A 144,179-nucleotide genomic window follows, 5' to 3' on the forward strand; every position below is an offset into this window, starting at 1 on the left:
TCTAGCCCTTCTCTGTCAACCGGGGATTGAATTAAGGTCCTTCCTCCAGTGGGTGTGTTGAGGGTCCATCAGAGAAATTGAACAAGCAGGTGTTAGGGGTCTCCTCTGTGCTAGGTACTGCGTACAAAGAGAAAAAGCCAAAACAAGTCCTGCCCTCAAGAGGCTTCCATTCTACTGAGGCATCAGAAGGGCTGCACTGCTGAACTCTCAGAAAACAAGATAGAAACTGCAGCTCCCATGACTCAGTCAGAGCCAGATCTGGACCCCTTTCAAGACAGGGACCGTCACTGTCAACAAGCATTAAGCGCCTACTGTCTATTGAGCACCATGTCACGGGCCGAAAGGGCCCTGCCCTCAAGGACCTTACAGTCTAGCAGAAGGGACAATTTGAGAATGGTTCTGTGTCAGCAAGCGGGCCGTCCTGTTTTTCATTTGAGGGCTGTAACCTGGAAGTCCGGTCTCTGAATGCTGGGTGTGGGGCCCAGGGACACCCCTCCTCCCCGGTCCGAGCATCTTAGCGATCTCCTCCTAAAGGAAAAGGCCCCTCTGTTTGTTCCATCCCTCTGTTCTTCTGTGGCTCTCAGCATCTCTGAGACAGGAGGGCCTTGCATCGGAGCAAGTATCCCGGCTCAGACATCCTGATCCGTGGCCATCCATCCAGTCCCTTCTTGCAGAAATCCCAGACATGGGGAGCTCATGACTACCCCAAGGCAGCCAAGATGAAGGATGGGAGGGGCTCACATCCTATACTTCTCCCTGGCCCCTCTAGACAAAATAGGATTTAGCAGCTGCGGGAGCATCAAAAGCAGGGAAGGATTCTGTTTCATCCCCCCCGGGGGGCTGGGAGGGCCCCATTCCCCAGAATAGGAGGTGGGGCCTCAGCCTCCCAGACCCTCTGGGGAGACATTTCCCCTCAACCACAGCCTTGCTAAGGACTCAGGGGAAAATAAATAAAGAGGTCCCACAGTTTCCCAGGACAGCTGGAAGAGACACATAAAGGGAACCATGGGGGAGGTTCCCCTGCGGGAGGAGGAGGGTCCGTCCAGGAAGCAGACATTTCCCTTCAGCGGGGCTGAGGCGGCTCTCCCAGGGGTGCCCGTGCGCTCAGGAGAAGGGCTGGGAACCAACCCGGGTCATCTTCACCGCAAGCCCAACGCTCCTGCCAGTCTGCCTCCTTAAAGTGTCTCCTCTTGGTGAACGGATGGCTTCTGGGGTTCCGAGGCAAGGAGACTGGATTTCCCCAGCAGGCCCAGGAGAAGGGCTCCGAATGTGGGCTAGTGGGGAAAATTCTGCTGTTCACTCGCCATGTGGCTCATGGGTAATCCTGTCCCCTTTCTGGCCTCAGTTTCCCCATCTGTAAATGAAAGGGTTGGATCCGATGACCTTGAAGGTCCCTTCTAACCTGTGATGAATATCTTGATGCCCCTCAGAAAAACGTAACCCGGGATTAGTGAAGGGCAGAGTTCGGTCATCCAGCCTCCGAACCTCGGTCTCCTACTATGAGGGGTGTGGATTCTCAAGTCCCTCTTAGGCCTAACTCTGGAGTCCCAGGATTCTTTGACGCGTTGACCCCTAAGCTTTCCAGCTCTGACTCATCTTTTTTCTTTTTCTACAGGACAACTGGGAATAAGTGACTTGTTCAGGCTCACACAGATAGGAAATGTTAAGTGTCTGAAGCCGGATTTGAACTTCAGGTCTGGTCTCTAACCCCTGCCCCATCTAGCTGTCCCTGACTCTGCTCTTAGAGCACAGGAACCCTAGACTGAAGGGGTCTCAAAGCGAGGGACCCAGTCTAAGCCCCTCCTTTATAGGCAAGGAGTCCAAGGTGGTAGAAGTATTTGGCCAATGACATAGAGGTAGTAAATCAGAGGTGGGATTTGAATCCATGTCCTCGAGACCCTGGAGACTGGAAAGCCACGGAGGATCTTTAAGGAGCTGGTGTGGCGGGGAAGGGCGAGGGAGGGTCCTTATCTGCTACCCTGTGGCAAAGCCCTCAGCATCCCAAGGCCTCTGAGTGGGACCTCCACGGGAGGCAGGCTCCTTGGCCCTTGGAGGCCGCGGGGCCCCAGCATCCCAGCAGAGCTCCCGGAGAAGCGGCAGACGGAGGCGTTCTCAGCCTAGGGCCAGTCAAATTCCAGAGCCCCAGGAAAGGATGCGTTCCTTCCCGAGCGGACAAAACATTTCTGGCGCTTTCCGAAGGGGACTGAACACTCTGTCCACTTTGGCAGTGGCCACCAGGATTCCTGGACGGACACAAGTGTGCTTTCACATGCAACAAGATTAATTACACAACCTCACTCTCCTCTCCCCGTCCCCACCCAGCCTTCCCTCCGGGTCCCATGGGCAGCTCTAGGGGAAGTTGTAGAGAAGGATTTCCAAGAGGATTCAGGAAGAACGCTCTTAAGCACCTCTCTCCACACCCTGGCTGGATCCTCTCCTGGCTTCCAGTGATTGCAAAACACAGTGGGAGGATCCGTGCTTACACACACACATACACAATTACACAACCACACACACCATCACAAGCTGTTGTGCACACAGTCACACACAGTCACACATACACCATATACAACCACATGTACAATTACATATCCCCCTACACATAATTACAGAACCACACACAATCACATGCACAATTATACACACCTAATCCTAACAATACAACCACACACACACAATTACACCACACACACAATTACATATATAATTGTACGCACAACCACATGTACAACTATACGCATAATCACACCTACCTCACACACAATTACACACCCTACTATACATAATTACAGAACTACACACAATCATCATGTACCCCCCACAGAAACACACAACTACAGATACCACTAGACATATCATTATACAACCACACACATAATTATACACACAATCACACACAACAACAAACATTATTAGACATACAATCACACACAGCCATATACACAGCCCAAGAAATAGAGGCAGGCTTTCCTCAAATTGTCCCCCTTCTCGCTTCCAACACTGTCCCCACCCTGGTGTAGACCTTCACCACCTCACATCAGGACTATTGCAATAGCTACTGGTTGGTCTGTCTGCCCCAAGCCTCTCCCCTATAAAATTCATTCTCCATTCAGATAATATAACATGCCACCACAGGGATTAGATACAAAATGTTCTGTTTGGCATTCAATGCTCCCTCCTACCTTTTCAGTCTTCTTATAGCTGACTCCCCAACATATATTCTCTGATTCAGGGACACTGATTTCTTGGCTTTTCCCAATACAAGGCACTTTTGTCTCCTGGCTCTGGACATTCTTTATGGCGTTCCCCTATGCCTGAAATCCTCTCCTTCCTTGGCTTTGATAACTAACCACTCTGGTTACTTTTAAGTCCCAAAGAAAATCCTGCCATTTACAGGAAGCCATCCCTGTCAATGCCTTCTGTCTATTAATTTTTTTTCCCTATTTATCCTGTAAAACTTACTTGTATATATATTTTTTGCATGTTGCTTCTGCATTAGATTGTAATCTCCTTGGGGGCAGGAATTGTCTTTTAGCTCTTTTTGTATCTCCAGTGCTTAACACAGTACCTGACATACAGTAGGTGCTTAATAAATGCAAACTGATTGCTTAAAAAGTAACCTCACTCCGAATACAATCCTTCTTTTGCAACAACAACAACAACAAAATTCGGTTCTGCACATATATATTGTACCTAGGGCATACTATAAGATATTTATAGTTATGGGAATGCCTGCCATCTAGGGGAGGGGGTGGAGCGAAGGAGGGGAAAAATTTGGAACAGAAGGGAGTACAAGGGATAATGTTGTAAAAAAAAAAAATTACCTAATGCATATGTACTGTCAAAGAAAATGTTATAATTATAAAAATTTAAAAAAAAAAGTAACCTCACATCTCAAGTGAATCATGGCCCCACTGAGTCTCCATCTTACTTCAAGTCAAATGATGGGGTTTGCATTAGAGGTTCTCAAAGTTCCTTTCTTATTTTGACATTCTGTGTGGAATACAGGAGTCCTTCCAGTCCATTCCAAGGAACTTCCAAAGACAACTTTAGAGTTCCCAAAGGGAGCTTTCAGAGTATATCATGGGGATGTAAAATATGGTAGGCACAGAAATGTGCATACCACAAAACTAAATAAATTTGCTTTGTATACGATAAGCACATAACCAATGTGCTTTGTATACAATAAACATAGAAGGAATGTGTATACAATAGACATGAAGGCATGAGGGCAGCCAGTGGTGACAGGATGGACATTGGTTCTGGTATCAGAAAGATCTGAGTTCAAATTCAGCCTCAGATACTTACTAGCAACTGTATAACCCTGGGCAAGTCACCCAACCTTCAGAACCTTTGCCTCAGTTCCCTCATCTCTAAAATGAGCTGGAGAAGGAAATGGCAAACCACTCTACTATCTAAGAAACCACTGTAAGAGAGCATTTGAGGTCACATGACTGAAATGACAACAAAAATACAATAAAAACAGAAAAATACAATTAAAAATTATGTACAATAGAAAAAAGTACTTCGCATATAATAGATATATAATAGATGTGTTTTGCATATAGTAGGCATGTACTATGCATATAAAAGACATTTAAATGCCTTTTATACAGTAGGTACTTAAGGAATGTACTGTGCATAGAATAGGCATTTAAATGCCTTGTATACAATAGATACTTAAGGAATGTATTTTGCATATAGTAGACATTTAAATGCCTTATATACAATAGGCACATAAGAAATGTACTTTGCATATAGTAGGCACTGAAAGCATTTATAGTATTCTATATATAAATAATTATAAGCATGTGGTTACATGGTAGACACAGAAGCGATTTGTATACAGTTGGTATACAATTAATGATTGTTTGCTCCATTCAGTGAAAGAGAGAAGTTTGGCTCATTTAAATTCAAGCTCTTTCCCAAGGTCAAGGTGAAGCTAAGGGAGATTGCCTTATTTAGCCTACTCAAGGGTGCAGTCCCTCACCCCAGCCTTGTCCACTAATGCAAGGCAGTGGGGGCTTCCCAGGCCCAGGGAAAGGGGATATATTTGGGTGACCTACCCAGGGGCTGAAAGCATGGGCTTTTTAGTCTGGGAGAGGACAGGCCCCTTGTGAGCAGGAGGGGATGGGAAGGCATGCGATCCAAGGCATGAGCTGCAAAGGCCTGAACCCACTGGGGCAAGCTGAACTCTGGCAGGAAGAACGTTGCTAAACAGTAAGCAAGTTGTAAAAGAGAATTCAGACACAACATCTGGCAGCTGTTTCAAATAGTTCTGTGTCTGGAGGCTGGACGAGTCTGCAGTCGATTAGTAAAACAACATGTGCGGGAGCAGCTTTCTGCAAGGGCCCCCTATCTTTCTTCTCCAGAGCGGGGATGAGCCCCATCCAGTTCTGCGTTAGAAAGTGTTGACTGCATACAGTCCATGTTTAGCACTGGGGATGCAAAGATGACAAATGACAGTCCCTGCCCTCAAGGAGCTTACAGCCAACACGGAGTTCAGATCTTGCCACTAAGTACTAAGTATCCGGTTCACTTTGGGCAAGTCACTTCCCCACTCTGGGCCTCAGTTTCCCCATTTGTAAAATGAAGGAGATGGAGGAAATGATCTCCATGGAACTTTACTCAAAAATCTTTGATCCAGGGATAAGTTCAGTCTGGGACATGTTGAGTTTGAGATAGCAGCAGGATATTCAGTCCCAGCCAATATCTCCCATTCTTTCCCTCAGAATTAAAAAACAACAACAACAACAAAAAAAAAACATGCACACATCATTTTCTTCTGAGATCAACTTATGGAATTCTTGGTCAGAAAACCACTTTGAAGATTCAAACCAATGTTCTTTCACCCTCACTAAGAAAGCTGAGCATGTATTACAAGGCTCAAACGGACCTCTGAGATCAGATAGTCTAATTCCTTTCGTTTTTACAGATGAGGAAACTGAGTCTCAGAGTGGAAGTCTTTTCCTTTTTTTTGGTCCACATTTCTATGCAGCTTCAAATTGCAAACGCCCTTCCCCATGTCATTTTATTTGATCCTTGAGATAGATGCTATTATTATCCCATTTTACAGATGAGCAAAGTAAAGTTAGGAAAGATTGAGGGAATTATTGGGGAGGTCACGAGTCTGGTTGCAACACAGCATTTTAACTCTGGTCTTCGGATTCCAAAGCTAGTCTCCCTTTCCTTGCACCACAACTCCCTAGGAAAGAAGTGAATCCCAGTCCATAGGAAGGGAGGGAATAAATATTTAGATGATGCCTACTATGTGCCAGGCACTATGCTAACTGCTTTACAAATATTTTCTCATTTGATCCTTGCACAATGTTGGGAAGTCCATGCTGTTATGGTGATCTTCATTTTACAGTTCAGGAAACAGCCAGAGGTTAAGTGACTTGCCCAGGATCATACTGTTAGCAAAAGTCTGAGGCTGGATTTGGATTCAGGCTTAGGGCTCTAAACACTGCACCATCTTGCTGCTTGCAAGTTTTTATGTCCAGTTTTTATGTAGAAGTACCCCCCAACCCTGTTATCTCTAGTACCAAGGGTATTTGGGTATATAGCACCGAGTCATTGGTTCGAATGTTCACAGAAAACCAACTTCTCTCTGTCTCTACAAGTGGGTTCAGGTTTGTGGGTCACCCCTGACCTTAATTATTTAAGGGCATCTCAGTATAAACAGTGCCTGGTATGCAGTAGGCATCTAATAAATGTTCATTGGCTTCTTGTTGTTGACAAGCCACCATGAATGGGTGGAAATCAGCACTACTGAAGGGAATGCCATCCCATTTTAGTATTTATTAAAACTTGTACTTGGGGGATAATTTCATAATCTACTCCTGAGAGAGCTAATGGGGCACAAGGTTGGGAGGAATCCTAGACAAACTGCTCCTACTCTCAGATATTTAGAGCTGGGAGAGAATTCCGAGTCTATTTTGCAGATGAAGAAACTGAAGTCCAGCTACTTGTCCATTTAGTAAGTATAAAGAGTAAGCAAAATTCGAATCCAGGATCTCAGGCTCAGTCTAATGTTTCCCATTGTTCTACAGTTGGTAGGGACCTCAGAGACCACCCAGTCCAATCTATTTTATAGAAGAGGAAGCAGTAGCATGTATTAAGCACCTACTATATGCAGGGCAACTAGGTGGTACCATAATGCACAGAGCATGGGATCGGAGTCAGAATGATTTATCTTCCTGAGTTCAAATCCAGCCTCAGACACTTTCTAGCTACGTGACCCGGGCAAGCCATTTCCTTGTCTGGAAAGTGAATCAGCAGGAAATAGCAAACTACTCCAGCATCCCTGCTAAGACGACACCAAAAGGGGATCCCGGAGAGTCAGACATGACTGAACGACGCTAGAACTTGCTGGCCAAGTAGACAGTGAAGCTTAGTGATTTGCTCAATGAGAAGTGTGATCAGAGCCAGGGCCTCGAGTCCTGAATCCAGCCCTCCTTCCCTCTCCGTGGCCACGCGACAGCGGATCCCCAGAGACAGGGGAGGCCGGTGGTCACCATTTCATCCAGCCAGCTGCCCCCCAAGGACATTTCCCAGAAACCCGGCTCAACCAAGCTCCCCAAAGAAGGAAGAAAGTCTCCAGCTAAGTGTTTGAATCCTCATCTCCCCCAGTCGTTTAAAAGAAAACAAAAAACAAAAAACAGAAAATGGTACATTCAGAAATCTCCCGGGCAGGGAAATGGCAATTTTGTGAGTGTGCCGAGTGGCTCGGAGGAGAGGGGCCGATTCGGAGGCCGGCTGCTCCGTTTCTGGCTGCCAAGCAGCTGAGTCCATGAGAAAGCCCCAGGAAGAGAGAGGGAGCTGATTCATCAGGGTGGTTAACGCAGGACATCATTTGTTGATTCTATGGCCCAATCCCCATCTTCTGACTTCCTCTCCAGTTGCCATGGTGCCATCCATAAAACAGAGCACAACGCCGGGCCCCCTCGGCAGGTCATTTATTTCAAATATTCCCCACAGCTAGAATCCAACCATGTTTGGGTGTCTGGGCCGGAGCGGGGCCTAATGGCTGTCTTCGGCCCCCTCCCCAGCATAGTTTATGGTTCAGTCGAGTCCACATTCCACATCCCAAGAAAGAAAGGGAAGGGCCGGAGATGAAAGGCAAGGACATGTGCAGGAGCAAGATGGACAAGAGACGGGGAATGTTTCCCATCTATGGCCAGACGGAGGGGCCGCTACCTGCAGTGGGGCAGCAGAGGAGGAGGAGGGGGCGGTCTGCCGCTACCCGGGAGTATTCATTCCAGCCCACGTGCCAAGTCTGCTCTGATGCTTTTATTAACACAGCTCCTTTCAAACACAGAGACCCGCTCCATAAGAAGCCTCCCAGCTGAACAAAACCCCTTCTCTTCCTTTATGCCAGCACCCCCCACAACCTCCTGCTTCCCTCCTCCCTCCCACCCCTCCCTTTCCTTCTCCTTTAAAATGAGCTCCTGTTCTACGGCAACCCAGACATGAACTCCAACCTAAAAATAATTCGAGACCACCCTTTTCCCCCGCTCCCTCCCCTGAAATGTCTGGAACAGGCAATATTTGAATTTTCAGCCTCACAGACAGAACTCTGCCCTCCTCCCTCAGCCCCATGTTTCCCAATCTCCGACTCACTGAAGAGCAAACTTTTGGGGGGTATGGAGTCTTCCGTGCTCCGGAGCAGCCATCAGTTCAGCAAATGCTTATTAAGCGCCTACTAAGTACCTGATGTCATACTGGGTGCCAGGGATAAAAGATTAAAAACAAATCATACTGGGTGCCAGGAATATAAGGATTAAAAACAAAAAACCAGTCCCTGCTTTTGAGGAGTCCATAGTCTATGGAGGGAGACACAAAAGAGAGGCTAATTTGAAATATTAAGTGCCTACTATGCGCCAGGCACTATGCTAAGCACCTGTGAAGTAGGTGCTGTTATTATGCCCATTTTACAGTTGAGGAAACTGAGGCAGAGAAAAATCAATGCAAGGTCATACAGCTAATCAGTGTCTGAGGTTGCATTTGGACTCAGGTCTTCCTGACCGCACCAAAGCAACTCAGTAGAGCAGGAAAGGGCCTGTGTAAAAGGTGGTCCATGGAAGGAAGGTGAGAGAACTGCCAGGAACCAGGATGTGCAAATGAAGGAGGGGAGAAACGGGGTCTCAGCAAGCACAAGCAGCCCGGCTGGACCAAGATTGTCTTGATCATCACTGAGCGCATAAAGGGGAGGAACGGAGTCAAAGGTCAAGTTGGCGGAAGCCCCTCTCCCAGGCCCAACGCCCAAAAAGACACTAGCAGAGTGAATTCAAATTTAATAAACTTTTTTATTAGGTTACTGAGTATTCTCTACAGCCATAAAATAGAAAGGAGTTTTAAAACCAAACAAAGCAATTATGTACTGGGATGGCAAGACAGGGGGAGGGGGCTGAACCTGAAACGAGAGGAGAAGTGGAGGAAATTGGGGGGGGGAGGGCGGTGACATTGCATTTCCAGCATTGGTGGAAGACCACAGGGGCCAGGCAATCGAGTGGCGGACTCTACAAGGTGAATTCTCTCTTGTGCAACAATAAGAGTGTGTGTGTCCCACCCTGTAACAGAAAGGAGGAAAAGACCTATCCTTTGACTTAGGGGCGTGTTATGTTTTTCTCTTCCTTAAAAAAATAACAGCAACAAACAATAACAGTTTGGGGGGAGGCAACTTCGACTCCCCATGCGGGCTTGGCACCAATTCTATGCTTTGAAAAATATACTCTCCAAGTAGATTTTTTTTTTAAAAAAGGTATCCAACAGCAGCTATTCAAAACATCTCTTACATAGACAAATATATATATATATTAAACATTTTAAACAAATAAAGTCATCTATTGTACCTGTACAGAACTGAACCAAAAGTTGGATTCCAAAACTGATTTCAAAGTTAACAAAATGTGCAAAATAAAGGGGTGGGGGGGCCGTATCTAGGCCTGCACCTTGGAGGAATCATCAGGAAAGAGGGGCTCTTGATACATTTTTCCTTAGCCCAGGAAGAAGCAACCGGGGACCTATCTAGATGCTGGGTCTGCTCTCTGAAGCAGGACCAATATTCCAGAGACTTAATTCGGCTTGGGGGCAAGATGGTAAAGAACTTCACTGACACATTCACTCTTTTTTCTTTCTCTCTCTCTCTCTCTCTCTCTCTCTCTCTCTCTCTCTCTCTCTCTCTCTCTCTCTCTCTCTCTCTCTCTCTCTTCTCTTTCTCTTCTTCCAATGGACAAAGTACTGAAAACATACTTTTTCTCAGATTACCAAAGCTGGGAAGGATGATGATGGCAGCTTAGCTCAGACATCTGAGCGACCTGAGGAGCAAAAACCGATCGCAACCATAGCCTGGGCAAGGATGTCCAGCCAGTAAGAGGCGATGAACAAAGAGGGTGGCGGGCTGTTAGAGCTGCTTCAGAAGACCCCTGAAGGCATCACTATTGCACATGAAAGCTGTAGCCCGAGAAAAGAGATGTCCTGGCAAGCTTCTAGCCCAGCCCGAACTTCCGCTTGGAGCTACAAGCTAAGATAACAAAAACCACCCACCAAAGAAGCCCTGATAGCTCTATCTACATCACTTGGCCAACGGCAGGTGACACAGCGCGTGGAGGGTGGGGTAGGGTGATATGGGAGAGCAACAAGACACACACTGGAGAGAAAGGAATACATTTTCTTTCTATGTGGAATAAATAAATTGGGTTTTGTTGGTGAAAGAATAAATACAGAGTACAGGGTGAGACAACATCTTAGGGAATGACACTAGTTGCTTTCCGGCCTTTTTCCAGGGTCCCATTTTCTTTTCTTTTCTTTAATTTTTAAGGTTTTTTTTTGGCATTGTCAGCTTTATTAACGGCGGCATTTTCTGCGCAGGAGGGATCTGTGAAGTCCCGTGCTTGCCACCCAAAGGAAGTCATCGGTCAGTTTCCAAGCACCCTCGATGTTTCCTGGCCTCCTTATTGTCAGTATGGCCACTTTCTCCCAAATGATCATCATCAGGCCCCGGAATCCTCTGGAGACCTCTTGACCTGTTTGGGCAGAAGCCATGGGCTCCGAACTTCCATCCTTGGAGCTGACCAGGACACACCTTATTACTTCTGTAGAAATAAAGTCTCTCTTAAAAGGAGAAAATAAAATCCAAATACACAAAGGCAACTCGTCTGCCCACACTCCAAGAGGCCATTTCCAAGGGATAAAGACTAGATGAGCCCATTTTTAGGGTCTGTCTTTATCTGGCAGAAGACTGGGGTGCAAGAAAGGACGAGAAAATCTTGGCTCGTGAGGTTGGAACAGCCAGACGAAGGAAGAGGGTAGCTGGGTAGGGCAGAGGCGGGGGAAAGAGGGGCTGTGGTCCCCAGTGGCGGCTCAGTGGGTTCGCATAGTTGGATTTCCTGATTCCGCTCCCAGATGGTGGTGGGCCTTGAGCTGGTACATCACTGGTAGAGAAGGTAGCCCTTAAGGGATGCTGGCAGGGGTAGGGCGTGGATCTCACTCAGGCGTTCCTTCCCTAGGGCGAGGCGGACGGACCGGCGGCAGAGGTCCATCAGAGGCAGTGGTTCAGCTGGAGAGAGGAAAAGAGAGAACTCGGTTACTGCACAATAACTGTAATGTCTACATTACCGACAGACTACCCAATTTCAAGAGTCGACATCTTTTGAGATAGACCAAGCCATAGAGCCCGATGGAGAAACTTGCTCCCTAGAACACTTTAGGTAGGCAGGCTCATCCCTACACTGGTGCCGGGTGACCTCTTGTCAAAGACACTACAAAGGGAATTCCAGGTGCAGGTCAGCTAAAAACCAGGTGCTGTGGAAATCTGCTGAGGTCTATGGACCCCTTTCTCAGATTTTAGATACATAAATTAAAATAAAATGATTAGAAAGGAAACCAGTTATACTGAAATAAAGATGTTATTTTCCCCTCCTCAAGTTCAGGCTCCTGCCTAAAATCTATCCACAGATAAACTCTTAAGGCCTGTGTGGATCTCAGGTCGTGAACTTCTGTTCTCAATTATACTCTGAGGTTCCCAAACTGTGACACAACTGTCCTGCATGGGAAGAGGAGATAATTAGGCTGGATTAGGATGAAGCCTGAAATTCCTTTCCATCTTGTATCCCCGTTATTCAAGAGAATAAGCATTTATTAAGAGAATAAGCATTTATTGAGCACCTACTGTGTGCCGTGCTTATTAAGCACCTACTGTGTGCCGTGCACTGTGCTATGTGCTTTACAAAGATCTCATTTGATCCTCACAACAATCCTAAGGGGTGGGTGTGTTATTCTCTCCATTTCACAGGTAAGGAAACTGAGGCAGATGTAGTTGACTGTCCAGGATCTCATAGCTAGTAATTAGCTGAAGGCAGATTTCTGGTCTTTCTGACTTCAAGTGCAATACTCCAGATAATGATGATGGCTAATATTTCTTTTTTTTTAAAATTGAAGCTTTTTATTTTTAAAACATATACAAGGATAATTTTTCATCACTGATCCTTGCAAAACCTTGTGTTCCAATATCCCCCCTCATCTCCTCTCAATCCTCTCAATTTTTATAGTATCCATTACACGCTAGGCACTGTGCTAAGCACTTTACAATGATACTCCATGTAACCATGAGGTAGATGCTATCCCCATTTTACAGATGAGGACACTGAGGAAAACAGGGTTAAGTGACTTGCCCAGAGTCACTCAGAGAGTAAGCATCTGAGAATGAATTTGAACTCGGATCTTTTTGACTCTAGCTGTCCATACAGCATCAGACTTGAAATCAGGAAGACCCTGAGTTCAAATCCAACCTCTGACACTTACCAGCTGTGTGACTCTAGGCAAGTCACTTAACCTGTGACTGCTCAAGATGCATCAAACATAAAACAGGGATGTCAACAATGCGCCTGATGCCTACAAAGCATTCTGCAGACCTGAAAGCAGGAAGTCTCATCACAAGGAGCAGAGAAGGCACAAGCCAGGATGGATGCATCCCGCTGACAAGCGGTCACCCCCCTCCCCTCTGGGTCACCCACTGATGTCCTCTGAGCCAGGGTAACCCCGGAGAGGCACAGAGCCCCCATTCTGGGGCCGTGGCTCCATTTGTTGGCTTGCCACAGAGGGCAGAGATGGGAACGATAGCGGAAAGCCACAGAAAGATCCAGTGAGACTTGATGCTCACACGTGGAAACACTTCCTGAGATAGAAGGTGCTGCATTGGAAGGAAGTGGAGGACCCCTTTAATCAATGAATCCACATTTATTAAGTGCTTACTCTGTGCCCGGCAATCTTGTTGAGAACACACAGAAAAGATGCTTTTGGAGAGGAAATGCCAACTGAAGACTCTCCCTTCTCCGGATCTGAGATCAGCCGGACTATATGAAATCTCTGTTCTAGTTCTGAGCATCCTTTCAGGGGCATCTCAATCAACCAGTAAGCATTTATTAAACACCATCTGTGTGCTAAGATCCATGCTAGGGATACAAGCAGAGAAACGGAACATTTCCTGTCTACAAAGTGCTTACAATTTACGAGTTTCATGGCAGATCACAAGTCCACCAGCCCAGGAGGCTTGCGGCCAGCACAGAAGCCCTGAACACGGCAGACAACCTGTTTTGGCAGCAGCCTTCCCACTCCGCAGGGCCTGGCTCAGGTCTCAGGCCCAGTGGGGTCAGCCTGCTCTGGGTCACTCACATGGGAACAATGTTCCTTGATTTCCATCTCAGCAGATATGTATGAATAGGGCCGTCCCCAAGGACTTCTGCCAATTCTCGTGGGGCATGTGTGTATTTGTGTATGTGTTTTGTTTTGCTTGGGGGGGGGGGTAGGGTGGGGACACCCAGCTGGTGTTCCTGAGGCTAGTTCTCACTAAGTGGGGTGGGCTGCCTCTCCCATCAAGGAACACCCTGTCCTGAATCCTCCCAGTAGCCGAATCCACAGATGTTTCCTTTCCAATGAGTGAGGTAGCCAGGGACAGGAGGGAGCAGGGAACAAGAACACATTTTGGGGAAGAACAGAGGAAGGCTGCCTGAATGACCCCACAGCTGTCTGCATCAAGGACAGAAAGAAGAAGCTCTAGAGCAGTGCTGTGGAAGTCAGGCTGGACTGGGGGGGGGAAGGGGAGAGGACCTGGGTTCAACTCTCATCCCATTCCCTACTACCTCTGAGAGCTTAAGGAAACTGGTTCTGTGAAAAGAAGACTTGGAAAAAATTTTAGATTTAGAACAGCAGAGAGATGGAGAGAGAGAAAAAAAAAACAGAGAAAAAGAAAGGAAGAAGGGAGCCAGAGAGGCAAAGAAAGGAGGGGGAAAGGAAAGAGGGAAAGAGGAAAAGGAGAGAAAAAAAGAGGGAGAGAGAGGGAAAGAAGGAGACAAATAGAGAGAAAAGAGAAAGCAGAGAGAGAGCAGAGAAAAAGAAGAAAAGAGGGAGACAGATACAAAGAGAGAAAAGAGGAGAGAAAAAAGAAATGAGAGAGAAAGGAGGGAGAAAGGAGGGAGGGAAAGAGGAAAAGGAGAGAAAAAAGGAGGGAAAGAGATAGAGAAAGAGGGAAGGAAGCAGATAGAGAGAGGGAGAGAGAAAAGAGAAAAAAGAGAACAGAGAAAAAGAAGAAAAGAGGAAGACAGACAGATATAAGAGAAAAAAGAGGAGAGAAAAAAGGAGCAAGAAGGGAGAGGGAGAAACAGAGACAGAAAAACAAATTCTGGTCAAATCATTTGACCACTGTCTGCCTTAGTTTCTTTACCTGTAAAATGGGGATATGGCACCTCCCTCCCAAAAGTTATTAACGAATTGTTATGAATACAAATGAGATATTAATTGTAAAATGGCTTGTCAGTACACAGTAAGCACTATATAAATCTTAACTAGTATTATCATGGCGATTGCTCCAAGATTCTTTCAGCTCCAAATCCTGTGGTCCTTCCTTCTTGAAGAGGTCCGATGACATCACACGGGTGGGCTGGAAGCGCTCACTTTACACCCAGGGATTTGGCCACTAAATGATTGAGCAATCACAGAGTTTCTACTGCAAGTACCTCAGAGATAACCTCATCCAACCTCTACCCAAACAAGAAAGAATTCTCCGTACAACAAACCAGATGAACGGTCAGTCGGTCATCTGTACTGTAGACGAGGGATACCGAAGGATCCCAAGAAGGCAAAGATAGCCCTTCCCCTCTGGAACTCGTATAATACAATCAACAAGCATTTATTAAATGCCTAAGTTATACAGGTAGAGCTAAGCAGGGTGAGGACTCTCCAACGCCTTTCACATTTAATAGATGACTGTTGGGCCCCTGGGGTTTGGGGTCATGGGGTGACCAGGTATCTATGACCTCTTCCAACACTCCCAGACTTAACAAAGCAAGGTGAGGCAAAGGTGTGGCTTTTCTCGGGCTCCACCACCCACGGGATGAGACTGAACAAGCCAGGTGTAGTTGTGGAGGAGGCTAAAAACTCGCCGTTTCCCTAGGGCCATCTTCCTGACTCCCAAGGGTGGTAAGGAGTGGGAAACCTAATAGCCAAAATTCTATGTGAACAAGAGTCTATTCTGTAATGTACCCATCAAGTGTCTGCCCGAGTTTACGCACTTCCAGTGACAGGGAACTCACTACCTCTTGTGGCTGCCCACTCTGCCTACGGGAAGATAGTTCTCCCTTAATTCCAACTTCGATCTGTCTCTTCTGACTTCCACCCCTGGAATCCTAAACCAGGGGCAGGGAGAGATGTGGGAGAGGGGTACGGAGGGAGAAGGGGACAAACATTCATTAAGTGTCTACTATTAAGTGCTTTACAAATATCTCATTTGATAATAAATCAAATAGTAATGATACAAGTCCATTCCTCGTCTATACTATTCAAACTGGGAGACAATTAACACGTCCCACCGTGAGACTTTCCTTAGATGTTTACTAAGAGTCCCTTTGTCTTTTCTCGTTGGTACATGATTGTTTGCATTTTATCTCTCCTAGATGGGGAGCTCCTCTAGGGCAGGAACTATTTCTTTCTTTGTATTGCCATTGCTTAGTACACCTAGCACACAGAAAGTACTTAATAAATGCTTGCTGACTTGTCAATTTTCAACAAACATGCTCCCGCTGTTTATTTCTCTGTCTCAGGGATTGATGGGAGATGGTCCGAGAAAGCCAACCAAAATCATTCTAACAAGAGCCTTCGGGACCCAAAGGAAGTGAAATCCTCCTGGGATTACTCAAAGGATTCCCTCCTGAGGCAGCCAATTCCACGTGTAGCCCCTCAAATTTTGGGGAAATTGTTTTTTACACACTGAGCCTCTTTATAGCCTGCGGAGGCCTAAGAGATTGGGACCATTATCTCTTCCCCAGAACAGGCCTTCAAATTCTTAAAGGCTGCTGTCATCACACCCACCTCCTCCCTCCTCCTCTCTAGACTAAACACCTCTAGTTCCTCTTACTGGTCTTTATAGAAAATAAACTCAAGACCTATCACCACTGGTTCCCTGCATGTTTTGAGGATAGGCTATTAAAAATGAGAAGGCATATAGTACAATACACAAAGAGCCGCGTTGGGAGGTTCCAAATCTGAATTCCCAGATGATTATTCCCATCTCTTTTAAAAAGAAATATATATATAGGTCAATGACTTTAGCTCTGCTTCCTGACAAAATTCTATCATGCATTATTGTTAATTTAATCATACAGTGTTTTTGTTAATATTTTTTGTTTTCAAATTGTATTCTTTTTGTTAAATATATCCCTCTCGGGCACACTCTCTCATGACAAAGATTTTCTCAAAATATATATTATTATATAGACAATAATGTTATATTATAATATATATTATATAGAATATCAGAATGTTATATAGTATTAAATTACATATAATAATTTATTATGTATATTACATAGCATATATATGTATATATACAAAATGTGTATGTGTATATGTTTATATAACAAAGTAAAATAGAGGTAGGGAATAGCTAGAAAAAGAAAGTATTGCTAAGAGAGATAAAGGCTCCATGAACAGGACTTGCCAAAGTAATCTCATCTCTTTGATATAATCATTAACTAGTATTGATGCAGCAAACAAATATATATATGTTTACATAACCTATACATATATGTGTGTTATCCTGCCATCAACAAAGCGTCTGAGACAATCTCTCATGGTATCCTTGTGGATGAGATGGAGTGACCAGGTGTTGACAAACGACATCCCACTGGCCAAATCTGTCTTGCTGCTGCTTCTTGCTCAGCCCCAGAACAATGGCATCTACCTTTTCACAGTATGCTTGGGTGAATTTAGAACTAAACTCAAAGAATCGTCCACTAATGTCTCAATGTCATCATGGCATGAAGCCTCTAGGAGAGTGTCTCAAGAGTGTGCACCTGGCTCTGCGCTTTAAAGAAAAACAAACACAAAACTATTAAAGGTGCATATGGCAAGCGCATCAAATTCCACAAAACTAGGAAAGGATAGCAGCGTCAGGATCCAGAAAGGTTTTTGAGTATCGGGAGGATGAGATGAATTGAGTTCATGGTATATAAATATTAATTAAGGGCAATGGGTATATTTAGCCTGGGGGGGGATATATAGTTGGAATCACATATGAAAAGCTGTTAAGTGGAAGAAGGATCACGCATATTACATTAGCTCAAATAAGTTAATATTTGTAAAGTGCTTAGTATAACCTAGGCACTATATAAGTGCTCGTTCCCTCTCAGACTTCCTAACACTCAGATCTGACCCGAGAATGGTGGGTTTGGTGCCTTAGCTGGTAGTGGGCTCCCCTCCATGAGAGGCCTTCTAGTGGTGGCTGGGGGACCTTTAACGGGGGATGATTCCTTTTAGGTATGGATTGGAGTTTCTTACTTGGGGGTCCATGAACTTAGCTGGAAAATAAAATTCCATCTTTATTTTCACTAACTCTAATGGAGCATTTCTTCCAATTAGCTAAAAAGGTGATTCTGCAAAAGATCTCTATCTAGATTTTACCAGTTTGCCAAAGGGCTCCACAAGTTAGGAACCTGAATCCAAGATGCTTGTAATTCTGGGACCTAAGAAACTAGTCTCCTGGCCCGGCCTCAAAGTCAATCACGGGAGACTAAATAGCAGGGTTAGCAGGGGCTGCTCCGGGCCCCCCCAAGGAAAAGGAGACAATACAAGGCTACCATATGAAAAACAAAGCCCATAAATCCTGATTTGGAGTGGCGGACTTGGTGGAAGTGCCAATGTCTAGGAAGCCAAGGCTTCCATCCATTTAATGAGATCGATCAACACGCATTTATTATTGCCTATTATGTTCCAGGCACTGTGATTTCCATGAATGACACGAAGAGCAGAGATTCTGGTGGGGATGGGGGTGCAGGGAGAGGGTGGTTAGGAAGCACGCTAACGGAGGATGCCGAGAAACTAGGAAATGAACCAGTTGGCCGCTATTTATTTAGGGAACAGGAAGAGAGTATGAATAGACTTCCTCATTTCAGTAAGAAAGTTACCTGGAGACCTATTTTTAAAAATCCCCCAAATGATCTTATGAGATCTCTGTCTCTGTCTGTCTGTGTTTGTTTTCTCTGTCTCCTTTTCTCTGTATTTCTATTTTCCCCTCCCTCTGTCTCTCTTGCTGTCTATTTGTCTTTCTCTGTCTCTGTCTCTATCTCTCTGTCTGTTTCTCCCTCTCTCTGTCTGTCTCTCTCTCGCTGTCTCTGTCTGTCTGTCCCTCTCTCTCTCTGTCTCTCTCTCTTGCTGTCTGTCTGTCTATCTGTCCCTCTCTCGCTGTCTCTGTCTGTCTGTCCCTCTCTCTGTCTCTCTCTCTTGCTATCTCTGTGTCTCCTGCTCTTCTCTGACCAACTAGAAACACGATCACATTTTATAAGCACCCACAATATAGCAGTCAGATCATTAGACTGACAGATTAATTCTGGTCCAGCTGCTAACAATCAAGCCAGCAGCCATGTATTTATTAGGTACCATTTATTGAACACCTACTCTGCGCTAGGCCCCGAGTACAAAGACAAAAACCTCAAGGTGCTTACATTCTCCTGGCGCATAAAATATACACAGGAATAAGAAAAAATGTACAGCTTTGGGGGATTCTTGGGGAGGGAACTAATAACCAGAGATTCCAGAATGGCCTCTTGTAGGAGATGGCGTCTGAGTTTAGAAGGGAAATAAGATATTCTAAGAGGAAGAGGCTGAGGGGAAAAGGCATTCCTGGCATAGGGCACAGCCTATACAAAGTCAGGGAGGTGGGAGAGGACAGGGAAGGAGTTTTCAGAAAAGTCTAATAAAGAGTGTTGGAATCAAACACCACCTACGACGCTTACTAGCTTTGTGACCCTGGGCACAACCTTAACTTTCTCTGAGGGTCAGTAATTCCCTGCTGTCTCCAGAATACATGATAACTCCTGTTTCCTATTTAAAGCCTCTCAGAAACTGGTTCCAATCTCTTTTCCGTGATGTGCTTATTATACATCATGTCCATCCACAGTATCACGGCCGTCACAAATAACTCCTAGCCGTGTTTGCAGCGCGTTTTACATATATTATTTAACTTTGTTCTCACAATCACTCTGTGAGACGGATGCTATTATTGTCCCCATCTGACAAATGACCGACGGAGCTGGGGACGAGTGGGGTTAACTGTGAGCATCAAATGAGGCAACCCCCCCCCCCGAAAGAACTCTGCTAACTTGAAAGCGCTGTGTAAAAGCCCGTGATTATTTTTAAATGTTTCCCCGAAAAGGCAGGAAAAAACCTCCCAATGTACACATGCCTAAGAGGGAGACCCCGTGTGTGTGGGGGAGCCCCCTGACAGGCTTTGGCAGCTCTGTCCATGTTAACACATCAGTTCTTTCTTTCCACATTTCTAGGGAGGGCATGGCTACCCAGAACTGCCAAAAACCTACGGTCCGCAGGCCAGTCCCCCCAGGCTGTCCAAAGGCCGGAGCCAACAGCGCTTCCAGGACATGAGGAGGGCAGGGAGACTTCTCCTCCGAACCGACCCCCCTCCAATGCCTGGGGCCAAGCGTAAGGACAATCACCAATTAGTCATAGCAGCCGCCTCTTCTGTCCAGAGCTGGCTCATCCTCCCGTCAGCTTCCCAGAACAGCAGATGAATCCGGCACGGGATGGCCGTCCAAAGTCCTCCCTCCACCCCTGGGACCGTTTTTCCAAAAGAAATCAGCAGTCATCGCTGGTGCTCGCCAGAGCTACCCTGGAAGGAAGAGCGGGCCTTATCACAGCTTCCCGCGCGGGCCTGCCTCGGTCCTGGCCCAGGGGGGCAAACAGGAGGCCCCCAAACTGTAGGAACAGGGAGAGCTGCTCCAGCAACAAGCACGGCCCCAGGGGGCGGGGGGAGTCTGCTGTCAGTGACCCCTAAAGGAAGAATCGGGACCCCTAGGTTCAAGTCCTGGGCTAGCCTTAAAGTGCTGCGTGATCTCGAGCCTTTGGGAGCTGTTAAATGAAGAAAGCTATATAGCCTGCAGAGAAGGGAACGCGACAGTTACCTTAAAAAATAGCTAAAGAGATGTGAGGTCTCTTCCCCCTTTTAGGTATCAAGCTCCAAGTGTTAGATGGCAAGAATATGATTCGGCAACTTTGCCTTTTTCCCAAGGATTATTCCCATTTTGTGAACAAGGAAACTGACAGTGATGACTAACAGAGCTCCTGAGTGTCACGAGCAAGTTGTGATAATGATGCAGTGTCTAGCATACAGTAGGTACTTAATAAATGCTTATCCCTGGAAGAACATGGCACAGACTTTGTCTGTCTGCTTTCTCAGAGCCTTAACCCTAATTCCAAGGTGGCAGAGAGGTAGACTGAGGCTACCTGTGGGCATACCCATGGACCAAGCAATACCACTACTGGGTGTGTATCCCAAAGAGGTAAAAAACAAAAAGGAAAAGGACATATAGGAGGGAAAAAGCATTTGTAGCAGGGTTTTGTGGGTTGTTGTTGTTTTTCATAGTGACAAAGAATTATTATGTGATGTGTTATCCCACTATCCCAGTGCTCAAGTCTGAGTGTAGGGGGAAACATTATTTTTCATGAGGTTTGTTTGGTTTAGTCTTGTTATGCACCGAGTGACGTTCCTTCCTCAGGTGAAGATATCTGTATTTTCTTTCACAACCGACATGAAATATGTTTGGAGGATCAACACAGAAATACGTTTTGCATGACTGCACATGCAATATCAAAATGCTGGCCATCTCAAGGAGGGAGGAGAAGAGGGAAGAAGAGAGAAAGTTTTAAAATGAATGTTACAAATTGTTAGGGGCAACTGGATGCACAATGGAGGACCCGAGTTCAAATCTAGCTTCAGACACTTAACACTTACTAGCTGTGTGACTGTAGGCAAGTCACTTAACCCCAAATGCCTCACTAAAACACCACACACACAAAATTGTTTTTGCATACAATTAGGAAAAATCAAATATTACTTAAAAAAAAAAACTATTATAAGAGCTGCCCCCAAGTGAAATGGATCTTTTATTGGAAGTATTAAGAGGCCTTCCAGTAAAGATTTTTGGGGGGTTATTAAAGGCCTAGTTGGGCAAACAGTTTGATGTTTCAGTGATTAAAGCTGGAATAATAATAATTATAACAACAAAAACAAGAGCCAGCACTTATGTCATACTTTAAGATCTACAGGGCCTTCTACCTACAAATATCCTTATTTAATCATCAGAATTCTCTCCATACTATCAATGTCTGAGGCAGGATATGGGCTTTGTCCCATAGTCCAGAACTTTATCATTGTACCACCGAAGGCTCCAAAGGAAAGCATCTGATCTAAACTCATCTCACAGAGGACGATGGACCCAAACCCCAGTCCAACATTATCTCATTTCATCCTCACAACCACCCTGAGCATGAGGTGCCCTTCTCCCCCTCTCCTATCAGAAGGGACTTGGCCAGGGCCACCCCACTGGAAAGTCCTCTGAAACTGCATTTGAACTCAGATCTTCCTGACCCCAGGTCCATGGTTCTACCACTGCTCCGCCCAGCTGCCTTAAACCATCGGCAGCTGCCCAGAGGGTCACAGACCTCTCTCATTGTAGCCTGCACACGTCCCACGGGGGAGTAAAAGCCAGTAGCGTCAGAATTCAAACTTGGGGCCTCCGACCTCAGATCACAGAGATGTGAGGTCTCTTCCCCCTTGTAGGGGTCAAGCTCCAAGGGCTAGGTGGCAAGTATACTATTCAAGTGCTTTCAAGTTTGCCTTTTTTTCCCAAGGATTATTTCCATTTTATGAACAAGGAAACTGACAGTAATGACTTGCCGAGCTCCTGAGTGTCAAGAGCAAGTTATGATAACGACATAGTGCCTGGCATTGGTGCTTAATAAATGTTTCTGGATTGATTAACATTTATAGCTGGAAGGGGCCTTGGATCTGGTTCAGTCCTTGTTATGAAACACAGACAAGAGTGACTGGACCAAGATCACGTCAACCCTTTTCCCTTTCACTCCACTGTTTCACCACACCTAGACCCAAGAGACATTCCAGCCACTTTTTGGAAGGTGTCACCGGGCTAAGAAAACTTAAGTCAGCACCAAACCTCCCGGGTCCAAGCCGGGGATGACTGCATTCGCCAGATATGCAGCAGCAGAAACAAGGCTTCTCTGACCCAGCCCGGGCCCTGCTCCTCTCCCTGCCCTCGGAGCACATCCTAGCCATCGGGAGAGAAACAATGAAATGGATGCTGAGAAGCAACTGCCCCTCCTCTGAGCCACTCACGGGGGCTCCAAGGCCTTGCCCGTCCCTCTGCAGATCCCAAACTCCAGCTTCTGCCCAGCATTCATCTGCCTATAAATTAGGATCAGCGGTTCAGCACAGAGAGGGAACTTTTATTTTATAAAATTTGTAATTCGCCCAAAAGTCACCCCCAAAATGGAGATTCGGGGCTGAAGGGCTGTGAGATTGAGGACCCACGGTTTGTTTTGTTTTCACTTTCTCCAATCCAAGGACATTAATAAAAGGGGAAAATCGGATTTGGGGGTGGACAGGGATCTTAGAGATCACTTCTAATCCAATGCCTTCATGTTACAGGAGGATTTGCTAGACTCACTAGAATTTATTATTCCCTAGATTTATTGGTTGATGGTTGACCTTGGTTCCCAAAAAGGACCAAAATGACATCGCTATGTTCATGTCGAGTTAGTGTGTCTGACTGTGGCTGATCAGACCCATACAGTGCTCTGCCACAGGTGGGACACAAAGAATCCTTAGGAACTTAGAACTTACTAGAGCAATCTGCCTGGAGCTGCAGCAAGCTCTGAGATTCCAATCCAGTATCCTCCTTTAGGGTCACAGGACCAGACACAGGACCAGAGGCAGAGCTGGGAGGGTCTGAGATCACCTTGTCCAAGGTTAAGGGCAAGATGGTAACATTTGAACCCATCTCCCTTCTCCCTCTGTCCCTCTTCCCCAAGGGTGTAAAAAACACCGGCTACAGCCCATTTATTCGGCATCTGGAGACCCTGGTTTCCCTAAGCCAAGCTCCCCAGCCGGTGGTTGCTGGATATGCGACTGACCGCCTCTGCCCAGAAGAGCGTCTCATGATCGGGGGTAGTGGGGCTGTTTCAGGTCAAGCCCGAGCTGCTCTGGAAGCCGCAGACACAGCAGTCGGGCTTGTTTTCATTATCCCAGCCAAAGCTGAGACGGGGTGGGGGGTGGGAGTGGGGGGGTGGCGGGGGAGAGAAGGTTTCCACAGAAAAATTAACAGCATCAACAGCAACACAACAACACCCCGTTCAGCCCACAGCCAATCATGCGGTTGTTTTCCCTTCTCGTCGCCTCTTGAAGGCTGTAGTTTGGGGGTGGGATGGGAGGGGAAGAGCAGAACATGATGATAAGGGAGCTGGGACACCCAAGGCAAGGGCAAATATTTGGATTCAGCCTCCAAAACTCTGGCTGAGGCTGGGGAGGGGGTGGAGAGACCACATGCACCGCTGTGTCTGGTCTGAAGAGCAAGGCTAGAACTCGGAGGCGCCAGCCCAGACCTGCTCCCAGCCCACCAAGGTCAGCTGCAGAGGAAGGTCTGAACCGCTGGCCACTGCCCATCATTGGTGGGGAGGAGCAGGGGGAGGGGATTCACCAATTCATGACCCCAGGTCTGGGCCCTGAGAAAGTCAGGTGGCAGCTTCACCGATCACCGGCTAAGAAACGCACAGCTTAATGTACTTACACGTGCGGCTCGTTCTATAAATGAGATGATGTATATAAAGTGTCCTTCCGATGTTACATCAATGTGAAGAAGGCAGCAAGGCTTGAGGGGGCTTTGAAGCCAAGGACAGCCAGATTTAGTCCCACCTGGGACGCATTAGTGACTGCATGAACCTGGCTGATCTTTCTCAGTGGTCTAAGCTCCAGCTTTTTAAACTGTGGTTCCTGACCCCATAGAGGCTCTCGTAACTGAATATGGGGGTCGTGAAATCACAATTTATTATCAGTAACACTTTAATTTGTATACCTACTTTATATACTTATATAACTGGGGTTGGTTTAATTTTTCAGGTAAAAAGGGGGAGCAAATGGAAAAAATTTAAGAAGTCCTGGTCTAGGTAATTCTACATAAGATGCAGAGAAAATGGTTAATTGCATAAGAGAATAGTGTTTGATTTGTATACTTATTTTATATATTTATGTAAAATTTCTCGGGTGAAAAGGAGGCACAAATGGAAAAAAACTTAAGAAGCTCTAATCTAGGCAATTCTACAAAAAATGCAGAGAAAATGGCTCCTTGCCTAGGAAGAGAATATTTCCTCATAGACTGGGAGTTCTTTGCACTCATGAAATCACACCTCTAGTCCTGATGGCTATATCAGGGCTATTTTGGGGAGGAGGTGTTAGCCCACCTTAGAAAGACCGTTTGACCAAAGATATTTCATAAGTCTCCAGAATCGTAAAGCATTTAAATGGGGGGAATCAGAAACCTAACCTAGTCCCTCTCACAGGTGACAGTCAGCCCTTCAAATCCACAGACAGCTAGCGTATCTTTCTCTAGCTGGCTCCTCCTTAATGACTAATTTGTCTACACCTTAGTGAAAACCATGCAAATTAGGAGTTAAGAAGGAACTTTAAGGAGGAACACTAACTGGGACTGGATTATTAGGTGAGACACAGATGCAACCTTACCTTTCGACAGAATGGAGCTACTAAGATGCAAGAAAGAAATGGACTGATGGGTTGAAAATATTATATCGGCTCTGCCCAACCATGAACAATGAATGACGTGTTCTCCAATTATTTAAGCCTTCCTAGCTTTCTTTTCTTTTTGAATGGACAGGAAGTCCCATCACCAGCACAAATGCCTACTAACTGTGGGACCCTCAATTCTGCAGAGTTTAAGCACAGTGCCTGGAGCATAGTAGATGCTTAATAAATGATTATTTATTAATTGATTGAAAGATGCCTGAGGCATAGATAAGTAATTTACCCAGATTCATAAAATGACTCGAACCCGGGTCTTCTTGGTAAATTAGTGTTTTATAGTTGCCTTTAAATAAATACCACGTATGCCTTGGTAAGTTGACTCCCAGATATTTTGTGCATTTTACAATTTTCAACATGGAATTGCTTGGTTTTCTTGCCTTTTGGTTAGTAGTAAAGAGAAATGCTGATGATTTGGGGCATTCTTTTTGTATCCTGCTTCTTTTAGTGAAGTTAAAAATCATCTCAATTAGCTTCTCTGCCAATTCTCTGGAACTTTTTAAGTTAAACCACCATATCCATCTGCAGATAGGGATAATTTTATTTCTTCTTTTGCTCATGTTTCTAATATGTCATTTTATTCTGGAATTTTGAGAATCCTAGGGAGAAGAGGAACTATCCAATTAGCAGGAGGCCTCTATCCAGTCAAACTCCATCATTTCACAGATGAGGAAACCAAGGTACAGGAATCAAGTGACTTTCTCAGAGCCACACAGCTAACAGGAATCTGATTTTCAGCGCGGTCTACTACATCATTCTGCAAAGTAGGCTGGGGGGGCCTCATTTCAGAGAAGACTGGTAATAAATGGAGGCCTAGTGAAATGACCTACTCACTGCTTACAGTAAGAAGTGGAATATGGAGTTGTTTAACCCAAGAAGCTTGGAAACCAGCTTTTGGGGAGCTACGAATCTGGCCCACCCCAAGGAAAAAAATTTCCCCCACAAACACAAAGACAGCATATGGTTTCAAGAATCAAGACAATACTTACGATCAAGTCCATTCAAGTAACGCATTCGTATTTCACAGTGGCCCCAGACAGCACTTACTACTGGGTAAAGTTTTTTGCCCTTGAGTCCCCGAAAGGCCACTCCCATGTACTGCCCATCGACAATGAAGCTCAGCGTCCCATCGTCCATATCTAGGGCCACCAGGAAAGAATCTGGCACTATGAAAGTCTCGTCCGGTTCTAGGAAGGCAGGGTAGGTTTTACTTGGCTGGTTCTTCCCATCATGGTAGAGTCTGTTCCGCCCCAGGTCCCAGCCCCAGGACTCGTGGTTGTTACCCACCAGGGTTGTGTACCCGACGGAGTGCAAGGGAGCATCTGCCGTGGCCACTCCCACGACCGCGTGAGTGCCACGCTGGCGCATGGCCCACGTGATCTGCCACACGTGCAGCCCGCGCGTGTACCCCACTTTCCCCCTGATGGCGTCTGTGCTCTGGGCCACCGGATGCCGGTGAAAGATAAGTTTGTCGTCTTCCTTCACAAACACATTGAGCGAGCGGTCGTCATTATTCCAGGAGTGGAGCAGCTGGACGTCGTAGGACACGGGGGGCATGTCCAGCAGCAAGTCCAGCCGCGTGGGCTTACAGTAATCCAGGCCCTGGAGCTCTTGTTTCAGGGGCCTGTACGTAGGGTCCCTCATGTCCACAGTCTTTATTCCTCCAGTGACCTTCTGCCCCATGCTAACGTCTGACTTCACCTTTCTCGTCCTCCCAAGGCAAACTCATCAATCGCAGGCCTTTCTGTCCTGTTTTCCAATCAAATCCCGGCAAGATTCCTAAAGAAGGTTGCTAGGAGACCCAGTCAACTTGTACAGCATTCGGGATTGCCTAAAGGATGGAAAGAAAAACAGATGAGGAGGGGGAAGAGGAGGGGGAAAAGTTAAATATTACTACGGGGTCATAGTAACTGGATAAATGAACAACACATCCCATCTGCTGTTTTTAGAAACCAAAGCTCATTTCACACCTGTTAGCAGAACACAGTCAAGTCTCCGAGCACAACTGCTGCGTTGGGGCAGGAGCCAAATACGTGCCCCCCCAACCCCCCTCCCCAAGCCCTAGTCATGGGTCTTTGTAAAAGGAAATAGCAGGTGTCCGTAGTACTGGCCAAGGGACTGACTGTGCTCCCGAAGGCCGGAATGCCAGGGTTTCAAAGTCTGTCTAAGGGGCCCCATGCGAGGGAAGGAAAAGGGATGAATGAGACAGAGTTCCTGCTCTCAGAAAGCTTGGAGCCCAGTGGAGGAGGTAAGGTATTTTTATAGACAAGCACAGAGATCTATGTGTCTTATTTAAGCCTCACAATTCTACAAACTATTACTGTTTCATCTGACTGAGAGATTTGAGAGACACAGAAGCTAAAAAACTGCCCAGAGACCAACAAGGGAAGGAAATAAGCATTTATGAAGCACCGACTGTGTGCCAAGCCCTGTGCTATGCGTGTTTTACACATATCTCATTTGAACGGTTCAACAAAGCTGGGAGGTTACTAGTGTTCTTTGTCCTCATTTTACAATTCAGGAAACTGAGGCAGATTAAGTGCCTAGCCTTAGGTCACACAAAGACCAATGCAGGAATCAAGATCAAATCTTCCTGACTCAAATCACAGTGCTATAAACACTAAGGTAGGCTGCCTCTCCACTTCAGAAGAATCACAGCAAAAATAGTAGCTGTGACTTTGGGCAAGCTCCCTAAGACACTGCCCTTTCACACATCATACTCCTGCATTCAAATCCTGCCATGGACACACGTGTGTGCACTTGGGCAAACTTCCTAGGAGTTTCCTAGGGGGCGGTCGCTCATGAATCAAATCCCATCATGGATGCTTACTGCCTACATAACCTTGAACCCTCAACGTCCCCGAGGATAGCTCTCTGTCTACTTTGTCTGACTGCCATGAACAAACTCCCTAAGGAATCATCTTGGCCTCCAACCAAGGCACTTAGGATCACATTTACATCTCTCAGTTTCCTCATCTGGAAAGTGGAGGGGCTGGAGCAGACGGTCTCTGAGCTAAGAGCCCAGCATCCCCTTTGCTCAGGGGCTGACCACAAGCGAACGTCTCCTGAGTCCGCTTCACTTCAGAACCTTCGAAAGAAGATGGGCAGAAGAGACAAAAGACAAAACATAACCAAAGTTGGTTCTGTTACTAGTTTAGCTTTGAGGAGTCTCGGTTCGTGCTTGGGGGCTGGTTGACCAAATTGGGGATACTTAGAAAAGACTTGGGGGAACGTGCAAACTCATCGCTACTTCTCTGCCTGAAATTCCTGGGGCAGAAGGATTATTACACTTGTTCTGCCTGGCTCCAGAGAACAGAGTCAGCAGCAAGAGGAGGCAGCTGAGGGTCTCAGTGGATAGAAACTGAACCTGGACAGGAATCTGAATCTCGCTTCAGACACCTACTCTCTGCATAACCTTAAGAGTCCTCTTTAAAGGCCATTAGGCAAAGGCCGACTGACCCCCTTGTGAGGCACATCCTAAATGAGCTTCTTCAGACTCAGGTTGGATTAGTCAATGAAACCCTGAGGCTGCTGGGGAGGTGGAGAGGAGTAGAAAGGCTAGAACCGCCAAGAACAGGAGATGGAATCGGATATGAAAGTCACCTCTTCTTCCTTTGGGACATACATGATGAGTTATTGTAATCTCTTGGACAAAATGTGCAGAGAGAGGAAAAGGCCAACAGATACTGCTAGAGCTGCTCTCAATGGGGGTGAGGGTGAAGGACGCCAAGCCCAAGATCAATCAATCAACTGATCAATCATTCTAATGATCAATAAAACAAAACATTAAGCATAAACTATGTGCCAGGCATGTGCACTAAGTTCATCTTGTGACTGTGAGGTGGAGGCATCCCTTAGGTGACCATGAAATCAAAACTATTTCCAAAATACCACTAAGAAATTTTTTAAATTTCTAACAGGGTGTATCTTGATAGATAGGATCCAAATAAACAAGTTTTCTTATTTAGAGAAACAGGGGGTTGGATAAGAAGGCCTCTTATCCCATAAAAGAAGCTACTACTTGTATGACTTTGGACCAACAGCTTTTTTTCTCTGGGCCTCAGTTTCCCCATCTGTAAAATGAGGGGATTGGGCTTCTCTCGGAGGTTCCTTCTTATTCAGGAAGCAGACTGAGAGGGGAAAGGGAGGAGAGAGTCAATGGTAGCTCAGAAGCCAAAAAGTGTTTCCCCTTTGCTCGGTTTACTGATTTTCCACCTTGAAAAGCAATTTGTGGTCACATCAGTCAGGACACAGTGTGTCTGTGGGGAGGTCAGAAGGGCAGGCTCAGCCAAATGCCCATCCATAGGAGAAATCTGAGAGCTCAGAACATTGGCTCTCCTCGGTTCTTGGACCCATGGGGTGCTAGAAAAAGGGTTTGCCCATTCCAGTGGCCCTGGGATTCTCATGCAGCCCTTCAGAGCACACTGGATTCAAAAATAAAGCCCAGCTTTTTTTGCTTTCCTTTGTATACCCAGTGGTTAGCACAGTGTTGATCTGATCCTTAATAGTCAAATGACCCTAGGCAAGTGACTCAACCTCAACTTCTATTTCCTTACCTAAAAATAAGGGGATTGGAGGAGCTGACCTTGAGGCATCTTCCTGAGAACTCAAATGCCCGCCCAGAGGAACAACATCATTCTTGTTTCTTGTTCTCGGGACTCCCAGAAGGAAAAGAAGGAGCTCTGGGGACCCTTTCCTGATGGGTGAACCTGGCTACAACCTCTTCCACTACCCCCCTCACCCCACAGAGCTGGTGCTCATAAGGCATGACCAAGGAGCTTGACATGAGGTACCACTAAATGCCAGGATAATTTTTTAATCTTAAATTTCCTAAAACTCCTTTTTTTGGTTTTATGACCCCAAATCTGCCTACGAAGTGCATGAACTGAACTCAGCTTGGGAACCTGGGAGGATAAAAGTGGGGAGAAATAAGTAGGAAGGAGTGAACTCATCCCTGAAGACCAGGCCCCCTCCCACTTGCTATCTGTGTGACATTGGCTAAATCATAGACCTCAGTTTCCTTTTCCATTAAATGTGGGGAGGCTGGATCTCTACGATCTCATTCTATGAGATCTTAAGTCTATGACTTTGTGAAAATTAAACTTGATGCGTGGCCTGTTTAACATAAGGAAGAGACGAGAGGAGAGATGGGGGAAGAGAGAGGAAAGTGCTATATGAGTTAGCCCTTCAAGAAAGCTAGAACTTTCTGAGATTGTTCCCTCTCCTCTTCTGTGTCACCCACTACACTACTTTCCTGTTCCTCCCCCTTACACAATTGGAAGAATGATGGGAATAAGCATTTATGTATCATCTACTGTATGCCAAACAATTTCACAATTATCATTTCATTTGATTCTCCCAACAAACCTGAGGGATAAGTGCTACTATCAATATTTTACAGATGAGGAAACTGAGGCTGAAAAAGGTGAAATGGCACTTAATGACTAACTGAACCAGGAAAGTAAGGTATCGCTATCATTCCCATTTTGCAGATGAACCAACTGATGTGAAGGGAATTGAGCTGGCTTGCCCAGTCAGTTTCCAAGGCAGGATTTGAATCCCTGTCACACCAGTATTCTTTCCACTGTGCCATGCATACTTTTCATGACTGGCAAGAATGATTCAAGAATTTGACTACTTTTCTTATTTTTTTTCTTTAACAATTTCCAATGAATATTCTTCATTTGCCCAGTAACAATGGGGCACTGGCTTACCCTGAAGGCTGAGGAGCACCAAGGAGAGCGCCTGGACCCTGCCTTAGAACTCCACGGTGCAATCCACAGAACAAAGAGAAGGCTAGCAGCCTACCTGTCTAACACCGCTCCAGTCTGTTCCAGGATCCGGCACCAATCCCCTCAGTCGCCGGCCCTGACCAAGATATGGACAAACCTGAAGGAATAAAGAAAAAGCCAAATCTAAGATTGGGTGCCGTGAGATGGTAACTAAACTCACAGGTAGAAATCCTGTCCCTAAAACCCCAGGCTCCCCTTTCAGAAGCGGGTCCTGGACTCGGAAATTAAGGAGATTTGGATTCTAATTGCACCTTGTGATAGGTGGTATATATAGTATACCACTATATGTAGTGGTAATGTTGGGGATCAAGATGCTCCCCTTTCAAAAGAGGGTCTTTGACTTGGATTCTCTCTTATATACCGAAAAGCTGTATAACCCTGAGTAAATCACATTTACCTCTCTCAGTTTTCAAATTTTTCATCTGTAAAATGGGAATAATATCTGCAGCCTATATAGTGGTAGTGTTAGAGATCAAGGTGCTCCCCTTTTGGAAGAGGATCCTCCCCTTGATTTGAAAATTAAGGAGGGGGCAGCTAGGTGGCGCAGTGGATAGAGCACCAGCCCTGAATTCAGGAGGACCTGAGTTCAAATCTAGTCTCAGACACTTAACACTTCCTAGCTGTGTGACCCTGGGCAAGTCACTTAACCCCAGCCTCAGGGAAAAAAAAAAAAAGATATGGCTGATCAATCACCTTGTGAGTTAAGAAGTTAACTAAATCACAAATTTTCTGATAAGGGGACCCAGGCCTAAAGTTGGCTAAAATTAGATGGAGTAAATGAAAATTAAGGAGACTTCGATTTTAATTCCACCTTATGTAATGAGAAGCTGTGTAACCCTGGGTAAATCATGTTTACCTCTCTCACTCTCAATTGCTTCATCTGTAAAATGGGGATAATAATCTGCAGCCTATATAGCATTAGTGTTGGGGATATCAAGGCCAAGTAAAATAAGTCATTTTTAACATATCTGACACCTAGGAATAAAGTGACCAATCCTATTCATCCATGTGCTCCCAAACTCCCCCGAGACTCCAGTCCTCGAACCCTGGTCACCTAATCATACCAGGGCTAAGACTGCTCCTGCTCCATGGCCTTTATTACCACTTCTGTGGCTCTCCAGATCAGATGGCCCTTCCCCTACAATCCTGTCTCTCCCATTCAAATTAAAGCTCCTTCAGCTTAGCACTGGGCCTGGATCCGAAGTCAAATCCAGACTCCAACAGGAGCTGTGGGATGTTAGGCAAATCCCTTTTTGTCTCAGTTTCCTCATCTGTACAATGGGACTAATAACAGCATCTCCCTCCCAGGGCTGTTGTGAGAATCAAATAAAGTATGTGTAAAGCACTTAGTACAGTGCCTGGCACGTAGTGGGTACCACTTAAATGTCAGCTATTATTACCATTAATAATGTTGAATTATGTAAATGCTAACTATTTTATGTCATAATAACATCATTATTAATATTATTTCTATTAGAATACTATTATTGTCATTGGCGCCTAGTGTTAGGCATTTTATGTAAATGTTACCTATTGCCAACATGGCCTCGTGCATAGATAGCAAGGCGAGAAGGGAATGGTGTGAGGGATGGCCGAGGACTTTGTGGCCAGGCCTCTGTCCATTCTACCTCAATTCTAATTATCGAACCTTTGCTTAATGCTTAGCCCATGAATCTTCACCAGGAGGACAGAACCAGAACCAGAACCAGAACTGAGGCCCGGTGAAGTTCAGGGACTTTATAGGAGCAGACCTAAAGCTACAAGGGGCTTTTGAGTCCAATTCTCTGGTTTCATTGAAGAGGAGACTGAGATTCAGAGATGACCTGATTGACTCAGGGTGACCCAGCTAGTATCTGAATCTGAAAGGATCTGCAAAGAGAGAAGTGGACTCAGATCTTTGTACAACACTCATTCCAGTGTAGACCTGTGATTTTCAGAGACTTCTATTTCCAGAGTCACTTAAAAAAAAAAAAAAAAATCCCAATGACCCTCCCCCCCAAACCAAGACAAACCAAAAATCTCACTTATTCTTGGGGTGAAATAATTGAAAATAGGCAAGGCAGCTTGCCATGTTCCCCTCTGCCCCCACGTCCAGATTCCCAAGGGATTATTGGCAAATGGTTGAGGTTCTCTGAAGGGGCGGCACTCACACAGGGGTGCTTGGGGCAGGGGACCATCCAGCCTGGCAAGCCAGCTCCCCTCCCAGTGATTTTCAGTGACCCTAGAACAGTTAAGCTATTGTTTACCCCACAAAGGCTGGGAAAGGATAAAATTCAAGATGCAGAACAAGGTGACCTATTTATAAAACCTCCTTTCACCTGAAGATCAAATAACATCCTCCCACCCCCAGCCTTCCTTTCAGTCTCTACCACCAAGGCTCCTCCCTCCTCCCTCACCCCAACTTGGCTGATGCAGTTTAGGATTTTGCAAGGGAAGCTCTGGGGTCACATTCCCTCATTACTGCAGTTCTCCCCTCCCCTAGACAAGGTAGGGAGCTGGTCAGCCTCTGCTTGAGCTCAAGGATGCTCTCAAACCCTGAACTTATGGGAGAATAAGAGCAATACAAGTCTCTAGAGCATAAACAAGCTTCTTAACCTGTGTTGTGTCCCTCTTGACAGTCTGCTGAGGATCCCCTTATCAAAAATCAAGATTTAAAACGTATAAAGTAAAATACACCAGATTATGAAAGTTCCCATGGTGACTAGAACCAGGAAAACACTGTCCACAGTAACAAGACTAGGATGATCAACTATGATAGACTCAGCTCTTCCCAGCAATCCAGCGCAGCAAGACAATTCCAATAGACAAGGGATGGAAAATAGCATCTACATGCAGAGAAAGAACCATGGAGACCGGACGCAGTATACTATGTTCACCTTTTATTTTCATTTTGTTTTCTCGTGGTTCTTCCCTTTTGTTCTCATTTTTCTTTCCCAGCATGACTCATACGGAATATTTTTTAAATGATGGTACATGTATAACTTATATCAAATTGCTTGCTGTCTTGGGGAAGAAAGAGGGAGGGAAAAATATTTGGAACTCAAAATCTTAACAAAAATGAATGCTGAAAACCATATTGACATGTAACTAGAAAAGTAATAAGACTATTAAAATAAAATTTCAAAAAATAAGTTCATAGACTCTGGGTAAAGGACACCTTTCCAAGGAAAAAAATGACAGGATGGGAAAATAAATAAATAATTTTAGAGGAAATGACAGGGTGCTAGATTTGAGAGCCCAGAAGGGATCCTGGAAGTCCTTTCATTCAGTCTTTTCTTACAAAAATGTTAAACTAAAGCCCAGGATAATAGCAGCAATAATCATAATAGCATTTTTATAGATCAACAACAAGAGCTTTACAAATATTATTTCATTCTCACTACCACCCTGGGAAGGAGCTATTACCATCTCCATTCTACAAATGAAGAAATTGGGCTGAAAGGCTAATTGCCCAGGGTCCCTTGGGTGGAAGACAAGTATCAGGGCTAGGACTGGTGCTTCGGCTGGAATACTTCTGCTCAGGAAACACCCCCTTCCCCCTTACACTCGTTATTCGATTAGGAAAAAACCCACACACCTACAAGACCCTAGGTAGCTACAAATTTTACAAGAGGTCATTCCCGATCACCCTCAGTAGGTGGCTTCTTAATTTCCCCAATGTCCTTTGTACAACTGAAGCTCCTTAAGAGCAGGGGTTGCTTTCCCTGGTACATAAGAGACACATGCCTGTGGAAATGAACAAATGTCAATGGGAATGAAGACTCCCTCCTAGCTTAGTCACTCAATGAAGTACCTTTACATTGAATATTTAGCTTTAAGCCGTTTTCTTTGGGGGTCTGGAATAGGGATGTAAAAAACCCAAAGAGCCAGAAATAAGAGCCTGATCCACCTTATCAGACTCCCAGGATAGAACTTGGGAATGTCTTCTGCCCATGAGTCAAGGAAATGCTCCTTCTGCTCTGACCTCTCGGAAGTTCAGTTCCATTAAGCATTTGCTGAAATGGGTTCCGAAAGCTTCTCCTGCTTGGGGGGGGGGGGCAATAAAAGCACTCACAGTCCCCAAGTCATCCCCTTTGACCTTAAAGGGCACAAACACACCTGCCTTCCACCTCCAGAAGGCCCCGAATGACTCATCAACGGCGCTTAGAAAACCACACAATCAGTTAAAGCCGTTGTCCCCTGGGAAATCAGGTCTGTATTCATTTAGATACGAAAAATTAAAAGTGAAAAAATAAAAGTTACTGGCTGTACTAATCATCAAGGTCACGGGTACATCATTCTATCTTTGCTGCCAAATGTTCCTCTCCATGAGAAAGTCGTGAGTCGATAAACATTTATTAAGCACCTCTAAAGTGTCAGGTTCAGCACTAAATACTGGACAGGGAGTGGAGGCTGGCCTCAAGGTCCTCAACTATTCACTTGACAACTTCACAAAGGAGACAGAATACACTGGATACCCCCCTAAGGGATTCCACTTCAGAAGACTATGGGGAAAAAGTACTGGGTTCAAATCCTGCCTCTTCCCCTGACCTTGAACAAATAATTTCATGCCTTTCGGTTTTCCTCATTGGACCAGAAAATACCTACAGTCCCTTCTACCGCTAAATCTACGAGCCCATCAAGTCACTTAACCTCTTCATGCCAATTTTCCTTTCGTAAAGATGAGAGTTAGATTATTTGAGTTATTTGGCCTTGAGCAGTTCATCTATGGGGACTTCCAACTTTCTATTCAGAAAAATGAAGGGATCGGATTGAGTGGCTTCTGATTTCCATTTCTTATGGACTGAATGTTCTCAGAGTTTAAAGGAGTTTCCAGAATTGTGTCCCTGGTGGAGCATCTACTCACAGAGATCCAATAAGTCCTTCTTCTTGCCTCTTCCTCCCTGAAGGACCCGGAGCAGAAATACCATTTATGTATCATACTTTTGCCTAGAAAAAGCTCCCAATGGATCCAGCCCCTGAGTAAAAAAGTACTTCTGGCTATTAAGTATAGAGAGAACTATTCTCACCCTGGGGCAGCTCGGAGCTGCAGTGATAGAGCACAGGCCCTGGCGTCAGGAGAACCTGAGTTCAAAGTGGGCCTCAGAGACTTGTGTGACCCTAGCTAAGCCACTTAACCCAGAGTGTCTGGAAAAAAAAAAAAAATCAAATGACAATGTGACGGATAAAATTCTGGAAGATCCAGGTTCAAGGTCAATTACTGTAAAAGCTTCCTAACTGGTGTCCCTCTCTCAAGCCTGTTCTGACTCGTCTGTCCTATACAATGACGCCAAAATTATTTTCCTCAAGTGCAGATGTGACCTTGCCGCTCCCCTTCTCAACCAACTGAATAAGTACAAGCCAACTTCCCTCTTTAGCCCTTGACGACCCGGCCCCAGCCTATCTTCCCAGCCTCAGTGGATGTCATTCCTCCCATACCCTGCCATCCAACAAAATGGGCCGCCTGTTGCTCATATAAGACCTTCATCTCCCACCTCTGCTACGTGCATCCCACTTTGCTTCTGCTTCATGGAGTCCTTCCTACCCTTAAGATGCATTTCACTCATCAGAAATCCTTGGGATCTCTGCTCCCCTCTCCCTCCTTCACCGACTGCTGCCATCTCCCTCCAAAAAGGACTACCAGGGATTTAATAACTAGGTCTGTGGTTATTCACTTCAGATTTATGCCGTACATATTTTTAGATGTGCTGACTGCCTCCCTCTATTAGAATGTAACCTGTACCAAAGCAGAAATGGTTTTCTCCTTCATATCTGTATTCCGAGCACTCATTGGGTCCTTCCTTAAGGAATCAATGGATTGATTATTGATCATTGATGGGCTAATCCTGGCTTGACCCTCACTCCCTAGATAATCTTGGTCCTCTGATCCAACAAAACCTTTCTCATTTCTGTTTTCCACTTTCTCTCTGATCTTTTCACCTGGAAGTGTCCCAAGGCTAAAGTGCTAGTGACTCATGGCTGTCCCCACAAGCGCCGCTGAGCCCAGACTTCTGTTAGTTTCCATTATCCCCCAAGTTCCTTATGCCCTTGGCAGATTCACAGGGGAGGGTGCTGTTCCTCTGACTGGAAGTATTATAGGACTAGGGATAACCCAGTCTAAAGCCCTTTGGGGAGAGAGAGTGTGCAAGTGTAGCCCACTTGCAGAGGCCATCAAAAAGGCACCAACTGAAGAGCAGGATCTCTTTAAAAAGAGAATGCTCCTAGGGCAGCTAGGTGATGCAGTGGATAGAGCCCCAGCCCTGAAGTCAGGAGGACCCGAGTTCAAATCTGACCTCAGACACTTAACACTTCCTAGCTGTGTGACCCTGAACAAGTCACTTAACCCCAGGTACCTCAGGGAAAAAAAAGAAAAGAAAAGAAAATGCTCCTGGTCAGACATGATGATAAAAATCCTTTTACTGAAGAGTATTTAAATGGATATTGATGCAGTGGGAAAGGATCTGGGGTCAGCAGATCTGGGTCTTGTGCCCGCTTCTGCATCCTAAGAACTGTGTGACCATGGGCATTTCGTTTCTCACACCTGGAAGCAGAGATACCTTAGCGGTCAGGCTAGACTCCATGATTTCCAAGGTCAAGATCTTTCCCAATCCAAAAACTTGTTCAATCATTTTTTTAGTCCTGTCTACCTCTTCTGACTCATTTTAGGGTTTTCTTGGCAGAGATAGTAGGATGGTTTGCCATTTCCTTCTCTATCTCATTTTATAGATGGGGAAACTGAGGCAGACAGGTTTTCTGATTTGCCTAGAGTCACACAGATATTGTCAACTCAGGAAGATGAGTCTTCCTAATTCCAGGCCTGGTACTTCAAAACAACTAGCACACTCACAGAGAGGTAAGGGCTCTCACCTTTGCCAACAGGGTACTTAAATAAGTGCTTCTCAGAAGCAGGACCTTACTTCTTGGGTGCCACAGGAACGTGCCTCTGAGGCTTCCCCTCCTTCCCTCCGCTTTACCAGCCTGGCAGTGGCTGACAGTCCCCCAAGTTACTTTGTCTGCTAGGGGATACCTCGGGAGACCCCGCGCTGGGCAAGAACTTAACCTTGTTCTTCTGTCTCACTTTCCCCATCTGTTGGACGACATGACCTCTACAGGGTCTTAGAGTTCCAAATCTATGATCACCTGGCAACGAGAACCAGGGGACGTTGCAGGGTGGGGAAGGGATAGCTTAATCATAAACGGGTTTTTTATCCTCCCAGTGATCGATCCCTTTATCAACTCCGATCATGACAACCCTGTGAGTTAGGGGACATTATCCCCTATTTATGGATGGGAAAACTGGGGCAAAGAGATGAAGAGGGATGGCTACAATCAGCCAGCTAGTGAAGCATCTGAGCTGCAATTAGAATCCAGGAGCTCTGCCTTCTAAGCTCTGCTACCTAAGCGTGGACACGCAAAGATACTCAGCGTTATACCTTCCCCGCATGAAATGGATTGAATTTGGATGACGTCCATAGCCACCCAGCACAGTTACCCCAGGACCCTCTCCTACATTCTTTCTTGGGCATGGGCTGGGAGGATGGGCACAATGCATCCCAAGGAAGGGCCCTTCTTGGCTGAAGAGCAAAGCCAGACCAAAAACTTCACAAGAACCCTCACATTTCAGGGCACCCTTGCAGGCTTGAGAGCCGAGGACAAGGGGAACCCGCGCCATCCAAGCATGCTCAAGGGCCGAGGGTCTCAAACTCCCGGTGCCGGCGGGGCGGGGGGAGGGCGTGTCACTCGTGCCCCTGCCGGAGGGCCGGGATCCCGAGGGTGTAGGGACGGAAGAGGGACGGGACTTGGGCCGCAGGCAGCTGGCAGGCAGCCCCCTTGTTCCTGAAGTCCCGCTTACGCCACAGGTACTCAGTCAATGGCATTCCCGTGGGGTAACCTGAGAGCCTTCGAGAGTCCGATTAGTGTTCTCATGACATGAGCAAAGGGAAAGTCCAAGGTACCCCTCTGATCTCTCTGGGGTACGGCCCTTGTCATCCCTCCCCGGGGGCCGGGGGAGGAAAAAAGCCCAAAGTCCGGCCGCAAGGAGCAGAGATCGGGGAGATGGCGAGAGCTGGGGGGACAATGGGCCCTTCATCGATCCATGAATGCCATCCTTGTGGAACTGAGCCGGCATCGGAGGAGACATACAGCGCTTTCTCAATTCTCCGGCTCCCTACCAAAAACAAAATCAACATTCCAAACAAGTCCAATTTCCAGAGGGCAGCTGGAAGGGCAGATTTCAAACGTGAACACCCGGACTTCTTGCCAGTGTATCCATCATGGTACAAAGAGCGCCGGTTCGGCAGTCAGAGGCCACGGGTTCAAATCCTGCAAATCAGTCCAATCCCTAAACCTCGGTTCCCTTCTTTGCAAACTGACAGGGTCAGTCCTCTCCAGTGTCAGATTTATCATCTACAGCAACCTTGAGCCTCAGTTTCCCTCTCTGTAAAACGACAGAGTGGTTCTCTTTGTCTCTGGGTCTATGATCACAGAAAAAGCGGTGAATAGAAATAGACCTCGAGACAAGAAGAGCTCGCTCTATCTACCACCGGCTCACTTGCTGTTTGGCCAAATATCCCTAGATGAAAAACCGACCCCTGATTCTCCGGAAAAATCACAATACGGTCACAATTCGGCCATGGTCAGACCCTAAACAAGTCTCCTCCCTCCCCTCCCAGCTTCAGACAACTGCTTCCGACTCCCCCCTCCCCGGGAAGCCCTCACAATTGGAACAATCCCTGCCGGCCTGTGCCTGGCAGAGCGAGACGCTCCGCATCTGCACGCGGGGAGAGAGGCCCACACAAAAGGGCCATTCAGACGTCGGCCCGTCACCTGCCGGGAGCACTCCTCCTCGGCTCCGCGGGAGGAGATTAGCGCCCCAGCGGGGTGGGCCGCAGAGACCCACAAGCTGCCATCCCCTCCCCCAGCCACGCCAGCCCGCCCCTGCCCCGGAAAAGCAACTAAAAAATGACTTCTTAAATGAGCTGCCTTCTAACTGAATGATCTCCGCGGGTGCTGGGCCCTCCTCTCAAACCGAGAAGCGCATGGGGGAGAAGGGCTGCCCTGGCAGGCGGGAGATGGGGGCCGAGTCCCAGCCCTGCCCCGGAGTGGACAATTCTCTGAAAAACGAACAAGTGGGAAAACCCCAAAGCAGGAAGGCAAAAAAGTCTTCCTTTCTATATATACACGTGTACACACACACATTATATGTACATATACACATTATGCGCACATATAAAATGTGTATATTATACACATACGTGTGCACACATATACACATGTGTATTTATACATGGATACATACACATACACGTGATGTATGCATTACACACATGCCATATATGTGCATAGATGCATACACACACTATACATGGATATACAATATACACATGATGTATATTATATTACACACCTGTGCCATATACATGCATATGTACATACATTCTCTCTCTCTCTATTTATATAGATAGATAGATAGATAGATGTGTGTGTATATATATATATATATATATATATATACACACACATACACATACACTATATACACACTATACATATATAAAATACATACACATTTTATATATATATATTATATATATGTGTGTATATATATATATACACACACACATACATACATACACACTATATATGGATATATATCCATTCACTATACATACAAGACATATATAATATATTACACACATGTGCCATATACATGCATATGTACATGCATTCTCTCTATATATATACACTATATATACACACACCATACATATATAAAATACATACACATCATATACATACACATATATACACTAAATATGTATATACACATATACCTATTATGCATGTACATGTACAAACTATATCTGTATGCATGTACACATATATACTGCATGTGTATATATACCTACACCCTATATATGTATATACACAATTCACACTATACACACTGCATATGTGCATGCACGTACATATATACACACTATACACTGTATATGTAGACACATACATACCATATCTATGTATATATACATATATTGATAAGTGGATTTTGACAAACATTGATTAAGTACCTACTATGTACCACCATTTATTAAGTGCCTATTATATATCATGTATGGGTTTTAGTGGAAAGGGGTCCCTGGCTTCCCCAAACTGCCAAAGGGGATCGACGACCCAGCGGTACCAGACAATTCCTTGACCTCACCTTTTTTTATATCCTCAGCACAGTGTCTGCAGGTGCTTCATAAGTGCTGACTGCCTGATTAAAACCTATATATACTAATTAAGAGTTAAAACAAAAATTAAGAGCCCGCTGTCGCTGAGCACTCTGTCTGGGAATACAAAGAGAAGGCGAGCATCCCTGTTCCCCAGGATCCGTGGCAGAGCTGCTGGTGAAAAGGACCCCACATATATATGCACAAAAGAGACAGAACAAATTCAAATAAATACAGGACATTTCCATCTAAGGTGGCTTTGGAAGGGAGGGGGAGCAGGATCATAAAAGCGGTGTTTGAGGGAAAGAAAAAAGGTTCAAAGGCAGAAGAGATGATGCTAGACTTGGGAACTAGATGTCCTGAGTTCAAATCCCACTTTAGATGTTTGCACTGGGAAAGTTACTTAACTTTTCTAAATCTCACTTTCCTCATCTGAAAAATCTATTAATAAAATTATTTCCTTAAAATTATTTAATAAAAGATAAGTCATTAGTAATAATTCTTCCTTCTAGGGCTATTGTGCAGATCAAATGAGACATTATGGAAAGTCACTTTGCAAGCCTAAAAGTGGAAGTTATTCTATTATTCACCACCAGCCTTATCGGGGAACCCTTTTTGAGGAGCAGAAGGGAGGATGTGGATGGGAGGGACAAAGGACAGACAGACGTAGGAGGGCAGCTCTTAACGGGAAGAGACAAACTCATGGGAGGATCAGGACTAAAAGGCTCGAGCTTCACAAAAACTCACGCACTATGGAAAGTGGGAGCCTTACGTCACTGGGTGCAAGGCTTGGTTTTGCCTCTGCATACCTAGTCCAGCGCTGGCCACACAAACGCTTGTTAAACTCAGTGCAGAGGACGGACTCCCTCCTAAAACCCCTTCCCACCACTCTGCCCCCACCCCGCTGTTCTCCTTTATGGACCCTGGGAACTGAGCCATGAGGGAGAGCGGGCAGGGGGCTGCTACATCTGGAAATGATCATTTCAGTTCAAGGCTAGTTCTCTGATGCCAGGGGGGCAATGGGCAGATGCTTTTTCTGGCCTTAGAGATGGGAGAGGAGGAGGTGATGGGGTCATAGGATCTCAGAGGCCACCTGATCACATCCCTTCCCATTTTACAGGTGAACAAACTGAGGCCCAAGGGATTTAAGACTATGGATAGACCTTAAAGATCCTCCGGCCCAAATTTAAAGATGAGAGAACTGAGAGTTAAGGACCTTGCCCTCAGCCATCCAGGTAGCAAGCAGGAGAACCAGTGAACACGCTAAGGTTGCGTGTACCCAATCACGAAGGTCAACCTGAGTGGGGTCAGCATCCAGAGACACGTTCCTGGAACGGGCCAGGAAGGAAAAGCCAGGTAGCCGACGGCCTGAGGGAAGAGGCGACGTCAGGGGCTGGCGCCCCAATCTCTGGCCAAGCCGGGTCGTGCTGGTCACGGATACAAATCAGGGTGAGCGATCTCCATCCACCCAGCACACGCCTCCGCATAGCTGGCCTGTGACATCACAGGGCCACATTTAGAAAGGTATTTCCTCCGCAAGTTTAACTTTCCATAAAATTAAAAACAGCAAAATGTTTACCTTTTCAGTTAAAAAAATGTTTAAAAAGGCAGCGTAGGCCATTTGAATCCATGGCCCCTTCCCTGGCAAGCCTGGCCCCAGATCCTGGCCCCGGGTCCTCGCCACTCCCAGGGTACAGCCCTGCTCTCCCCAGGATGGATCTCATCTCGGGGGGCCTCCCACATGGACGGGCAGAGCGGGGTCCCCGGGCCGAGCGGCCTGGCTCGCCGCTCGCCCTTCTCCAATCACTGGGCACACTGCACAGTTCTGAGGCTGCCCGGTTTCCGTTCCCATATCAAAAGGGGCTTTTCTGCTGAGGTGGTGAGGTCTGCCAGCAAAACACGCCGTGGGGACTGAGGTCTGGAGCACCGAAAACCCTTTCCCCTCCAAACGTGCTACCCATGAATCACTGCAGTTTAATGGGAGCAGCAGCTGTGGACCGGGGAAGGCTTCTGGGAGAGATGTGTGCACCTCACAGACCGGGGCCTTCTCTCCTCTGTCCCCCAGCAACCTGGCCCGGCCTTCCGGAGAGATGGAGATGGGAGGGAAGGAGGCAGGGAGAAAAGGAGAGAGGGAGGAAGGGAGGGAGGAAGAAAGCATTTATTAAGTACCCACTATGTGCCAGACTCTGTGCTTTACACATTGCCTCAACAATAATGTAATAATAATGATAATGATAAGGGCGCCTTTGGAAGGGAATCTCTTCCTATCAGGAGAGTAGATGATTATTAACACATAATTATTATTAAGAAGTAAAACATAGCATCAGATTTAAAGCTTAGATTCCCAAGAAGTGACAGAATCATCGTCAGAAGGGACCAGTGCTTAGTCTGAATGTTTCATTTCCCAGATGCCCAACGTGACCCAGAAAAGTCGCTTGTTTTTGGAGGCTAGTTCCAATTAATCTACTGAACCTTCTGTCCATCCACCCATCATCCCTTAGCATATTTCACCAGTACTATACTATTTTTGACCTTGTCACTACCCTGCTCAAGAACCTTCAGGGGCAGCTCGGTGGCGCAGTGGGTAGAGCACCAGCCCTGAGTTCAGGAGGACCTGAGTTCAAATCTGGTCTCAGACACTTAGCACGTCCTAGCTGTGTGACCCTGGGCAAGTCACTTAACCCCAGCCTCAGGAAATAAAAAAAAAAAAAAAAGAACCTTCAATGAGTCCCCAAGTTCCTCCCTAGAGGAACCTCCAAACCTGTCTCTCTTCACCATAAGCTTCCTCTTCCCTCCTGCCACCTCATTCTCACCACGCCATGTACCCCCCCAGCCTACCCTCTCCCCCACTTTAAACTCACCCTGAAGAACTAAGTTCCTGCACAGTCACACAATTTCATAAGCAAATCCCAGGGAGGAACAAATGGGGCAGAGCAGAGATAATACTTCAATTGGAGTCACTGGAATCAGAGATCTGGGTGCGAATATTGCCTGAGTGACCCAGAACAAGCATTAGCCAGTCCCTGGCACGTAGTGGGCATTTACCAATGTTTTGGGCCTCGGGTTTTGTTTTAACATTTAAAGGAAAAAAGGGGGGGAAAGGATGGCAGGCTAGTAAGGTGGGGGGAGCAGAGGTCTGGAGGAAATCCAACTCCTCAGGAGGGGGACTGCAGCCGGCTAGTTCCCAGAAAGGGTCGGGGCCGTCCTTGGCTCAACCCTGGCCTCGGCTGCAGCACCCCGCCGTCACCGAGGCAAAAGGGCCTTGGTTACCACAGAAAGGAAAACAAATAACAGGCCTGCCCCACCTCGGAGTGTGGCCATCTCTGAGCTGCTGGTAACAATTACAAGGTAATTTTCTTTTTTTTAAATGAAGCCCTTGCGACAGCGTCCAGATTACAGTCCACCCCCCGCCCCAGCCTGCCCTTGCCACCATATCCGCAGCTCCCCCTCAGGAGTTGGGAAACCACGCTCCAGCCCCCTTAAAGTAAGACTGGTCCCCCCAAAAGCAGCCAGAGCAAATGGACGGCGGAGCATCGACATTATCGTAAAGTTTGTCAGCCGCCGAATCCACAGCGAGGCAGAAATGCTCCTTCCTCCACAGGGACGGACGCCTGCGGGCGGCACCTTCCGGGCTCCTGAAAGGGGGCTCTCCCTGTACTTGCTACCTGCAGAAGTCGGGGAGACCCCCCCAAAAACCCATCTGCAGCCTCCTCCTCCTCAGCTTGGTGAAAGGAATAGAAGCTCACCCCGGGGGCAAATTAACATGCGGAAACTCATTAACACACTCCAGTTATGAAACATTCTGTGATGACCAACCTGGCTGGGGGCCAGTGGGGACAAGCCAGAGCCGGGTCCCTCTCTCCCCTTCTGTTGCCAAGTCCTATAAAGTATGGAATGACTCCAAGCCAAGAAAGAAAGCAAAAGAGAAGCTGCAGAGCAGTACTGTTAGTCAATCAGTCAAGAAGCATTTATGAAGCACCTACTATATACCCATCTCTGTGCCAAAAGAAGCTGCAGAACAGTACTTTGTTAGTCAAGAAGCACTTATGAAGCACCTACTGATATCCGTCACTGTGCCAAAAGAAGCTGCAGAACAGTACTCTGTTAGTCAAGAAGCATTTATGAAGCACCTACTATATACCTGTCAGCATGCTAAGACAGGTGGGGATCCAAGGAGAGACAAATGCAGGGAGAATTCATGATGTAATGAATTAATTCTCTAAGCTCTATTAATGAGTTCTCCCATCATGATCTCCTCCCCTTGCAAAGTCCAAACATCTGGATACATCAGGAGACTACTGCATGTTCATCCTTTGGGGACATGAGGATGCTCAAGCAGGGTCTCCTTCCGTTCACGGCCCAAAGCTTGGCCAGAGAAAGATGACGCCTCCCAGGCAGACAAGGGGAGTCACTTGAGAATGAATTACCATTTCACCCCCCTCGTGCATCAGGTTTCACTGAAATCCGACTGGTCCCCACAGACAAAGGTGGGGAAAGGTAGGCCGGAGCAAGAAGAATTCTCCCCTTCCCTTGAACATCTGGCTTGACAATCAGCAGCTCCCCTCCCTCCAAAATAATTTTTACAGAAGGGGTGCTGATAGGGAAACATGTCTCCTGAGATGGAAGAGGTTAAACAAGGTCTGGTCTTCCTCCTACAGGAAGGTACCCGCCACCTCCTCTGGGTCACCACACGATTAGTCATTCATTCATTTATTTGGGGGCCAGTCTCCCCAGCCCCCTGCTACGGGGCCAGAGCCGCCCACCTAATTTCCTCTTACCTTGAGGGGTCCATTTTACTTCACACAAATTTGCCAGCCAGCAGAAACGTCTCAAGTTACCCCCTTGTTTCCTAAGCCTTCCCCTTCCCCCCATCTCTACCTAAACAAGCCCCAAGTGGATGAAAGACATTCCTCATACCCAGAGAGAAATGAATGAACGAATGAATGCTTCTTTCCCAGGCAGGGGGTTGCAGATGGCTGTTTTAGGGGGGAGCCCCAATTCCCCTCAAAGACACCTGTGAGAACAGGCTCCTAGAACATGTCCTTCTGATCCGAGACAGGGGTCACAGTCCCCAAAGAGCCGGCGCAAGGGCCCAGAGCCCACTCCCTCCCTGCCAAGGAGAGGCAGGCCGGACAGGGATGAGATGCCCCAACATAATGAAGTCCACAAGTGAAAGGGAGCAGCTTCTCCCTCCCTCTTTTCTCTTGACGATAAAGGTTTTCCTTGGCAGAGAGGTCCCTGGAAGCTTGGGTGTTACGGTGGCCATCTAAAATAAAGTGAGAAGCAGCTTGGGGAAAGGGGAGGCTGGGGAGCGGTGGGGTTGCTAGAGACCCAGGTGCAGCGGTCTGCTGCTGCTGCTACAGGGCTCTGGCAGGAGCTCAGGGGTGGGATGGGGGATGGAGAAAAAAATAAAGCCATGACCTAACCATGGAAGGAAGGCCTCTTGGTCCAAACAGCACCAAGAGGGAAGAGCAGCATCCTTCTGGAGGCCCGGCAGGCACCCCCAGCCGTCAGCAGGCGACTCACCCTTTGGGCTACTATTAGGACAAGGAGGCCCTTCGCTGGAAAAAGCTCCGGAGAGGAGAACTTAAAACCCTGTACAAGCCTCTAAGACCTTCATTCTATCTTCCCCAATTTTTTTTCTATTTTTGTTGAAACTTCTTTTTAAAATCATAACATACAATATCTCACTATTTCCCACATATGACCCCTTCTCCCAGCCATCCTCTATTAATAAAGCTGTAAAATAGGAAGAAAAAAAAGTAGCTCAGCAAAACCAACACACCAACTGAGTCACTGTTTGTGACATGTCATATCCATAGGTCCCACGTCCTCAACTTTCATGAAACTTCAGTCATTCAGTCAATAAATATTTATTAAACACCAATAATTAGGGAAACAAACAAACAAACAAATGGGCCCTGCCCTTAAGGAGTTTATAATCTAATGAGAGAAATAACATTCAAACAAAGCAAGCCTTATAGAAGAAGAAATAATAGAAGGAAAGCACTAGAATTAAGGCATGTCGTATATTAAAATGGGGGTGCAGGAACTGGAGTTAGAAGGACCTGAGGTTGAATCCAGTCTCAGACTACCTGTGTGACCCTGGGCAAGTCACAAAAATCTCTGCCTGCCTCAGTTTCCTCATCTGTAAAATGGGGATAAATACTAGCATCCACTTCCTAGAGTTGCTGTGAGGATATAAAGTGAGATAATAATTTGAAAAACACTTAGCATAGTGCTGGCACATAGTGGGTGCCATAGTTAGCTATTCCAATGAGCTATTCAATCTATTAGATAATAATAACTTCATGACCACTACTCTGTCCAGACCCTCATTCTTTATGCTCTTTATGCTTCTCACTCTCCCTTGATTTTTTGTTTTAAACTAAAGTAGACCAGCCCCAGTTCAGGGGCGTGGGGGTACACGTCAAATGGAGAAACTTCTTTAAATCTGAGCTCAAAGTTGAATTTTATTCAAATTGCTTCAAGACACTTCCCACCGCCTCCTCTCCAGACCTTGACATTCACTAATTCTCAGGAGGTTATCAGAGGTGTTCTTCAACCGCCATGCAAATTGGGGTCCCCCTTCTCTTTATGGGGAGAAAAAAAAAATCCTCGTGCTATCAGCCAAGCCACTGAACGAGTTTCTCATCAGGCTATTCGTTTTTTCAGTGAACATGAAACTTTCCCAGCCTTTGGAGCTTTGAGAAGAAGGGCCCAGTAACAACGAAGTGTCTTCAAGTCCAGATCAGTCAGCATCTCTCCACAATCTGACAAACACAGGACTAGGGATATAGACCTTCCTTCAAGGTCACTCTGACTTTGTTGTTAAATTCTGATTCCATTTGGGGTTTTCTCGGCAGAGGTATGACAGTGGTTTGGTATTTTCTCCAGCTCATTCTACAGATAAGAAAACTGAGGCACACAGAGTGAAATAACTTGCATATAATTTTCTAAGGCTGGATTTGAACTCAGATCTTCCTGGTTCTAGATCTGGCGCTCTATCTTTGATATTCTGTCTAACCCCATCCTTCTACAGACAAGGACTATGAGAAGGAAGGAGGGATGCGCCCGTGATCACAAAGGTTTGCAAATAGCAGAACCAGCGTTTAAACCCAAGTCCTGGGCCTCCAAACCCATTACTCTTTCCATCATATCTCACCTATTAAGAGGATATAAGGACAAGGCATAAGAACAGGATTTGCCCTACCATCCTGCTCTGTCTGAGGAAGACAAATCCCTGACACAGAGGGAGAGGAGAGAATCTGAACCCTTGTATGATGGGCACCTCTCATTGCCGCGCTCCCCCAGTTTTCCATATAACCAGTAGTGAGAGAACATCCACTCAAGAAACACAGCGCCAAAAGTCACTGGCAAATTTGTTACGCAGAAGACAAGTGGATAAACAAAGGAGGAAAAGAAGGAAGATCCCTCAGATGAAAATGTGAATGACAACCCTTTTTCTAGAAACCAAAACAAGGAAAGAAAAGAGAAACAAGACAAAACCAAAATTAAATGAAGATTCCCTAACTAAGGGCAAGCTAGATACACTAGTGTCAACGACTACTACTAGTAGTAATAATGGAAATCGTGGTAGTAGTAGTAGTAATAATAGTAGTAATACTACTGTAATACTACTACTACCACTATTATCAGTATCACTACTACTATTACTATACTACTACCACTACTACTTTTATTACTACCACCACTGCTACTATCACTATTATTATAGTATCACTACTACTACTATACTACTACAATACCCCTATTTCTACTACTATTATCACAATAACACTACTACTATTATACTATCATTACTACTATACTACTACTACAACAATAACACTAATAATAATAATAATATAACTATAATTTATGTAGCATTTTATAGTCTTCTGAAATAAAGAATATGAAGGATTGAGGGAAACATGAGGAGCTACAGCCAGGTACTGAGCAGAGAGGTCAGAAGTAGGAGAAGACAGTCAGATTCTGAGGAGCTAAAATGTCCCCTTGTGAGAAGAAAGACTAAAGCACATTTTCTTTTTCTCTGGAGAAAAGTGGTGGACTACAGGTAAGGAGTATTGTATATACTCGGACTTAACTGCTAACATGGGTTTTGTTGGCTTAATTTTTTTTTCTTTGAAAAAGGGGAGAATGGGAAGGAAGAGTATATGGGGAGGAGGCTGAATTATGAAAACAAAAGGCAGCAGCCAATCCTGCCTCCAAGAGGCCTACACTCTAAAAGGGGAGGGGAAAAGCTCTCCTCCACCTGTCCCCTAGGGATCTGTGGTTGCATGCCCCATGGGAGGCCCGAGGTATATGTGTGGGAGGCAGGAGGGGGGCAGTAGTATTTTCTGTTTGTCTCCCAAGGTTGGGGAGGTATGATACACTGGTGAAGGGCCTGCCATGAGAAAACACAAGGTTATTCTGAAGAACAGCGAGCAGTCTCTCTTCTCCACTCACCCCCACCCCCCTCAGCTCAGGTCCTCTATGACCTCCCACCTGGACTCCTGCAATAGCCTCCTAACTGGTCCTCCCAGCCTCCGGTTTCTCCCCCGAGGAATCAATCCTCTTCTACTCAGCTGCCAAAGTGAGAGGCCTAAGACACAGATCTGATTATACCGTGCCATTGGAAAGAGCACTAGATTTTGAGTTAGGAAGATCTGAGTTCAAATTCAGTCTCTAAAACTTTCCTGGGCAAGCTGCCTCAGTTCTCCATCTGAAAATTGGGAATAGTAACAACAGCTACCTCCCACAATTGTTATAAAGATCAAATGAGATAAAATTTGTAAAAAGCCCATAGCACAGTATCCGGCACACAGTAGGAGCTTAATAAATGATGATTTTCTTCCCTTCCCTTCACCCCAGAGGGCAAGAACTGTTCTGGTTTTGGATCTGAATCCTTGAAGGGGGAAGTAGAGACAACCAAGGTGAGATTTTCCTGCTGACTCATGAGGCGCCTGCTAACTGGGAGCAGAAAGCGAGGGCCAGGGATGTGTCTGTCGCCAACTTCTGGTTTCCGGACAGGAACAGGAGATGCCTATAAGTGGCCAGCTAATGGATTTCTATTGACATTGCATGGATGCATTTCTTACAGCTTGGGAGAAAGTGGGAGAAATGAAAGGAGGAAGAGGCTCTAGAAACCCCCAGAGCCCCCAATGCAGCACCTTTAGGCCTTTTACACTCACCACCAACCCCGGTGGGCATTCAGCCACCAGGAGGGGAGCTGAGCAGGGGAGAGCTGCCCTTTCCAAGAAAGAGAAGGGGGGGACAAGATACTGCTTTAAAAATGCATGCACACAGTAAAGGCAGGCAGGGAGAAAGGTAGGCAGGCTTAGGAAAGAGATAAAATTAAACTATAATAAAACAGAATCCCAGTTAATAATCCAATCCAAGGAGCATTTATTAAGCACCTATGGATACTTATTAGAGGGAAGGGGAGAGAAGAGGAAAAAGGGAAGGAAGATGGCAAAGGAAACTACAATAAAATAATCCAATACAAGGAGAATTTATTATGCACCTACAGATACTTATTAGAGGGAAGGGGAGAGAAGAGGAAAAAGGGACAGGGGGAGGAAGGGAAAGGAAAGAAGGTGGAGAGGGGGAGGAGCAGCAGCAGCAGTATTTATATAGTTCTTCAAGGTTGGCTAAGCACAGTGCAGATGTTATCTCCCAACTTGTGGCCTTGCAAAGGCCATTTCCTGGAACACACTCCTTTTCTACTTCTGCCTCTCAGATTCTCTCCCCTTCTTCAGGTCTGGACTCAAGTGCCTCCTCCTACATGAAGCCTTCCCTCAGCAGAAAACGCCCCTGACAGAAATATAATGAGACAACTTGAGAGAGTCAGTGTTGAATGATGGAACTGGAGATAGATAGGAAGACCTGGTTGGGAGTTCATTCTGAGACACATACCATGTGTAAACCTACGTGAGTCACTAAATGTTTTAGCGCCTTGGGCAGCATTTGATTCTTTGTTTCCTACCTGCTGTAGTCAAAAAAGACACTGCATTACAGTAGATCAGGAGATAACTAGATTTGAATTTTAGCTCTAATATTTATTAACTATATGACTTGATTTCTCTGAGACTCAGCTTCCACATCTGTAAAAAGTGCCAATCTGGTACCTCTGGGAGCAAATAAAGGAAATTCTCCCTGGAGGTCTATGCAATCACAGACTTTGCAGCCAGAACCTTGATCACCAAAGTGTGTAACAGTCGCCAACCTCCTGCTTCCGGACAGAGTCTACCAGATGCCCATAAATGGCCAGCTAATGGACTTCTGGATCTAGAGTCTGTTTTCATCTTGCTTTAGACACTAATGACCCAGGAAAAATCACTTAAGTCCCTCTCCCTCAGTTTCCATAGCTGTAAAATGGGAATAATAACGATGGCACCTGCCTCCCAGGGTAGCCCAAGGTGAGGAGATAGCAAAGGAGCTTTGAAAACTTTAAAGTCGCCATGCAAATGTTAGCCATGATTATAATAATGTATTTTGCTTTTTTCTATCCATGTACAAGTTGTTTCACCCAACAGAATGTCAGCTCCTAGAGAAGAGATGCTGTTTCATTCCTCAATTTGGTATCTCTGGGGCACAGCCAAGTGCCCAGCATATAGAGGGCATTAATTAAATGTTTACTGGTAAGATTCTGTATACCAGGGGATGAGAAAGAAGGAGTGAAAATACACATACAGAGAGATAATATAACAAAGGAAAAAAATGACAACAACCAAGGGAAATCAAGCATAATAAACAGTACAATTGTTGAACAACAACAAATAATAATGCTAATCTTATAGTCAGAGAAGCAGATTAGGATCTAGATGACCATACTTCTAGAGGCAGAAGGGATGCTAACAGGCATCTCATGCCTATATTTTATAGATGAGAAAACAAGTTCAGGAAATTTAAGTGACTTGCTGGCAATCAGACAAGGAATAACTGACAGAATTTGAACTCAGGTCCTCTGATTCCAGAGCAATGACTCTCACTGAATAAGTTCTTAGAAAGAACCAGGTTTGAATCCTACTCCCTTTATGACATGTATACCTGTAGTACCTCTGACAACCTCAATTTTATACCTGCAAAATGGAGATTATAGCAGTGGTTGGGAGGCTCAAATGAGAATATCTCTAGAACTCTCCCAATCCCAAGCTTTGGAGCAACTTAGAAGTATCAGTTCACAATTACATTCAGGTCTCACTTCTGACACATCCCAACTCACCCTCTCTCAGTGGCCCTCAAAAACTCTCTAAGGCTAAGATGCAAAACAGATGCTGATGGCTATCAGCATAGGGAATTTACTCAATGGTCATTCTCTGTAATGCAGAAATCACAAACAGGAACCAACTCCCCAGCTCTCATAGGCCATTGTCCTCCCCCAAAATTAACACTTAAATTTTTAAAACAATTGTCTAAATGATCAAAAACATATTTTTTCCTTCCTTCCTAATGCTTTTTCTCCCCAACAGGGTTCTCTTAACCACTTCACCATGAAATTTTAAAATCTGAATTGTCTAAATGATTCCTCCCTAGTGCTTTCTCACTCTAACAGGGCTTTCTTAACCACTTTGCCATGCTATTATTATTCTTAGATAAAGAGCTAAAACTCTAAGAGAAACACCTTCATCATATCTACCATCTTCATCCTTAGCTCTGGCTACTCCTTCCAAGAAAACTTCCACTAGCGATCAGTTTAGAGAAAGGAGGGATGATCCTGACTGAAGTAATTTCAAGAACCAAGTCAGCACCGGCAGTCTGGGTGACATAGTTATCACCCATCATCTTTATGAAGAAACCAGGTAAAATCTAGGTTCCTCATCTTGCTATTCTGGTACCCAGGAAAGGTGCAAGGTGAGCCTTGTGGAGAAGAAGAACCCTGTTGCTTGTGGACCCACCGAAAGTCTGGAAATCCACTGTCATGTCTCTAAATTTGGAACTAAAAAAAAAACAAAAACCTTAAAATGTCATAGCAGGAAGGACCCGTGGAAAGGCTAGGTTCCAACCGCTTCCTTACCAAAACAAAGAAACGACACCTCTTTTCCTTAGCAGGGTGGGTGGAGGGATATGGGGGCCAAAAGGTTATATACATACTATCAGGTTCCACAGTTAGACTGCTTTTGGCTCCATTATCTTTCTTAACTACAAAGGAAAGTTCATCTCAAGGCAGAGGTGTTATATCCAAAAAGGCCTTAGATCTAAGCACAAAAAGCCAAGAAAAGAGAATGAGCTTGTGGGAAGTCAACTGGCTACTTAGTTGGCAATGGAAGCCTTGAACTTAGGTCAAGTGTTTCACAAAGTGAAGTGGGAAGGGGCTACTTAGAGAAGTTGGAGAAAATCCAGATATTCACGGAGCTAGACTTGGAAGCTGGAGGTTAACTCTGCTCATCTACCTACCAGGAAAACTGGCCAAACCCTTCTGTGGGTCACCTAGGTTTGTCTGGGCCGTTAGCAGAGACCTTGATCCTCATTCCAGACAACTGTCTTTAAGTATCCTTGCAAAGTCATTTTCAGTCCTGTCCAACTTTTCACGATCCTGACAAAGATACTAGAGGGGTTTGCTATTTCCTTCTCCAGCTCATTTTACAGATGAGGAAACTGAGGAAAACCGGGGATTTGTTAAGAGGAAACAGAAGTGACTTGTCCAGTGTCACACAGCTACAAAGTGTCAGAGGAACTCAGAATTTCCTTACATCAGGTCTGGTGCTCTGTTCTCCATCTTGCAAATGTGGACCACTGCTAGTCAAAGTAAGGTTATATCAGAACTGATGCATCTATCCTTGCTGTAATTCCTCTGGTTGATTCATCTATATGAATCTAGCATATAGATTATGTGTAGGCCCTTAAAAAAAAGGTGATTTTTGTTTTTTTGTTTTTTGCCTTTTGTCTTTATATCACAATCATTTCACTCCCCAAACTGAACTTTTCTTATTGTCCCAAGAAAAATAATTAAACAAAAAGTTTCTAATAAAAAGATAATATACACTCTCCCCACCCAGTAAGCCCCCATTTCTCTGCTATAAGCGAAGATAGAAACAAGTTTCATTATCTGGTCTCTGGGACCCTCACTGATTTTTTTTTTTTCAATTTCTCTGAATCCCATTTCTTTTTAACAATCTTTTCATCAACCTTTAAGAACTGTTGGGTATTCTCTTAGTTTTACTTTTTTGCTCTGCATCAGTTCATACAAATCTTCCCATGCTTGTCTTGAAAGAACATTGGCTCTGGAACCCGGGCCCAAATTCTGGGCAAGTTCCCCAATTTGGTCCTGTTTTCTCATCTATAAAATGAGAGAATTGTAGATGGTCCCTGAAGTTTCTTCTAGTTTTAGAACCCTGGAGGAAGCTATGTTCTTCAATATTTCTTTCTTACTGTACAATATGGACACTTTTTAGAAGACGGATGAAATATAGCAAAGGAAAGATTCCATATTTCCTTACTGTGCTCTACACAAACCCAATCTGCATCTTTGCCAAGAGTACCCTTGGACTTATTCAAAGGCTAGAACATAATGTAACCTTTTAAGTTCATATATAGAATATACTTTCCTTCTCAGCTCTAATTCTTCTAATATTCTGAAATGCTTTCAAAGTATGATTCAATTCTATGTAACACCTTCTTGATCTTTTCCCTCACTCCCAATTGGATTTACACTGTATAAAGCCTCATATTTATTTATTTATTTTAATAGCTTTTTTTTTTTTCAAAATACATGGTAAGATAGTTTTCAACATTCACCATTGCAAAACCCTGTATTCCAAATTTTTCTCCTTCCCTTTCCCCGTCCCTTCCCTTAGATGGCAAGTAATCCAATATATGTTAAACATGTGCAATTCTTCTATACCTATTTCCACATGTATCATGCTACACCAGAAAAATCAGATAAAAAAATGAAAAAAAAAATGAACTTCATATTTATTTATCTGTGTCTATTTCATCTCCTATCACTTCCGGTGACACAGAATGTAAGCTTCTATAGGGCAGGACCTGTTTTAATTTAAGCTCTGTATCCCCAGCATGGAACACAGAGCTTGGTCTTTAGTCAACATTGAATTGAATTAAGTTTTGGTCTATGTTAATTCTCCACACACACCCCCAAACCCCAAAGCCTGCCCCATCAAATGTGGGAAAAGAACTTCTTCTCTCCTTCCAACTCAAGAAAGAAGGCCAACTGCTTCTGATACATGGGACAAAATTATACATCCAGGGGGATTTTTGTGTTTTGATTTGGTGCCAATAGGTCTTTCAAAGTCAACCAAAGCAGACTAAACGAAGGAAAGCCCCTCCATGCTCAAGTTTTTAGTCGCAGCCAAGGAGCATCCGAGAGAAAGCAGACAGGAAGACTTGCCGAGCGAGGCAGCGGCTGGTTAGGTTAGGGGAGGTCACTTAGGAAGTTATTTCAACATCACTCAAGGAAATCTTTACCTTTCAGCAATTTTCCTTCTGGGAAAGCAACGATGATGTTGCAATCACACCATCTGAGCAGGCGACGTTGTCTGGACACAAACTCCTCACCGTGCACATTTAAGTCTGCTTTCCTGTCCTTAACCCTACAAACCAAGACCCTGATTTCTGGAAGATTCAGAGATCAACTAATCAGAACTTGCTTCCCCAAACTCAGTGCAGATTCATGAGCAGAAACCAGGAGGGGCTAAGACATCTACCTTTCCTGCTTGTTTGGGCTCAAGTCTGCTTTGAATGAAGGAGAAAGGTGGGAGAAAGAGAGAGGAAGAAGGGAAGGAGAACAGCCCAGACAGGAACAGGGTAGCCAAATGGTTAGAATATTGGAATCATGGAAATCTGGGTTCAAATCCATTTGGTGACACATTATGTGACTTTAGGCACATAACCTAAATCTTAGATTTATCTACCTGTAAAACCTTGGGCCCTGAAACTCCTTGGGTTTCCATTTTCTCAACAGTAAAATGAGAGGGGGGCCATCCTCAATAGCCTTGGAAGTCCTTTCCAGCTCTTGAGCTCTGGTCCCATCTCCAAAGAGGGTCGCCATCATTACGGGGACTATTGATAGGAACACTCTACCATAGGCTTCCTCAGAGTGGAGAAACAATGACAGAAATGTCTCAGAGTGGACTGCTGTTACTCAGGGTGAACCAGAGGAACCAGATAATCAGGGGCAGCTTTCTGCAAGCCAAGGAGAAAGGGCCACCCAAGCCGGGCTTCTGAAGAGATAACAGCTCATCCCTCCCTGTTAGCCTTCATCCGCAGAATCTCGTCTGTCCAGGAGAGATATACACGCCACAAGGGCAGCCAGCAGGAAGCTGATGGCTAGATTCTATTTTCTGTTCCAATGGATTAGTCTTCTAATTTAGGAAAACTAAACAAAAAGATTCTTTTTCTCGGGCTGCTCCTTATGTCTGGAATGCCCTCCCCTGCCATCTTCACCTGATTAAATTCTACTCGCCTTTTGGGGTCTCAAGGAAATGCAACCCACCCCCCAAAACAGCTTGTACTTTTCTTCTTGAGAGATCTTACAGGTCTTTTCCAATAGATGGTAAGCTCCTTGCTGCTTTGAATCCCAAGACTAGCTCAGTGCTTGGTATACAGTAGGCACTGGATAAATGCTGATGGCATAATTAAAACCCAACTTGAACAAGAAAGAATCCCTGGGGGCAGAGAAGGCAAGAGGAGGGGAGGAAGTGGACCACCCTCCTGCCAAGGCATTCCACTATGGGATAGCCCCAATTCTTAAAAAGTTTACTTTCACATTAAATCAAAGTCTGCCTCTCTTGGATTGCAAGCTCTTTGAGGGCAGGGGCTGTGACTTAGCACAGTGTCTGGCACATTGTTGCTATCCTCCTCCTCATCATATTAACAACATTATTTATATAGCACTTCAAAAGAGCCATAAGATAAGTAAGGGGAGAGGTGGACTAGAATTATACCCATTTTACAGATGAGGAAAGGGTCACATTCAATTCAAATCAGTAAATATTTATTAAGCATCTGCTATATGTCAGACACTGTGCTAAGTACTGAGGATACAAAAAGAGCTTACAGTCTAACAACTGCAACATGCAAACAAAGATGTACAGAGCAGCTCTCTACCCGGCAAACAGGAAATAATTAAGAGAGGGAAGAAGCCCCAGATGAACAAAGGGCCTCTGGCAGGAGGTCCAAGTCCAAGACTTTATCCTCTGCGGCCCCCATTCATTCTTCTAATCTTATCCTGTATTAACTGTACCCCTCCCCAACTCTTCTTCTTGGCTTTCAGAACTCTCTGGATGGTCCTAGTCACGGCCCCATACCTAGCCACCTATTTCTCACTGCAGTCAGTCCTCAGCTGGGTAAGACAATGCAGTCGGGAAGGCCTGAGTTTGAATATTGCCTCAGACGCTAGCTGTCACTTTAGGGGTTTTGTGCCTCAGTGTCCCCACCTGTAAAATCAGAATAATAATAACAGCTACTTCACAGGGGGTTTATAAGAACCATATAACATAAAATACATAAATAATATATTTATGAAATACATGGACCACATGACATAAAATATATTTAAAGTACATAAATAATATGTTTGTGAAATATGTGGACCACATGACATAAAAAATATTTATAAAGCATATAAATAATGTTTATGAAATACGTGGACCACATGACATAAAATATATTTATAAAGTACATAAATAATGTGTTTATGAAATATATGGACCACATGACATAAAATATATTTATAATAAGTACATAAATAATATGTTTATGAAATATATGGACCATGTGACATAAAATATATTTATAAAGCATATAAATAATGTTTATGAAATATATGGATCACATGACATAAAATATATTTATAAAGCATATAAATAATATGTTTATGAAATACGTGGACCACATGACATAAAACATATTTATAAAGCATATAAATAATATGTTTATGAAATACATGGACCACATGACATAAAATATATTTAAAGTACATAAATAATATGTTTGTGAAATATATGGATCACATGACATAAAATATATTTATAAAGCATATAAATAATGCTTGTGAAATATAGAATTACCACATGACAAAATACATTTATAAAGTATATAAATAATATGCTTATAATATATATAAGGACCATATGATATAAAATATATTTATAAAATCTATGAAGTGCAATATAAATACTCGCTATTACTATCATTATTGGAAGCAGCTGTCTATTTCAGATGGATAATTCTGAGAAAAGGGGGGAGGCGGCAAGGTGAAAAAGAGAAAGCAGACAAGGGATGGCCCCTTAAGAAGCTCCTGTAATGTGTCCAGGCAGGTGGTAATGACAGCCTGTGCTGGGGGAGGAAGGGAGGGGCAGCCCCACTTGGCTGGAAGACACCAGGATTGGGGTCACTTCCACTCAGCCATCTAAAGTTAGTGGAGAGAGGAGGGAAGCAGGGGAGGAACCAGTCTGACCACCGGAGGGTCAGGGCCAAGAGGTCAAATGCTCTGGCAGCCTTGCCAGCTCAGGAAGGAGGCAGGGGAGGGGCTGCTGAGAGAGAGGTGGGCAGCCCAGATGATGAGTCAGCAGCCTTCCGAGAAACTCCAGTTCTCGCTAAGCAAGCATCTGCTCTCCAGGAGTGCCCGGCTGGTGCCTCCCGAGAAGGATGGAGGGGCATTCTGCAGCTGGGAGGCCAGGCCCGTCTCTCAGCCCATCGCGGGATCGAAGAGTCCCCTTCTGCCCCATTCCTCTAACTTAAGGAGAAGGGGGCATAAAGGGGGCAGAACTGGATGGGGAGTTGGACCAAATCGGCTTCAAATCCTTCTCTTTAGTGACTGTGTGACTGTGGGCAAATAGGCAAATCTGAGCCTTGGTCAAAATGAGGTAGTTGGGCTTAAGGACCTTTGGGTTTTCTATCACTGTGACCCTTCTTCCCTCTTTTCCTCCTTCTCACTCTCTGTCTCTTTGTATGTCTCTTCTTCTGTGTCTCTCCCTCTGCCTCTCTCTCCTATGATTTTGTCATTGTACAGAGCACCCATAAAGGAATTAAATCCCTTTACCAACCAGTGTCGAGATACCACTGCTCAGCACCTACTCCCAAAAGTCAGTGTTTCCTTTAAAAATCCTCTATACACCACATATTCTCAACTTTCACAGGGTAACAGTCATAGAAAACAGCACAGATGTCAAAACTGTGAATGTTGCTATATTGAGCCTATGGGAAATAGGCTTTGACCACCAAAACCTGTAATCTTTCACTGGGGGTATCCTTTTCTGCATACAATTCTTTATAACAAAACATTAATTCTGATAATATGTACTTTTCCCATACAGTAACCATAAAATACAGTATATAAAAACTGGTTAACATGCAAAACAGTTTTTTCTCTCTAGTAATTCCCTAGAATTCTGTAACCTTTTGTGCTAATATCTCAAATTCTTAAAAAAAAACAACACCAATTTCAGACAATATTCACTTTTCACAACACATGAAATCTACAGTACCATAAATACTTTCCTCCTCTGCAGATAAAATGAATTGCCAATTCATTAACACCAAACCCGTGGCCAATAGTGGCTACAGAAATTGTGGCCCAAAGTTTATCTAACACCTTTTTTCCTCACTAAGCCACATCACTGATTTTGGTCATTTGGGTTTAGAGCCCTAAAGCACTTAAACTATACTTTGATTGCCTAACTACAACCTAAAAGTTGCATTTGAAAGTCAAACCAAATTATGCAACAAGTGCACAAGGAGTTCTTTACAAAGTGGAATGAACAAGATCAGTGAAGTGCCTAGAAAGACATTAGTCCCTTTATAAACTTGTGCGCAACATGCCTCCCCACAACTCAATAGGAAGGAAGGAAGGAAGGAAGGAAGGAAGGAAGGAAGGAAGGAAGGAAGGAAGGAAGGAAGGAAGGAAGGGAGGAAGGGAGGAAGGGAGGAAGGGAGGAAGGGAGGAAGGGAGGAAGGGAGGAAGGGAGGAAGGGAGGAAGGGAGGAAGGGAGGAAGGAAGGAAGGAAGGAGGGAGGGAAGGAAGGAAGGAAGGAAGGAAGGGAGGAAGGGAGGAAGGGAGGAAGGGAGGAAGGGAGGAAGGGAGGAAGGGAGGAAGGGAGGAAGGGAGGAAGGGAGGAAGGGAGGAAGGGAGGAAGGGAGGAAGGGAGGAAGGGAGGAAGGGAGGAAGGGAGGAAGGGAGGGAGGGAGGGAGGGAGGAAGGAAGGAAGGAAGGAAGAATACTGATAAGTCACCCAAATGCTTGAAGTCACAAAAGCCAAACCTGCAAATGTTGAAGACTGACTATAGCAGCCTTTTAAAAGTAGCAAACAAAAAGAAACAAAGTAGATTCAAAGAATGGCTAAACAGTTCGTGGTTCACAATGGCAACAAATACTATTGAGTAATCTCCAATATAATAAACATTGACAATGATTAAGGGGGAATACAGAGACGCATGAAAATTAAACTTTTACTGATGCAAAGTGAAGGAAAACCACAAACACAATATAAAGGTGAAGAGCAACAACAGCAAAGCCCAAAAGTTTTGCAATCAAGAAGAAATATGAGAAGGTACTTCTGACTTTGCTATGGGTGTGGAATGGAAGACCACACAAAAATGAATATTAAATGGGTACTACTCTCCCCTTCCTACAGATGAGGCAAACTAATAAGTGATTGATCCAAGACCAAAAGTGTCAAAGATGGTATTCAAACTCAGGTCTCATTGACCCCAAAGCCAGTGTTCTTTCACTCTACCCCAAGCTGCCTCTGCTAAGAGTCTCCCTGCCTGCTCTGCCATGTTCAAGTCCCCTGCCAGCAATCAAAAGTCTCCTGATCAGATTGCAAAGTCCCTTATTTCAGTGCTTTTAGCATCCTCCCAGCTCAAAACATGCGACTCAAGGGGGGATGGGTCTCCCATCAGCCCCTCCTGGCTCTTGGCTCTAACAACAATCAATAGCAGCATTCACTCAAGAGCTGCTCTCTGCCCTCTTGAGGATTCTGAATTCCCCTCAGCACCCCCTTTTTCTCTTTTCAAGGCTGAAACTTCCTGCCCCCCCCCAAAAAAAGAGAGAAACACACCAATAATAGAACAAGGAATGTGATAATCAAAAAGTGAGTCAATGAGAGTTGAAGCATCCAGGTGCATCTAGTCGCTCAGCTAGGACGCCTCTGCAGACTAAAATACCATGAGGGGGACGGCCTTTTTTTGTTTGTTTGTTTCCTTCTTTTTATTTGAGGAGTGGGGGAGGGGGAAGGTGGATATATTCTGGTAGCTGTAATTAGATGGCTGCTTTTCTCAGTCAGCATTGCAGACAAGAGTTCTCCGAGTTTCTGCTTGGGCTTTTGCAGACAGAGCATACATCAGAGCTAAATGGAGCATTAGAAGATCTGGGTTCAAATTCTATGTGGGCAAGTTCCCTTCTCCTCTCTATGGACCTCAATTTCTGTTGTTAACAGGAAGAGATATTCTGTTTCTAAAGTCCACTGTGGCTTTAAATCTTAAGTCCAAATTTAGAGATCATCCAACTCTCTCTTCTCCCATCTCATTTTATAGATGAGGAAATTGAGAACCATAGAAGTTAAGTTACTTTAAATAAATAAATAAATATATATATATATATATATATATATATATATATATATATATATATATATATATATATATATATATATATAATATATTCAGAAGGAACCTTTTATTTATAGAAAAGGAAAGTGGAGTCCAAGGAAATTAAATGAAATTGACATTAAATGGCAGAGCCCAGATTCAAACTCGAGTCCTCTGACTCTATGTTGCTTCCATTGGGACACTAGGGACTGACAATAGAAGAACAAGAAATGGGGAAGGAAGGCAGAAAGGTGGCACTTAGTGGCACGGGGATCAGGAAGACCTGTGTGAAAATCTGGCCCTGGTCAGCTTCTCAGCCTCAGTTTCTATAAAATGAGAATAATAGCAAGGTTGTTGCAAGAATCAAAATAGCTATTTGTAAAGTGCTTTACAAATTTTAAGTGCTTATTATTGTTGTTATTTTAGCAAATGGGAGGAGAAGCCTCTAAAATGAGAAAAGAGAACATTAGGGAATAAAAATTATTGATCTAGTGTTGCTCTGGCTACTGGGTTTTCTTGATCTTTTCATTAGGAATGCCTGAAAGCCCACTCTTTCAATAAACATCCACTTTCCCCCTGAAGGATTAAACTCAACTTTTGCAAAGTAAATTATTCTTTTTTTAACTCATTTGCCTTCCAGGATATCACATTCGAACTCTCCCTCCTTTATGGTGACAGCCGCTAAATCTTGTATGAACCCGATTGTGGCTCTCTGGTAGTAGAATCATTTCTTTCTGGTTGCTTTCAGTATTTCCTCTTTGACCAGGGAGTTCTAGAATTGGCTAGTATTTTTATTTGGGATCTCTTTCAGAAGATAATTGGTGGATTCTTCCAATTTCTACTTTGCTCTCTGTTTCTAAGATCTCTGGACAGCTTTCCTTTATAATTTTTTGAAATATGATATTTATTTTCTTGATCATGGCTTTCAGGTAGATCAATGATTCTTAAAATCCCTTTTCTGTATCTGTTTTCCAAGTCAGTTATTTTTCCTATGTTTACATTTTCTCCTTCCCCCCCCCTTAACTTTGTTTTATTGTTTCTTGATGTCTCAAAGAGGCATTAGCTTTCTCTTGACCCATTCTGATGTTTAAGGAGTTGTTTTCTTCCCTGCGTGCAAGAGCTGATTTATTTCTGTCTTAGCATGCCCAGCACCTGTCAAAATATCTAATATATTATAGGGGCTTAATAAATGGCTTATTGAATTGATCTTATCAAACTAGAGACAATCATGAAGGCATTTATGTGCTAGTATTCACAGAGCCACAGTAGAGAAAACATAAGTATTAAATTTATTTTATTTTTTTGCTGAGGAAATTGGAGTTAAGTGACTTGCCCAGGGTCACGTAGCTACGAAGTGTTAAGTGTCTGAGACCAGATTTGAACTGAGGGAAAACATAAGTATTAAACAAAGAAAAGGCTTCTTGCAGAAAGTGAAACTTTAGCTGAAACCAGAAAGAAGCCAAGTGGTAAAGGTGAGGCAAAGAATGTATCAGGCACGAACAACCAGTGAAATATGTACAGCTGGGAGACTCCAGGAAGCTCAGGACTAAAAAACAAAATTTGGCATCTCCTGATCATTGGGGACCTGGATGAGAACAGATCCAGAAAGCACCTCCATCATCAGCAAGAAGCCTTAGCGGTCTCTCTGGAGCCCAGAACTAGGAGCTGGTCTCAGAGGTCATCAAGTCTGACCCATTTACTTTATGGAAAGAAGTCAGGATCACACAGGAGTAAGTGACAGTCGGACCCCAGGCCTGGGGCTTCAGGCCCAGCACCCTTATGGTCTTTTTCAGGCCCTAAGTTAGTCTGTTATAAGCTTCAGGGTTTAGCCACTTGTCCACACACAAAAGAACATGTGGAATCCCAGCCCAAAAAAAAGGTGAGGGGAAGGAGCCAATTTCTCCTTTTTACTCTGAGGAAGGAGTCTGAAAATAAGAATAAGTTTTCCTCCCAAAGAGAAGGAGAGAAGGTTGTGCAAGGCAAGAGCAATTTATTAGTCTAGAACATATGAGGGAGTGGGGAGAAGAAAAAGAGAGGGAAGGGGGTAGGGAAAGACAGACACATTCAAGCACACAGAGGAGGAGGAGGAGGGAAGTATAAAAGGAGGAAGAGAAAAAGAGAGGGGGGAAGGAGGCAGGGAGAGGAGAAAGGAAGAAGAGGGGAAGGAGAGAGGGAGGGAAAGGGAGGGAGACTGAGGGACATTTCCCAGGGGCTGCCTCACTGCATCACTGTTTCCTGAAATTCCCAGAGCACCCTCACAAAGGCAATTGTTCTGAGGGTCGGATCAGCAGCAGGGGGGGATAGACGGGAGAGGCTCAGTCTCACAGACATCCCTGCCCACCCCACCCCAGACAGTCCTCGAGACACTTCCTCCCCCTCAACAAAGGACAGCAGCCACCAGGCTGAGAACTCCAAGAATCCCATAAAAACCAACTGCAGGGAGGCTAAGACCTCCAAGGCCTCCGCCCTCCCCCTCCCTGAGCTTCTGCAGCAACCAGGGACTACAAAGAGAGAGAAAGTCTGGAGTAAACTGGCTCTCAGACTTCTCATTTATTCCATTTGTAGGATTCGGAGCTGCTGCTGCCCAATCCATCACTGAGCCACTTTCTATTACTCCCTGAGCTCCAAACTTTATGTCTGACACCAGAGAGGCAAAGCCAGAAATTAAGCCACCTGTCCTCGAGAAGCTAACATTTTATCAGCTCATGGAACCCCAAACCCCTTATTTAACAGCTGAGGAAACTGAGGCTCAAAGGATGGCTCTGTAAAGCAATCACGCAACAAGTATTGATTAAAGACCATACAGTATGGATACAAGTAGGAAGGATGACTCCGTTACTACTGCATTGCACTTGTGTTCTATTGGGGGAGACAATAAGGACATATATAAATGAACATCTCTATGCTGATAATTCTCAGATCTATTTATCCAACCCTGACCTCTCTCTCCCCTACCCTCTCATCTCCATCTCCTATTGGACATCTCAAACCACATGTCCTGAAGACATCTTAGACCCAATATGTTCAAAATGGGACTCACCATCTTCACTCCCTCCCGACCTCTCCCTTCTTAACTTCCCCATTACTGTCAAGGCTACCACCTTCCCTCCTTCTTCTGTGTCCAATCTGCCCCCTAGACCTATGGATTCTGCCATCACCATCTCTCCTATACACTCCCTTCTATCTCTCTTTTTCTTTTTTCCTTTTTTTTGCAGAGGAAATTGGGGTTAAGTGACTTGTCCAGGGTCACAGAGCCAGGAAGTGTTATGTGTCTGAGGGCAGATTTGAACTCAGGTCCTCCTGACTTTAGGGCTGGTGCTGTATCCACTTTGCCACCCAACTTCCCACCCCTTCTCTTTTCTAACACTGCTAGTGCTCTCTTTTTTCCCATATGTGTGTGTATGTCTATGTTGGTACATTTGTGTCCATGTGCTCATATTTATATTATCACACATATCCATATGTGTGTGCACATAAATAGAAATCTGCACGTATCTATATATACTATATAACATGTAGTATGCTACTATAGTTGCTGATAACCACATACATATATAAATATTTATAATATATATAAAATGTGTACCTGTGTGTGTGTATATCCACATAATTGTTTGCCCCGTGCCTCTCCTGTTAGATTGTTAGCTCCTTGAGGGAAAGGGCTATCTTGGTATTACTTTTAGTGCTTACTACGAAGTAGGTACTTAATAAAATGCATATTGTTGCTTAAAGTGAATAAATACAAAGCAGTTGTTTGGGAAGGAGGATACTAGTCAGCTCAACATTTATTAAGCCCTTACCGACAGCAGTTCAGGAGGAGGGGAAGCCCTGACACACAAGATGGGGGTGATGGAGACGGTCTCTATGAAGCTGAGGTACAGAGGGAAGGTTTTACAGGTGTGATCAGGGCCAAGGCAAAGTGAAGGAAAATGAGAATGGGAAATTAAAAGGGGAAAGGAGAGGGGAGGAAGTGGAAGAAGAAAGGAGGAACAAGAGAAAGACAATGAGAGAAAGAAATGACAATCTCAGCATTGGAGAGGGGTAAAGCTCCGCAGGGGAACTATTTCTGGGGTCTGGAGAGTGCCATGTCTTGATAGGCGTCCCCCATTTTCCATTAGATTCTTGGCTCCAAAAAGGAAATATTTTTAAGTGTCTTTTCCTAATTCAGAAGTAGAGCCAGTCAGAAGTATGAGAGAGATGAGAAAGACTAACCTTTGCAGATGATTACAAAGCCTTTAGAGCAGGGGTTCTCAAACTACGGCCCGCAGGCCAGATGCTGAGGGATTCCCCTTGAACTCAGAGCTGGGTTTCTGAGTCAGAGCTTCTGAGCCTGAGCCTTTTCCCCTCCAAAGAGAAACAACTTGTAGCCTTGACCTCCCGTTTCCCATTTTAAGCCTGGGCCACAAACCAGTAGAGGGGAGAGAGAATTGCATGGCCCACTCATTCCTTGCCATCCTAGGGACTCCAAAAGTACCGCCATGCCACCAAGGCAAGCTTCCCAGAACAAGCGCCGCATTTCCCCCAACCTGCCGGGAAAGGGGGAAGTGAGTCCCACTGTGTCTCCTGCTGGACACCTGGCTAGTCATGGAACACCCGATCTCATTAGCAGAGCATGTGGTCACTGTCTGGCCAGCCTGGCTTCCTGTCATGCTGGGTGAGCGGTCAGTGATGAATCCCCCTTGATGATGGCACTGGGCCAGGATGTGCTGTTCCAGTAACTTTGGGTGATTCCTAGAAACTTATCAAAAAAAGATGATTCCCCCAAAACAATGACCTCAATCAAAATCATTCTCACAAGGCCTGGTTGAGCCTTGCTGGGATCATATCCCTTGGGCACTCGTGAGTCTAACAGAAAGAATAAATCCTAAAACTGAATATTAATAACAGAACATAATAATATAAGTCACTAGCTTTTCCCCTACGGCTTTCTCACCCATATCTACAAAGTTCTTTCTTCCTGATTCTCATAGCGCAGACTCAGCTAAATCCTAAGCAATGTCCTTCTTGTGTTTTCCTTAGTAGTTAAATTCTTTCTGACTTGAAATTTATATTTTATACTTATTTTACTTTATGTTCACCTGATCTGGATGCAGTCTCCTCTTCCTTCAAATGTAGTAAGCTTTCCAAAAGGCTTAGATTTTTGGTTAGTTTGTGTGTGTTTTTTTTTTAATCAACCCCTGGTATGCAGTAGGTGCTTAATGTATGTTGAATTGAAATATAATAATTATGAAAGGCAGCATAAAATGGGCAGTGTTGTTCTTAGGAGTCAGATTCAAATGCTAAGACAGTTTGTTTCTAGCTATATGACCTGTGCAAATCCCTTAATCTTCTGGACCTCAGTCTTCTCATCTGTAAAGTGGGGGGGTTAGGGTTAGGGTTAGATAACCATTAAAGTTATCTAACCTGGTGCAGGTAAGTGGTGCAGTGGAAAGAGCACCAGCCCTAAAGTCAGGAGGACCCGAGTTCAAATCTGATTTCAGACACTTAACACTTCCTAGCTGTGTAACCCTGGGCAAGTCACCTAACCCTAATTGCCTCAACGAAAAACAAACCAAAAAAAATTTTCTAATCTTCCAGCTCTCAATCTACAATCCTACCAAAATGTTCCCTGACAATTATTCTACGATATAGGGAATATGTTTTGTTCCTCCCCTTACAATAGATGGAAAGACTGAGAACTACAAAGAGGTGAAAGTGGCTTATCCAGTTACTAGCCACGTGACTTTGTCAGAGCCAGGATTCTAATCTGGGTCTCTCCCGACTCCAACTAGGCAGCTCTTGCTGAACTATGTGTTTCTCCTTAATTCTTCAGGGAGGAAAAAAAGGTGTCAACATAACATAACTTTGGAGTCCCGGGAGGTGAGGGGAACAGTACTTGGCTGGGTACTTTTCAAGGGATTGCAGGAAAATTAAGGAAAAAGTTGGAGCCTTTGCTCTGGACTGAAATCCAGCACCTGACAAATGAATCCCCGGGGCAGCAGGCAAGGCCAGCTGGGCTGAGGAGCTGTTTGGACAGGAACCCAGAGGCCTCTGAGGTCAGTTAAGGTCCCTGCTTTTAACTCCCTGGTAGAGCCGGGAGAAAGAACAGAGTGGTCCCACTGAAGTCATCACCCAGGGCCAGGGTGGGGTGGGTTTGATTTCTGAGCACTGAACCACCAGCCAAACTGAGCAAATGACCAGGCCAGCAAGCCTGGAGGGTCAGGATACCTGTTTTCCCTCCTAGTTCTGGCCACTGATGATGTCCCTGGAGAGGGCGTAGGAAAGGAGAAGAAGGGGCAGGGCTCCTATATATGGTTTCTCTCCAACCTCACCTTTAAACCAGGTGGAGGCAGAGGAAGCTTTCTGCCTACCCAAGTTAGCTTGTATAAGAAACATTCTCTGGAACATCCTGTAAACCTTCAATCAATATCAAAACCCAATTAATAAACATTTATTAAAAGCACCTACTATGTATGAGGCACTGTCATATGATACAAAGAATGAGACAGACCCTACTCTAAAGCAGCCTAAATTCTGCCTGCATTGCATCACTGCCATTAATTAATCCACAAGCATTTATTAAAAGCACCTACTGTGTGTGCTAGGTACTGTACTAGGCACTGTCACATGATATGAAGAATGAGACAGAACACTATCTCCAGCAACCTATACTCTGTTTGCCTACATTCTATTACTCCCATTAATCAAACACTTATTAACAGCACCTACTATGTGCTAGGTACCCAAACACTCTAGATTCTATCTGCTTGCATTACACTACGACCATTAACATTATGTTGTGGGTGAGGGAACAGCAGATTTCCAATTGCCCAAAATCCCAGGAGGGACCCAGAAGGCTCTTGAAGTGTGCCAGCCCCACGTTCCTGGTCAACAATGGAGCTGACTAAATGCTTGCTCAGACATAATACCAATTAATAAAAACTTCACAATAAGAATTTTTTTTTTTTTTACTAGATGTCACCAAGCCAAGGACTGATTGTTTCCAAGCTACCGGGAACCCAAAAGCTTTCAAAATTAGAGATGGAACAGCAGGCTGGGCAACCTGAGACAATAGGAGGCATCCCTGGTGCTCTGTCTGTTACTGGAGCTGTAATGAGGATGGGCCCCAGGTGGACGGGTTTGGAGCCTAATGTTTTTATTTATTTATAGGCAATGGATATGGACTTGGGTTAGAAGACCTGAATTCGAATCCTGCTTAGTGACCTTAGACAAGTAGAGCTTCAGTTCGCTCATGTGTTAAAATGGGGCCGATTTTTTTTCCCTTAAAGCACTCAGGGTTAAATGATTAGCCTGAGGTTGAATGTGAACTCTGGTTTTCCTGTGTCCAGGGCTACAGCACTAGCCACTGGACTATAGCTGCTCCCATAACGGGGATGATTAATGAAGCAGTTCTAGTAAAGGGCTTAAAGCAGTACATAAATCCTAGCTATTATTTATTATTACTATTCAATTACAATTTTATCCCAAATAGGATCCCGAGAGTAGGATTCCACTGAACAACTTTACCCAGCATGGCTGATGGTCCTTCCTCTATAAGGACCTGGGGGTGGAGAAGGGGGAGAACTGCTCCTCTGCCCCCCCCCCCTGCTGAGTCATCTTCCTCCATCTGGGCTCTCTCACAAGTGATTCAGCAAAGCTACTGGCCAAGCCAGCCCTGCTGCCCGGCCCACAAATGAGGGGAGCCAAATCCTGGCCCAGAAAATGAAACGTCCCATTATTGGGGGGGAGGGAACAACGATGGGACACAGCGACACTATAGATGTAGAAAGATGGACCAAGGTGTGGAGGGGGAGGAAGCTGACTAAAACATCCATCAGGCCCAGAGGATGAGTCAGCAGTCCTAGAAGCAGCACAGGATGGGAGGGGGGGAGGGGAGGCAGGGTCTCACACCCCAGCTGTTACTTCCTATTTATGTAACCTTCCTTCAACAAGCCATCCCCCTCCCCTCCCCTCTGGGAGCCTCTGTTTCCCCTCTTTCTAGAGAAGCATGGGGGCTCTGTTATAGGCCCTCACTCTGAAAATGGCTAGGGGGTTTCCCCTTTCTATAAAGGAGGGATTCAGTGAGATTTCCCCCCTACAAAGTGGGGTTCAGTGAAGTCTCCCCTCTATAAAGGGGTTCAGTGAGAAGACTCCCCTCTAAAAAGGAAGTTCAATGAGAAGTTCTCCCCTCCACAAAGTGAGCTTCAATGAGAAGTCTCCCCCTCTTTGTAGACCTCCAATAAAGGTCAGGGATGGGTGTGAAGTCTCTCCCTTCCTCTAAAAGATTGGGCAAGAAAGGCTCCCAGTCTCTGAGTCAGTAACCCCCTTCTAGAAAATGGGAGGGTTTATACCTTTGGGGTCCTTTCCACTCCTGCCATTAGTGCCAAACCCTAGATTTGGGCATTGTTCACAAGGGACTTATTTTAAAAGTTTAAAGGGGACTCAAGCAAAGGAAAAAAAGAACAGCACATTTTAAAAATCCCCCCCAAATCTTCTCGGTACCTGGTCTGTCTTCCCCCAGGAGACGCCCACAGAGGGTTTCATTTTCACTTTAAGGATTTCAGATTTCTGAGGCAGAAACGTTACCATCATGAGATGGGGGCCGTTCTCCAGCCTCCCTTGTCCTCATCTACCCCCACCCCCCTTTCCTTCTGGAGGGAAGCTAAGGACAGCACATAGCTGGGATAGTTTTCCCTCTGGACATTGAGAAAGCAGGGAGTCCGTGCCCAGGAAGAGAGAGAGCAGCCCCAACTGGCCCCAGTCCACTTAAGAGGGGAATTCCAGCACCCATTGGGCCTGGCTAGGGCTGAGGGGGAGGGGAAGGACAGACTGGACTGGGGGAGGGGAGCAAGGGGCCCTCCAAGGCTCCTCCAGGTCCTTGAACTGTTTTGAGAGGGCCTAGAACAGGGAGAGCTCCCCCACAACCCAAAGCAGACTCCACGAGAAATGTCAAGTGGATCTCCCAGCATTAAGTGGGCCAGATTCTCCTTCTCTTCTCCCAGTTGACCACTTCCCTTCTTACTCCAAATGCACTTAATTTCATCTGTGCTGAAGCTTTTAAATAAATTTCATCACATATCTTTGTAACTGTATGGGGCACTTACTGAGACAAGTCAAGGAGCATTTATTAAATACCTACTGTGTGCTGAGCATTAGGAAGACAAAGAAAGCCAAAAACAGCCCCTGCTCTCAAGGAACTTACAATCTAACATGTAAAGAGCTAGGGACAAGGAAGATACAGGCAGGGTAAACTGGAGGCAATCTCTGAGGTTATTAGGGGTGACTTTACCCCTCCTATTCATGATGAAATGAGAGAGAAGGTACTGCAGAACAGGGGGACGAGCACTGGACCCAAAGGCAGGATCTGCCCCAATTCTGTGGCAAGTCTCAGCTGTAATGACGAGGATGTTTGTATCCTTAGCCCAGAGCTTGGCACTGAGTAGGCACTTATTTACATGTTTATTAACTGACTTTCCAGTTTTAAATCTAGGATCCAAAGGCAATCTCCACAGAATTCAAAAACATCTCCTATCTCACCACCCAAAATATGTCGGGAGGAGGGATGAAGGTCTGTTCTCTTCCTCTGACTTTTAAAAGGAAAAAGAAAGAGGAGGGAGGGAAAGATAGAAATGAGAAGAATGAGTTAACACTAAGATTTTTAAAAGTTATAATTCCATGAGACATCGCACAAAGACCACTGGATGCAAAGGATTAGTCACCAGCTTAATGAGAGGAAACCAGTGACTTTTCAGGGAAAAATTATTTATAATCACAGTTATTTTATCTGGCTTGTGAATTTTCTAGCATGACTTAGTACCAGAGAGAAAATTCATCTTTCCCACCGGATGCTGGTATCGACTCCCCCTTCCCCCGGGCAGGAAGCGAGGAGACGCCAATTGGCCCAAATCCTGTGGGGATGCCCTGGGTCACCCAGGACAGTCATGGGACCTGCCCAGCCGGGCACGTCGGCCTTCCTCTTACCTAATCAACTCCCCAGATTTATGAGGGTGTTTGTTTTTTATTATCACTATTTTACAAGCGCCATGGTCTAAATGAAGCATAAATACAGAAACAATGACAGACTTTCTGTGGGGATTTTGTGTAACTTGGAGAAGCTGCTCATTGTTCTGAAAGACTGGCTCACATGTTGTGGATCTCACACCCCTCACCTGACTCACATCTTTTACCTTTCTTTGTATCTCCCTGTGCCAGACATACAGCAGACATTTAATAAATGCTTACTGACTGACTTATTGACTCATTAGCTGTCTCCATGCTGTCTCACCTGCACCTTACAGGGTTATCTTTCTGTCTTAAAGATCCTATATTGTTCAGAGAACATTTTCCTATCCTCCGCTCTCAAAGAGCCTTCCCTTCTCAGATAATAAACATTTTGTCTCCATCATAATGAAAGAAGCTCCTTGAGGGGAGTGTTTTTTGCCTTTCTTTTTATTTCCAGCTCTTGGCACAGTGCCTGGCACACAGTAGGCAGGTGCTCAATAAAAACATGTTAACTCCCTGCCTGTTTTTCACAAGAAATGTAATGTACCTTCTTATAATTATTTGTGGAAGCTGAGAAAAGATTTTTAGAAAGATAAAGAGACAGAGAGAGAGGGAGAGATGGGGGAAGAGAGAGGAGAAAGGAAGGAAGGAAGAAGGAAGAGACAGGGAGGGACGGAGAGAGGAGGGAAGGGAGAGGGAGAGGGAGAGGGAGAGGGAAAGGGAGAGGGAGAGGGAGAGGGAGAGGAAGGAAGGAAGGAAGGAAGGAAGGAAGGAAGGAAGGAAGGAAGGAAGGAAGGAAGGAAGGAAGGAAGGAGAGAGAGAGGAAGGGAAGTTTTTGTAATTTTCAGTTTTATTCTCAGAGTATAGTTTCCACTTCTCAGAGTATAGTTTCCACTGCTCAGACTTCTAAAAACATTGCTAGAGTGTGTCCATTGCAAGAAGCAACATTTTTTCAGGAGAATGGAAGCTCCTCGAGAGCAGATATAGTTTCTTTGTTTTTAAGATTGTAGCAGAACTAGCTTTCAGTAAGCATTTCATTAATGCTCATGCTGAAAAACTCCTTGAGTAGCTCTGAGAAATAATGGAAAAGTCCAATGAATAGATGCAAAGTAAAATAAGAACAGGAAAAACTAAGCCCATGCCCACACAGTGTCCCGAAAGTTTCAGTGATGTCTTAAGGCACTAAATCTTTAGGGACAACAGGTATAAGTTGACAGTATTCCACTTCATTTTGTTAAAAAATTCTTTCCATCAACAGTGTTGTGCTCATTGGTATATGTATACGCATATTACGTATTCGTGTATATTTTCATCCATGTATATGGACATATATGTGTTCTTAAAGGTGAAACTGAACATTAACATATATTTTTCCAAATACATGTAAAGATAGTTTTCAATATTTGTTTCTGTAAGATTTTGGTCCAGTTTTTTTCTCCCTCTTTTACCTCCATCCTCCTCCCAGTCAGTAAGCAATCTGGTCGAGGTTATATATGTACGATCCTTTTAAAGATATTTCCATATCTGTAAACATGATATAATTTTAATGACCGAGTTCGGCCCTGGGAGAAGTGAGCATACACCTTCCCTCTCTTTGCAGAGGTAGAGGGCTGGGGAAGAACATCCCACTCACTGCTACATTTGGTTACCATGTCGATTAATTCTAGTGAACTACCCTTCTTTCCCTCTACCCCCTTTTATTTATCCTATTTTACAGGGAAAGGCTCAGGGAGGAATATAATTGGAAAGAAGCCCCAGGAGGGGCATAGGAATCAAGCCCCTCCCACAAAGCCCAGGAAGAATGCTTCTAAGCCCTCCTATCTCCAGCAGGGTTAATGGTCAGGACCTTGGGGTCCTTATTAGCTTTCTCCATTTGCCAGATCATTCTTTCTCAGAAACACATCAATGCTCTGTGAATCCACGCTATGTAAATACATGTTATGCAAAACTAAAATTATAAATTTTTTTTAATAACAAAGAGCACACACACACACACACACACATACCACCACCACCCACTACATTCTTCGCCTCTTGGACTGTGACTGAGTTTAGCAAGAGGCAGTACAGGACCTGGCTAAAAATAGGCAATTTCCCACCAAACCCAGGCAAGCTGAGCGGATCACATCATTTCCACTTCCCAGCGGGGAAGGAGGCTGTGCTGCTCCGAGTCACTGAGCCCAGGAGGAGACCTTGTCATAAGGCACATAACAGCATCCCCTTTCTCCTCCCAGATATCCAGGTTATTAGCATCAGCAGCAGGAAACACCACAGAGTCTTCCTAAGCCATAGTGGCAAGCTAAGGTTGCCCCCCCCCATCTCTCCTCCCAGTCTCTGAAAAAGGATTGAGGGGTCTGACTGATCACAGAATGGGAGGACGGGCCAATCATGGGGCTTGTCCCCTGTACAAACACACCTGGTCCTTCATTCCCCTTGATGTTCGGTCATACCTGACACTCTGTGACTCCGTTTGGGCTCGGAATAGTTAGCCATTGTTTTCTCTGGCCCATTTCTCTCTATCCTGACCTTATTCTGAGCTTAGCCAGACCTCACAGGACATTCATAACCTAACCACGTATCTGGGATACCCAAAGAGATAAGTCACACTGGGAAAATTCTACACACTCTCAACCCCTTTTTGTTTTGGAGTGGGATAGAATGGGTTCTCCCAAGATGGACAGGTATGGATGGCTTGTGGATCTCATTACCTTCCTTCCCCCTACTTTGTCTCTGGTCATGTGGGAAACTATCCTGTGGGCCATCCCAACCATCTTTCCAGGAAAGGTCAGAAGCCCTGGGTTCAGGTCCTGCATCTAATCTGGGAAAGCCACTTTAACTCTCATAGCTCATCTGCAGAAGGGGGATAAATGCCTCCAGTGTAAGTAGTTCCTATGGAGTGGAGAAGGGGGCCTTGCTTTCTGTTTTCTGATTCTGGCTAGCAGGCTTTTCTCAAGAGCTCCAAAGAGAAAGCAGTAAACCAGTAATAAGACCAAAAGTAGTTTGCACCTTTCAAAGTTCAGTTACAGGAAAATCATGCAAGACTCTCTCTCTAAAGGGAATTTCCATACTGGGGAGTTCCCCAATAATTTAAAAAAAAAATCACAGGTCAGATCAAATCTTAATAAAAAATTATAAAAAAACACTTATAAAAGTATTTTTCAACTTTGTAAGGCATTCACCCACTGTCCTGGAACCACCAACACAAGTCGAATTTCCCCTCCCCAAACCAGGCAAGCCAGACTCAAAACTGTGACACGTGACCTCTCCAAGGTCACACAGCCAGGATGGGGAGCCAGGTCCTCCTGCCTGTACTATGACATTCTGATTCTATGTCCAGTCTTCCCCAGGCATCTCCTGGACAAATGACATTTATGTAGCACCTACTGTATACTAAACCTTGTACTAAAGATTTAATAATATTTCACTTGATCCTCTCACAATTCCAGGAGGTTAAATATTATGATGATTCCCTTTTTACAGATAAGGAAACTGAGGCAGGTAGTGTGTCTGAAATCAGATTTAAACTCAGTTTCTCCTAACCACAAGTCTGACTAGAATGCCACTTTAACATCACCTAAAGTGACCTTCTTTCATTCAAGGCCATCCCCAATTGTCTTGGGTTTCACATTCCTCCCGAATTAAGATTGGACTAAATGGCTCCCGGGGGTCTCTTCCGGCCCATGACCTGGGAGGGCGAGGGTCCCTAGATAGAAATTGCCCCTCTCTGTGCTGCGGGCAGCTCCATCTGGCCTCCCTCCTTGTCCTCCGCACCCGCAGGCAAGCTATGTGGAGCCCTGCTCTCGGGATGCCAGGCACCAGCCATTCAAGGGCAGATGGCAGAACTAATGGGGCTCTTGTCCCTTCACTCCGGTTAAGGCAATTAAATCACGCCGCTGATGGAACATTAGCAGGGAGCCATTGTCCGAGAGCACCAGACCAGACAAAGACGGCTTCCCCTTTCAGGGCCTTAAGAAACCACGAGAGGAAGGGGTGGTCCAGGAGGACGTGGCTCATCATGGTCCCAGACCTGGATGGTTAAAGGACTACTGCTGTCCTAACTGTGCCCGTGCTGGTCAAATCCAAGTGGGGGGCTCTGGGGATGTTTTAATGACCCTTCTTAAAGGGGCTCAAAAGAAGTACAGCCCCAGGAGTCCCCCATCCAGCCTGGGGCTCAGACTGTAGCAGGAGTGATGTGGGAACAGAAATAGAGGGAAGACAGATACAAAAGCAGAAAAATGAGAAGGGGACACAGTGCACTAACTAGACAAAGCTCCAGGTTAGAGCCGGTGACGTGGCTCGAGTGCAAATCTCAGCTCTGCTGCTTGCCAGCTGAACAACTTTTGGAAAATAATTTCTATTATCCAGGCCTTAGTTCCCTCATTCCTTAAAAAATGGAAGCTGGATCGAAGGTTCTTCAAGGTCCTTTTCATATTCAGACCTGTGACCCTATGAACCTTCTGCTTCACTGAAAAACATTTCAGTGTCTTCCCATGTCATTCCTATCTCCATGCCAATAAGCTTTTATTAAGTACTATATGCCAGGCACTGTGCCAAGTGATAAGGGTACAAAGAAGGCAAAGGATGATCCCTACTCTCAAAAAGCTCCCATTCTAATGGTGGGAAACTGATTGTAAACATACACACGCACACGCATATACAAATACACATTACTGATACTATAGATGATATAGTTCTTATTTATATTTGCAAAGGATATATTGAGACATATAGACATTATATTGCAAATATATAAAAATATACATATATATATATGTGTGTGTGTGTGTGTGTGTGTGTGTGTGTGTGTGTGTGTGTGTGTGTGTTTGTGTGTATGTATGATAATACAGAGGGAAGACACTAGAATTAAAGGGCCTCAAGAAAGGCTTTCTGCAAAAAGTAGGATTTTGGTTGGGCCTTGAAGCCAGGAAGTAAGGACGGTGGATCCGGGATCGGGGGACATCCAGAGAGAATGTACTCAGGGGAGTACCTTTGCATAGAAATAGCAAGGCTATCCCTGGATCATAAGATACCTGCAGGATGAGGGCGGGGGGGGGGGGGGGGGGAGTCAAATATAATAATACTGAAAAGTTTAAGAAGGGCTTTAAATGCCAAAACATTTTAAAGTTCCCTTCTCTCTTTCTCTTCAAATGGTACCTATTCTTCAAAAATCCAGCTCCAGCCCCTATCTCTTTAATAAACCCTCCCACCATTTCTCCCTTCTCTGAAATATTTTAATTAAAATGTTATTATACCCAGATAATATATATTTTATATTTAATTCACATTTTCTTTTTTCTTTTTTTTCTAATTGCTCATTGCATGTTAGTTCTGACTAGATGATCAAGCAGCATCAAAAGGCATCTGCTCTTGACTTTTGCAGTCACTTAACATCTATGGTCTAGACTAGGGGTTCTCAAACTCCGGCCAAGTGCACCCGCTGAAGACCTTTATGTGGCCGCCTGGTTATAGCAAATGGGCTGAGGGGCGGAGACAGAGTGTGAGTTTTTGTTTTTACTCTAGTCCGGCCCTCCCACAGTCTGAGGGACAGTGAACTGGCCCCCTAGTTAAAAAGTTTGAGGGCCACTGGACTAGACCGTTACTTCTTCAACTTTTTCCACTCTCCTTTTTGCCTAAGAAATTTTTATGTATATCAGTATGTAAAATAGGGTATACAAATCAAATATTTATGGATAGTAAATCATAATTTCTAGACTCCCACATTCAGTCATGAGATTCCCATATGGGTTGAAAACCAGAGTTTTAGAAGCTGGGGGCTAGAAACCCCCCAAGGTACCTTACTTAGAAGATCCCACATAGGGGGCAGCTAGGTGGCACAGTGGATAGAGCACCAGCCCTGAATTCAGGAGGACCCGAGTTCAAATCTGTTCTCAGACACTTAACACTTCCTAGCTGTGTGACCCTGGGCAAGTCACTTAACCCCAGCCTCAAAAAAAAAAAAAAAAAAAAAAAAAAAAAAAGAAGAAGAAGAAGAAGATCCCTTAGTTTCAAGGGTGATAAATTCTTTGTGCAGCCCTTTCTGAATAACAGTTATTATAAGACTCAGACAATACTATCTGCCAATTCATTCAGGGAGCTAGCAAAGTAGGCAGCAGGGAAATAAAGGGTTAAATTTTCGGGGGAATTTAACAAAAGGATAGAAAAGACAGACCTCCAACAAGAAATAGCCACCAACACCATCCATTAGGGCAATACTGAGCTGGCTGCCCAGTCCAGCCACCTGCAAGGCAAATTATTTATAGGAAGGGAGAATTAGAGGGAGTGGGGGGTGGAGAATTAGCCATTAAGGGGAAAGCCAGTTATCTACCCAGACATCCAGCTGCTGACCCCAGATAAGGTTAACAGCAGCCAATAATGAATAAGTAATTATCACCAGAGGCTTTCAAAGGTAGCCTTCAAGAAACCCAATCCTATCTCTCCAAACCCCTGCTTAGAACCAGCATCACTGACTGGGTCTTGAGAATAAAAGGAACTTGCAACACTGACATCCCATAATCTCGTCCGATTCAGTGTCTGATTGCAAAGAGGCTTACAAAGGTACCGGGGCTCATTTATCACAGGCAGCCCACCGGGGAGGGCGGGGCCCTGCTCCCACCCCATCCTCCTTCCTTCTTTCCATCCATCCATCCTCATATTACTGAGATCTAAAGCCAGGAGGAGGTGAGAGCAGACAAGCATGGAGCCTTCCATTTTTAAGGAAAGGTAACACTTCCCTTATCAAGGCCACAGTCAGAAAGGCTGATGGAGCAGCCTTTTCCAATAGCAAAAGGAAGTAGATGGAAGAACTGTAAGCATCCATCAGCTTCCCCTTCTCCAGGGAAAACAATTCACTCCAGGAAAGATGATCAAGACCTTTTATCGCAATTACTGACTTCTTGGAAGGCAACCAAGGAGTGTCTGAATGTCCCAGTCACCTCATTCACCTCCTTATACACTGAATTCTGGAGGAGACATATTGCCTTCTGGGGGGTAAAGGGCCAACCTGTGATTTTACTGGGATGAAGGGAAAAGACTCCCGTCATCAAAGTTGACTAAGGTCTTGGCAATGAAGAGCTAACAGGGCTGGGGTGACGTGGCAATGTTATCAAAGGCCAGTCTTATTTACCTGCCCACTCCCCAGTAATTCTAATGAGCCACATATTTAATATATATGGGACTGCCTGCCATCTAGGGGAGAAGGCGGAGGGAAGAATTTGGAACAGAAGGGAGTACAAGGGATAATGTTGTAAAAAAATTACCTATGCATATGTACTGTCAAAAAAGTTATAATTTTTAAAATTAACAAAAAAAAATTCTAATGAGCCGGCCTAATTAAAGGGGTGGGTTTTTGTTGTTGTTTTTTTTTTTTAATTTCTTCTGAATGGTTCTAAAGTACCTTGAGATATCCCATTCTGCAGCCTGGGGTGAATCTCCCTTTGACCAAAAACGTGGGCTCCCAAAGTTCTGCTGCTTAGGCCTTGCCAGAGTGGGCATTTCACAAAGCTGGAGTGTTAGGTAGATGTCTGCTCTTATTATTACTATAATTATGATGTCACAGCTTCCCCAGGGGCCTTCCTGTTTTAAAGCCTTAAATGAGGCTGGACTAAGCCAGCCTCTAAAAGTCCTTTGCAGCTCTAAACAAAACAAACACAAACAACAACCAAAAAAAGTCTGATCCTGTAATTAAGGGATTCAACTAAAGTTAGACAGAATCAGCATCAGATTGTAGAATCAGAGATTTTGAGAAGGGAGGGAGGAGAGAGAAAAGGAAGGAAAGCAGAGAAGAAGGGAGGAAAGGAGGAAAAAAGGAGGAAGAAAAAGGAAGGGAGGAAGGAAAAAACGGAAGGGAGGGAAAGAAACTACCATTTTAAAATAACCTATTTGGTGTTAAGCACTTTACAAATCTCATTTTCACAACAATCCTGAGAGATAAGCGGTTTAATATCCTCACTTTACTGTTGAGGAAATTGAAGCAGATAGACTGATTTGCCCCAAGATGCTAATTAGCAACATCCAGTCCACAATATTCCCAAATGCAATCTGAAGCAGATAAAATATAATTGAAAAATATTATCAATCAATAAAAATATACTTTAACATATTTAGCATGTATGGGACTGCCTGTCATCTAGGGGAGGGGGTGGGGGGAAGGAGGGGAAAAGTTGGAACAGAAGGTTTTGCAAGGGTCAATGTTGAAAAAATTACCCATGCATAATGTCTTGTAAATAAAAAGCTGTAATAAAAATATAATAAATAAAAATATGATAAAACACAGGTGGCATAACATTTAAAAACTCAAGTCATCACGAGGTCTCAGGGATCATTTTGTAACAGGTGGTCACCACTGCTCTAGACCTCTCTCATTTTGAAGATGAAGACACTGAAGATCACACAGGTGGCAAGAAGGGGGCAGAGCTCTCTGCCTTCAAATGTAATGTGCCAGAGTCTAGCCCCCATAGCTGCCATCTCTCAACTCAGAATTCTTCCTTTTCTATCCCAAAGCGGTGTGGTCCAGCACAGGCAGAAAGGCCTCCTTGGGAGGGAGCTGAGCTGGATCTAAGATTTCCCAGGTGGCCTCTGATCAGGGAAGCCCAGATTAGAGACCTTTTGCCTGGTCCATGAGATGAATGGGCTATCCCTGCAAAGCCTGGACTGCGCCGCTTTATCTGACCCTGGCATCCGCCAGGCTGCGGCCCCTTCCAACGCCGGCTTACGTGTGAATAGTTTCACCCTCTCTGCCAGCTAATTAGAGAAGGCAGCTGCCCTCACAGCTCCGTGCAGTCATACGGAGAGCAGAGCACACAACTGCCCACAAAACAATCCCAGAGCTGTGGGCCATAAATAATAACTAACCGACGGAAAGGAATCAGCTGGAACGCTAGACTGGGAGTCAAAAGCCCGGGGTTCAAATTCAAGCTCTGTCACATGTTACCTAAACACAGAACTGTGGGATTCCGTTTCCTCATCTGGAAAAAAAATAGAGTTTGGACTCAGATAGCCTAGTTCTGAGTCTCTAACACTAGTACTAGTAATGGAATGACTGACTGACCTAACATTAAGACGATAACACGCCCTGCTAGAGTTTCTGCTTCAAAGAAATCCCTACAGAATTAACCATCCAGTCAACAATCACTTATCAAGAATCTTCAAGGGCCCAGGAAATATAAAGACAGCCCTGATTCCAGTCCTCAAGGTACAAAATAAACATTCAGTGATGAACTGTTCAGTGGATGGAGTAGATAGCATTTGCCTGGGACACCTGAGTTCAAATCCAGCCTCAGACACTATTAGTTGATCCCAGAGGGGGATTTTACAGGAGGAAGAGGGACATGATCGGCTTTTTGCAGTTAAGTGGCAGATGGTCTGGAAAGGAGAGACCCACCAGCTGCTACTGCAATAATCCAGTATTTTGAATCCAGAACTTTGAAGGTCTGGTTTTATCCTTACAAAAACAAGCTCATCAGGTTCAGAAAAGAGATCTGTCTTTTATTTTAATCTTTCCCTTTTCTGCCCTCTGAGAAACAGAGATAGAGAGTAGGGGTGCGGTCATTCAATTCCTAGAGCGTGAGACCAGGAGCCCAGGATATCTTGCAATCAAGGCTGCCCCTGACACCTATTGGCGGCTGTGATTCTGGACAATAAGTTGCCTTATGATGACCACATTAGCACCTGGATACTTTAGAATCAGCTGCAGTCAGGATAAGCAAAAGTCTTTATTCTTGGTCTTCATGAGTAGAAGTCAAGGGGATGGAAGCAGAATCTCCACCACCTTACCTCTTCATCTCCCGCCCAGAAGTGACCCTGGTTAGTCTCCCTGCACTTCCTAGTCCCTCCCACAATTCTCTGTATACACGAAATTCTGTGCTGTATACAGCACAGGATAGTGGAAAGGGCCATTTTCCAAGCATGTTTTTATAGCGTATGGTCCAATCAGTAATTAGCCTCAAGTGCTCGATTGTCCCACCTCAGTGCATTGACTCAAGAGTTTCAGCCCTTTATATCGCCTGACCTTCCTCATCCACAAAATGGGGAAAATACCTATATGACCCATTTCAAAATCGCTTTGAAATCACTACATTCCAGTCTGGTGGAAAGAATTCTAGAATGAGTATTTCTTAAGAAATTGTCACATAGACTTTTTTCCATCATGCCCAATTGTCCATGATCTCTTAACAAAACCATTGGAGTGGTTGACCGGGTCATTTTACAGATGAACAAACTGAGGCAAACAGGGGTGAAGTAGCTTGCCCATGGTGACCCAGCTATTATAAGAGTCTGATTGCATCTCCTTAAAAAACTAAAACTTTTTTAATCAAGCTAAATTCAAGACACTGGTATTTCTGGTATCAAGTAATAAGCCTGTGACTTAAACGACTAATCAGATATTTTAGTTTTTTAACTAGCTATGTGATTTTGCCAAGTCACTTAATGACTGTTTGCCTCGATTTCCTCATCTGTAAAATGGGGATAATAATAGCACCTACCTCTCAGGGTATATTAGTAAAGGGCTTCACACAATGTCTGGCATATAGTAGGTACTAAATAAACGATTCTTCCTTTCCGACCAACCAATTCCACAACAAAAAGTAGTGCCTAATTCTGCCTTACAAATCTTACACAGCAATATATAAATGCTAGCTAGCTATCACCATCACACTATATAAATGCAAGCTACAATTATTATTGTCTGCCATCCACCCCCCATCATCAGGACGAGCATTTCACTCCTGGCACTTGAATCTCCACCCCCACCTCCACCCCCACTTAGCACAGCCCTGGTTTGGGAATGGTTTGATTTATTGCAAGCACAGCCTTCAAGGACCCAGAACCCTAATCCCTTGCAACTGGTTTTTTGGTGCTGTAGCTCCCTTGGGCAATATCTGAGGAAACCCATGGACCCCGTTCTCAGAATCATACAGAAAATGAAATATAGTACATCAAAAAAATTTAATCATCAATTATCACTATAGTTGGTTTTCTTTGTAATCCCATGGATGGGGAAACTAGGTGGAGCTGTGGATAGAGCACCAGCCCTGGAATCAAGAGGTCCCAAGTTCAAATTCAGTTTTAGATAATTATATATATATGTATACACACACACACACACAGAGACATGTACAGCTTAAGAGTCCCTGATCACAGTGAAGTCACAATGTGGAAGGGGTAACTGTATTGTTTTTTCCTCCTTATAGAATGCTATTGAATTATTGACAATTTTCCACCTTTTCCTTGCCTCCCAAAAGCTAATCAAGTCCCTCACTAACAATTTTACACCAGGGACTCTTAAGCTGTACATGTCTGTGCCAAATAGGGTTACATAGTAAAACATGAATGAATAACAACAAATATCCACTGTACTTATCACCACGCCTGAAACGTAGTCAATAATAACAAAAGAGACAGGGCTGAAGAACAATAACAAGAATATAACTCGAGGGGCAGCTAGGTGGCGCAGTGGATACAGCACCAGCCCTGAAGTCAGGAGTTCAAATTTAACCTCAGACACTCCCAGCTGTGTGACCCTGGGCAAGTCACTTAACCCCAGCCTCAGGGGGGGGGGGGGGATTATATATATATATAACTCGAAATGCCCATAACTCCTCTTTACTTCCCTTCCACCTTCAAAACCTATATCAAAGAAAACAGAGCTAAAAGAATCGAGATGAGGACATTTGGTAACATGGGATACTATGGTGGGAAGCTAGATAAATTCTGACATGTCACCAATCGAGTACCTGAACATGCAAGAATTCTATCTCAAGGCATCATGATCCCAGCTGATCCACTGATGTTAGAAACTCTCAAATCCAACAATTCACCTAGAATTATTTCCCCATAGTTTTAGGCTTGTGTGCATTTGGAGGGGAGCAAAAAAAAAAAAAAAAGTGTTATTCACTTGAAGATCTGTCATGCACTTTGCACAAGGCTTCTTTTAAAGAGAAAGGTTTCCTAGCACATTTAAATTACAACCGGACTTAGGAAAAACTATCTACATAGATACAATCTTTCAGGAGAAACACTTGGGCAGTACACCAGTTTTGGTCCCTTCCAAGTTCAAAGCCACAAGTCAATTGTAATTGTTCCAATAACCAGTAAAAGTATCTTTCCTCTTCCTTCCCCAAACCTCCCTCCTCCTCTTTTAAGGTGCAACTCTGTAACATTTCTCATTGGAAATTCAGGAGAAATTCCCCAACCAAACTTGTGAACACAGCATGGAGTTAAGAGTTGGAAGAATGGCCTGGCCATGGCTTCCAGTCGGTTTCCGAGTCCTGGGCTCACAGACATTGCAGAAGGAACCACTGTGTGAGAGGTGCCTCAGTCTTGGGTATCTGGGGAGTTTCGAAGGGAGCTAGTTCAACAGCAGAAATTAAACATCTGTACTCATTTTACCCAGGAGAATTAAGCTGCATCTGCTGAATGACATTCCCTCTCTTCTGAGAGCCAATCCCATGCCAGCCCGGAGCTGACAGTGTGACCCATTTAGAGTCACCCAGTTTCAAGAAAATAAACATCACCTGAGGAGAGGCTCACTGAATGATTGTGAAAGCAAAGGGGGGCTCAGAATCAGCCCTCCAACCATTCTGCCTTGTACACAGGGAGAAGGAAGCCTGGAGAGGTGGATCATTTGGGCAGGGTCACAGAAAGGAGTCCTTCCAGGGATTCTTTTGCCTGGCCCCACAGGCTGATTCTGGAGTGATGGGTCATAAATGGAGGGAGGAGGGGACTGCCCCACCCTAGCCCTGGGAAAGGAAGCCACCACCCAGTCTGTGGTCTTAAGAAGCAAAAGTAAATCAATAAACAAGTATTTATTAAGGCTTTATGTGCCAAGGACAGGATCAAGGCAAAGGGAATGTGCATATATTTAGAACTTAGGTCTGAAGCTTCTATACTATACATAGCAGGGGTGGGGGAGTCAGCAGGCCCAGGCCCAGGGGTGGGGATGTGGTACCACAGAAAGAGTTTGGGGACTTGGGTTCAAATACCCAGGACTGCCAACTTGCTACTTCTGTGACCTCAGTCCAGCCCTCAGTACATCTCACTTTCTTTCTGTGTCAAATGAGGAAGTTGAATTATGTGACTCCTGGAGTCTCAGTCAATTCTGGATCTAAAATGCTCAGCTGCTGACCTCTGAGGTCCCCTCCAGCTCAAATCTAGGCACCTAGATTGGAGGAGGCTAGCTTTAGCACTGCAATGGACCTTAAGGCCAGCAAGTCCCACCCACTCATTTTACAAAGAAGGGAACTGAGTCACAGACTGCTTAAATGATGTACCTGAGGCAACACAATTAAGCATCCAAGAAGTCAAAATTGTAAATTTAGTACTAACTAGGTAGCCTAAACTACCTGGGCTTTTCCCAAAATTTGAGGGGAAACTCTCAGCCAAAAGCAGTGGACCACATGTCTATATAATTTTTTTTTTCCTATTACTTCTCCTCTGAACACAGGCAATAAAATGGCCAACTCCTCAAGGGAAGAGACTACTCATTTCTCTCTTTGTACTCTCAGTAATTAGGACAGTATCTGGGATGCATCAGGCACTTAAATGTCTGATTACTGACTGATTCCCCCCTGGCCACCTTTCTATCCTCTTCTCCCAGCAGACTCTCCTTTCCCTCATACTTTTTAATGTTAAAACTGTCCTTTTTCCCCCCCCCTGACCATCAAACTTTAGTCATCGAGAAGGATGATGCTTTTACAATGAACACCTGTTAAAACTCAACTCATGACCAGTCACTGACGCTGGAGGGTTTAATTAAAATTACTCACTCAGGAAGCAGCAAATGCCAACTCAACTGAAAACTATATATTTAATTTGGGGAGAGAAAAAGAGAGAGATTGAGAGAGATGGGGAGGGGCGGAGGAGAAGAAAAAGGGGGAAAGGGAAGAGGGGAGGGGGGAGGAATGGAGGAGAGCAGGGGGGAGGAGAGGGGAGATGGGGGGAGGGGAGATGGGGGGAGGGGAGGGGAGGTGGGGGGAGAAAGGGAAAGAGAGGGAGAAAGGGGAGGGAGAGGGAGAAAGGGGAGGGGGTAGGAGAAGAAGGGGGAGGGAGAAGAAGGGGGAGGGAGAAGAGGGGAGGGGGGGTAGGAGAAGAGGGGAGGGGGGAGGGAGAAGAGGGAAGAGGAGAGGGAGAGGGGAAGGGAGGGAGAGGGGAGGGGAAGGGAGGGAGAGGGGAGGGGAAGGGAGGGAGAGGGGAGGGGAAGGGAGGGAGAGGGGAGGGGAAGGGAGGGAGAGGGGAGGGGAAGGGAGGGAGAGGGGAGGGAAGGGAGGGAGAGGGGAGGGAAAGGAGGAAAGGGGAAAGAGAAGAGAGGGGGAGGGAAAGGGAGAAAAGGGAGGGGGAGGGAAAGGGAGAAAAGGGAGGGGGAGGGAAAGGGAGAAAAGGGAGGGGGAGGGAAAGGGAGGGAGGGAAAGAGGAGGGGGAGAGAAAGGGAGGGAGGGAAAGAGGAGGAGGAGGAGGGGAGGGAAAGGGAGAGAGGAGGAGGGGAGGGAAGGGAAGGAGAGTAAGGGAAGAAGGGGAAGGGAAAGGAAAAGAGGGAGGGAAGGTGGTAGGGTGAAAGAGGAGAGGGGAGGGAAAGAAAGGGATGGAGAGGTAGAGGGAGACATGGAGAGACAGAGGGAGGTTGGAAGGAGGGCAAGGGGGAAAGAAAGATGTGAATTAGGCCTGTGAGGCTCTGAGAGCATCTCCTCCTCCCTGCAATTTTGTGACTTCTGGATAGCCCTCCCTCAATTGGAGCTGGAGAGACAGGAGGCCGCCAAGACTCCAGCAGCTTTCTGTAACTGGCAGCATAGGGTGTCTCCCCAGCAGTTGTTACTACGGGCTGCAACACATACACACACTTCACTTCCTTAGTGAGCTGGAGGAAAATCTGAATTCTCCAGTGCTCAGGCCAAGCAAGCTTTGCAGCTCTCCTGCAGCCCTGCTCTGCCCTGCCTCGGCCTCCCCTGCTTCAGCCTCCCTCTCCTCCTCTCCCTGGGTTTTTCTGTCACTCTCCTGCCCCAAAGGGGCCCGGGGCTGCTGAGCTCCTCTTCCAAAGAAGCCGAGGCCGGTTGTAATTTTTAATGGTTCATGTTTTTTACAAAAAAAGGTTGTCTTCTTAAATCTTGGACTCCTCTCTGCCCCCAATTCCCTGAGGCTATTTGGGAAATCTGGGTTCCCCAAGACTGAGCTGAATAGAAGAGGAGTCGAACCCAACAGCTGTCGGGGGAAGGTGGCCCAGCTCTGCCCCCAACAGAGAAGAGATTACATTCCACCCCCACCCCCGCCCCCACCACCCCCCACGCCCCAACCAGGGCCGGACCCCCCGGCTGGTCCCCGGCTGCAGGATTGGCCACTGGCCAAGATTGGGAGGAAGGCGAAACAGAGAATTCCCAGAGAAACTTTTTCAGAGGTGACTGCTGCACCCCTGAAGTTTCTCCTGGGGCGGGGAAGGGAAGGAGGGGAGGTATTGAGAGATCTCAGCCACCCAGAACATACTATCTCCCTCCTGAGGAAAAGCCAAGAGGACGAGGAAAAGAAGGGAGAGAGAAACGAGAGAAAAATCCCCTCCCACCCCTGTCCCTCTGGAGGTATAGTCAGGAGAAAGTGTGGAAGGAGAGAAAGAGAAAGACGGATAGAGGAAGGAAAGGAAAGGAGGGGAAGAAGGGAGAGGAACAGAAGGAGAGCGGCACCACATCCCTCCCCAGCCTTCTCCCCCGGGAGGTTCAGCCAAGAGAAGGAGGGGAAGGAGAGGAAGAAGCAGAAAGGGAAGGGAGAGAGAGAAACGGAGGACATCACCTCTCTCCCTTAGGAAGAAGAGGGGGAGGGAGTTAGAGACACAGGAAGAAAAAGAAAGAAAGGAGAAGAGAGAGAAGCGTAAAGAGAGGAAAGGAAGAAGAGAGGAGGTGAGGGAGAGGAGAGAGGGAGAGGGAAGGAAAAGGGAAGGAGGGCGAGAGCAGAGGACGCGAGCCGGAGCCCAGCCGGGCAGGGGGAGCCCGAAGCGGGGCGCTGTCCCGGGGGCTTCCAGGCGTTTCGGAGGAGCCGCTGGCCAGCGTGTAGCCGGCAGTCGTCCGCGCGCCGCCGTGCTCCGGCCCCGGAGTCTGGGGGGCGGCTCCCCGGGGGCGCCCCCCGCCAGCAGCCCAGCGCACCCCCTGGGCGGCCGGGGTCGCGGTGGCGGCAGCAGCCACCAGGCGGAGACCGCGGGCCGCCCGGGGAGGTGCCGGAGCCCGCCGCCGCCGCCTCTGCCCCTCGCCCGAGTCCCTCCCGTGGTGTCCGCAGCCCCCGCCCCGGCCCCGGCCCACCTACCGCTCCGGGGCTCCGCGCGGCCAACCGGCGGCCGCCCCCGCGCTCGGGCTTTCGGGGCTGCAGCAGTCCGAGCCGGCCGGGCCGGCGGCCGCCCGCGGCTCCTCGTCCCGCCGAGGGGGCCTGGGCATGAAGCGGGGGCGCTGCTCCGGTGCAGAGTCCCGAAGAGATGCAGCTGCCCGCGCCCGTCGGTCCGGCCGAGCCTGCGGAGCCGCGTGTGCGTGCGTGCCCCGAGGCTCACCAGCACTGAGGTGCCAATTTATTTTTTGTAACCGCCACCGAGGGGAGGTCTCCGCCGAGGGCACGCAGCTCCCCGCGCGGACTCTGCTCGGGGCGCCCCGGAGCGCGCGGGGCAGAAGGGCGCGAGCCGCTGCCGCTCCCGCTCCGGCTCCCGCCGCCGCCGTGCTGCCCGGGCTGGGCTGGGGCTGGGGCTGGGGGCGCGAGACGCTCCCCGGGGCTCCTCCGAGGGGGCGCGAGAGCAGCCGAGAGCCGAGCCCCGGCGCGGTCACGTGCCCGAGAGCGCTCAGCTGGGGCTGGGCACCGCCCCCCGCGGCTCTCTCCGCCCCTTCCTCCGCTCGCGTCCCGCCTCCGCGGCGGCAACCGGGCAGTGGCAGCGGGGCAGAGGCAGCGGGGCAGAGGCAGCGGGGCAGTGGCAGCGGGGCAGAGGCAGCCGGGCAGAGGCAGCCGGGCAGTGGCAGCCGGGCAGTGGCAGCGGGGCAGTGGCAGCCGGGCAGAGGCAGCGGGGCAGTGGCAGCCGGGCAGAGGCAGCCGGGCAGTGGCAGCCGGGCAGTGGCAGCGGGGCAGTGGCAGCCGGGCAGAGGCAGCGGGGCAGTGGCAGCCGGGCAGAGGCAGCGGGGCAGTGGCAGCGGGGCAGAGGCAGCGGGGCAGTGGCAACCGGGCAGAGGCAGCCGGGCAGTGGCAGCCGGGCAGAGGCAGCGGGGCAGTGGCAGCGGGGCAGTGGCAGCGGGGCAGTGGCAACTGGGCAGAGGCAGCCGGGCAGTGGCAGCGGGGCAGAGACTGCGGCAGCCGGGCAGCAGTGCGGGGAAACCGGAGAGGAAGCCCCCCTGGCGCTGGCAGCTAAGCCGGCAGGAGCCTCGACTTCCCCACTTTGCTTTTCCTGCTGGGAGACTCCAGGTCTCTCCCCAAATAAATGCCTTAATTTCCCTCTCCACCCTGGGAGATCTCGAGGGTGGGAGGGAAGATGCTGGATGGAGTGACTTACCTCTTTGCCTAAAGAAGTGGCTCCTTCTAGCTGTGTGTGTGTGTGTGTGTGTGTGTGTGTGTGTGTGTGTGTTTATGTGTTTATTTACACGTAAAGTTCTTGGAGGAAACAAGAGTTGGGGACTTTGAGCAAAGGACTCAGTTTCCTCTTGTGTCAAAATGGGAAGGGACTTTCAGAGGTCAGCCAGTCCAACCTCCAAGAGAGGGAAGTGCTCTCTCAGGGTCACCCAAATGACAGGTTTTCAGACCCAGAAATCAGAACCAGATCCTCCAAATGCTCCTTTCACAAACCACAAACCCCACAAAAGTCCATTTTAGCTCTAACAAATCAAGTTAAGCATTTCTTAAGCCTTCCTCCAGAACCCACCTTCTACATGCAGGAAGACTTTCCCAGTCCCCCTTAATGCTGTTGCCCTCCCTCTGTGGATTATCTCCTATTTATATCATCTATAGCTTGTTTGTACATAACTGATTTGTGTCTCATCTCCATTAGACACTTTAGAAAGCAGAGGTTGTCTTTTGTCTTTCGTTTTTTAGCCTTGGCCCTTAGCAGGTCCTGACACATAGTAGGCACTTAATAAATGATAATGGACCGACTATATTTGCAAAGAAAATTCCTACCACACATTTGTGCCAAGTTGAATTCAAAAAAAAAAAAAATCATACAGAAATTCGGAAAGAGGCAGGGACTGACTGAGGAAGGGACAGAAGAATGGGATACACATGGCAGCTGCCCATTAGGGCTGTTTGTGCTTAATATTTTTTCTTTTTTATTAGAGTTTTCTCTTCACAAAGAACTTGAAAATCAGCCCTAAACAGGAAAAAGGTTTCAAGTTCTACCATTCTAAGGAAGAGAAATGCCAGAGTGTAACTGATGGTATTGAATTTAGTGACAAGAACAAGAGATTTGGATTGAGAAGAGCTCTGCCTAGGCTACTTTCTAGCTGTATGGCCTTGAACAAGTCACTAGGTGGAAGCCCCGGTTTTCCTCATTTGTAAAAGGAGACAGTTGGACTAGCTAATTTCTAAAATCTTTCCTAATTTAAAAGAGTTGGCAATAAAACCAAAGACTTCCTGACATCTGGAAAATTTCTCAGACTTTCTTATCGACCTGAAATGCTCAGAAGTTACCATTTGTCTCCAGGGAAGGTTTTTATTTTTTTTATCATGATCGGGAGAATTGTACCAAGAGGGTTCTTTGGGATTTATCGAAACTGATGCATAATACAATGAAAAGTATCTTTGTACACAGTAACTGCAACATTGTTCCATGATCAATCCTGATAGATTTAGCTCTTCTCAGCAATCCGGTGATCCAAGATAATCCCAAAGGATTAATGATGAAACATAACTATCTACCTCCAGAGAAAGAACTGATGTTGATAGAACACAGACTGAAGCATGCTATTTTTTACTTTCATTTTTTCTTTTACTTGAGTTTTTTTTGTGTGCATGCAAAATGATCAATGGGGAAATGTTTTAGATAATTGCAAATATAACTGATTGCTTATATCTCAGGAAGGGGGGAGAAGGGGAGAGACTCAAAACTTTAAATAAAAATGTTTATGTATTAGAAGGGAAAAAAGGGTTCTTTGGAGCAAGAGCTCAGATCAAGAGGCTGAGGATCAAAGTTCAAATCTCAGCTCCACCACTTACTATGGATACCTGTCTAGTCACTTCCTTCTTTGGGCCTGGCCATCCTTATCTATATGATGATCCCAGATAACCTCTGAAGGCCACTTCAAAACCAAAAGCAGAGTTCAGTTTTTTTCAATTACCTTCCATGTAATATCCAGTAGAACATTCCCTGCATCTTCTCAGCAATTTAAAATATAGAAGAGAAGCCTAGAATTTCAAAGGGCTCAAAAATACAGCTCCTCTTCCCCAACCCTTCCCATCACCCTTTGGCTTTCATTTTCCTGTCTCCTCCTTTCATTACTCCCCTTCCCCAAAAAGCTTGAAGATCTTTTGCAATCAAAGATGGTAGAAACTTTGAAAGGATTATTGTAGCTGGCTTTCTGGTAATCTTTAAGGGTTGGAGGAAGCAGCGGAGTAGCTCGGTAAATAGAGCAGTTGGAATCTTAAGATCTGAGTTCAAATTCAGCCATAGACACTCTATATGGGAAAGGTACAGAATCTCTGACTTCATCCAATGGAGAAAGAAATGGCAACATATTCCAGTTTCTTTGCCAAGAAAACCCCACAGAGCAAGGGTGGGGAACCTTTCCTCTGCTAAGGGTCATCCAAAATTTTCAGCTTATAGAACTGGGGCAGTGGGACCTAGTTTTCAGCTCATCATCACCTGAGATTGATCGTGCAATGATCCTTGGGCTAGAAGTACCTCATCCCACTGTATAGGGTCACAAAGAGTCAGACTTGACTAAACCATGAGATCTGGGAAACTCTTTGCATATATTACCTCATCTGGTCTTCACAAAATCTCCATGAGGTAGTCACTATTACTACTCCCTTTTTACAAATGAGAAAACTGAGGCAGACAGAGATAAAGTTGTTGCGGTTGGGAAAGGGGGACACCCAAAAGTTTGGGGTCACAGCCTGTTGTCGTGAGGTGTCTCAAAAGAATTTTCAGGCTTGAATCCATCTTCTAGTCAAGGAACAAAGTTTATCATAAGGAACACGGGCTTGAATTTCTAAAAAGAAATGAGCAGAGAAACAGAAGCAAGGAGAGACATTTACCCAGCTTCTTCTACGGCTCATAAGTAGGATGGAGGAGTGGTCGCCAAAATCTGGTTATCACTGACCCACAGATTATCTGCCAGTCAGCAGTGATCTGAGGCGGTGGTGTCCGGAGTCAGGCAGATTGTCAGAATAAGAGCATTTGGGTGGGGAGGGATGGAATCAGATTGCCAGAACAGAAGCCCCAAGGTCAGGGGACCCCAAAACCACCGCCATGTTTCCCTAGAAGCTAGGGCCCAGGCTGCTCAGGTAGGAAGTATCTGAGGTCCAATTTGCTCTCAGACCCCTGCACTCTGTGCACTGTGGCGCCACCTAGCTATCTAACAATCAACAAAATGATAAAAACCAAACTTACCCAGAGTCTGCTCATCTCCAAGGTGTCATTGCTCACACTGGACATTTACTCATTTTCCTTAGAGTGCTGGTCCTGGTCAGCTCCAGCACCCCTGAACAGGAAGTCCTAACAAGAGATATGGAAGAGAGGAAGTCAGAAAATGGGCCCTTGGGACCTTTGACCCTTGGACCGAGCTTTGAAGAGAGCTAGAATTTCTGCAAGGGACAGGTAAGAAAGGAGACCCTGCCAGGGACAGACCCAGAGGTAGGAGAAGTAATGTCACAATACAAGCAGTATTGCTGGGACAGCAATCAATCCCTTGGAGCCTGGTTCCAAGGGACTTTAACTCCAAAGAGGACTTTGTATTTTGTCCTAAAGTGGAATAATCTCAGAGAAAAAGCAATAGTGCTAAGGGGGGATAGGGAAAGACTTCTTGTAGATGTAGGGTTTTCTCTAGGACAGATGGGGAAGGTGAGGATTCCAGGCTTGGAATTTCACAGCTGGTCCAGATGCCCAGTAGTGGGAATTAGAGGAACAGGAAGTAGAAGATGAAACAGCTTCAAAGAGTACATAGGGAGGGGGACTGGGGAGTATGGTGTAATAAGCCTGGAAAACTAGGAAGAGGCCGGATTACAAAGCCACTGAAACTCCTCCCTCATTCTGTGATCCTTCTGGAAGAATGACTTTGCCTCAGTTTGCCCACCTGTCAGATGGGAAAGACAACTGTAGCCCTTACCCAGCAGGGTTATTATGGTGTGTTGGAAGAAGGGGAGAGGAGAGACTCAGTGTACCTACCTAGGCAGGGCAGGAGCTGAGTCAACACTCCTGATGTTCACCAGGATTTCAGCCTGTGGTTCTCATTGTCTAGGAATGCCAAACCCCAGCCCCAGACTCCTTCACCCCCATCATCAGCAACTTGGTGGTTGGGCTTTTAAATAACCAAGTTCTGTTTACCTTCAATCACTACCCACTTCACAATCTGCCCTCAGTTTCAAGCTGTTCTTAGCTTGGCGGGGGGCGGGGATGTGTGTATGGGGTGGGGGCAGACCACTTGAAATGCATTCCTCTTGTCCATGATCTTTCCTGGAAGTCACAAAGGCTCCCAGCCTTCCCTTTCTGTCCTGTTCCTTGCATGCTGGGTACCGGGGTTTCAAAGAATACCGGAGACCCTGAGCCCATTGGCAGTAGTGGTCTGTCTGAGCCGGGTTTGTTAACTCTGCTACCTGGAGCCAAGATGCTATTGCCATTACAAACCGAGCCCCACTGAGCATTCCATTTAGAAACCAGATTTGAGCTTATAGGATATTGGGGTTCACCCTTCCAGAGGACAAGCTGGCCAATCTGTTCCTGAGGGTCTATCTCACGAGTAGGAAGGATCCTTTCAGCGTGGAATTAGAGAAAACCTTAGAGATATCAAGTCCAACCCTCTTCCCATTTTACAAATAAGGAAACTGAGGCAGAGAGAGGCTAAGTAACTTTCCCAGTCACCCAGCTAGCAAGTATTTGATGCAGTATTTAAACACAATTCTCAGTCTCTCCGAGGAACAGAGCACTCTTTCCACTTCTCCCAAAAGACACATTTTTGAAATCCAAGCTCCTAATCTAATTGGGTAAAAATAGTCCAACCCCATGGCATCTAGAGCACCAGCCCTGGGGTCTGGAAGAACTGAATTCAAATTGTCTCATGCGATTGACATTTACTAGCTGTGTGACTCTGGGCAAGTCACTTACTCCTGATTGCCTGGCCAACAATCATGATAATGATAATAATAATAATAATAATAATAATAGTCTAACCCCTTCCTTTTATAGAGAAGAAAACCAAGGCCTAGAAAAATCACACGACTTTCTCATGATCACAAGGTAAATAATAACTCACTGGGGTGCTACCAGCATCCTACAGAATGCCTCATCATCCCTATACTAAATTTCTAGAATTAATTGGCTTGAGAAGGATTTTTAAATAATTTTTTCCTGTGGCAATTGGATTAAGTGACTTGCCTAGAGTCACACAGCTAGGAAGTGTTAAATATCTGAGGCCAGATTTGAACTAGGATTTTTAATTTTTAACTTTTTCTTTCCATCCTTCCCTCCACCCACCCTACCGAACGGCTGGCTAGATATCAGAAAATTTCTCATCCAGGAGCAGACTGGCTTCACTGCTGAACAACATGGAGAAATGCAGAGTAACGGCTGTATGTGGAATGACCGTGTCCCTCCTATCTGCATAATACCATGGATTGCTTAAAAAGGGAGGATGGGGAGAGACAGATAAAGAGAGACAGAGAGAGACAGCTCATACATGACATCACCTGATAAACACCCTCCAGGAATTTGAAGACTGACTCAAAACGAACACTGAGTACCTGTCTGCCAATGGAGGCCAGCAGCCCCTTCTCTCTGCCAGGAGTGGTTTCCTGGTCTTTGGCAATGTCAAAGAGGCATTTCATTACCTAAGTCTGCCCAGCCTTCTCCACTATTTGGTCAACAGACATATTCCCAAAAATGATGAGTAGAAAGGATTAGTCTTCCCAGAGACAGAAAGCTTGTCTACCTGAAAGCTCATGGTATTTGGAGTCCAGGGTCCTGGGTTCAAAACTTGCCTCTGTCACTTCCCATCTAATCTTAGACAAGTCAGTTACTCGGTTTCCTCATCTATAAAGTGATCTCCTGAAGTACCACCATCCTCTCATTCACCTAAGCTTCCGATCTAGGATGTCATCTTCCACTCCTCACTCTCCCCACACCCGAATCCAATCTGTTGATAAATCCCATCGATTTTATTTTCGAAATATCTTTCACATATGCCCCCTTCTCTGTTCTGGGCCAAGTACACCTTACTTCACTCCTGGACTCTCTCAGTAGCCTTCTAATTGACTTTTTTCCCCACCTTACCTCCCTAATCCAGCCCATCTTCTACCCAGTTATCAAAGTCAGCTCCCAGAAGTTAATCCTCTCTCTCCCCCACCACATATTAAATGAGGGAGGAGACAATTCCAGGCTTGGAATTTCACAACTAGTGAAGATGTCCAGAAGCGAGAGTTAAAGGAACACAAAATAGACGGTATAACTGCATCAAAGAGTACATGGAGAGAGGGTGTTGGGGAGTATGGTGTAATAAGCCTGGAAAGCTAGGAAAAGGCCGGATTGTAAAGCCGCTGAGGCTTCTTTTTCCTTATTCTGTGATCCTTCTTGCATAATCATTTTGTCTCAGTTTCCCCACCTGTTCAGTGGGAAGGACAACTTACCTCGAAGGGTTATCATAGTGTTTTGAAAGAAGGGGAGAAGAGAGACTCAGTGTACCTACATACCTACCTGGCCAGGGAAGCTGAGTTTAATAAACTCCTGGGATTCCCTGTTCCCTTCTGAAATCAAATGCAAACTCCAGTTTGATTTTTACAGCCTTCATCATCTGGGCCCTTTCTAGTTTTCTTACACCTTATTCCCTACATCCCCCTTCCCGTGTACTTGGGTACGGCTATGTGGGTCTCCTTCCTGTTCCTCCATCTCCCACTTCTGGGTGTCTTCACCAGCTGTGGAATTTCAGGCCTGGAATTCTCTCCTCCTCCTCATCATCTCTCAGGGAGCATCCTCCTGCTTCCTGGTTTCTCTGGCTTCCTTCAGGTTCTAGAGAAAATCCTACCATCTATAAGAAATCTTTCCCTATCCCCTTAAATGCTACTGCTGCTTTCTCTCTGAGGTCATCTCCATATATAAATCTCCAATTTATCCTGTATATATCTTTCCCCCACCCCGAAGACAATTGGGGTTAAGTGACTCGCCCAGGGTCACACAGTAGGAAGTGTTAAGCGTTTGAGGCTGGATTTGAACTCAGGTCCTCCTGACTTCAGGGCTGGTGCTCTATCCACCATTGAGCTACCCTTACCCTGTATATATCTTGTTTGTATTTAACTGCTTGCATTAGAATGTGAGCTCCTTAAGACTGAAAATTGCATTTCTTTGTATGGCCAGCACTGGGCACAGTGCCAGGCATACAGTAGGATCTTAAGAAGTGCTAGTTGACTTGTGTCAAAAGTCCTGGCATTAGAGTCAGATTTATAACTAGGGGTTTTTGAGCATGGGGCAGATTCTGTTTTGGGGAAGGAGCTATGGGGAGGTGATAAGGTAAGGAAGGCCTGGTGATTCAGAAGACAGTTGCATGACAGGGACAGGGAGTAATACTGAGAAAGGGGAACCTGTGTCTCTGTGGTCCTTGGAGAGAAAGGTCTTCTGGGACTGGGGCGTCATAGTGACATCATCCTATGGAGGGGAGGGGGGTAGCCTGGGGATTGACCACATAATAATGCCATAGCAATTCTCCCAAGAATCTGCAGTTTCTGATAAAGCCCCTATCATGCTGGGCTAGTTACACATCTGATTGGATGCCTTCCCTGGGTATTGTAAAAATGCAGGGATTGTGAAGACTGCCTATTTATCTAATCAGCATTCAGAGTTTTCCAAATGATCGGAAAGTTCTGACTTGTGACTCCCTGAGCTTCACAGATATTAACAGCCTGACTTATCTCCAAGTCTCAGAAAAATGATCACAGTGGTATTTTTTTCCCATGAAAAGCTAAACCAGGTATTATCACACAGGGCTCCTGTTTGCTGGTCCTTATACCTAGACGGCGGTTAAGATCCTTTTGAAAAAGCCCTGTGAGGAGGCAGTAAGATGTGATGAGAAGGGAAACTCTGGTTGGACTGTAGGAAGGATGGACATGCAGAAACCAGGGAACTGGACAAAGATGAAAGTGGAGAAGCCCCAGGGAGAGGTGGGGAGACTCTGACAATATCATCCCTAAGGGAATCAACAGATATCTTAGAAATGGTCTCTGAATGGACCTTAGATTTCCAAATGTGTTTTCAGATGAGTAACTCTTATTTACCATCTGATGAGTTGGTCTCTTATCTATTTGACCTTTGGACAAATGCCTTCTCCTTTCTGAGCCTCCTTTCTCCCTCTCTCCTCGGTAATATTAGAAGGACAGACCAGATCAAGGATTTTCTAACCTCCTCGGTGACGTGGACTCCTCAAGCAATCTGAGGAAGCCCATGGACCCCTTTCTCAGAATAGTATGTGGGGATTTTTAAATATCATAATTGATAATCTGCTGATGGAGCTATAAATGAGTCCAATCATTCTAGAAAAACAAAATTTACTACTATGTGCAAAAATTTACTACACAATATATGAGCTTTGACCGAGTTATACGACTGCTAGATCTATACCCAAAAGTGATCAAAGAGAAAGGATAATTGATTGATTATTGATTGATACATTGATACAAAAATATTTAGAGCAGCTCTTTCTATGGTGGCCAAAAACGGAAAACTAAGGGGGTCCCCATCAGTTAAAGAAGGACTGAACGAATTAGGTTACGTGATTGAGATGGGTAGATACATTACATTAAAAAAAGTGCCATAAGAAATGATGAAAGAGAGGGGATAAAAAGCCTGGGAAGATTTGTAGGAACTGTTCTTGAGTGAAGTGAGCAGAACCAGGAGAACAGTTTTGATAAAAATGAACAATTCTTAAAGACGTAAGAACTCCCATCTACTAAATGAGCAACTTTATTCCAGAGAATAATGAATTCTTCCCTATGGGCAACCCTACCCTGCACACACAAAGGTGATGGACAAAATGGGCAGAATGTATTGTGGATCAATATGGGGATGTTTTGCATGACTATGTTTAAGTTATTCAGAAGTTCTGTAATTTTTTTTTTCTTTCTCTCCTTCCTTCCCACTATAGGCACAAAAAATAATGCTGGAAAGGAGACCTGTGAGCCTGTGGTCCTTGGAAAAGAAGGTTCTCTGGAACTGGGACTTTTTTTCCTTTCTTTCTTCCTTCTCCCCTCCATCCATCCCTCTCTCCTCCCTTCCTCCTTTCTTTTCTTCTTTCTTTCTTCCTTACTTCCTTCATTCCTTCCTCTGTTTCTTTCTTTTTCTTTTCTCCCTCCCTCCCTTCTTTCCTCTCACTTTCTTTCTTCCTTTTTTCTTTCCTCCTTCCCTTCCTCCCTCTCTTTCTTTCTGTCTTTCCTTCCTTTCTGTTTGGATGAGAGCATCTCTATGGCCTCTTTCCTTTATGGCCTGCATTCCATAAGTCAGTTTCTGTGTGGACCACCCCTCAGAACTCATTCCCAAGGTTTCTCAGAATCAGTCGTGCCCTTTGCAGACTGAGTTCCCAGTGCTTGAGCCTCCTAAGGCAAGAAATCTGCTAAATTAACTCATGTTGGGACATATTTTGGGTGAGCCACATGACCTTTCTTGCACCATTTTTCTTATCTGTAAAATGGGACTCATAATACCTGTCCAACCTACTCCACAGGATTTTTTTAAAGGATAAAATGAATGTGAAAGTGCTTTGAAAAGGTTGAAATGTCCTGTAAAAGCAAGACGCTGTTACTCTTCCTGATAGTGGAGAGCTGGGAAAGTGGAACAAGTCTTTAAGATTTCAAGCCCATGCTCCTTTCAGCTTTGTTGCATGAGCACTTCCTGAATAGAGTGGTCTGATTTAATTGATGCATTTATTTAATATCCACCATGTACAAGAGGGAAGGCAGTCTGGTATCATGGGTTGGCCATTAGACATGGATCTGAAAGAGTCCTCAAGGCCATTGTGTTCAACTCCATTATTTCACAGTTGGAGAAACCAAAGCAAAGGGAGATTAAGGGACTTACCAGGAAGTAAGCATCAGAGGCAGGATTCAAATCCAGATCCTCTGGTTCTAGAATTCCGGCTCTTTCCTTTAGATCATTTTGCTGCCCAAAAAGAAAGTCCCCAATTTAAGTCTGATTTTCTACTTATAGGACCTTGGGCAAGTTATTTAATACTATTAATTCTCATTTATTAACTGTGTGACCTGGAGCACTGTTTGCCTCAGTTTCTTTATCTGTTAAATGAGTTGAAGAAGGAAATGACAAATCACTCCATTATCTCTGCAAGAAAACTCCAAAAGAGTCAGCCGTGCCGAAAACTGAACAACAAAATGTTCCTAGGTCTTCTCTATGAGCCTACAATCCTAATAAGATACTGTTTAAAGTGTTTTATAAACCACAAGGTGTTATGTAAATATTATAATCTGTCCTACAGAGTTCCGGGCAGAACAACTGGGACAATAACTGATTTTACTGAATCTAGAACCACAGAATTAAATAATTTTCAGATTGTAGTACATCAAGCATGAAACAGTGCCACCTACTGACCAGAGGTGATAGTGGAGACTATCTCTATTAGACATTATAAATATTGTAAATATCCCCCAAATTAAAGATAAGGAAAAGAGAAAAGTTTCTTTTAAAAAATAGTATTTTATTTTTCCATATTCATGCAAAGATAGTTTTCAATATTCACCTTTGCAAAACCTTGTGTTTCAAGTTTCTCCCCTCTTCTCACTCCTCAAGATAGTAAGCATATCTTCTAAAGATATTTCCATATTCGTCATGCCGTGCAAGAAAAATCAGACCAAAAGGGGAAAAACGCGAGAAATTTAAAAAACGAACAAACAAATAACAACAACAAAGAAGTTGAAAATACTATGCTTTGATCTGCATTCAGTCCCTATTGTTCTTTTTCTGAATGCTGATGGCTCTCTCCATCACAAGTCTTCACTGCTGAAAAGAGCCAAGTCTGTCGTGGTGGATCATCACATAATCTTCTTGTTATTATGTACAATTTTCTCTTGTTTCTCCAAGAGTTTTTTAAGTTTCTTAAGATGCAAATATGAAGCCAGACAAATCCTGATAGAAGAAAAATCCAGAGGGAGGGAAGGGAAAATTTGGAAAAGTGAATACAAGGGATAATGTTGTAAAAAAAAATTTATCCATGCATATGTACTGTCAAAAAAATTATAATTATAAAATTAATTTTAAAAAAAGAAGAAGAAAAATCCATAGAGTTATGAAGAAGTCAAAAATGTAGTTTGAAATCCCTCCAAGATAATATTAAGAAGGAGACCTGGTTACTAGCTTACCCTTTTCTTCACCTAAAATTTGAGCTCAGTCTCTTGGGAGATATTTTCCAACTTTCTTCTATACTATTACAAAAAACTATGAAAATACACTTGAAAGCCCAAAGGCAAGAAGAATAAAATCATGGATTTTGAGCTAAAAATAACATAGAGATCATCTTATCCAGTCTCTCATTTTATCAATAACTGAGGACAAAAGATATCGTTTGACTTACCCAAGCTCCCCATAGCATTTTGTTACTAGAAGAGATAATACTTAACGTCAGATTCTCAGAGGAACAAGGTATGGTGGAAAGTATACCTTGAGGTGAGAGGAAATCAGAGGACATTGGTTCGTATCTTTGATCAGTTTCTTATAAATTGTTGACTTTGGGCAAGTCACTGCCTCTATCTATTCATCTATAAAATGAAGGGGTCTCAAAGGCCTGTTTCAGCTTTAAATCTATGGTCCCATGAGCCCAAGCCCGGAGTTCCTTCCATTAGACTATAATACTTCTCACCATTTATTTTATCACCAACTTTTCTTGGAACAAACCTATTCCTGAAAAATAAGGATACTTGTACATGAGTGGAAGAAGTTTAACTCCTAAGTAAAAACTTCCTGAAGGGATCTAGAACTTAATCGAACAATGATCCTTCTTCTTTTTTGGCAACTCTGCAACTACCCCAGATAATTCTTCCTTAGGTTCCTCCTTCTGCTTTCAAAAGGCCTTTCCTGACTTACCATATGTTGGGACTCTTCCTGATAGTGGAGAGCTGGGAAAGTGGACCAGGTCCCTGTTTCTTGAGATTACTTTTTTTCTTTACCTGGATTAAGGCCTTGGTCTTTGAACGTTGTGTGCAGACATCTGTTCTGCTCCTGGCAATTCTCCTGGAATTGTCAGATAGCAAACACCATATTGACCGTTCCTTGGCCCTTTCTGAAGCCACATTGGTTCTCATATACCATCTTCAGTCTATTAAGCACTCTTAATGGATGTAATTGTCACAGAGCAACCTATTTCCTTTACCTTTATAAAGATGGACACTGGAGGCATCCTTGAACTTCTGATGGAGAACTTCCTCTTGCCACATAACCCAGAAAATTTCAATCAGCTTATGTTTGAGCAATGCACTCCCAACCTTATATGTATCAGCTGGAACAGAATCAGTACCATGTTCTTTGCCACATGAGAGTAACCTAATGACATTCAAGATCTCGTCTTTACTTGGAAGTTTGGCTAGAGAGGGATTGATTTTAAGCTAAATATATGGTCAGTGATTTCAGCATTGATTGATGATGGTCTGTTGACCATCATCAATCACCATGGAAGTGTTCAGCCTATTTCTTTAAGATCATGGCTTTATAACTAATCAATGTGGCTTCATCAGCACTGAATAATTGAGATGCTCCATGGATCTTTGGTCCATGAATATATGGCATCATAAAAGTACTCTAGATTATTTCTATCAGCCTAAAACTGAATTCCCTCTACCTTCTTACCAAGCCAAGAATCCTGCATCTCTCTAAGCTTTGTTTGCACTTTACTCTCGATGGAATTAGATGCTATCTTCTTAGAGAGGGATAAATTATAATTTATCCTGTAGAGGTCTCATTTTTCATTTAGCAGCTTCTGAATTTCTCCGATCATTTATGTCAAATCAGCCTTGATGTTTGCAAGCATTCTGACTGGGTAAGAAAAGGTGATGCTCTACACCAAATCTCTGAAAGCTGCCCACTCCTTTTCTGCTCCACTGTTGCCAGCTGTGTGTTGGCTCAGCGTTAGCAAAAAACTGTTCATGCTTGGAGAAATGCTCTAATCTTTTGACATGAAGTTTTCTGGGAGTTATCTTGCCTTGTGACTGCTCCTTTTATTAAATGTGAATGTTTAGCCTAGAGAAGGTCATTCTATCAGCATTCTGAGCCACACAGGGGTTTGTCACTTTCATATGCTTTTCTCCTTACAACAATATGGTCTATTAAACACTAAGTTTGCCATGAGGGTGCATCCATGAATTGTTATTGTTTAGGTAAACAGAAGACAGTGCTGGAGAAGAGCAGGTCAGGAGATGCACAAGTCTTCAGTAGTAAGTGACATTTACTGTTGCTGTTCCTCTTTCTAACTCTATTCCTCTCAATAGTTCCCTGCTATGTCTGTACCTTCTCTGGCATTAAAGCCATCTGGAATCATAAGTTTGTCTTCTTTTGGCACATTACAAGGGTCTCCAGAGATTTTTTTTTAATCTCATCCGGGTTTGTTATGGTTGGAGTATACCCAATGATGGTGATGGCCAGGCACTTTTCCTGCAAGTGGCAATTACATTGCCTGTCATTGACTTCTTTTTGGAGGCATACAAGTTCACTGACTCGATTATAATTGCAATTGCAAAACCTAAATCATCTTCACAGTGCTCTCCATCACTGTGGCCATTCCAGAAAAACAAGTCTCCAGCTCGGACGTCAAGTAAGCTGGCTTTCATCTGCCGGCCTTGTTCCACCCAGGGCTTCTATCTGGATGTGATAGCTGCTGAGTTCTCTCATGAGAGTTGTTTGTCTTTCAGATATACTGGGTTCTGCGTTGTCCATAAGTATTCATACATTACAGTGGGCATAGAATCAACTTGGTAGAAGTTTGTGTACTTCATTTTGTGTTTTGAGCACAGGGTAGGATCCCTCTCTGCTGCAGTAAGCACAACAGGGCTGTAGGGATTCTTTTCAAGCCCCTTCCTGACAATAGGAGCAGTGTGGTCCTTAAGAAAGGCTCCTCACATACTCGTGGGGCTTCCAGATCTTATTGTTGCTTCCAGGAGAAATACCAGAAGTAGAAGAGACACAATGTACATAATACACACAACATTAGTCAATCTGACCAAGAATTTGATACTTGAAGGCTCATGGAAAATTTTAGCAAAGTTTGGTTGCTTGGAGGAGTTTATCAGTATTGTATGTATTCATGATCTCAGGTTCTGGATAAAGGACAAAACTCTTGCACTTTCCCACTCCCAGGCCTGTGTGCTTGCTCTCATGTTTTCTACCATGATATTTTCACCAGTGTGGTTAGATGGCTTCAATGAGGACAAAAACAGAAGAAGAGCTATTGCGCTGATGATAAATTATCTCACAAAGCCAAGAGTAAAGTGGAGGAAAAATTGGTACGTGATTTTGATTTGCAGATGATTGTGCCCTTAATGCAGTCTCTGAGGCTGAGATGCAACAAAGTATGGATCGATTCTCTGCTGCTTGTGCTGATTTTGGCTTGATAAGTAAGACAAAGAAAATATAGGCACCCTACCACCTATACATAAAACCACTGGCTACAAGGTCTCTCTGAAGAACTTTGGGATCAATTATGAGACAAGGGAGACACTGGCACAGGACTGCCCAGCATGACGTGGCTACCTCAGAAAAAGCATTGTGCTTTATGATCAAGCAGGATTTCAGTAGATCAAAAGAAACATGAGATGAGCAAATTTGGAGCCATCTCTTCTTCAAATGCTCACGTAGACTATTTGGATCTTACCTGTGATAGGGTCTTCCCACTTCAGCCACAGTTGGACACAATGTCAACCCCAACATAGTGATGCCATTTTGGTCTTCTCAGAGAGCAAAGGTTGATAATCAACCATCAACCATTTAGTTCTATACAAGATAGTTACATGCCCATGTGCCAAGAAAGTAACATCCTTGAAGATAAGGATTATTTTATTATTATTATTATTATTTGTTATTAATTATTTATTAGTGTTAAATTATTAATTAATGGTATTGTTAATATTATTATATTATTATTATCCTTGTATACTCAGGGACTAGCTCCGTGCCTCATGGATGATAGGTCACTTAATAGATGTTTATTATATTGAACTGAGCATGAGAGTACCTTGATTCATTAGAAACCCATTCTGATGAGCTTAAAGTTATATATTCATTCTCTCTAGGAGAGTTGGTTTATTCTTTTGCCAGGGATGATCCCTTCTCAACTAACCTTATAAACATAAATTGTGGATATCAAAGGGGTACAGAGGAGGCCAGGAGAATAGATGAATTCCAATTTGACACTATGATCCGAAAGCTCACACATGACAAGCCCGAGGTGTTTCTGATGTTGTCATCTTCAAGAGCTTTGAGATCCTGCCTCATGAGAGTAAGTTGAATTGAACTGGAAATGTTTATCTCAACTCAACTTGAACTTTGTATAAATCACAAAAACAAAACCAAAACAGGCTCTTTCCTCTCAAAAAGCTTACATTTTATCAAAAAAATAAAGGAGACGTGACAGCTAGTTTCAAGTATTTAAAGTGCTATCAAGGAGGAAAGCCCTTTCTCTGCTCCAGTGGAAATAGTTGAGGAGTTAGTGGATATTGCAAAATGGAAAATTTAGGATGAATGTTGATGAATATTTCTACCAGAATCTTTTCAAAATGGAATGAGCTACCCTTTTAGAGGTCTTCAAGTGAAGACTAGATGGTCATTTATTGGGAATATTCCAAAATGAATTCTTAGTCATCATAGCTGGGATTGGATGATCCCTCCTGATTCTGGGATGCTAAGATTCAATGGTTCTCAGAGCTTCATTATCCAAAGACAAAGCCAGACCTAGTAACTGAGGCACCATGGTATAGTGGAAAATCACTAAACATAGCACCAGAAAGATGGTCAAATCCCACCTCAGACACTTACCAGCTGTGTGACCATAGGCAGTTCAACTTTAAAAAATCATTGTGTCTCAGTTTTTCCATCTGTAAAATGAAAGGACTCAACTTCATTGCTTCAAAGGTCTCTTCCAGTTCTAAGTCTACAATCCTATGAATGTTTGTACCTCATGAAGGTAATGGAATATTATTGTTCTATAGAAAATAATGAAAAAGATGATTATAGAAAGGCCTGGATTTACATGAACTGATGCTGAGCGAAACAAGCAAAACCAAGAATACATTGCACACAATAACAGCAAAATGTACGATGATCGATTGTGAAAGACTTGGTTCTTCTTGGTGGTTCAGTGATGCATGGCAATTCCAATAGACTTTAAATAGAAAATGCCATCTGCAACCAGAGAAAGAACTAAGGAGACTGATAAATCAACACATGCTATGTTCACTTCTTTTTTCTGTTTTTTTTTTTTTAATCTCTCCCATGGTTTTTCCCATTTGCTCTGATTTTTCTTTCCAAACATAATGCATAAAACAATGTGTATTAAAAATAAATAAACTAAAAAATGAATGTTTGTATCTAGGAAAAGAGAATTTTCTGGGAAAGAAAAGCCACAGTGGGAAGGAAGCATCTGGAGGCTCTCAATTTTAACTAATTATTTTTGCTAACAAAGGGCTAAGTGGAATTGTTTGTTCCTATCAGGGACTGCAAGTTATTCAAAGCATCCTAAATTTAGGTTAAAAAGAGACGTTAGGGGTCATATCGTTTCAGCCCCTCACTTCACAGTGTGATTGAAAGGAGGGTGACTTGTCCAATGTTACTCAGCTAATAAATAGTATAATTTGTATTCATCTAAATTTCAATGCCTTGTGAAAAAGTCCCAAGCATTACACCAGTTCAGCCCTCAACTATTATGTGGCTAGAGCCCAAGACCTTGACTTAAGAGAACCCAAGTTCAAATCCAACTTCATATACTTACTGCCTCAGTTTCCTCAAATGTAAAGTGGGGATAATCATAGTACCAGGATTTTTGTGAGCATTAAATGAGTTATTTGTAAAGTGATTGGCACAGTAAATACTAAATAAAAGCTAATTGTCTTTCAAAATAGTTGAGAACCCTCATCCTTCAATGTTACGTGTTCACAGAATGCATCCAAATGTCACATTCTCCTCCATGGAGAAGTCATAGTTTAGGAGGAAAAAAAACTTCTTCCCACCCAGTGATGGCAAAAGAGTTCAATTTCAGAAGAAAGTGATGAGTAAATTTTCTTTAGAAAGGAAAGTTCTATTATTCACTGGGAGCTCAGAGAGCCAATGAGAAAACTACCAATCTCCCCAAGCTGCTGGGAGGATCAAATAAAATGATATTGGGAAAGAGTTTTGTTGATCTTAAAGCATATAGAAATTCTATTATTATTATTATTTCAACCAGAGAGAAGCCTGAGGAGACCAAAGGTAATGTAGTGTCTCACTTGAAATCTAAGACCTAGGCAATTAAATCTCTGCTCTGCCTGATTATTAATGTGACCGTGAGCTAATTAAACTCTATATCTGTATTTCCATTTTCCTCATCGTAAAATTAGGGTGTTGAACTAAATGGCTGCTGATCTTCTTGGAGAGTTCCTTCCTCCAGGTCCCCAGTTCCTTCTCATAAAAGGAAGGCACATTGCCTCCTTATAGGAAGCTATTTGGTTCAATGGAAAAGATTATTGGGGCTAAGTCCAGAAACCTGGCTTCCAAGAGCACTGAGTCTTGGAGAGACAATGTGGTGAAGTGAAAAACATGCTAGATTTGCTTGGAGGATATGGGTTCAAATCCTAGCTCTGACATTTATCAGGCAATGATCCCGAGTTGTCAATCCCTTCTCTGTGCCTCAGTTTCCCTTGCTGTAAAAAGGGAACATTATTATTTGCAAACCCTCCCTAACAGTATTGTTGGAAGGGCATGTCATGTCATGTCATGAGAGCTGGTCCTAATTTAGTACTTCTCAGGTCCCTGAAACTTTTTACAACCATTATCTCTCTTGAACTTTGCAGCAGCCTGATATGGCCTAAGAATGGCAGGTGTTATTCTTCCCATTTTCTAGGTAAAAAAGCTAGGAGAGGGAAAGTGACTCATCTAGGTCACAGAGCTAGGTAGCTCAAGTTTATGTACACTAAAAGTTTACTGAACATTTCCTGCAGAAAAATTCTGAGGTTGAAGAGTATTAATATTGTCCATATTTTACAGGGGAGGAAACTGAGGCACCACGTAGTTACATGATTTATTCAGAAATACATGTGGTAGATCTAGGTCTTCTGACTTCAAAATTCTTTCCACTGCAACACAATCCTCTGTACCCTCCCCACTATCTCCATTTGGTATTACTCAATCATCAAATTGTGGCGGCCACCTATCTTGGGAAATCTCTACCACAAATGACCTATGGTCAAGAAACCCAGATTAGATTAGACAAAGAACCTAGGGCTGGACTCTGTACTTTCTGTCCCCATTACTTATATATTCTTTCCCCTAATTCCATTTGCCCTGTTGATGATGCAACATTAGCTGGAGCTGTTGTCCAACAGGAGCCAATGGTAATCCACTGTGATGGCCAAACCAAACAGAACAGAACAGGGAATTCTTATCTCCACTGGGTGACTTCTTTCTCTTCCCTCTCTCCTGGCAGGAAGTTGGGGGTTTCCCAGGTTCCCAATGACCCCTCTCAGAGACTCTCAGTTCAGTGATAATCACATTTCCTGAATGAAGAAAGGAATAGCCTGGATCATGTGCTACTTTCATGCAAGAGATCTTTAAATCAGTCTTTTTATAGCTTAAGGAATAAAAGTTCAAACTCCCAGGCACTGAGCAAAGGGACATCTTTTCTAGGTCACTCATCTCTAAAAGCCTTCAACAGGCTTCTTCACACCCAGACTCCAGCTCCTACCCTTGCTCTTCGGGAGAGTTTGAAGTTCCGCAGTGTTTTGTAAGCTGTAAAATGCCATATAAATTTGAAATGATCATTATCAGTATTATTACAGATGCTGCCAGCAAAATCACCAAAGCATTTAAGTGGTAGCATTTCTTATACTTAGTATTCACATGGATTCTATTTTCCAAGGTTACTTCTGAACTGTTGATAGTCATTTGTCTCCACTGAGATTCTTTAGTCAAACTCAGTTCCTTCTTGATTTCATTTTCATTCAATGATTCAATTTTTGTTATGCAGCCTTTTTTCAGTCATGTCTGATTCTCTCTGACCCTGTTTTGGGGTTTTCTTGACAAAGACACTGGAGTAGTTTGCCATTTCCTTCTTCAGCTCATTTTACAGATGAGACTTGCCCAAGATCACACAGCTAGTTAGTGGCTGAGGGTGAGTTTGAATTCAGGAAGATTAGTCTTCCTGATTCTGAGCCCAGTGAGCTATCCACTGTGCCGCCCAGCTGCCTTTCACCAATTCGATAGAATTTAAGTGACTACTATAAATCAGACACCATTAATAAAACAGCATTTATGGAGCACTTTAAGATTTATAAAATCCTTTATAACGGTGCTGAGAAGTAGGTGGGATTGTTATCCCCATTTTACACATAAGAAAATTGAGACAGGTAAGTAAAATGACTTGCCCAGAGTCACACAGCTAAGAAATGGTTGGTGTTGAATTTGAACTCATATCTTCCTAATTATGGGGACAGTTCTTCTCTGGCTATCATTCTAGGTTGTCCTTAGTTCTCAAAGAGGACCAAAGTGACATCATTATATTAGTCAAGTCAGTGTGTCGAACTGTGGCCAATCAGACTAATACAAGCTCAGAATACTTTGCTACAGGCCAGACACAAATAGTCCCTATGAACACTTGGGGTGGATTCTCTATTTGCTCATCTTGTGTTTCTTCTGAGCTGATTCAGTTCTGCTTTACTCATAGAGCACAGTACCTTCTCTGATGAGGGCATGCAGTGCTGGGAGGTCCTGTGCCAGTGTCTCCCCTGTCATACAAAGTGGTACTGGCTGATGGAGGACCTGTGTTTTCTTGGTGTTAATTAGCACAAGCAGAAAAGAATCAATCCATGCTTGTTGCATCTTAACTTTGGAGGCTGCATTGAATGCACAATCTGCTAGCAAACAAACAAACGAAAAAACCATGCAACAACATTCCCTCCACTTTAGTTTTGGCTTGTAGCCTTTTCTAACTGAACAATTTACAGCAGCTGACTGCCATGTTTGTTCTCACTAAAGTTGTTTGACATTGTGATTGAAAACATCATATTAAAAAGCATGGGAGCAAGCACACAGGCTTGTTTCACTCCATTGATGATTGAGAAAGCTCCAGAGTATTGTCCAGTGTCCAGAATCAGGGCAAGCAGATCTGCATGAAATGGATGTACTCTACTGGTGAACTTCTCTGGATACCAAATTTTGACATAATTTTCTGTAAGTCCTCTCGACTGAAAATATCAAAGACCTAACTTCCCCTGATACAATGGGCAGATGAGAACAATTTATTCCAACAGCCAGGAAGGCAGGTAAAACAGGTGTTGTGGAGCACTTAGGGCTTGGTTAAACATCAAAGACACCAAAGTCATCTGTTGGAGTCCAGCCCCACTGAATACCAAGAGTGTGAATGAATACCCGAGGCCAGGCAGAAGATATGTTTTGCTGTCTCCCTTTATTAGTCTGAGTTTAATATGAGGCTTAATATACCTTTTAGGCCAGTGCAACAACATTACTAGCTACCTTCAGGTGACATCATATACCCTCCAGGTTAATGCTCATTCCATACTTTGATATTTCAGTATCCACCTTAACTATCCATAGCAAGACACTTATCAACACAGGATTGTAAAAAGCCTAGTTGTGATGCTCCTCAACATCAACCGAATTGTAAATAATGTGATATTTTATAAATACCAAAGTACTTGTTGAAACAGTAGAAAAATCACAGAAATCATCCTACTAATGTATCTAGTTCAAGTATGTCTTTAATTCATTGGTAAGGGGTAAATAGTATAGTTAAAATGTGTTGTTCCTGTTACAGGCATTCTTTATCAAGATTATCCTGATTTTTACCAAATATGTCTTTACGATTATTAGAGAGATGGTGAACCAGTATGGGTGTGGACTTACTGGCCCTCTACATCTCCCCCCTTTTAAAGACATACCGGAAAGCACAAGAGGCTAAGCCAATGAGTATAAGAATAACACATGCAAGAGAAACAAAATGCAAAAGCATAAAAGTCAAATTATTTACAGGATTTATCTTTTTTAGCCATTCAGATATTTGGTTTGCTATGCTATCAGCATCAATTCTAGGGATACTACTTTTTGCTGTTTTCTGCCAAGGCAGCTAATTCAGATATATCCAAGTGAGGTTGGAACCATATATAACTCCATTTGTTCTGTTCCTTATTCGAAACCCTGTCACATTGCTGGTATTATTATTTCATCTATAGAGTTACAGGTATATGAAAGTTAGCTGTGATCGAGTTTCCAAATTGTTTATATATTAAGGATTGTTCCATTAACTTTGGTCCTTGTTTTAACTCACTATCTATATTAATTTGTTCTTTAAGAGGTTATGATATTTTTTTTTGTTAATTGATTTGAGAATTGGGCAGTCAGAATAGATTCTGTTAGGAGCTGATGCTGAAATAGCAAATAATAATTGCTATAGTTGCTAAATGAGCAATCCAACAATTCTCTTTTTCCTACTTTTGTTTTTTTTCATTTTCTTTTGATGTTATATCAAACCTGTTCACTTGCTGATCTGTACCAATAGACATTAATCTTAGTGGGCACCATCACATAGGATGGGTGTTCAATAATAAGAACCATAGGTAGTGAATTAGAAGACATTTGGATAGAAGTAAGACATCAAGATAAAACACAATTATAACATTTTACAATATATCCTCCTAGCACATTCATGATTTGGATTCCAGTGCCATTCCTTAAAACAGTATCTGTAGTTAGAAACATCTGTGGATATTTTTTAAACAGGCTATACAGTATATTACTGAGGAGCCTGAAAACATCATGGAATCTCATATCTGAGATATGAAAATTTGTGTCATGCTAAGTCTTAAATACATTGTAACAGGAGCCCCATCCAGACATTGGATAATTTGGGGTCCATTTATCAATCAGTTCCAGTTCCTCCCCAAACCAATGGGGCCCAAAGTCCTCTGGGAGCAGGGGCGGTGATCTTATCTTCTGAAACTACTTCTTGCTGAGAATGGGCATAGAGCTAAGTCACCTGCAGGTCCCCATCTTTTTATGGAAGTGGGGTAAATTGGAACTGAGCTGTAACTGACCAAAATCTAGAATAAAAAACAAATCTAACAAAAAGAGGTTAGATATTTAACATGTATTGGTCAATCTGCCATCTGGGGGGAAGGGGTGGGGGGAAAGAGGGGAAAAGTTGGAACAAAAGGTTTTGCAACTGTCAATGCTGAAAAATTACCCATGCATATATCTTGTAAATAAAAAGCTATAATAAAAAAAAAAAAAGAAAAAACCCACACAAATAAAGGTTAGGATAATCTGAGATGGGAAGAGAAGTCCACAAGGATTGCTATAATGTAGATTGGCAGCAACTTTTCATGTAATGAAATATATTTGTGTCACGGGACACACAATACATACAAACATGAAAGATGTTTCAGCTTCAGTTTCAATAAACAATAAAATAACAGATCTTACCATCATGTTAATTATTCTGGCATTGTTTTGGAAACCTATAAAGAATTTATTTCACCAAACATTTATATGTATCTATAACAAATAGATGGCTAGGCCAAACACTCACTCATCAAATTATTTAGGATATAACGACCACATATTTTCAGATCGAAAACAACAAGACATTAAATAATTAAACATGTATTGACCATTTGCTCTTATCATAGAAATTTGTTATAGGAAGAAAATGCAGGGGGTATGATAATACCATCAGAACTGGTTCTTCAGGCCTCAGCTGGGAGCATGCACATGACAAAATAAAGCTTCCTTAGTTTAGATTGATATCCAATTACAATAGTTCTACCTTATCAGACTCAGGAATGATCGTGGGAAACAAAGAAACAGAAGTGGGAAACTGAGTCAGAAGGATCTTACCTTGAGCAGAAGCTCCCAACTCTTGTCCAGATACAGACCCCCAGCAATTCAGAGTCACATTTCTCTAAGTAGCTTATGATAATTCTCTCAAATGGTAGGTTACTGACTTAATGATCAGGCAATCAAATTCAAAACTCAATAGATATAGATATAGATATAGATAGATATAAAGATAGATATAGAGATAGAGATAGAGACAGAGATAGAGATAGAGATAGAGATAGATGATAGAGACAGAGACAGAGATAGAGACAGAGATAGAGATAGAGATAGAGATAGAGATAGAGATAGAGATAGAGATAGAGATAGAGATAGAGATAGAGATAGATGATAGAGACAGAGATAGAGATAGATATAGATATCAGTTACAGTCCCAGAAGATTTTATCTCTAATAGCAAATTCTACTAATTGCAGCTTAGGGCTAGATAAATTATTTTTTTAAAGTTTACCAAAATGTAGACACATAAGAGATTGTTTACTTGTTTTATATGTTAAAACTTATCCTGATGTAAAGAATTAATCATTAAACAAGTTTATAGATTTTTAGTAGATACCTTCCTTTTTTATACATCTATATATATATATATAGAGAGAGAGAGAGACAGACAGATAGATATAGCTATATATGTAGATATATATCTATATAGATATATATTACTATATTTCCTAAACAGGCTCATCTCTCAAGGCTAATGACCTTACTCATTCTGAAGGTTAAGAATACTGGCAAGTTTACAAATTAAGGGGCATGGACAGAGGCCCCAAAGAAGGGACTGAGCTATTTGTTCCCCAACCCCCACCCTTCTTAGTGTTTTTATGGGTTGTGCTATATACAATAATTATCAGATTTAGGTTTAACATGATGACAAAGCTCCAAATAAGTTAGTTAACAATTTTAGATTTTTACCAAGTAATAACCAGATAATCTTAGTTGTAATTTCCTTTCTAGCAACAATAAAAATACCTAATTCCCTAAATTACTTTTACAAAATAATATAAAACAGGATTAGCAAGGCTAAATAAACTTTCTACCTTCTTTTAGTTGACAACTGTATTCTGTCTCAAAGCTGTTGAGCTGAGAAGTTTTCCATTCTCTTAAGTAATTCTCCTTTTTGTTTTTAGGGAGAAAATAAGATAAAAATTTATTTTTTAATTGAAATAGAACAGATTTTAAAATTTATTTAACTTTAGTTCATGAGATTTCCTAAATATCAATTAAATGTTCCAGACAAACCAAATTGCGATTAGGGTATTTTCCAATTCACACAAATCATTTCTCTTTTGTAAACCAGGAAAGAGTTAAGATGTCAGTTTTTTGTGACTGGGCCTTGAGTAGTCTGGCTAGTTTTCTGGCAGTTTTTTAAGTAGCCATGAACTGCTTTTCTGTTTTCCTAAATTTAGTGCAAAGAGATTACAATTTATATATTCCTTTAGTATTAAAGTTCCTTTAAAGCTGCTTTTACTATCACATCTCAAATAACAAATTTCACTGAATTATGTATATTTTCTTTCTCTCCCTCTTCTCCTTTCTCCCAGTCAGGGAAGGAGAAAGAAAGAGATTCTATACACTATCTTCCTAGGCCTCAATTTAATTGAGTTTACTTCATTTAATTTATACACACCCAAAAATTATTTCTCTAACATTGGTATGGTATATTGGTCACATCTAAAAACCCATAAAGTTATCAAATACGAAGCAATTTTATCCAATAAAGCAATTAACATTCATATAGTATTTGTTTTTTGCTAAGTACTTTTTTTTTTACAATTGTATGATCTTCCCAGCAACGATCATTATATTAATCTCTACAAATCAGAAAACTGGGCAGAGAGAAAATAATTTGCCATAAATTACATAACTCATACATTTCTGTAACTGAAACAGAGAATGGTGAATTTACTGACAACAGATTGAGGGACTTTTTTGCTTCATGCTGCCATGCTGGGCACTGCCAGGGGCACCCAGGCAGTTCCTGGACAGAAAATGCTGAAAGCTGGGGTGACTCGTGGCAGGATTTCCCTTTGATGATAGCCCTGATGCCAGGGCTCAGGGAATGCTGACCATGGAACCTGACCCCTACTCTATCCTCATTCCCCCAAGGTGGGCTGGGGAGGCCTTTTGGCCAAGGTTGGGTGAGGTGCCCATGGCCTGCTTCCCCTATTTCTACAGGTAAGGCAGAATTTTGAGTTTTAATCTGATCTGAGATGAGAAGGGTTAGCAAATAGAGCGACTAGGGCTATATCAATCTTGTCAGAAATCCTTATGAGGATTCACCCGTAATCCCAATGGAGTAAAAGGAGATTCCAGACAAGATAGAAGTCAAGGAAAGGTTTGTAAAAGGTTTGCTATTTACCTGGTTTGTTTTTTTTTTTCTTTCAGAATGGGGTAAATACCTGGAATCATCCCCAACATTTCAGGAATTTTTCTTGCAGTCTTAAAATGACTAATTGCCAAACTCATAATCAGTGTTTTCAAAATTTTGAGAATTTGTTAAGATGTTTTGCTCTCAAAACTTGAGAATCTGCAAAGATGTTATTTTAATTTTAAATTAGCTAACTTTTTGTGCAAGCCCTTGGCTTGGCCAAAGCTGAAGTCCACAGGAAAAAAAAAGTTAGGCTTTTAAAGAAATTTTTCCAGCATTCTAACTACAGCATAGATAGATAGATAGATATAGACATAGATATAGATAAAGATATAGATATAGATATAGATATAGATATAGATATAGATATAGATATAGATATAGATATAGATATAGATATAGATATAGATATAGATATATAGAGGTTTTTTCTTGCTGATTGGCTTTTAAATCTTTCCAGGTAACAAAATCTAGCTCACAGAAAAAAACATGACACAGATATTCTGTGCAGAAATACAGAGACAAAAATGACATGGAAGAAGACTGTTCCAGGTTTTCCAAAAGCCATAAACTTGAAAAATAAAAATTACTACTCAGTTATTAATATTGTGAAAACATAAACCATTCTGTTAAACAATAGAAATAATATTAAATGAATATCATTTTAACCAGCAGGATATCATAAACAGCAAATTTGCTATCTGAAAAAAATATTAAGAAGTTCTTGAAAGGTATACAGTGCAGTAATAATTGCATATAACTATTGTATTTAACTTATACTTTAACATATGTAACATGTATTGGTCAACCTGACATCTGAGGGAAGGAGTGGGGAGAAGGAGGGGAAAAGTTGGAACAAAAGGCTTGGCAATTTTCAGTGCTGTAAAATTACCCATGCATATATCTGGTAAATAAAAAGCTATATAAAAAAATTAACAATAGCATATAATTCATTCTGCTGTGTTAAAAACATATTTAGTAGTGGATGGAATATATTTAAAAAGGCTGATTGTTTATTAGTAGCATCTGTAAATACCATCTACTGCTTGCAGCTGATCCTCAGACTTCTTTTTGAATTTGGGTTAGAATCTCCTCTTAAAATTCTGAAATAATTTTGTCAATTCATATATTTCCAATTTCAGATACAGTTTTATTCAATTATTATTCCTCACCAATTTTTGATACTCATTTAGATTATCTCTAATTTCTATTTTAAAATTGGCCTAGGATCTATGATAGATTGTATCTAGAACACCTCTTTTCCTGTATCTCTAAAATCATCACCACCCTGAATTTTTATTTTTTTTTAGTTTTTAAAATTTAATTTAATTTTATGCTTTTCCTATTTTTATACGGTATTATTAGTAACTGTGCTATCCTCTCTTCCCTTTTTAAATTTTTTAAAAATATAGTGGTGAGAAATGATATAGAAAAGAATATATATTTTTCTAAAAATTCAATACTTACTATTCCAGGTATAATCTTAAACCTTAGAAACGCCTGTGAACTACATCCTAAAATAAGACCTAGCATATCAGAAGGAAGTGGACTTGAATGGGCCTCTAGTGGAGAAAGAATATATTCAATATTATCTGTAATTTGGAGTGACACCAAGGGAGACAAATCAAGGCTGACACTTCTCAGGGTACCATATATTGAATCTTGTACTGTCAAAAAGGGAAGATTTAAGGTATTTTGTATTTTGTATTTTGATGGGGAAAACAAGTGTAAGTGCCCATTGTCTGACTGGGCCGGAACCATCGGAGTCCCTCCATCAAGTCTAGAACTAGGCCGGAGCTGATCCTGGAAACGGTTTCCTGATATCAAATTACCTTCCCTATCATTCTGAGGGTGATACTCAGAAGCCCAATGTCTGTCCTTCCTGCATTTTGGACTTAAAGTCAAAGGTGTATCTGCTGAATTGCAATGAAATAATACAACTTTTGAGTAATATAATTTTTTCTTCTGTGATCCAATTGTCCATAATTAAAGCATCGATGAGAATTTGAACAATTTTTAGATACTAAATTGACCCTATTTAGTGCAGCAATCACTACTGCAGCTTAAAAAATAAAAGTCCTAATATTCTAACACTTTTGAATCATTTCTACTAAAGACTTGTTTGGTTTTCCCCCAGCTAATGCTTTTTTACAATCAGCCTTAGCACTTTTAAAGGCAAATTGTTTCAATAACATTTAAGCTGCCTCATCAAAAGTCACATTAGGTCCTAGCCAGATTTAAATTGGTATCCCCTTCTAATTTGAGCTGGATTATTGGGATCAGGAACTTTAATAACAGGAAAAGCTAATTGCATTTCTAAGGGGACATCCTCTCCCTTTTTTCCTTGGCTCTCTTAATTGCCTCCTGAACTAGCCCGGAGGGTTCATAAGAATTTTGCTTCTCTTCAGATCTATGTTTATGTGAAGGATTTGGACTAGGAGGAGGGCCAGAGCAGAGGGAATCCCAAGTTGTATTGATTCTCCCTTTTTATTAGCATTGAAACAGTCTATAGTTTTGCCCATTTCTTCTTCCTCCAGAATACTGGTAGAAGAATCTACTTTAGGGATTTTTGTACTTAAGTGAATTGTCTCTGATGGTTGAAGACATATTTTCAAAATATTCCTAATAGAAAACCCAGTAATTGGAAGAGCCCTGGTCCTTTTTCCTTGAAATATTCCCCTGTTTTCCTACCATGTCCCATTTTTCCAAATCAATCATTCCTTCTTGAGGAAACCAAGGACAGCTTATTTCTAAGACTCCAAAGATTCTTGTAACTGTCCTGTGGCAATTACCAATCCTTTTTCTTTAACTAATTTTTTTTTAATACTTTCAGATAATATTCTCTATTCTTGCAACCTGATTGATTTTGCCCCATTCTGACTCAATATATACACTGTATTGATATCAGCTGGACAAGAATCAATCTTATAAATTTTATTTTAATATATATATTTAATATGATATATTCTATACCTCATATATTTATATCTTATTCCTCATGTCAGCCTGGTAATAATTTATTTCTAGTGATAAATTACTTTTAGTGATCACCTCTTTCTTCCTTTATCTTATTTCTCGATAAATTCTTACCTGACTGAGTTCCATAAGGGAACTCTCTTGCCAGAAAGTCCCTTGTTCAGGTGCCAACTGTTGGCGTCCAGCTCCACTGAATACTCAGAGTGTGAGGTCAGGTGATGTGATTCGGGAGAAACTGAGGCAAGTTAGAGATTAGAGAGTTTTTAATAATTTATTTGAAAGGGAAACATTGGGGGCAGCTAGGTGGCGTAGTGGATAGAGTACCAGTCTTGAATTCAGGAGGACCCGAGTTCAAATCTGGCCTCAGACACTTAACACTTCCTAGCTGTGTGACCCTGGGCAAGTCACTTAACCCCAGCCTCAAAAAAAAAAAAAAAAAAAAAGAAAGGAAACATTGTGCTGGGGGCATGCTGCCCCCAGGGCTGATGTCCAAAGCATCCAGCAACAATTGTGAGTTCTCAATGACATATCTACACACACATGGCTCAGCTACAGGGGTAGACCAAGGCAGGGAAGGAGTTAGCGCACTGAGAGCAGAGGGGACTATCAATCTGGTTCTGACTGGGTGAGGGGAGGCAGCTGACATTCTGATAAGTTGGGAAGGGGAGAGGCACCCAACATTCTGATGTCGTCTAAGATAGAAGGAATTTCTCCTTATCTGGATCCTCATGATTAGGAGGGGGGGGTGTTGCAGGAGTGAGCAGTGCAGTAGAACAATTTAGGGAAACTGAGTCAGGGCAATAAAAGGGAACTGTGGCGCAACAGTGGAAGACATGTTTTGCTGTCTCCCTTTATTAGTCTGAGTTTAATATGAGGCTTAATATACCTTTTAGGCCAGTGCAACAACATTACTAGCTACCTTCAGGTGACATCATTATCCCTCCAGGGTTAATGCACATTCCATACTTTGATATTTCAGTATCCACCTTAACTATCCATACCAAGACACTTATCCACACAGGATTATAAAGAGTCTAGTTGTGATGCTCCTCAACATCAACAGAATTGTAATTAATTGTAATGTTTTATCAATACCAAATGCTTGTTGAAACAGTAGTAAATAGCAGAAATTATCCTACTAATGTATTTAGCTCAAGTTATGCCTTTAATTCATTGGTAAGGGGTAAATAGTATAGTTAAAATGTCTTGTTCCTATTACAGGCATTCTTTATCAAGATTATCCTGATTTTTACCAAATATGTCTTTAGGATTACTAGGGAGATGTTGAGCCAGTATGGGCGGGGACTTATTGGCCCTCTACAACTCAAGAGATGGTGAACAGGTGTAAAAATGTACAGCCCTGTTTGTAGTGGCCAGAAACTGGAAACTGAGTGGATGCCCATCAGCTGGAGAATGGCTGACTGATATATGAATGATATGGAATATTATTGTTCTGTAAGAAATGACCAGCAGCATGATTTCAGAAAGTTCTGGAGAGACTGAGATGAACTCTACATGAACAGAGCCAGGAGATCATTGTACACAGCAACAAGAAGATTATACCATGATCAATTCTGATGGACGTGGCTCTCTTCAACAATGAGTGATCCAGGCTGGTTGCAACGATTTTGTGATGGAGAGAGCCCTCTGCACCCAGAGGCTGTGGGAACTGAATGTGGACCACAAGATAGCATTTTCACCATTTTTGTTACTTGCATTTTTTTTTCTTTCTCATTTTTTTCTGGCTTAATTTATTTTTCTTGTGCAGCAAGATAAGTGTATAAATATATATATATGATTTAACATATATTGCTACCATGTTTAACATATATTGGACTATTTGTCATCTAGGGGAGGCAAAGGGGGGAGAATTGGAACACAAGGTTTTGCAAGGGTCAATGTCGAAGAATTATCCATGTATTTGTTTTAAAAAATAAAAAGCTTTAATTTAGAAGAAGAAGAGATGGTGAGCCAATATGGGCCCGGATCTGCTGACCTTCTACAGTCACCCACCACACCTTGAGTTATTATCGGTTGTCTTGACTCTGTTTTGCCACTGGACAGTGTTGGTTCTGGAAGAGAGACTGAGGCTGATGATTTTGTGTATCTCTGCTTCACTTAAATCCAATTTATACACAAATCAGAAGACATCACCTGCGTCATTTTATCATTTCTACCTGTTTCAAAGTCCTGTGGCGATGGCAGCATTTTCAGGATTGCACCGCTCTTCTTCTGGTGTGAAGAAAGAGTCAGAAAGAATACCCTAAAAATCGTCTGCTTACCCATTACTCTAGGTATTAGAGAAATAAAGGCAAGAACAAAGTGATCATTGCCCTCAAAAAGCTTGCATTCCACCAGAAGGGTAGTTGAAGAGGGAATAATTGCCCTTTCCCTAGGAAGGATAAAGGAGAACTTTGAATGAGAGGCAGTCCCTGAGCTGATACTTTTGTTCATTTATGCAGCCTAAGTTTGCACTCATGTCACTAGTCAGAGGACCCAGTAAGAAGTTTAGCCACAGGAATTCCGGGGTCTTAAGTCAATATAATATGAATGGGGGTCTGCAACTCTACTTTATTATTAACAAACTGTCTTCATATTTGATCTCAGCCCTTTAGAAACTGCCTGCTATAGGTTTTGTAATTAATTTTCTATGTTCATGTTTCCTCTGACAGAATGTAAGTTCCCTCAGGACAGGACCTGTTCCTTTCCTTTCCTGCCTCCCACCCTTTCTCCCTTTCTCCTTTCCTTCCATCTTCCTATTCTTCCTTCTTCAAACTTCCTTCCTTCTTTCTTTCCTTTCTTTTTCTCTTTCTCTTTTTCTTTCATGCTTTCTCTTCCTTCTTTTTTTCTTTCTTTCTCTCTTCTTTCTTTTTCTTCCTTCCTATGTACCTCCTTTCTTTTTAATCATTTTCTTTCTTTCTCTGTATGTTTTTCTCTGTGTGTGTGTCTCTGACTTTGTCTCTGTCTGTCTTCTCTCTCTCTTTGTGTGTGTCTCTATCTCTGTCGGTCTCTATGTCTGTCTCTCTTCTCTTTCCCAGCATCTAGGACCATGCCTGGAAAAACATTCTCTATGATTCTGTGACTTCTGGAACACTTTGCAGACTTGAAAGCCCTCCCTAAGAGGCCCTTCTCACCAACATCACTATTTTTCCCCAAGCCACTGCCCTTATTCTCTCTTTGCTAGCTAGTTGTTTTATGGGGAAAATGCTCTTTGTCCTAGGGAGACTAAAACAAAACAATCTTGAGACTCAGGAAGGGAATTTAGGTTAAAGTGGATGATTGTGAGAGATTTTTATCACTCTGCTATTTCAACTTATTCTCTAACCAAGTTATCCCAGGATTAGTGGGCCCTACCTCCTTTTGTTTAGGGGTAGGCCTTAGATAATCCTGTCTCCCTCACCCTCTAGAATTTTTTTTAATATATCAAAGATTTTTTGAGTAATCCTGGCATAAGGAAATGGGATTTATAGAGTATTTTGAACTATCAGGGCTACACAGGTTCAGAAAGTTAGCCATTCATCTAGGTCATCCTTCCTTGATATCTGCTGTTTAGTCAAGGGAAGGCCCCATTTGGGAAATCAGCCCTGTCCATTCACTGATCCGGAGAGTAGCAGCAATGGCCTTTCCAGGGGATTGGAGGCTTCCGGTTTCCACTCGGAGTCTCGCATTCTCTAGGGAGCAGCTCCCTAAATGTTCCTCACTGCTAATGTTACTTTTCACACTTCACAAATAATTGAATAGCTATAAAGATTTAACGTGTACGAAACACTTAACATCCATGACTTCGTTCCATATTCACAACAACCTTGGGAGGGAGGTGGTATTACTCCTATTTTTCAAACTGAGATAGAAGTGGAGCATGAGGCAACAAGGTTTAGTGGAAGGATCACTAGCTTTGGAATCTGAGAATCTGCATTGCAATCCAGTTTATTTGCCTCAGTTTCCCTAACTATAAAATGGGAATCAAAACAGCATCTCCTTCACAAAGTTTGTTGTGAAGATTAAATGGCATGGTACTAATAAAGGCATTAAATAGTAATTCATAGACACTAGATAAATGTGGATTCCCTTCCTCCTTCCTGACCATGTGACTTGGGTATTATATATATCTTGCCACCCTCAGTTTGCTCACCTGTAAAATGAGCAGGTTGGACTAGCTGAGCTCTAAGGCCTCTTCCAGCTCCAGTTCATTTTTTGGGAGGTTCCCATGTGAACAAACCCCTTTTTTCAGGCTCTCCTTTGTCTTCAAGGCCTTTCTGTGCTGTCTGTTCCCGTTTGGGTAAGGAGGATGGGGGATAAGGGGAGACAAAGAGGGACTTCTCATCTCCCTAGGCTAGTTTCTGTCAGATGCCAACATCTGGCTTTCAGTAAGGGTTCTGTTTTTATAACCAATGACCAGAGGAGCTGCCTGGAGCACCAGGACCAACTTCCTGAGAGCAGTTCAGAGAATTGGTAGCAATTTAAAGGTCAGCTGCTGCTGGTCTCGAGTCCTTTGTTCTAACCACCAGACCACCCAGCCAGCCAAGCATCTGAGGATTACCAAAGGAGTGAGTTAAGTCTGGAAGCCCCATCTGGGGACCATCCTTCCCACCAGCTGCCTGAAGTCAGCACTTCTCTGTTTTTAACTAGGAAATCTTAGGCTGAATAAGGATTGAGAAAGAGAGCTCTATCTGGTATTGTCTTGTAGCTAGGGGAGGGGAAGGTGACGGAAAGAGAGGAGGAAGAGCCTCTGAACCTTGATCATCTGACAGAATGCAGCCAGATGACCAGCACCCTAGATTAGAACTTTGGAGTCACCTGACCCGGCCCCGTCCTTTACAGACGACTAAGAGATCCAGGTAAATGTTCCATGACTTGTCTATGGTCAGAAGCAGCAGAGCCGAGATTCAAATCCAGGTTGTTTAATCTCAACTAGGACTCCAAAACCCTCAAAGCAAAGATACAATAGTTGCCTACCCGAGATATAAGCTTCTTGTGGACAGGGACTCGGTTTTTATCTTTTCTCTATATTTTTTATAGAGTCCCGAGCCTGGAGTCAAAAGACTCAAATCCAGCCTCAGACATTTCTTAGCTGTGTGACTTTGGGCAAGTAATTTAACTGCTGCCTGCCTCAGTTTCCTCACCTGGAAAGTGAGAATAAATAATAAGTGCAGGATTCTTGTGAGATTGAAATGAGATAATATTTGTAAAGTGCTTAACATAGGGTCTGGCACTTAGTAAACATTATATAAAGAATTTAAGAACTGGAGGAAACTTTTTTTAATAATGAAGAAATTTAATAATTTTTTATCCCATTTCTCAGTTTTCATTAAGAAAAATGAAAACAATTTCCAGTAATCATAGGGAATTGGATTCAGATGACCTAAATTTAAATCCAAGTTCCTTTTTCTTTTTCCTAGTAAATTTATTAATTTATTACTTTATGAATCATATTGGGAGAGTCAAATCAGAGCAAAAGGGAAAAACTATGGAAAAAGAAAAAAAAAACAGAAATAAAGAAGTGAACATAGCATATGTTGATTTGCATTCAGTCTTCTTAGTTCTTTTTCTGGAAACAGATGGCATTTTCTGGCCAATGTCTATTGGGATTGCCTTGGATCACTGAACCACCGAGAAGAACCAATTATTCTTAGCTGATCATCGCACATTCTTGCTGTTATTGTGTACAATGTATTCCTGGTTCTGCTTGTTTTGCTCAGCATCAGTTCATGTAAATCTTTCCTGGTTTTTCTATAATCTGCTTGTTCATCATTTTTTTAAAACAATAATATTCCATTCCCTTCATGTGCTACAGCTTATTCAGCCATTTCCCAGTTGGTGAGCATCTGCTCACTTTCCAATTCTTTGTTACCACAAAAGGAGCTGCTACAAACACTGGAGGACACTTTCAAGGTCATCCATTCAAACTTCTTTATTATTTTTATTATTGCTCTCTGCTTATTAATAACAAAATAGAGTATGATGTCCTCTCCCCCTACATAATCCCATTGGATCAGGTATGAAGCTGAACCAAAGTCCAGGGCTTGGGGAACCCAGTTCAGAACCACACAAGGACCTGTCAGAAAGGACCCTTCATCACCCTTACTCTAACAGCAATATATTTGCTCAATTCTCAAAGGGCTTTCATTTACATTCTCTCATGTTGATTGGCTGATTGATTGTTGCTTTTTGTGCTTGAAGAGATCCCAAATGATATCACTATGTTAGAGTTAAGGTACGGTGAGTCTACCTGTGGTTGATCGGACCATACGAGCTCGGAATACTCTGTCACAGGTTGGACAAAATAGACCCTGGAAACATTTAGAGCGGACGTGTCTCTAAATATGATCATCTCACATTTCTTCTGGGCTAGTTCAATTCTGCTTTGCTCACAGAGCACAGCCTCTTCTCTGATGAGGGCACGCCATTCTGGGCCGTCCTGTGGCCACGTCTCCAATCAGTTCTAAAGTTCTTAAGAGTGTCCTTGTATCCCTTCTTCTGACCTCTATGTGAGTGCTTGCCTTGTATGAGATAGATCTCCATAAAAGAGTCTTTTAGTTAAACATACATTTGGCCTTCAAACAACGAATGATGGCTTATGCTCTTGGAAGTAGAGGTTGAATGTTTGGCAGTTCAGCTCAAGAAAAGACCTTAGCATTTTCTCCTTCTAGGTGATCTTCAGAATCTTCCTAAAAGAATTCAAATGGAAGCCTTTCAGTTTCTTTTTTATTACTATTATTATTATAGCTTTTTATTTACAAGATATATGCATGGTTAATTCTTTCAGTTTCTTAGCATGGTTCTGGTACGCTGTCCAAGGTTCACAACAATGAGGTCAGCACAATTGTTCTGTAAACCTTGAGTTTGGTAGGCAATCTAATTCCTCTTCTTTCTCACCCTTTCCTTCTGAGTCTCCCAAACACTGAACTAGCTGTGGCAATGTGTGAAAATCTCATTATCAATTATCAATCATCCTTGGAAAATACACTGCCAAGGTAAGTGAACGTATCTACAGCTTTCAAAAATCTCTCCATTTGCTTTAACCAGTGGGTCCACCTACAGGTGGTATAGTGCTGGCTGGTGGAGCGCCTGTGTTTTCTTGGTGTTGATTATTAGGCCAAAATTAGCACAAGCAGCAGAGAATTGATCCCTACTTTCCTGCATCTCAGCTTCAGGGGCTGTATAAAGTACATAAGTCATCAGCAAACAAAAAGTCACTTACCTCCACTTTAGTCTGGGCTTGTAGCCTTTTCAAGTTAAATAATTTACTTTCTAGGGTAAATGTGTGGTGTGCTCTATCATGTGAATGTAGATAGATCACCATGGTAGATGAATAAAGAGAGATGGATAGCTACTGATGGATAGTGATATATTATGATGGTTAGATATATACATAATGGATTATGGATGGTTAGAGATCAACAGGCAGGTGATAGGTGGATAGAGAGATGGATAAATAGATAAAGATCCTTGGACATATGAAAAGAGATAAAAGGATAGATAGATGGGTAGATAGATTGATAATGGATTATGGATAGAGATTGGTAAAGAGATGATAGGTGGTTAGAGAGATAGATGAGAGATAAACATATGGATAGAGATAGATTGTAATGGATTGACAGAACTTTTTTAAAAATTAGGTAATACATGTACATTCATTGTCTACATATTTTCATATAAGTCAGGAGAAAAAATCAGAACAAAAGAGAAAAATCATGAGAAAGATTAAGAAGAAGGAGAAGGAGAAGAAGAAGGAGAAGAAGAAGAAGAAGAAGAAGAAGAAGAAGAAGAAGAAGAAGAAGAAGAAGAAGAAGAAGAAGAAGAAGAAGAAGAGAAGAGAAGAAGAAGAGAAGACGAAGACATAGAAGAAGAAGAAATAGGAGAAGAAGAAAGAGGAGAAGAAGAAGAAAGGGAAGAAGAAAGAGGAGAAGAAAGAGAAGAAGAACAAGAAGAAGAAGAAGAAGAAGAAGAAGAAGAAGAAGAAGAAGAAGAAGAAGAAGAAGAAGAAAAGAAGAAGAAAGAGAAGAAGAAGAAAGAAGAAAAAGAAGAAGAAGAAGAAGAAGAAGAGAAGAAGAAGAAAGAAGAAAAAGAAGAAGAAGAAGAAGAAGAAGAAAGAAGAAAAGAAGAAGAAGAAGAAGAAGAAGAAGAAGAAGAAGAAGAAGAAGAAGAAGAAGAAGAAGAAGAAGAAGAAGAAGAAGAAGAAGAAGAAGAGGAAGAAGAAGAAGGAGGAGGAGGAGGAGAAGGAGGAGGAGGAGGAGGAGAGAAGGAAGGAGAAGAGAAGGAAGAGGAAGAGGAGAAGGAGAAGAGAAGGAAGGAGAAGAGAAGGAAATAGATTCTTTTGTTAAACCATTTGACAGTGGAAGGACTCTTATGGCAAGAGTTCTCTTACTCCTGAGTAGCTGCTGAAGAGGAGGGCACCCCAAAGGAAGTCTGGGGCTTGGAGTCATAAAGCTTTTAAGTGGGATTTGGACTCAGGCCTTCCTTGATCCCAAACTCTTCTTTGCCATAGCATACCCTGCTGCTTTTTATTCAAACAAAAGGTCTTTAATTAATTCACAATTAATGACACACATTTCAAGTTTGACCTTGTAATGGCTTGTTCATAAAAGCAAGGGATTCACCCTCTGCTCAGTCATATAACTAGAGTTCCCAGCTCTCACCTCTGTATTCGTTGCTGCAGAATTTTTGAATTTATCTAAGGTTTGAGAGGAGAAGGTCAGTAGAATGACAACCTGGAGCAGAGCACCAAGCCACAGGCAGGGCCCTGCTGGTGATCCTTTGATAATGACATCTGGGCCCCCCGTACTTATCTATAAAATGGGCCTGTGCCCTGATGGAGTGATCCGGAGGCCTCTCTGACTGAGAAGGGAGGGTTGCTGCTTTTGGGCTCAAAGGTAAGAAAAGCAGGTGTGCCTCTAGCCAAAACCCAATTCTCCTCGTGTGCTCTGCTAGGGTCTGTTCCTGAAATGAAGCAAATCCTTGGAACAGACCCCTCCAGAGGCAGGAGCAGCTTGTGTGTGGGTAGGTGTTTCTCAGAAAGCTTGAGGAGCCTGTCAAAATACCCATGTCAGGGAATTAAAACACAGAAGCATCCTCTGCCCCCTGATATATGAGAGATGGGAGGCAATCCCTCCTCTCCCTCAGCCCTCTGCCTTATTGCAGCTCCCTTCAGTCGTAAGGCTGCCTGACCAGCCTTGGGCCAGCCTGCCTGGAGATTGGGATTGTGAAGCCCTCAGCTGCTTCTTTGGAAAAATGAAGAATAAAAAATTCAGATTTCTAAAGTGATTTAAAGGTTGCCAGGCTCCATAGAGTAATGGAAGTATTTTTATCTACTGCTACATCTTCCAGGTTTGACATTCAATATTCTAAGGGCCCTCCCAGCTCTGACCTCCTGGGTTCTAAGGGCCCTCCCAGCTCTGACCTCCTGGGTTCTAAGGGCCCTCCCAGCTCTGACCTCCTGGGTTCTAAGGGCCCTCCCAGCTCTGACCTCCCGGGTTCTAAGGTTCCTCCCAGCTCTGACCTCCCGGGTTCTCAGGGCCTCCCAGCTCTGACCTCCTGGGTTCTAAGGGCCCTCCCGGCTCTGACCTCCTGGGTTCTAAGGGCCCTCCCAGCTCTGACCTCCTGGGTTCTAAGGGCCTTCCCAGCTCTGACCTCCCGGGTTCTAAGGTTCCTCCCAGCTCTGACCTCCCGGGTTCTAAGGGCCCTCCCAGCTCTGACCTCCTGGGTTCTAAGGGCCCTCCCACCTCTGACCTCCCGGGTTCTAAGGGCCCTCCCACCTCTGACCTCCTGGGTTCTAAGGGCCCTCCCACCTCTGACCTCCTGGGTTCTAAGGGCCCTCCCAGCTCTGACCTCCTGGGTTCTAAGGGCCCTCCCAGCTCTGACCTCCTGGGTTCTAAGGGCCCTCCCAGCTCTGACCTCCCGGGTTCTAAGGGCCCTCCCAGCTCTGACCTCCCGGGTTCTAAGGGCCCTCCCAGCTCTGACCTCCCGGGTTCTAAGGGCCCTCCCAGCTCTGACCTCCTGGGTTCTAAGGGCCCTCCCAGCTCTGACCTCCTGGGTTCTAAGGGGTCCCTCCCAGCTCTGACCTCCTGGGTTCTAAGGGTCCCTCCCAGCTCTGACCTCCTGGGTTCTAAGGGCCCTCCCAGCTCTGACCTCCTGGGTTCTAAGGGCCCTCCCAGCTCTGACCTCCTGGGTTCTAAGGGCCCTCCCAGCTCTGACACCCTGGGTTCTAAGGGCCCTCCCAGCTCTGACCTCCTGGGTTCTAAGGGCCCTCCCAGCTCTGACACCCTGGGTTCTAAGGGCCTCCCCAGCTCTGACCTCCTGGGTTCTAAGGGCCTTCCCAGCTCTGACCTCCTGGGTTCTAAGGGCCCTCCCAGCTCTGACCTCCTGGGTTCTAAGGGCCCTCCCAGCTCTGACACCCTGGGTTCTAAGGGCCCTCCCAGCTCTGACCTCCTGGGTTCTAAGGGCCCTCCCAGCTCTGACCTCCTGGGTTCTAAGGGCCTTCCCAGCTCTGACATCCTGGGTTCTAAGGGCCTTCCCAGCTCTGACCTCCCGGGTTCTAAGGGCCCTCCCGGCTCTGACCTCCCGGGTTCTAAGGGCCCTCCCGGCTCTGACCTCCCGGGTTCTAAGGGCCCTCCCGGCTCTGACCTCCCGGGTTCTAAGGGCCCTCCCGGCTCTGACCTCCCGGGTTCTAAGGGCCCTCCCGGCTCTGACCTCCCGGGTTCTAAGGGCCCTCCCAGCTCTGACCTCCCGGGTTCTAAGGGCCCTCCCAGCTCTGACCTCCCGGGTTCTAAGGGCCCTCCCAGCTCTGATCTCCTACGTTCTAAGGGCCCTCCCAGCTCTGACACCCTGGGGTTCTAAGGGCCCTCCCAGCTCTGACCTCCCAGGTTCTAAGGGCCCTCCCAGCTCTGACCTCCTACGTTCTAAGGGCCTTTGCAACTCTGACATCCTGTGTTCTGAGAGCCCTCCCAGCTCTGATGCCCCACAATAATCCCATTCTATGACTTCACACCCTCCATCTTCATTACAGGAACTTTAAAAAAAATTTTTTTTTTTCAGTAGAACAACTGACTTGAAAGAAAACCGGGCTCTTAATTGTCCAAGTTCCCTGAGTGATCCCGAGCCTGCCACTTCTTTGGGGCTGTAACCTCAGCAGCTACACCCCCCAGTAGTTGTACCCTTAACTTCCAATCAGATCCCTTCTTCTGCCTGGGGTTAAGCCGGATAAGGCCTGCTGAGGGCAGACATGTTTGAAAATGAGGCAGAAGGAGCTGGACTCACTGGGTTAATCCAAGGTCTATAAGCAAGTTTCTGGAGACTGGGGTGGAGGGATTTTCCAAATTGCTCAGACAGGTGAAAGGAAGTGAAGGGACCCATCTGTGAGCCTTCCCCTCCCCCCTTCCTCGTTCCCCTTCTAGAAGAGAGCCTTGCCGTCTGGCCCATAGCGGAGTGCCCCGCTTGGGGCTGGTGGTTCCAGCACCCTACTCCACAGAGGGCTTGTCTGCAGACCTTGGGCAGCGGGCAACCTCTGGGGCTCTAGTCCCTCCTCTGGGAGAACACAGTGTCCCGGTCTCGGCACTGGAAGGGAGGAAGAGAAGGGGCAGACCACTGAAGTGCCGGGCAGGAACAGGGCTTGTCCTGAGAGCCACCCTGAATAAACAAACACTTTGGGGAGGTTTTGGGTGGGGAGGGCAGTGACTACCGCTGGTTGCCTTTTACCTGTTAGGAGAGTGTTGGCTGGGTGGGGCTGAGGGGAGAGGTTTGGGGGGCGGGGAGGTGGGATGAGGAGAGAGGAGAAAATAGTGGGGCCCCTTTTAAGGAAAAACTGAGTCCTTCTCTGGTGCAAGAGTCCCTGGGGGCGGTCCTTCCAAAACAGTCCTTATCAGGAGAGTCATCCGTCAGGAGGGGCAGCCCATCCCCACACGGGGCACCTCGGAATAGAACAGACCAGGGGAGACACCAGCCCGGCTGGGGCTATTCTGGGACAGTACTCTCTGGCTCCCTCCCATAAGCCCCCAGGGCCACGCTCAGTCCTCAGCAGACTTCTGGAATGATGTAGGGGTCGGGGCACACGTGCATGGGACTCATGTGCACGTCCCTAGTCCCTGGGGACACACATGCTCTTAGCCGATTGCCCCATGGAGCACAGGGAGCATCTTCCTGCTTACACTAAACTATGGATTTTAGTGAGAACACACACAAACTCACACACACACCACACACATATCACAACACATCACACACACACACCACACACACATACACACACACACATATCACATACTCACATACACACTGTCTCCCACACACACTACATAGTCAAAATATTTGCATGGCCTCCAACCATAGCTAAGAATGGAGACGCTGTGACTCCGGCGGCCTGGAATCTCCGGCCGCTCCGAGGACTTTGGGCCCATTGTGGGGGAGGCCAAACAAGCAGCCCTTGGGTGAGCAGCTTATTTTTGAGACAACGATGACATTTCTCAGGCGCTCCTAGTCTCCTTTCCTTCCTCCCCTCCTCCTGAAACACAGCTTTAGCACACACAGGATGGGGGGTGGGGCAGAGGACAGGGCTTTGGGATGACTGGGTTTTATAAATATACCCCATAAGCTGCATTTTAAATAGCTTTATTACTAAAAGTCATGTTTGGATTGAAGCTGCACTCCCAAGAATGTGACCAGAGACTCGTAGGCTTTGTGGATGAATGAGGAAAGGAAAGAAGGAAAGGAAGTAGGAAAAAAGGAAGTTGAAGGAAAGAAGGAAGGAAGGAAGGAAGGAAGGAAGGAAGGAAGGAAGGAAGGAAGGAAGGAAGGAAGGAAGGAAGGAAGGAAGGAAGGGAAGGAAGGGAAGGAAGGAAAGTAGGAAAGAAGGCAGGACATAGGAAGGAAGGAAGAAAAAAGTAGGAAGAAAGGAAGAAAAGAAGGAAAGTAGGAAAGAAGGAGAGGAAGTAGGAAGAAAGGAAGGAAGAAAAGGAGGAAAGTAGGAAGAAAGGAAGAAAAGGAGGAAAGTAGGAAGAAAGGAAGAAAAGAAGGAAAGTAGGAAGGAAGGAAAGAAGGAAGGAAAGAAGGAAAGTAGGAAGGAAGGAAAAAAAGAAGGAAAGTAGGAAGGAATGAAAGGAAGTAGGAAGAAAGGAAGGAAGAAAAGAAGGAAAGGAAGTAGGAAGAAATGAAGGAAGAAAAGAAGGAAATGATAAAGAAAGCAAGTAAAAAGGAAGGAAGAAAAGAAAGAAAGAAGGAAAGTAGGAAGGAAAAAAGGAAGAAAGAAAAGAAGGAAAGTAGGAAGGAAAGAAGGCAGGAAGAAAGAAGGAAAGAAGGCAGGAAGAAAGAAGGAAGGAAGGAAGGAAGGAAAGAAGGAAGGAAGGAAGGAAGGAAGGAAGGAAGGAAGGAAGGAAGGAAGGAAGGAAGGAAGGAAGGAAGGAAGGAAGGAAGGAAGGAAGGAAGGAAGAAGGAAGGAAGGAAGGAAGGAAGGTAGGAAGGAAGGAAGGAAGGAAGGAAGGAAGAAGGAAGGAAGGAAGGAAGGAAGCAAGGAAGGAAGGAAGGAAGGAAGGAAAAAGGAAGAAAGAAGGAAAGGGAGGATGGGAAGGAGGATGGGAAAGGAAATGGAAGAAAAGGAGGGAAGGAGGAAGGAAGGGATGGAGGGAAAGAGAAGAAGGAAAATAAATTTATTTAGTGCTTCCAATGTGCCAAGCATTATACCAAGAGATGGGGAAACAAATAGAAAAAGAGTGATAGTCCCTGCTTTCAAGGAGCTTACACTCTTGGGGGAGATTTGCGTCATATTTTGAATAATGGGTGGGGTTTTAATTGAATCCTTGTTGAAAAACCTTCATTGAAGCTGTAACTAGGGTGGAACAGATTAAGCTTTGACCTAGAACCCTGAAATTTAAAGGGCATTGACTATGCTCTTAGCCCTCCAGTAGGACAGAAATAACTGAACTTAGCATCTTACTATTAGTAAGACTAATTACTTCTCCCTTTCCCCACCACAAGTCCAACTTTACAACTCTAGGATTTCTCTCTATACAACTAAAGCTATGGCTTCCTCATTAACAACCAGTTTTCTGGAATCTTTCCTCCACCCTCCATTCCTGCTGAATTAATTTTATCTTAAAAGTTGAGTAAAGGGTATATTTCATGCTATTTGCCTCAGGAACCGTTTTAATTTTTTTCAATTAAGAAGCATTAATTTTCTCTCCCTCCTATTTCCCTGCCTTAATGGGAGGAAAAATCTTGTAATAAATTTGCAAAACAAGCAAAACATATTCCCATTTTGGCCATGTCCAGAAATATTTCCAAAAGTTGTAGTGTACCTATGAAAGTTTAAACTGCACCAAGACTCTTGGGATCCTCTGTATTTTATTCTGAATTTTTGAGCTCCATGCACATTTTATCCTTGTTCCTGACAACCACATTGCTAATTAGAGCCCTGCCTTTGTCTGCTGGAAGCAATTCAATTCAACAAAACAAGCATTTATGCTTCTTGCTGCTCCTACTACTACCACTACTACCCTACTACTATTTCTATCACTAATACTACTACCATGTTACTACTAAGTAGAAGGTACCTAAGGATTAGCTACAATACCATCTACTGGTAAATGAATACCAAAATAAAACAGCCCACAACTCTATTCTATTGGCAAGGTATTAGTAGTGAAATGGGAAAAGCCATGTGAGTGAGAAGAGCTTGATCTGTCTAATACCTCCTGCTCACTAACTGTTAGCAATTCACTTCTCCCAAACTCAGTTTCCCCATCTGTATAATGGGTCACTGATACTGGTGTTATGTATTTCACAAGGTAATTGGGAAGAAAGTACTTTGTAAACCTTGTAGGGCTACAGAAATGAACCCAACCTAATTAGACTGAGATTGACCAGAAATTTGAACTGTTCCTCTGGAAAACTGGCCCATTGCGAACCTAGTGCTTAACACAGAGGCTGATATGGGACATGTCCTTAAGCAATCAACCACCACCATTTGTGAAGCACTTACTATGTGCCAAACATTGTGCTAAGGATACAAAAAAAAGTGAAATAGGTCCTGCTCTCAAAGAGATTATATTCTGTAGGCAACTACATGTAAAGATGCACAATGGGAATCTAGAGCACTGCTGGACCTCATCAGCTTCCTCAGTTGATGTATTCTGTCACATGGAAGAGTGGAGAGTGCTGGGGAGAAGGAGTCTGAGGAAGTGGCTTGAGATGGCAGAACAAGTATGGACATTGTATGGATATTCTATAACAGATTCCAGTTGTCTAACCAAGGGATTGGAAGGGAAAGGGAATAAAGTTGTTATTGGATGTAGTTGTAGCGATCTGGAACTCTGGAGAAGTATACTTGAAACAAGGATACTTACAACAAGGTGTTAACTCAGTGGAATTGATGAGATGATGGTTCTCTAGTTTACATATACTTAGTACTTAACATGGGGGTGTAATGTTCTATAGTTCACACATACTCAGTATGCTATAAGGATGTAATTGTAATAGGGTATTTAAAGGCTGAGAGAATTGGGGACAGAGTCAGTCAGTCAGAATGTGAAAGGAGACAATAAAGACTTTAGAGTCTATTCCTGACCATCATCATGGTAACTATCCTGCTGAGACCAAGGCCCATGAGGAGGACCTCCAGAAAGCTAGCCCGGACATTACAGGGAGTGAAAGTCACAGGAATCCAGGGGTCCCAGCCAGGTACTGCAAATCAGTCCCCCAGAGAGCGAGAGTACTTCCATACCCATGCCACCAAATGCTAAAAAAGAACTTATCTACTTCCTTTTACACTTGAGGAAACTGAGGCAAACAGGGTTAAGTACTTTACATCCAAAATAAATATAAAGTTATAGTGGAGGAAAGGCAATAACTATTGAGGGCTTAAAAAGATGCATGCCAACTTCACATTTATCATCAATATCATATTGCTTGCCTTCTTGAGGGGGGAGGAAGGAGAAAATTTGGAACTCAAAATTTTTGAAAATGTTAAAAAAATTGTAAATATATTTGGGAAATATTTAACAAACTAAATAAAAATATATTTAAAAAGAAAGAAGAAAAGATACATACCTGTTTATTGATTGGTTGGTTAGAATGTGGCACTCAACACACAAGATACAGGCTTTGCTTTAGTATGGTCCTATCTGCTTCACAGGGGTCACAATGGCCAGCCCTCATCTTTCTCCTCTCTCCTCTTCCAATTGCTCTTACCCTGCTCCCCACACAACAAAAGCTTCTTCTTGCCCCCTCTTCCTGCTGGTCTGCTTCCATCTCTCCCTCCTTTCTTCCCTCTGAACGCCATCTCTTTCCCTATTCCTTTCTGAGCTCATTTAAAGTCCTGCCTTTTCCAAAACATAGATTGCAAATGAAGTATGATGAGATCATGGATTTGGAGATAGAAGAGATTTGAAAGGTCACTGAGTTTTTAACAGAGGGGGAATCTGAATCTTAAGGAGATTAAAGATCACTCAAATCAACATGGTGGGACAGGTGCTACAGACTTTATTATCACTTGTTGTGGATTTTGGAATATAGTGAACTATGCAGGGTACAAGCCCAATGAAATAGGCAAACTGGAGTTAATATACAAATCACCTCTGACCAACTAGCAGGTGAAGGTCAGTATGTAGACTATTTAGCACAGACTAATTACCTCATAGCAGCATATGAGAAAATTGCTATTGCTGCTATAAAAGATTGGGGCACCCTCCCAGGAAAAGATGGAGGAAAGTCTTCCTGAAAATAGAGCAAGGTCCCAATGAACCTTCTGCAGATTTTGTGGGATGTCTACAAACAGCTGTCATAAGAACCATTGGAGAAAACTAGATACAGAAATAATGATAAGACAACTGGCTAAGGAAAATGCTAATAAGGTTTGTAGAAGAATTATATGGGGATTACACAAAGATGCTCCTTTAGAGGAGATCATAAGATGCTGTGCCACAGTGGGCACAAGTGCTTATTATACCCAGACTATGATGAATAGGAAAACAGGGTCCCTCTTGGCAAGTGACTTCCAGAGAGAGTCGCCAATGTTTTCAGTGTGGAAAAATTGGGCATCTGAAAGCCCAATGTAGGCAAAGAGATAGAGTGAGAAGATAGGGTGAGAGAACAAGACCCAAAATTCCATGTATAAAATGCAACAAGGGTTTCCATTGGGTCTCAGACTGTAGATTGACCTAGGGAAATAAGAGGCAGGGCCCAGCTCCAAGACCTCAATCAAAAGACAAGTGGGGCATGACAGCAGCTGAAGTTACACCTTTAGAAGCTCAATACTCTGATGTGATCAATCAGCAGAGAAGCAATCTGATAGAAGAAAGGGATCAATAGAAGAAATATGATCAATAGAAGAAATTAATAAAAGAAAAATGATCCATCAGAAGAAAAGCAATCAGATAGCAGAAAGGGGAGAATACAAGCTTTTTAACCCAACAGAAGGGCAGTGTCCAGTGCAAACAGCTCCAATATAATGCCAGCTTTAGAAAGTGGTAAATAGAAAGGACCAGATAGGTTAACTGCTTGGGAGAAAGGGTTTGCTTGCATCTCTACAGATGGAAAAGGAATCAGATGGGTGCCAACAAGTACCTGGAGAGAGACAGAAAAAGAGAAAAATCTTGAAACAAAGGAGAAGACGTAAAAAACATTTGACACTAAAAGAGCATGGCTGATAATGAGACTGTTACAGAATTTCAAAACCCATAGGAATCATTGGATTTCCTGAGATAAAAAATTGTTGATAAGACTGTTGCAGAACTTCAAAACCAGCAGGAATCATTGGATTCTTTGAGACATGATAAGACTAATGCAGGACTTCTAAATCTGCAGGAATCATTGGATTCCCTAATACATAATAAGACTATTGAAGGATTTCAAAACTTGCAGGAATTATTGGATTCCTGGCACATGAACTAATGGACAATAGATGCCTTTTGGACTATTTCTAGGACTTATGGACATGTATAATTCCTCATGTTGATTCATGTTGTTTGTTACATCACTACTAGCTTGTGTTACTCTGTACTTATATAATTTATGTGTAATATCTCCCATGTTGATATTATGTATACCTGTTTTAAATGAGACCCTTCAGAAACCCACTAATCTAATTTGATTTCCCATTTCCTTTGGTGTTTTCATCTCCCTTTCTGAGACATCAGGGAGGGTGTGATCACCTTCTTTTATGGTGTTTTCACTCCTTTTTTGAGCAGTCAGAGAAGGTGTGATCACCTCCTTTTTTGGGGTTCTCCCCTCCTTGAGAAGTCAGGGAGAGTGACCACCCTATGTTCTAAAACAAAAGAAAGCGGGAGATGTTATGGAACAGAACTCTGAACTTGAAACAAGGATGCTTACAAGGTACTAAGTGGAATTGAGGAGACAATGGTTATCTAGTTTAGCGTGGTTCAGTATGATTGATGTAATCCTACAACAAATATTGGTTTCCTAGTGATATAATGATTGGTTTATACTCAGTGTAGAGCATATAAACTAGGACCCAGAAAACCCTCAGGGGCAAAGGCCTGGCAGCAGGATCTTAAGCTCTCAGAAGCAAGGGGAGAAATTCAATTCCATCTTCGATGTTCCTGATGGCTGGCCTGGCCTCCTACATTTCCCCCACTGAGACCAAGGCAAGTTTGAAAGGCTCTCCAAAAAGCTGCCCAGCCCCAGGAAGGAGATAATAAAGGATTTGGACTTTAATCCCTGGCTACTCTTGTGGTGATTACTCTGAACTGAAAAGAAGGCTGCTTCCAGAAGCCCCCAAGAAAACCATACCAGAGAACATTACAGAGGCTCAGGCAGGTTCAGTGATTTTCCTAAGGAAGAGGCTCCGAGGCATCATTCAAACCCAAGTTTCTTGACTCTGAGTCCATCATTCTATTTCCTGGGTCAGAGATAAGACAGGGACACAAATAATTCAAATCCAGAGTCTCTGACTTCGAACTCAGTGTTCTTTCCATTGCATCCTATTGCCTCTATAAGAAAGGTGAACCTCAATGCAAGGACTCTAATTATCTGGCTCTCCTCTGGGAATAAACAAGAAGGAACTAAGCCAGCTCAACTATTTTTTTTTTTAAAAGAATGCTCCCTCTGTATTTCTCTCTGTTTTTATGTCCTTCCTGCCTTAGTACATGAGTTCCCAAGGGGCGGGAGTGCTGTTCTCTGGCTCATTTAATGATGAGCCCAAACAAGTCTTGAGGGAGACTTTTCCTTCTCCACCTTGCCTTCTTTCATGATATTCTACTGTCTACTCACTTGGGTGTTTTTGTTCAGTCGCTTTCAATCATGTCTGACTCTTCATGACCCCATTTGGGGATTTCTTGGCAAAGACACTGAAATGGTTTGCCATTTCCTTCTCCAACTGATTTTTACAGATTAGGAAACTGAGGCATATAGGGTTAAGTGACTTGCCCAGGGTCACACAACTAAGTGTCTGAAGGCAAATTTGAACTCAGGAAGATGAGTCTACGTGACTCTATGCCCAGCATTCTGCACTATGGCATCCTCTAGCTTCTCCAAACACTCATTGAGAATTAGATTATAAACCATTTCAGGGAGCTCAATGGCTGTGGAGTAGAAGGGGAGGTGAGTCCCAGACCAAAAGTCAGGGGTCAGTGAACCATTGTTAAATCTACAGGCCCAAGCAATGGCCCCCAAGTTTGAGTTAATGAATGGTGAAGGACCATATGGGACTTGCCTCGCTTACTTTATCAACAACCATTTTGATGAAGTTCAAAAGAAACCCAAAAAGGTTGGGATTGCAGACCAGTCTCATGAGATATCTCAGAAGAACTTGCAATCTTGAACCCATGTCCAAGTGAAGGGGCAAATTTTATTATAATTGTAATGTCAATTGAAGCGGGCTGAGTTCTAAAAGGATTTAGCAAAGAACCAGGATCAAGAAGATACATTTCTAGGAAAAAGAGAGACATCTGGTGCTTCATGTCACTCTGATATCATCATTTTATGGCTTTGAAATAGAATTGAGGAGTGGTCTGGTATGCGCCTCATTATTGTCTGAGAAACTTTGTTATTACTGACCAACAGATTGTTATCTGGCAGCCAGCACTGTTTGTGGAACTACAGGAGTCCTAAGGCCAAGTGGCCTTAGGGTTGCTGCCACATCTTCCCTAGTTTTACCCCATCAATTCCACTTTCAGGAGCCTGTATTTCTCATTTTATTTGAATGGGATGGTATTGTCCCTAAGGGGAATCATGATCTACCTTGTGGGTCCCTTTGAAGGATAATGCCAGAGGAGATGTTGAGAAATGGAAAAGTTTAGAGACCAGGTCATTAAGTTCAACCTGCCCCATTGGACTATGGGAGGCAACAGACAGAAGCCAGGATTTGGGGTCAGAGGAATTAGGAGTCAAGTCAAATTCCTTTCTTCCTCTGAACCTTTGTTTACTTATTTGTAAAATTGAGGCTAATAACAATTAAACTACTGAAATCACAGGATTGGAGTGAAAAAAAAAAAGCTTTTTGTGAACATTAAAGCAACATCTTAATGTATTGTTATTATTGTGAACAGACCCTCTCTCTTTCCTTCCTTCCTACTTCCTTCCTTTCTCCTTCCTTTCTCCCTCCTTCACATCCTCCTTTGCTTTCTTCCTTCCTTTTCTTTCCTCACCCCTCCCTTCTTCATTCTTTCCTTCATTCCTTGCCTTCTTCCCCTTCCTTTCTTCCTTATTTCCTCCCTTTTCTTCCTATCCTTCCTTTTTCCTTTCTTCCTCACCCCTCCCTCCTTCATTTTTTCCTTCCTTCCTTTCCTTCTTCCCCTTCCTTTCTTCCTTCCTTTCCTTCTTCCTCTTCCTTCCTTCCTCCCTCCCTCCATCATTTCCTCTCTCTTTTTCTCTTCCTTCCTTCCTTCCTCCCTTCCTCACGCCTTTCTTTCCCTTCCTTCCTTTCTTCCTTCTTTCCTCCCTCCCTCCCTCCCACCCTTGCTCTTTTCCTTCCTGTTCTGAACTAGCCCAAGCTAATTGCTGAGAGGGAGCTAAAAATAAATAAAACATTGTCCTCATAGGACTTATAATCTAATGTGTAAGATAGCAAGTACAACAACAGTAATACCAAATGCTTTTTAATTATGAAAAATAGATATTTTAATAGTCTACGGGACATTAAATATGAAAGAACAATAACAACTTGTCCTAGGAGCATTTCTATCTGAACTCCATTGAAAATTTGAAAATGATATGCTATTAACTGACATTTATTTCACTTTAAAATTTGTAGAGTTTTATTTCTATTGTCCCATTGGAGCCTCAAATCAACCTAGCGAGAAACGTGCCACAGACATCATTATCCTCATTTTACAAATGAAAAAAATTGAGACTCAAAGATGTCTCACAACCAGAAGGCTTTTTCATTGTCACACAACCAGGAGACCTTAGACAGAATTCAAATCCAGCTCTCTTAATTCTGACTCCATCAATCTATTTGCTGAACCAAAGATAAGAGAAATATTATTTGTGTATGTGTATTATATATAATCATTTTATCTATCTACCTACCTATTTATATACCTGATCAATTATTTTTTTTCTTTAGCCAAATTGAAGAAACTATGGCTAAAGAGCAAGTAATAGAGACAATGAGGAGTTAAGTTCTTAAATGATGTGTAAATGAATATTAGCATTCTGTTACTCTTTTAAGAAGAGGCTCTTCGATTATTCAGGCCAGTTCCAATGATCTTATGATGAAAAAAAAATATCTAAACCCAGAGAAAGAACTGTGGTTCATAACACGGCATTTTTATTCTTTTTGTTATGGTTTGCTTAGATTTCATTTTCTTTCTCATTTTTTTTTCCTTTTTGATCTGATTTTTCTTGTGCAGCAAGATAATTGTATAAATATGTATGGCTATATTTGATTTAATATGTATTTGTATCATGTTTAACATAGATTGAATTATTTGCCATCTGGAGGGATGGGGAAAGGGGGGGGAAATTGGAACACAAGGTTTTACAAGGGTCAATGTTGAAAAATAGTCCTTGCATATATTTTGAAAATAAAAATCTTCAAAAAAAAAAAAAGAGGAAGAAGAAGAAGGGGCTCTTCATTAAACTTGAAGGAGTTAAAGGCAAAATTTGTCTCTGGCTAGTCAAAATTTCAACTTTTGAAAAGCAAGAAATGATCTTTGAAGTCAGTCAAGAGATCAAGAAATCCAGAAAAGAGTATAGCTTTGGAGTAAAATTCAGATGAGGAGCACAGACCCAGGAAGATTAACAAAGTGACATGTTCAGCAGAAACAGTACAACCCCAGAAGACTGAGGACACTGAGAAAGGGGAGAATATCAAGACCCCGTAATATCAGAGTCACATGTACTTCCTATTTGACCCTGTTTGATTGAGGGTATTAGATCCCAGTCCAAGCCTTATTTGTCACTATTTGGGCCTGGATGGCTCAGAGTGAGTATAAATAGCAATTATTTCTCTTTTGGCCAGAAGCCTTGAGGGTCTTCTCCTTCCAGATTGATGTTTTTTGACTAGATAAAAAAGGGCATTCTTTGCCTCATTTCTTATCTAGTCTTAATCATTTAATAGTCAGTTGCTTCAGTCAAACAGACCTTAGCTTAAAAAGGTCAACATCTCCCGCTGCATCCAGAGTCACCTCCAGTTGTCCTGATCTGTGTCCTTTGGAACCAGATGGATCTGGAGGAGAAGTGGAGGCTGGTGATTTTACACAGCCTTCCTTCACTTAAATCCAATTCACCTACAAATCACGGCCTCATCTTCCTGATGTCACGGTCCTCTTCCAGAATGAAGAACAAGAACAACAACTTCTCTACTACAGAATACTGTGTGTGTGTGCCCAGTCTTCCCATTGGGACTGTTTGTGTTTGAGGAGGGTACGCCCCAGGTTTATGAAGAGGAGGAAATGCTTTGTTATTAATGTTCATGTTGTATCATTTCAGTAAATTACTTTGCTCTGTGGTTCTAAAAGTGAAGCTCCATACAGTACCTTGAGTCTGGAGTAGTAATCCCTTCCTTAGGAAAGGCAGTACCAGTTGGGGGATGACCCAAAAATGGATGCTACATAGAAATTAAAATATGAACGCAGACGGGGATTACAACCTGCTGTGAAATCCAAAGAGGAAGCCATCACTCTAGAGCTTGGTTTACCTCCTTTTCATCTCCACTCCCCCTCTTCCACGTCATCCCTGGTGTCTAGGATGCTGCTAATGTGACAGATTCAATAAGAAAGCCCTTGAGCTGGCTCTATCCCAGGGCACATCTTAGATCAGATGTTGCCAGGGCATCCCTCCCATGTCACCTCATGTCCCCCTTCCCCCATGCCAGTCCCAGTCCCCCAGCCAGGCTGGGTTCCAGGACGTTTATTTCGACGGTCCTTCCTTCTCCTTTCCAGGGCTGGGAGAGCACCCCTGAAGAAGCTTTGGCCTCCCAAGAATCAGCTTCCTTCCTCTTCCTCTCTCCCATGCTCCCTTTTGCTCCAGCCCAAAGGACTGTCCTCTTTCTATCCGCTTGCTTTTGAATTTCTCTTTTTGTCTCATCCAGTATTAAATGTCTCAGCTGAGCAGTTTCCCATGGTTTCAACAGCTATCACTCACTCACTCAGAGAAACACCCTTCTGCATCAGTTCCTCCTTGGGGCGATGCTACTATTTTGATCTATTCAAACTCTGGAGGATCACTCTGGCTGGGAGGTCCAGTTCAAAAATCTCTGCTCAAAAATCTTCAATGACTCCCCGTTGCTTCTAGGGGCAGCTAGGTGGCGCCATAGTGGATTCCAGGCCTGGGATCAGAAAGACCTGAGTTCAAATCCATCTTCAGGATAGGAAATCTGACTCTAATTACCTCAGTTTCCTCATCTGTAAAATGAGCAGGAGAAGAAAATGGCAAACCACTCCAGTATCTCTGCCAAAAAAAACCCAAATTGGGTCATAGAGTCCCCAACTTTTCAGTACATAAATCCATCAATATGGGAGGTATTACACATAATTACATAAGCACATAGTAATATAACATAAGAAGAACTATTTATACCCATAAGTCCTAGAAATAGTCCAAAGGGAATCTATTTTTTCAAATGACCGAATAGTCACATCACTTCTAGGATAAAATGCTTGGGATTTAAAGCCCTTCACAATCTGACTTCCACCTCTCCAGTCTTATTTAGCATTATTTCCTCCACAAGCTCTGCATCTCATTCTGACTGGCCAGTAGCTATTCTGTTTCTCACCTCTAGGCCGTTCCATCCCAACCTTTTCATTCATTTGGTAGCCCCTCATGTTTGGAATACATGACTCTCTAGATTCCCTCAAAGTACAGCTCATGGAGATGAGTTCCCATTTCCCTTGGAATGTCCGAATGGGAACTGCTAGTCCATTCTGTTCCTGGACGAGAATTTCTTCTCCATCACTCTTGACAAATTTCAAGTTTAACCTACACATCTCCAGTGAAATACGAACTCCTCACCTTCCTCTACCCTCCCGGGAGCTCACTCCACTTTTGGATAATTCTCATTTTGGAAAAATGTTTTCTTTTCATCCCCTCTAAATTCATGGGTATACTGGTAAATGTTTAACAACCAGCTCTCTGAAGAGGAGATAATATACCTATAATGTGCTTACTTTGAATTTTTAACATTTTCTCTATCACTTTCTTAACTCTAGACAATCAACAAAACAGCCAATCAAGTCCTGATTTGTAGCATTTGCCAATTTCCAAAGTGGAAAAGCTCATGCTGAAAATTTGACAATTGGCTCTCACAAGCCAGCACGAGCTGCCTCCGGTACACTATGGTAGCTTTTGGCAGCATCTTCGTCCTGCTCCCATTTCTACCCTACAGGGCCAGGTCCAAAAGGGCTAGTTCCTTTTCACCATCAAACCCTCCCATGTGAGTAAATCCCCATCCTCAATTCTGTTTTTTCCCCTATGTTCACTATCTTCAGGTCCGTCTATCCACTTGTCTTTAAGTTTTATTTTCAATGAACAAGTTTTGTCTCCGTCTTCTATACATACCTTTTAAAAGCCAGAGTTGGATGAAGAGTTCCCTGTGCAGCCACATCTCTTTAGACAACTCCCTCTTTTTTTTCTCTATAGAATAACTCCACCACCCTCTTGAGCTCTATGATGTGTGCCAGTTTCCCATCATTTTTTTTTTTTGCTTTTTTGCTGAGGCAATTGGGGTTAAGTGACTTGCCCAGGGTCACACAGCCAGGAATTAAGTGTTTGAGGCCAGATTTGAACTCAAGTCCTCCTGACTTCAAGGCTACTGCTCTATCCATCTATCCTAGCTCCACAATTTCCCATCATTTTTAATTCAGCAACTAGTTTCTCCATATCTGTCAGCTCCAGAATAACAGGCCCCTTATAATTTCCCCCACCTTTTGTACAATGAAATTACTCTTAAGAAAATCCCAAATGTACAAGATGCTCTTTGGGGGACTGAAATCCAGTAGACATCTAGTGGGCTTGAAATCTCCATACTAAAATACCCAGGCTTCAAGCCAAGTTTGAGTCATTTCCTAAACTCATTTCATTCCCTCTTCTATCAGGTAGTCTATAGGATACATCATATAATTTCTTTCTCCTTCTGTTGATCATTATTCAAATGGTCTCCTCCATGCTTTAATCCCTTCTCACGTTCCTCCATCTGCTCAATACCATTCCTTGAAGCTATTCTGTTTATTTTGAATGTTTCTATCATTATAATTCCAGTCCAAAGACAATTTTCCCCAAATCTCTGGGCTACCCATAAATTCAAGTTTGGTTTCTTGCTGGCCGCTTGCCCCAATCCAACAGCAAAGAAAGGTGATCAAAGAATAACGTGTGTGTGTGAATATACTGTATATAGGTATTGTACACTGCCTATACTCTTGGGTGCTTCTTTCAAGCCTTTGAGGGCCATGGTGTTTAATTGCTGGTCTTCTGGGATATGGTCTCCTTTGAATTACTAATCCTCTTCTCTGCTATTTTCTTCTTCTTTGTCCGATATACCACTCTCAATGGTATCAGGCTTCAAAAATCCACATGGAACAGTCTTTCTACCCCTTCCCTTTTCCATTTAAATCTTTTTTAAAAAGTTTTTTATTTAATTTTCAGTTCCAAATTTTCGCCCTTCTCAAAGCATTGATAAGTAAAAAATAAGGTACCCAAGTTTAAAATCTCTCTTGACCATATGTGGAAAACTGAGATGATAATCTGCCCTGCCCTTCCCTCCTCCCAAAATACCCACAGCAGAAATGAGGAGTTTATGCTATTGCTACCAAATACTTTCCACAGAAGCACAAAACTTTTTTGACAAAACAGCTTTATTTTGCTTTAAAAATATACATTTTTACACTGAATATATGAAAATGAAATTTAAAATTTTTTTCTAGAAATGTGTCTTACAGCAGATAAGATCTTTGAATTTCCAGTGTTTCCCCAGACCTAACAAACCCCAGTGGTAGGTCCCTTGGCACTTTTCTCTAAATAAGAAAACAAAACTTACTCAGGTTGCCAGAAGTGTGAACAGATTGCATGTGGGGCCAACCCAAAAGAGGTAGGCCATATGTTGGGAGAAGTATTGATAAGTGTCCCAAAAGTCTGTGTGCAGATAAATCTTAACTTTGGGGGATATCCTAGATAGTTTAACCCACTAGGAAAAGTGTCCACGAGTCCTACTTCAGACTTGGGAAGGCACTGGGTTACCTCCTGCCTTCTATCTCCTCTCACCCTGCAATTTAGTCAAGCCTCTGAATAATTTGGCACCTGATGGGCAGAGTATTGTTAGCATAATACTTTACAGGAGCTACATAGCAGCAGGTTCCGGTTTCATGGTTTTCTTCTTCAAGTCTCAGTACTCAACAAGTCATGACACTAAAGAAAGGTTTCTTTCTTCCCTCAAACACATTAGATCACAAACATGATTTCTTCCACACCAATTTCAGAGGAAAATGAACTTTCCACCAGTACCACAGGTCCTTCATGTCTATTCTAGCACCTTTCTTTTTTTAAATCTT

General features: G+C 43.8%; 1 protein-coding gene across 3 annotated transcripts; it reads right to left on the reverse strand.

Moving 5' to 3' along the window:
- Window positions 1–9,288: 9,288 nt before the first annotated feature.
- Window positions 9,289–92,314, reverse strand: SPSB1 (splA/ryanodine receptor domain and SOCS box containing 1). Of its 3 annotated transcripts, none has more exons than XM_074306347.1 (4): window positions 92,236–92,314; window positions 30,983–31,063; window positions 26,164–27,005; window positions 9,289–11,560 (listed from the first exon to the last, which is right to left on the reverse strand). In XM_074306347.1, exons 3-4 carry the CDS (start codon window positions 26,855–26,857, stop codon window positions 11,433–11,435), a joined length of 822 nt encoding a protein of 273 aa, XP_074162448.1. In that variant the 5' UTR covers window positions 26,858–27,005; window positions 30,983–31,063; window positions 92,236–92,314; the 3' UTR covers window positions 9,289–11,432. The 3 variants fall into 3 exon arrangements, with proteins under 3 accessions (XP_074162448.1, XP_074162447.1, XP_074162449.1); XM_074306346.1 differs by lacking the exon at window positions 92,236–92,314 and adding an exon at window positions 87,966–88,460; XM_074306348.1 differs by lacking the exons at window positions 30,983–31,063; window positions 92,236–92,314 and adding an exon at window positions 87,966–88,424.
- Between the last annotated feature and the right edge of the window lie 51,865 nt (window positions 92,315–144,179).

Source organism: Sminthopsis crassicaudata, chromosome 3 (genome assembly GCF_048593235.1).
Source record: "Sminthopsis crassicaudata isolate SCR6 chromosome 3, ASM4859323v1, whole genome shotgun sequence".
NCBI classification, from domain to species: domain Eukaryota; kingdom Metazoa; phylum Chordata; class Mammalia; order Dasyuromorphia; family Dasyuridae; genus Sminthopsis; species Sminthopsis crassicaudata.

What these genes read in the sequence shown, in the direction of transcription:
- SPSB1 (XM_074306347.1), bottom strand. Translation starts at nt 26,857, where the DNA reads ATGGGGCAGAAGGTCACTGGAGGAATAAAGACTGTGGACATGAGGGAC. An exon ending in TTACTTGAATGGACTTGATC is followed by an intron (nt 11,561 to 26,163) that starts GTAAGTATTGTC and finishes TCCTCTCTCCAG; the next exon opens with CTGAACCACTGCCTCTGATG.